The 130135-nt window shown below is 57.1% G+C and overlaps 7 protein-coding genes across 7 annotated transcripts; all 7 read left to right on the top strand.

Annotated features, from left to right (window-relative positions):
* Nucleotides 1–7128: 7128 nt before the first annotated feature.
* Nucleotides 7129–9288, top strand: LOC138065746 (ankyrin repeat domain-containing protein 7-like; the record flags this gene model as incomplete). The annotated part of the gene is made up of 5 exons (XM_068931165.1): nucleotides 7129–7241; nucleotides 8162–8276; nucleotides 8512–8685; nucleotides 8781–8887; nucleotides 9177–9288. Coding segments are annotated over 5 exons (621 nt in total), but the record flags the coding sequence as incomplete, so codon positions are not given.
* Nucleotides 9289–26622: 17334 nt separating this feature from the next.
* On the top strand, nucleotides 26623–28762 carry LOC138065747 (ankyrin repeat domain-containing protein 7-like; the record flags this gene model as incomplete). Its single annotated transcript, XM_068931166.1, has 5 exons — nucleotides 26623–26735; nucleotides 27636–27750; nucleotides 27986–28159; nucleotides 28255–28361; nucleotides 28651–28762. Coding segments are annotated over 5 exons (621 nt in total), but the record flags the coding sequence as incomplete, so codon positions are not given.
* A 17825-nt stretch (nucleotides 28763–46587) lies between these two features.
* On the top strand, nucleotides 46588–72887 carry LOC138065748 (ankyrin repeat domain-containing protein 26-like). The gene is made up of 19 exons (XM_068931167.1): nucleotides 46588–46654; nucleotides 47255–47347; nucleotides 61355–61439; nucleotides 62064–62125; nucleotides 62809–62893; nucleotides 63518–63579; nucleotides 64263–64347; nucleotides 64972–65033; nucleotides 65464–65517; nucleotides 65644–65721; nucleotides 65944–66096; nucleotides 67370–67542; nucleotides 67740–67833; nucleotides 68682–68794; nucleotides 69298–69439; nucleotides 70331–70612; nucleotides 71159–71425; nucleotides 71932–71976; nucleotides 72558–72887. The coding sequence occupies exons 2-17, from the start codon at nucleotides 47342–47344 to the stop codon at nucleotides 71285–71287; spliced, it is 1665 nt and encodes a 554-aa protein (XP_068787268.1). The 5' UTR covers nucleotides 46588–46654; nucleotides 47255–47341; the 3' UTR covers nucleotides 71288–71425; nucleotides 71932–71976; nucleotides 72558–72887.
* Nucleotides 72888–75369: 2482 nt separating this feature from the next.
* On the top strand, nucleotides 75370–88493 carry LOC138065854 (ankyrin repeat domain-containing protein 7-like). Its single transcript, XM_068931279.1, has 6 exons — nucleotides 75370–75809; nucleotides 76711–76825; nucleotides 77061–77234; nucleotides 77330–77436; nucleotides 77726–77857; nucleotides 88484–88493. Exons 1-6 carry the CDS (start codon nucleotides 75556–75558, stop codon nucleotides 88491–88493), a joined length of 792 nt encoding a protein of 263 aa, XP_068787380.1. The 5' UTR covers nucleotides 75370–75555.
* A 4019-nt stretch (nucleotides 88494–92512) lies between these two features.
* On the top strand, nucleotides 92513–96724 carry LOC138065749 (ankyrin repeat domain-containing protein 26-like). Its single transcript, XM_068931168.1, has 6 exons — nucleotides 92513–92619; nucleotides 93123–93264; nucleotides 94163–94444; nucleotides 94996–95262; nucleotides 95769–95813; nucleotides 96395–96724. The coding sequence occupies exons 1-4, from the start codon at nucleotides 92582–92584 to the stop codon at nucleotides 95122–95124; spliced, it is 591 nt and encodes a 196-aa protein (XP_068787269.1). The 5' UTR covers nucleotides 92513–92581; the 3' UTR covers nucleotides 95125–95262; nucleotides 95769–95813; nucleotides 96395–96724.
* Nucleotides 96725–99533: 2809 nt separating this feature from the next.
* LOC138065750 (ankyrin repeat domain-containing protein 7-like) lies at nucleotides 99534–101667 on the top strand (the record flags this gene model as incomplete). Its single annotated transcript, XM_068931169.1, has 5 exons — nucleotides 99534–99646; nucleotides 100541–100655; nucleotides 100891–101064; nucleotides 101160–101266; nucleotides 101556–101667. Coding segments are annotated over 5 exons (621 nt in total), but the record flags the coding sequence as incomplete, so codon positions are not given.
* Nucleotides 101668–116113: 14446 nt separating this feature from the next.
* Nucleotides 116114–118254, top strand: LOC138065751 (ankyrin repeat domain-containing protein 7-like; the record flags this gene model as incomplete). The annotated part of the gene is made up of 5 exons (XM_068931170.1): nucleotides 116114–116226; nucleotides 117128–117242; nucleotides 117478–117651; nucleotides 117747–117853; nucleotides 118143–118254. Coding segments are annotated over 5 exons (621 nt in total), but the record flags the coding sequence as incomplete, so codon positions are not given.
* Between the last annotated feature and the right edge of the window lie 11881 nt (nucleotides 118255–130135).

Genomic DNA, 130135 nt, shown 5'->3' on the forward strand with positions numbered 1-130135 from the left:
CTGCCGCACCTTTGTGAGGAAGGCTGTGCGCACCTAGTGCTTCTAGGTGCCGTGAGTGAGTCGTGTGTGCCATTTCTTCTTCCTGTCCGGAAAGCGTGAGAGCGGAAGAAAGCCAGGGAAGGAGCTGGCAGAGTGGAAACAACCCGCAGAAGCCCGCCTGGAGGAAGAAATGAAGAAAAACGTTGCACTGCAGAAAGAATGCAACAGGTACAGCCGTTGAGTACTTGTAAGAGCTGTCGAATGAGCGGGGAGTCAGGCGTTATGTACCTTGCCCCTGAGACTCCGAGTACGTATCTGTTGGTGAGCGAGCTCAAGGCTTGCGTTAGGTCTTGCAAGTGGCTTCTGTAGGGGAGCGTGCGGTTTTAGGTAGGTGGAAGTGCAGGCAGGAGGGCAGTTGTCCTGGGAAGAGAGGGAGGGCGGGAGGGCAGGAAGAAGTCGCTTGTGTCTTGTGCCTGTTGTCAGGCAGAGGGAGAAGCTTCATGGGAGCAGATGAAATGTTGACTGGGCAAGTGATGTGTGGGAGGGGAATGATGTGGGTGGGTGGGTTGGTGTGGTGTTTTGGCTTGGTGTCTTGTTCTGGAAGTCCTGGCCTGTCCGCCATGGTACAAATGAAGTAAGCCCCGCACCGTATGCGTGGTGCTTAGGGAAGTGCATGCGTAAAGGCGGACTGTGCTTGGGCTTCCTACTTTACTTGCTAATGTGCTGTGCAGGTCGAAGAGGCTTCTGGAGAAAGCTATGAAGAAAGTGAGGGCGTATGAGAGGCGGGCGCGAGAGTCCCAGATGAATTTCCCGGGCGAAAGGGAGGACCCGTGTTCGGGAAGGGGCAGAGAAGTTGCTAAATTACGAACAAAGGTGAGCTTTGGTTGGCTTGTTGTGGTGCTTGTTTTGGAAAGCTGTAAGATTCTTTTCCTGGCTGTTGGGTTGTGGTGTTAATTATGTGGTGGCCGTGTTTGAAAAGAACGGCTGTCTCTTATGGTCCCTGAAAAAGCCTGTGTAATCCTTTGGGAAGTGAAGAGGCGTTGCGATAGCGGGGCACTTGTGAGCCTGGGTCTTTCTGGGCGAGAGCCCAGCTTGAAAGCTTGAGGCCCTGGCAGCATCTTTGAGGTCTGACAGATGAATTTGTGCTCTGGAAGACCGGTAAGTAGGACCATTATAAGCCTAACCACAGTATGAAAGGCAAGGACATCGGAAGCATAGGTGTGAGAGGTGTGGAAAAGGTGCGTTTCTGCGGAGAGAAGACGACGACGACGACGACGGCGGCAGAGTTTTAGTTGACCTTTGGGGCCTACTGAAACCCTGGCACTTCTTTGTTGATTGTCTTCTAAACTCAAACCTGTGTGTGTGTGTGTGTGTGTGTGTGTGCGCGTGTGTGTGCGTGTATGTAGAAAGAGATAATCATTTCTGTTTCCTCTTTCCTGAAGCTTCAGGTATACCACTGTAAACAAGTGAATACCTTGTGATTATTGTATATTGTTGTCAATATGATTACAGTTGTTATCGTTCCCGTTCATTAGTTCATTACACTCGGTTACTTACCTGTTACAATAGTAAACTCATTCCTAAGGAGTAGGGACACCTACACTACCAGCCGACCCTGTTTAGTGTCGGGAGCCCGCCGAATTACCTTACCAGGGCAAAATGCCTCTCAACTGGTTCGGTCGTTCTGCGGAGGCCTCCCGGCACAAAGGGACACGCTCGGTGGATTGTCACAGAACTGCGTACGCTTAGACCTCTGGGTCTGCTTAGGTGAGTGAGTCCTTTCCCTGTGTGCAGGTCCGTGAGCTGTGCTGCTCCCTGGAGGCAGAGCGGAGGAAGTCGAGGCAGCTAGAGAAAGCAAACGAAGGTGCGCGAGAAGAGTTGGCTTGGCTGCATGGGAGCCGTGACAAACTGCGGAAGAGCAAGCGGCAGCTGGAAGAAGAGGTGGTTGCGCTGAGGTGTCGCTTAGAGGCCAAGATGAGGGATCAGAGGCACAGAGAAGAGGATAAAAGGGAGATTGAGCAAAAGGCTGGGCAAGAGCTAAGGCAAAAACTACAGGAAGTCAATCTCTTTCTGCAGGTGAGCTCCCTTACCGCTAGTACGCGCAGTCCGTTTGTGGCTTGTCATTCATTCTTTACTGTTGTCATTTCTCGGTATGTTATGCTTGTGCCGGTCAGTGCTGTGGGGTCATGGGCTCGTTATAGCTTCAGGAGGTTGCTGAAGGGTGCGAGCTTGTTGGATGCTTGTCCTCAGGCATTCTGAGATGTGGTGAATAATCTTCTTTACGCACCTCGGTCACTGGCGAATCTGTAACAGCGCCAAGAAAGACGAGAATTGCAAGTGGACTAGTGTCTTAGAGAGACAGAGGTGGCTTAGTACTAGCTCTGATTCAAAACAAAACAAAGCAAAGCAAAAAGTTGCGCTGAGAGAGCCGGTTTCTTTCTGAACCAAAAGGATGATGTAATGGGGTGCTTTTGGGTTTTGCCCTTGATTGTAGAGGGCAGTGAGGAGGCCCAGTTGGCTCCCTGGGTGAGGTTGTGCTCTTCAAAGTGGGTGTGTGAAAGGGCCTGGGGGGAATGATCTCTTTTTCTTTCCTGGGGGTTGAAACTGCATTATCTGCTTCAGGCACAGGCAGCCGCCCAGGACCGAGCGGAACAACTAAGAGCCGCTTCTGCAGCTTCCGCGGTAGGCCGACTGCAGCAGAGAGTTAGGCATTTAGAATATGAATTGGCTCTCACAAAACGCCTGCAGTGAGAGAGCGCTAACGAGAGGCTTGCGGAAGCTGCTGCTGCTGCGCAATGCTATGAGCCCTGCAGAAGCCACTCTCTGGCAACGAACCCGGTGGGCAGCGCTTCCTCTGTGACGGAGAGAGTGGAAGCTCATATGGCTGAGGTAAGGCATTGGGAATACCTGTTATTCTCAAGCTGAAAATGAGCATCCGTTCCTAGCTCCACCGCACCCAATCTAGGAGTCTAGACACGCCTGCTGACCCTCAGAGCGCTGCAACCTCGGCAAAAGCTCTGGTCCGGGCGCGCCCCAGAATTAGCAGTCCGTGTGACGGCATGTTCCTCACAGCGTGGTGAGCAGCGTGCCCTGAGGTTTGGGAAGCGCATGCCGAGAGTGGGGCAAGGGAGCACGTGATTCTTCACAAAATGCCGTGATCCGTTCCCGCCTTTGCACAGAGTGGGGGTGTGGAGAAGCTCTCGAGTTGGGGATTGCTTTGTGAGACGGTTAATGCCATAGAGCAATGGGAACGCTGGGCCTTGGTGGACAAAGACTTTCTCTGTAGTGGGGGTGATGTTTCCAGTGTTTATTCCCATGTTGCAGTTGGCTTGAGAAGCTAATGCTACAAGAATGTAGCTACTGAGGCCTTAAGGGTATCTTGTCTGTACTTGCAGGTGCGGCGGGAATGGTCAAAAATATCGCTGAAGAACTTGAGCAAGGTAATCTGTCAGGATCTGTTAGCGGTGTTACCAAGGAAGAGGACGGTTCCTCCATTTTGAACACAACTACTGGAAAGCTGCCAAGCTCCTGTGCTAAGCACGGTTGTTTTCTACTAGCTTTCCAACCTAGAGCTCTGCGAGGCAACTTGCTGCTTATGCAAATAATAGTCGTACAGAGTCGTATGCAGTTGCCTTTAGATCACAGAGAGGAAAAGCGGCCTATGCGCACGTTCAGCCCCTGCCCCCGAGCCCTGAGCAATTCCACCTCTTCAGGATAATTGTTTCTCCAGAGTTGTGGCTTGGCGGTGACTGGGCCTGTTGCAAAGCAGGTAGCCCCTGAGAGCAATTCCTTCTGTCCCAGTAGCCTTTACTCTCCTAGCGAGTGGCCAGCCGTTGCGCTAGAGCTCTTTCCGTTTGCTAGGACGGACACAAATCCGTGGCATTGAATCCGTTTGCATTGTGACTGGAGTTGCCTGTCTCCTGGGAGTAATAAGGTTTGTTTGCTTTGGGGACCTTTTCCTACTGCAACACTAACATAGGGCATTTTCTCCCCTCCCGCTCTCGCCCCGCCCCTTCCCCAGCAATGGCTGAGCTGAACGTTGGATCGGCTGGAGCTTCTCCCTGGGCATCTACTGAAGGATCTTCAGAAAACGTAGACCAGGAGCCGCTTTCCAGGGCAACGCAAGAGTGCCGCGATGTTTTGACAGCCCCGTTCCAGAGAGCTAAGAGTGGTTATCCTGAGACTACTACCTCCTGACAGAGGGACTCGCGTTACCAGGCTGTGAGGAAAAGCAACCCTTGCCACTGTTTTTGTACGAGTGCAACAGTGCGGTGTAGCCAATAATAATAACGTGCGGTCTTTAACTGCAAGTATTGTGTTCCAACTTGGTATTTAATAAATGTTGTAATCTAGTAGGTCTCTCCGTTTTATTCTGTTCCCCTTCCTGACTTTGCCTGCCCTGCGCATATGACTGTCCCCTCTGCTCGTGTCTCTTATGGAGTAGTACGTGTTGCATTGCTGCCAAATGGTGGATGCTGGTGGAAGTCTGGCCTGCTGCGGCATTTGCGGGCAAGGGCTGCGTTTTGTCCCTGCGTTTTGCGAGTTGTTCAGCGCTAGCCAGCACAGATGATGGAAGTCAAGTTTTTGAAGGCCTAGCCAGGCTTTCTTCCTGAGCAGGCGCTTAGCCCTTCTGCCTCGCGCTGGTCTGACCAAAAGTCACTTATGCAGACAGCTCCAGGCCTGAGGGCAGAGAGGCCGTTTGTCCAAGGGAGAGCTCAGCTCTGCTCTGCTCTGCTCCCTTCAGCTGGCTTCCCAGCTGCTCCTTCAGCCTGTCCTGGCAGCCAGGCCAAGGGCCAGCATGCAGACTGTGTGTTTTTCCTCAGCGGGGGCTGGAAGCACGAGTGTGTGAAGACAGGGGCCTCGATCGTCCCCAGGTGCAGCCCTTGGCGGTTCCCCTTGTTGAACTTGACAAGGTGCCCGGTTGCCTCACGTCTCGCTCGTAGCGGGGCACTGGCCTCTTGCTGCCTTTGAGAACGATGCTTCCTGTGGTCTGGGCAGAAGGGAGGGCGAGAGCTTCTGGTAGCCAGGAAAGGTCGCAAAGCCCGCCGGTCTGGAAGGCTGTTGGATCCGCTTGCAGTCTGCAAAGGGGAAAGGGGTTATGGAAGTTCTCTGCCCTGCAGCGTGACTGGCAAAGCGGAACCGCTGTCCAGTGCTGGGCACTTGCTCTTCTCTCTGCAAAGCAAAAGCAGGTGCGGAACGCCTCTGAAGTGCCTTCGCTTTGGGTTGTCCTGTTGCCAAACTCTGAGAGGAACTGTTTTCCAGTGGTTCCCTGCCTGCTTCTGTCCTGCTGGGTGTCAGGGAGAGGTGAAAGTTCTTGGCCGCCGGAGCAGCAGCACTGAAATTCAGCGCTGGCATCTGGCATGACAGGAGCTGGTAGCGCTTACAAGGCGGGTAGAGCAAAGTCCCGTCTGTTCTGGCCCCTGCACTAGAGGAGAGGGATGGAGCTACTGGAGCGAGTCCAGCGAAGGGCTACTAAGATGATTAAGGGACTGGAGTAGCTCTCATACGAGGAAAGGCTGAGAGAGCTGGGATTGTTCAGCCTGCAGAAGAGAAGACCGCGGATCAGGGTGTAGGCAGGATGCGAAGGGAGGGTGTAAAGAAGTCGGAGGCAGACTCTTCTCAGCGGTGCCTAGCGGTAGGATGAGGGGCAAGGGGCACAAACTGAAACACAGGCCGTCCTGTCTGAACAGGAGGAAAAAGTTCTTTGCTGTGAGGGGTGACTGAGCCCTGGAAGAGGTTGCCCACAGAGCTTGGGGAGTCTCCGTCCTCGGAGATGTTCCCAAGCCGTCTGGCTAGGATCCTGGGCCGACTACTTGAGGTGATCCTGCTTGAGTAGGGGGGGCTGGACGAGACGATCTCCAGAGGTGCCTTCCAACCTCAAACGTCCGGTGATTCTGTGACAAGCAGGAGAAGCGGGCGACCGGGCATCTAGTCAAGTTCGACAAGGGGAACTGTCAAGGGCTGCACCTGGGGACAAATAGCCCCTGTGCCCTGGGGCAGGCTGGGGGCTACTGCCAGGAAAGCAGCTGGGCAGAGGAAGGCCTGGGGGTGCAGGTGGGCAGCAAGGAGTCAGCAATGGTTAGAGAAAGAAATCGTAACCACATTTTAATCGTTTTGATAATAACTTTCTGCCAAAGGGAGCAATCGCCCTCCAGCCTCTCGCTGTGGTCTCTGCTAACAGCTGGAGCGATCCGCTTTCGGTGAGAGTCGCTCACCTCGGTGAGAGTCGCGACTCGCGGCCAATTTGGCTCCCTCCGGCACTTGGGCTTCCTACGGCGCAGGCGCAGAGCTGGGAGCCCAGAAGGACCGGCACGCTCGCGGCCTGGCCGGGCAGCAGCCAGAGCAGCCAGCTGCGGGGCTCAACCTAAGCAGTCGCCGTCTCTTCAGGCGCAACGAGCTACTTCAGCCCTGCGAGCTCGGCCAAGCGCTCGCGACGCCCGCGCCCTTAGGGAAACAGTGGGAGCGCAGGTTTGCGAGGAGCACAGTGTCCCGCACCTGGAGCAGCAGCAGCATGAATTCTTCAGGGAAATGACGGCACAGCAGAGTAAGAGCTGGAGCTGGGGGCCGCCGGGGAGGGACCCCCAACAAAGACGTCCTTCGGCCGGCCGCAGCCACCCGCCGCCGCCGCCGCCCCCCGGCCCGGCCCGGCAGCGCCGCGAAGGAGGCGGCAGCGCCCCGCCCCGCCCCGGGCCCGCCCCGGCCGCAGCCCCGCCCCCTCGCTGCACAGCCCCGCCCCTCGGCGCGTCACCCCGCTGCCCTGTGACGCCCCCCCCCGCGCCCTCGCCGCGGCTGTTGCGCATGCGCGGCGCGCCCGCCACCGCCTCCGGAGCCGGTGGTCCTCGGTGCTGTTGCGGCCGTGTGCCTCGCTGCCAGCGTCGCTGCGTCGCTGTCCTCGGCCGGCGCCTCTGCCCCCGGCCCGGGGGCTCCGAGCTCGCCGGGACTCAGCCCCGCAGCAGCTGGCCCGGGCCGCGGCCCCTGCTCGGGGCTGTCCGCCGCCCGCGTGCCCGCCGCAGCATGAAGAGGCTCTTGGGGCTCTTCGGCCAGGGCCAGGGGCAGCCGCCGTCGCCGCCGCCGTCGCGGTCGCGGTCGCGGTGGGCGTGCGGCGGCAGCGCGCCCCTGCGCTGCGTCGGCGCTGCCTACGAGCTCCGGGAGAAGGAGCTGGGCAAGCTGCACCGCGCGGCCGCCAGCGGCGACCTGGCGCGGGTGCGGCGGCGGCGGTGGCTGCCGAGAGTCGGCCTCGACGGGCGGGACAAGGCGAAGCGGTGAGGGGCGGCGGGGGGGCCGGGGCGGCGCGGGGGGTGGGGGGGGCGGCGGCGAGGGCCGGGCTGCTGCGTCGGTGCCGGCGGGGGCGGCGGCTGGTGGGTTGGAGCTGGCGTGCAGCTGGCAGGAGCGCCTTTGTGCCGGGAAGGCAGGGCCGTTTGCTTGGGCTGGCGAGGGAGTGCGGGAGGGCAGTCGGCCTTGCGCGCGCGGGGTGGGCTCGGGGCTCGGGGCTCGGGGCTCGGGGCTCGGGGCTCGGAGGCCGGTTGCGTGTGTGGCCAGGCCGGAGCGGGACTTTGTTGCTGGGAGCGTGACAGGGTCGAGGGGGAAGGTTTCTGCTGTCGGGTTTGGTAGGTGTTGTGGAGGGCCCTTGGGAGCGAGCGCGTGCTGGTGCTTGCTGCAGCAGTAAGGCCGGGAAGAGGCCAGAGGGCGCGACTTCCCGGCAAGGCCAGCAGCAAGGGGATGTTCTGGTGTTATAAAAGGCACGTGCTGGGCCTGCGGCCTGCTGCTGTGGCGTGAGTGGTCCTGGCAGCAGGTGGAGGTTGCCTTGCCGTAGGCTGGAGGTGCGCAAGCCTTGCTCTTGCTTGCTGGGCTGCGTGCGTAGTGGTGTTGGAGGCAGGGAGGAGGTGCCGGGGCGGAGGGCAGCAGTTGCAGAGCGGAAGCCGGAGGCTGGCTGGGAGAAATGGGGGGCCTGGGCGCAGGGATGCACGCGCAGGGAAGGGAGCGCGGAGCTGAGGCAACGTTGTCTTCCTAAGTGGGGGCTGGGGCTGGGGCTGGGGCTGGGGCTGGGGCTGGGGCGGGGAGGGGCTTTTTCCTAGCCCCGGCGTCTCGGGCTTTGGGTGTGCAGCGGTCACCCGCGTGACATGGGCAGGCGCGGTCTCTTCAGCTGTCTGGCCTGCGCTAAGGTAACATGCTCAATTTTTAGGACACCTCTGCATCTGGCTTGCGCTAACGGACATGCGGAGGTTGTCTTGTACTTAGTAGAGAGGAAGTGCAAGCTAAATCCTCGTGACAACTTCAAGAGATCGCCACTGATGAAGGTACGTGGGTGCTGCGGTAGGCAGGGCTTCTAAATTGCGCCCCGAGCGATCGAGCTCTTGGGTGATTCTGGAGGTAGGTCTGGGTGGAGCTTGTGGTGCGCTGGGCGCTGGCTAGGCGTGCGTTGCCTAATGTTTGGGCGCGTTATTGTTGTCCGAGGTCGGCAAGCTGTGGGAATTCTGCCAGAGGGAAGCGTAATTGCTGGCAACGTTTCCTTGTTTCCCGTGTGGTTGGCAGGCAGTGCAGTGCCAGCACGAAGGCTGCGTCGCCATTCTGCTAGCGCATGGCGCCGACGCTAACCTTGCGGATGCTAACGGCAACACTGCCCTTCACCTGGCTGCCCTTGCTCCTAACACCTGCCTAGCAGGGCAGTTACTGGCGCACAACGCCCATCTTGATGCGCAGAATAAGGTAAGCGTGGAATTTGGGTCAGGCCGCTCCTGAGAAGAAAAAGTTGCTTTGCTTCTCTGTGTTTTTCTAACTGGAGAGGGGCGTTATGCTTTCAGATGGGATACACGCCCCTTTCTCTGGCCGTGTCCGCGCATCACGTAGAGATGGTGGAGTTCCTGCTTAGCAAAGGAGCCGACGTGCACGCTCGAGATCAGTCGGAAAGGTGAAGGGTTTGTCAAAACGGGGCGTGGGTCTCCTGAGCATTGGTGAAGTTTGCCTGGTCTGGCCGGGTAGCCGAGGGTGCTTAGCGGGGGAGACGTTTGGCCCAGGGACGTGCTGCGGCCCCTTGCAACCCGAGTTCTCGTGGGCTTCCGTGTGGTTGGCTTTGCTTTCCTCCTGGCTGTAGGAAAGGGGGAGGTGTAATTGTTTTGGGAGCAAATAGGGATGAAAGGAACGCCAGTGAAACGTCGGTGTCTCCTGATAGCTTTTGTCTCGTCTTGTGGCTGCTTTAGGACCCCTCTGATGCTTGCCGCCTCTGCCGGGGACGTGAGCATGATAGAAGTTCTTCTTGGCTATGGTGCTGACCTTTGCCAGAAAGACGTTCTTGGATGGACAGCGGAGGCTTATGCTAGGAGGTCTGGACACACTGGGTAAGTGCTTTAGGTCACGGTGAGAGTCGCTAAGCGGTCCGAATGTCCGTGTTGGTGTGCGGACGTGTTTGGTAAGAGGCGCAAGGTTTAATGATGCGTGGAGACCTTTGTTGAAGGTGGGCTCAGTGGAATCTTCCGGGACGTAGCGTTCCCTGTGTCAAGTGTGAGTTGGGGAGTTGAGGAAAGCTTCCCCTGCAAATCGTCTTGTTTGGTAAGTGGTGTTATGCAAGGATGTAGTTGATTATAGTGACAGTGTTCCCTTTCTTTCCGCACCTCCCTAGTGTTAGTGAACAGCTGGCAGACCGCGCAGCCGAGAAAAACGTGGGAGAAGCTTGTGCAGGCAGCGCAGAAAGCACGCCAGTGCTTAGCACTCGTTGCGAGGCAGGAGCTGCTGCGTTTGCGTTGGGCACACCTGCTGCGGACCGAGGAGGTAGGAGGCTTAACTGTGGAGGAGCTGAGGAGGAGAATGCCTACGGCCTTTTCTTGTGGTGGCTTGTATTGAAGCTTGGCAGGGTTCCGTCCCTCTTGCCTGTTGAGTACCCTTGCTAGGGACGGAGTAGAGACGCGCTGGTGATCCTCCTCCGTGAGGATAGTCCTTTGGTTTTGAGGCTGGCTTTTGGTTTTGGGGGTGATGGGTGGGAGGCTGGGTAGAGCAGGAAATACAGCGTAGTCTCTGGCATTTTGAAGCACAGGTTGGCGGGGGTGGGGGTAGAGGCAAAGAGAGCACGAGAGAGAGACCGATCTCTGCCTGTGTGGTATGAAGAGCTCGGCAGTTTGTTTCCTTCTTGTCCTGTTCAACCGCTACCAGCATTTGCTCGCTGCCTGCTCACATAGCATATTCATGCCATGGCAGGTTTGAGGTTTGGAACGTTCGAAGGAAAGACAAGGGCGGTGTGGAATTCTTGTCCTTTTTTATTTTGCGGGGGGTGGGGGGGGGCAGCGAGAATTGAGTAGGATGGGAGAAATTGGTGGTTTGGGGCATGCTTTCGTTCATGCTGTCTGGCATGACTGCTTCACTCTAGTCTGGCCTGTAGAATTGTCCGTGTAACATGCTTGTCTGCATTGCTGAAAGTCGAAGGTCCGACATGCTAAGAATTAATCCTGTCAATTAATATTTGAACAGTGAGAGGTGGCTTTTCCCACGAATACTTCACGAGGTGAGCCTCGAACAGTAGCTTTTGCCAACGACCTTAACCTGCCGAAAAAGAGGGGAGATTTGAGCGAGACGGTCCTTCTTGCCTTTGCCTTTGCCTTTGCCTTTGAAGAGTGTTGGAGGCAGAGGAGAGCGATGACAGCTGTCCTGCTTCTGAGGAAGAAAAAAGCAGTTTAGCTGCCAAGGTAAAGTGCCTCCAGAAGGAGAACTGCCCGTGGAGCGACTCGTTTGCAGGGCAGAGCTGTCTAGATTTGGGCAAAAGCGCGTGTCCAGGCAGGGTGGTTTTCTCCTGCCCCGCGGTCTCCTGCCTGCCAGTCTTTCAGCTGCGGTGAGCTGTTTGCTCCAAGCCTTGTAGCTGTCCGTGGCAGAGCATGCAGCAGGCTTGCGGTTGCGGGTGGGAAGAGCAGTAGGTGACAAGAAAAGCGACCGCATGGTTTTCTTCACCTGAGTCAGAGTTCTCGTCCCAAAGCTGATCAGCCTCTAGATGGCCTGTTCTTTTGTCCTCCAAGCCTTGCTGTTTGTTTCCAGTAACTTTGGTGATAGAATTCAGGCTGATATGGGGAAAAGGGCACTTGCTGTTCAAGATCTGCTGCAATGCTTCATCTCCTGGCTCTCCTTTCTTTCGTCCTTGTCAGGTTGCCCAAGAGTGCTTGGGGGCGGGGGGAGTGGCTCAAGAGGGTCTTTTTTTCCTCCTGGGGGATGGCATTGCGGGCTTGCATGGGATCTCACAGCACCTGTTTCCCCTTCCTTTTGTTTCTTTTGTTTTGTTTTGGTTTGTTTTTCAGTTGAGGTGTGTGGCATTGGGGCTGTGCCATGATGAAGAAGCTGAAGAAGCCGAGTGTGGTGCAGGAACGCACCCCGTAGTGCTGGAGATGCAGGCATGTTTATTTGCAACCTGGTTGCCCTTGTCTCAGTGGCCTGTCAGAGAGTGTGGCAGCTGTTGTGTGAGAAGAGCTAGTGTGGCATAGTAAGATGTGATGGTGGTTGGAGGAGTGAAAGTGAGGAAAGAGGGGGAGGTGAGACTACGGTAGTTTGAGAAGCAGGCAGCTGGTGGTCTCGTGAGCCCAAGGGAGGGGGAAAGGGTGTGTGTGCTGCTGGATAAGGTAACGTAGGTGAAGGCAGAGCCTGACTGTGTGCGGGCAGTGCTTCTCGGGGGGCTTTATGGAATGGGAGCAGGACGTTAGTGACATTAGGTATTGCTGTGTACATAAAGACATCTGCAGGCCTTGTAAAAGAGGAGCGAGAAGGTTTTTCTCTGTGGCTCGAGAGAGGAGAAGTATTTGGCAAGGTGTGGATGGCCTGGGCAGAGGCTGCTGTCCTGGGAGTGGCAGCAAGTGGCCTTGGAGTTGTATTTCTAGAGTCCTACTGCAAGAGAGAAGGTTCTGGTTCTGTGCGTGCTTGGAAGGGTTGCTGCTGCTTTGCCAGGTTATGCAGTGAAAGGAGCGTGTTTGGGACGGTGCAGCCAAGTACTAAGGACAGCAGCAGAGTGGGTGTAGGCTTGGAGGGAGCGCAGTTGGGGGTTGGAGAGTGGAAGCGAGGGCCCAGGGGGAGGTTTGCCTCAGGTTGTTGGAGAAGCAGGCAGCTGGCGGTGTTTGTTGGTGCAAAGGAGGGGGGAAGGATGTGTGTGCGGCTGAGTATTGCCGTGTAGGGGAAGCTGGAGTGTGGGTAGTGCTTCTCAGGGGCTTTAGGGGAAGGGAGCAGGGCGTTTGTGAGCTTCGGCATTGCCGTCCCTTCACATACGTTCTCGTGGAGGCTGCTTGTTTCTGTTCTTTCTAAGTGTGCGGGCCGATCTCTTTTAGGACGACTCACCGGAAAGGAAGGGAGAGGAGGCTCCTGGTGGTGCCCAAGTGGCGGCTGCTGCAGGAGCCCCTGCTGGTGTGAGAGGTGAGTTTCTAGACATGGAGGGGCTTTGTTTCTCTGCTCTTTGGGCTGGGTGAATGAACTGAAATGGCGATCTGCCTGTGAGAGGGTAGAGCAGGCAGGTAGGCGCTGGGCAGGCAATGGCGGGGAGGGGGGGAGGGAACGTAGCTGGAGGGAGATGTTTTGTGGTAGTGCTAGGGAAGGAGGGTTGTTTCTTGGTGACTTCCTGCGGGTGGGAGGGTGTTTGGCTAGTGCTTTGCGGGTCGCTCCTGTAGCGTGCCGAGGGATTGTGAAGGGCCAACTCTGGAGCTGTAGTTTGGAGGGGAGATGCCGTCAGAGCTGCGTAGTCGGCGACTGTGGCATGGCAGAGCCTTGTTTGGATGCTCGCCGAGCATGTGTTGGGCGTTCTTGGTAGGGGCGTGAGCTGTGCTGCTGGGCTTGGGCCTGTGGTGCTGGCAAGAAGGCGGCAGGAAGTGGCGATGGCGTGGTGGTGCGGCTGGGGGTGCAGGCGCCCTTAAATGACGCTGCTTTGTTTTTCCTGGGGAGTGGAACGGTTTGGTGTGTCCTGGGCGCAGGGCTTGCGTGCTGGAGGAGAGCAGGAGAGGGAAAGAAGGAGCGGTGGTGTGTCATTTGTGGCTTCCTTTGCAGGTGTTGCGTCGTCCGCAGGAGCGGAGCAGGAGGACGAGAGCGACTCTCCCTGGGATTCCGAGGTGCTTGGTGTGAGGGGCGCAGTGGGTTGCCCGAGGGGGGGAGTGCGCGGGAGCTTGCCTTGGACGTGGGCCCTAGCAGGGATGAGGCTCAGTTGCCGCTTGTGGTGGCTGCGCCACAGGTTTGTTCCTGTGACCTGGAGCCGCTTGTGCTCTGTGCAAGCGGTTTGGTGAGGACTGTGCCTAAGTGGGGTGTGCTAATGTCCTGGGAGTGGCAGCAAGTGGCCTTTGAGTTGTATTTCTAGAGTCCTACTGCAAGAGAGAAGGTTCTGGTTCTGTGCGTGCTTGGAAGGGCTGCTGCTGCTTTGCCAGGTTATGCAGTGAAAGGAGCGTGTTTGGGACGGTGCAGCCAAGTACTAAGGACAGCAGCAGAGTGGGTGTAGGCTTGGAGGGAGCGCAGTTGGGGGTTGGAGAGTGGAAGCGAGGGCCCAGGGGGAGGTTTGCCTCAGGTTGTTGGAGAAGCAGGCAGCTGGCGGTGTTTGTTGGTGCAAAGGAGGGGGGAAGGATGTGTGTGCTGCTGAGTATTGCCGTGTAGGGGAAGCTGGAGTGTGGGTAGTGCTTCTCAGGGGCTTTAGGGGAAGGGAGCAGGGCGTTTGTGAGCTTCGGCATTGCCGTCCCTTCACATACGTTCTCGTGGAGGCTGCTTGTTTCTGTTCTTTCTAAGTGTGCGGGCCGATCTCTTTTAGGACGACTCACCGGAAAGGAAGGGAGAGGAGGCTCCTGGTGGTGCCCAAGTGGCGGCTGCTGCAGGAGCCCCTGCTGGTGTGAGAGGTGAGTTTCTAGACATGGAGGGGCTTTGTTTCTCTGCTCTTTGGGCTGGGTGAATGAACTGAAATGGCGATCTGCCTGTGAGAGGGTAGAGCAGGCAGGTAGGCGCTGGGCAGGCAATGGCGGGGAGGGGGGGAGGGAACGTAGCTGGAGGGAGATGTTTTGTGGTAGTGCTAGGGAAGGAGGGTTGTTTCTTGGTGACTTCCTGCGGGTGGGAGGGTGTTTGGCTAGTGCTTTGCGGGTCGCTCCTGTAGCGTGCCGAGGGATTGTGAAGGGCCAACTCTGGAGCTGTAGTTTGGAGGGGAGATGCCGTCAGAGCTGCGTAGTCGGCGACTGTGGCATGGCAGAGCCTTGTTTGGATGCTCGCCGAGCATGTGTTGGGCGTTCTTGGTAGGGGCGTGAGCTGTGCTGCTGGGCTTGGGCCTGTGGTGCTGGCAAGAAGGCGGCAGGAAGTGGCGATGGCGTGGTGGTGCGGCTGGGGGTGCAGGCGCCCTTAAATGACGCTGCTTTGTTTTTCCTGGGGAGTGGAACGGTTTGGTGTGTCCTGGGCGCAGGGCTTGCGTGCTGGAGGAGAGCAGGAGAGGGAAAGAAGGAGCGGTGGTGTGTCATTTGTGGCTTCCTTTGCAGGTGTTGCGTCGTCCGCAGGAGCGGAGCAGGAGGACGAGAGCGACTCTCCCTGGGATTCCGAGGTGCTTGGTGTGAGGGGCGCAGTGGGTTGCCCGAGGGGGGAAGTGCGCGGGAGCTTGCCTTGGACGTGGGCCCTAGCAGGGATGAGGCTCAGTTGCCGCTTGTGGTGGCTGCGCCACAGGTTTGTTCCTGTGACCTGGAGCCGCTTGTGCTCTGTGCAAGCGGTTTGGTGAGGACTGTGCCTAAGTGGGGTGTGCTAATGTCCTGGGAGTGGCAGCAAGTGGCCTTTGAGTTGTATTTCTAGAGTCCTACTGCAAGAGAGAAGGTTCTGGTTCTGTGCGTGCTTGGAAGGGCTGCTGCTGCTTTGCCAGGTTATGCAGTGAAAGGAGCGTGTTTGGGACGGTGCAGCCAAGTACTAAGGACAGCAGCAGAGTGGGTGTAGGCTTGGAGGGAGCGCAGTTGGGGGTTGGAGAGTGGAAGCGAGGGCCCAGGGGGAGGTTTGCCTCAGGTTGTTGGAGAAGCAGGCAGCTGGCGGTGTTTGTTGGTGCAAAGGAGGGGGGAAGGATGTGTGTGCTGCTGAGTATTGCCGTGTAGGGGAAGCTGGAGTGTGGGTAGTGCTTCTCAGGGGCTTTAGGGGAAGGGAGCAGGGCGTTTGTGAGCTTCGGCATTGCCGTCCCTTCACATACGTTCTCGTGGAGGCTGCTTGTTTCTGTTCTTTCTAAGTGTGCGGGCCGATCTCTTTTAGGACGACTCACCGGAAAGGAAGGGAGAGGAGGCTCCTGGTGGTGCCCAAGTGGCGGCTGCTGCAGGAGCCCCTGCTGGTGTGAGAGGTGAGTTTCTAGACATGGAGGGGCTTTGTTTCTCTGCTCTTTGGGCTGGGTGAATGAACTGAAATGGCGATCTGCCTGTGAGAGGGTAGAGCAGGCAGGTAGGCGCTGGGCAGGCAATGGCGGGGAGGGGGGGAGGGAACGTAGCTGGAGGGAGATGTTTTGTGGTAGTGCTAGGGAAGGAGGGTTGTTTCTTGGTGACTTCCTGCGGGTGGGAGGGTGTTTGGCTAGTGCTTTGCGGGTCGCTCCTGTAGCGTGCCGAGGGATTGTGAAGGGCCAACTCTGGAGCTGTAGTTTGGAGGGGAGATGCCGTCAGAGCTGCGTAGTCGGCGACTGTGGCATGGCAGAGCCTTGTTTGGATGCTCGCCGAGCATGTGTTGGGCGTTCTTGGTAGGGGCGTGAGCTGTGCTGCTGGGCTTGGGCCTGTGGTGCTGGCAAGAAGGCGGCAGGAAGTGGCGATGGCGTGGTGGTGCGGCTGGGGGTGCAGGCGCCCTTAAATGACGCTGCTTTGTTTTTCCTGGGGAGTGGAACGGTTTGGTGTGTCCTGGGCGCGGGGCTTGCGTGCTGGAGGAGAGCAGGAGAGGGAAAGAAGGAGTGGTGGTGTGTCATTTGTGGCTTCCTTTGCAGGTGTTGCGTCGTCCGCAGGAGCGGAGCAGGAGGACGAGAGCGACTCTCCCTGGGATTCCGAGGTGCTTGGTGTGAGGGGCGCAGTGGGTTGCCCGAGGGGGGAAGTGCGCGGGAGCTTGCCTTGGACGTGGGCCCTAGCAGGGATGAGGCTCAGTTGCCGCTTGTGGTGGCTGCGCCACAGGTTTGTTCCTGTGACCTGGAGCCGCTTGTGCTCTGTGCAAGCGGTTTGGTGAGGACTGTGCCTAAGTGGGGTGTGCTAATGTCCTGGGAGTGGCAGCAAGTGGCCTTTGAGTTGTATTTCTAGAGTCCTACTGCAAGAGAGAAGGTTCTGGTTCTGTGCGTGCTTGGAAGGGCTGCTGCTGCTTTGCCAGGTTATGCAGTGAAAGGAGCGTGTTTGGGACGGTGCAGCCAAGTACTAAGGACAGCAGCAGAGTGGGTGTAGGCTTGGAGGGAGCGCAGTTGGGGGTTCTGAAAGGGCTGTTCTACTTCCAGAGCCTGCGTTCCTTGACGGCCTGCCAAAGTCCCGAAGCAGCAGTGAATCTGCAGGTAATGCTTGAGCGACAATCCGAGTTGTGCTTGGGTAGTCCTGCATTTGAAATGCAGTTTGTGGGTGAAGCGTTTCTGGAGATTGCTTGCACCACTCTCTGCTTGTTTGTGTTCTCGCTCACCTAGGTGTCTGCAAAGGAGGGAGGAGAGCGTGAAGGACGCGAGGCTGCTGCAACACAGACTGATTTTCAGTGTGACGGACAGGTGAGGAGCTGTGTTGAAGAGCTGTGGAGATGTTAGCCTAGAGCGAGGTGTTATTGCCAAAAGAGCGCAGGCGGAAGACCGCAGAGAGTGGCAGATGTGAAATATACTTTAGATGTATGTTATCTTTGGGCTCCCTCTGAAGAAGGCTGTCGTGAGTGAAAAGAAGGTGGTAGTGCATGTTCGTGCCCTTTTTGTGAGGCTCACGGCACAATCTTTCCTTAGGCGATGGCCGCAGAGCTGCCGGCGGAGGTTGCTGAAGCTCCTGGAAAGCAGTTGCTTCCAGAAGGTTCACTTGAAGTTCCAAAGGTTTCCTGCGGTGAGCTGCAGGGAGACAAGTTGCGGTTGCAAGAGGAACTGGCCAGGGTGAAAGCCAAGGTAGGCAAAGCCTGTAGCGGCCTGCATGACTGTGAGGAGGTGGTTTTCCCCTGTAAACGATGGGGAAAAGCCCTTGTTGAGGCTGTAGGGTAGTAGTGCAGTGGTGTCCCTTCTGTTGCCTTCCCTTCTTCCCGCCGCTGCCCCATGGTGGCAAACAGACCAAGCGCGTCAGGGAGCTGCCCTTTCAAGCGTGAGGGGCCAAGCAGTGTGTTGGGGGTCACACCTACCCACGAGGAGGCTGCTCAAGCAGCTTGTTGTCTCTCCGAACCCGCCTGAGCTTTGAGGTGGACCTGAAGGTGACAGTGGGTGAGCTCCGGGTGCCCTGAGAGTGCTGCGTGTTTTCCTGTTGAGGCTGTTGTACTCTTTCTCTATATTTGGCTGTGTGTGTAGAGCTTTGGTTCCTTCTTTGTAGCTGGTCAAATGCCTGCGAAGGTGACAGTCTGTGTTCTGGGGGGGGGCAGCACTTGAAAGGGTGCGATCCTTCTTCATGGTTTGCGCTCGCACACGCAGCGCTGGTTGCTAGGTGGGGTTTTTGCACTGTATACGGGAAGCAGCATGTCAGGCAGGTGCTGTGACTTGTCCTGTTCCCTGACTGTAGGAGGAACTTGACCTCCTAACCTAGCTGCCCGGAGAAGGCCGTGGGTTGGCCCTAGTGCTGAGCTTTTTCTGTAGAAAACATCTTGGCCATCTTGTGGCTGCATGATGCAAATGTGCCGCAAAGTGCTATAGTTCCTGCAGGGCCCTGGGGATGAACCTGTAGTTAGTAAGCATTAGGATCCCGAAATGCTAATTCACTTCCAAGTTGTTTTTGGAGAGAGCTACGTTCAGAGCTACTGACTTGCTTTCCGTTCACTACGCCCACCGCTGCCACCAACGCAAGTACGGAGTTGAAGGAAGGAGTGTAGGGACCGGCTTTCCACCATTTGTGTAAGAATAAGGTATAGCAGCGTGGGCAGCGTTGGACTAGAAGTCTTTGTGATTGTGGTCGTTATCCTGGAGTTGGGAAGTGCCAGCAGGAGAAGGGAGAGCCTTTGCAGTAATGCTTCCCGTGGGGGAGCGAGCAGCTGGATGCTAGGAGCGTCCCGAGTCACGGGAAGGAGTAGGATTGGTGTTGCAGCTGCGTTTGGGCAGCTGGTAGGAAATTGAGATGGGGATGGGAGAGGCCGGTATGAAAGCGGAAGGAGCAACGTGGTTTTGGAGAGTCGAAGCAGTGGAGTCGTCTGTCTGAAAGCGAAGCTGACTAGCGTGGGTCCTGACTAGCGTGGTTTTACAGTTGCAGGCGTTGGAAGAGCAGCATGTTCAGGCTGAGCGTTGTGTTCAGGATTTGAAGACGGCCCTGGCAGAGAAACAGAGGGAAGCGACAGCTTCTTCCCGGCAACTGCAAGACCTTCTGGAAGCCTCTTTGGGAGGCGTTAGCCTAAAAGACCTGGAGGAACGAGTGGGACGGTAAGGAAGTGGCACAGTGAAGCAAGGCTTTGCTTTGTGGGCTGGTGTAATAGCAGCAGGATGGCCTTGTTGCATCTCAGCAAGTCAGTACACGATTTTGGGAGAGGCTTTTGCTTTGGACTGTGTGATTTGGCGCTGTTGTGCCAGTGTTGGTGCTCCTGTGGATTTCCATGACGAGGCCTGTGTTTCTTTTCAAGACTTGAACTGGAAAACGCCCGGCTGGAAGACACAGGGCAGCAGCAGGCAGCTAGACTCGAAGCTCTTCAGAAAGAGCTGCACGCCTCTGCCTCTGTAAGCTAGTCATAGCCTTCCTGTTTCATGAGCTACTGTGCGCAGTTGTGTGTGTATGTATGCGGGGGCGTTTTCGGAAGAGATTTTCCTGGGGAGCCTCGGGGAAATCATTCCCTGCAGGCTGCAGGCGATCGGCTGCTGTTGGTCCGCTCGCAGGCTTTCTGGTTTTGTGCGCTACTCTGCTGAGTCTTACTTAACAGTGTTTGAGGTAAGGGCACTTACGGCACTTGTGCGCCGGTGTGAATGGTTGCTGCTTTGTACCGGTTGTGGTGCTTAAGCCGTGTGGCAGCAGCACTTCAGCTGTTGCCGCCTTAAAGGCGTTCTGCAAGTGAACTTGTGGAACGTCCTTGGTGCCAAGCACGTCGTTGCCAAGTCTTAAGCGGCCTCCTCAGGCTGTGCCAGGAATTCCATTCGCCGCTGGTCGCTGAAGATCCCCCTGGAGCTTTAAATTAAGCTGTGCTCTGCCCGGATGGGGATACCTAAGTACCGTCGGCTATTAGCGGAGGGCCTGAGGAAGGTGTTCTCCAGTGTGCGTGGCACCTTTGCCCCCGTGAGCCCCTCGCTAGTAGCGGGTGGTCTTTGCTTTAGTGGGGGTCGGGGGGAGGGTGGTGTGGGGGGAGAGAGGGGTGGCAGGCACCAGTTTCTGTCCCTCGGTCTTAGCCTGGGTGGTGGAAATATTGAAGTGCTGCAGTTTGCGTGGGATTCTGTCCCCTGGAGTTGTGGGGCCGGCCCTCGGCTAGCAGAGAGAGATGTCCTGCCGCACCTTTGTGAGGAAGGCTGTGCGCACCTAGTGCCTCTAGGTGCCGTGAGTGAGTCGTGTGTGCCATTTCTTCTTCCTGTCCGGAAAGCGTGAGAGCGGAAGAAAGCCAGGGAAGGAGCTGGCAGAGTGGAAACAACCCGCAGAAGCCCGCCTGGAGGAAGAAATGAAGAAAAACGTTGCACTGCAGAAAGAATGCAACAGGTACAGCCGTTGAGTACTTGTAAGAGCTGTCGAATGAGCGGGGAGTCAGGCGTTATGTACCTTGCCCCTGAGACTCCGAGTACGTATCTGTTGGTGAGCGAGCTCAAGGCTTGCGTTAGGTCTTGCAAGTGGCTTCTGTAGGGGAGCGTGCGGTTTTAGGTAGGTGGAAGTGCAGGCAGGAGGGCAGTTGTCCTGGGAAGAGAGGGAGGGCGGGAGGGCAGGAAGAAGTCGCTTGTGTCTTGTGCCTGTTGTCAGGCAGAGGGAGAAGCTTCAAGGGAGCAGATGAAATGTTGACTGGGCAAGTGATGTGTGGGAGGGGAATGATGTGGGTGGGTGGGTTGGTGTGGTGTTTTGGCTTGGTGTCTTGTTCTGGAAGTCCTGGCCTGTCCGCCATGGTACAAATGAAGTAAGCCCCGCACCGTATGCGTGGTGCTTAGGGAAGTGCATGCGTAAAGGCGGACTGTGCTTGGGCTTCCTACTTTACTTGCTAATGTGCTGTGCAGGTCGAAGAGGCTTCTGGAGAAAGCTATGAAGAAAGTGAGGGCGTATGAGAGGCGGGCGCAAGAGTCCCAGATGAATTTCCCGGGCGAAAGGGAGGACCCGTGTTCGGGAAGGGGCAGAGAAGTTGCTAAATTACGAACAAAGGTGAGCTTTGGTTGGCTTGTTGTGGTGCTTGTTTTGGAAAGCTGTAAGATTCTTTTCCTGGCTGTTGGGTTGTGGTGTTAATTATGTGGTGGCCGTGTTTGAAAAGAACGGCTGTCTCTTATGGTCCCTGAAAAAGCCTGTGTAATCCTTTGGGAAGTGAAGAGGCGTTGCGATAGCGGGGCACTTGTGAGCCTGGGTCTTTCTGGGCGAGAGCCCAGCTTGAAAGCTTGAGGCCCTGGCAGCATCTTTGAGGTCTGACAGATGAATTTGTGCTCTGGAAGACCGGTAAGTAGGACCATTATAAGCCTAACCACAGTATGAAAGGCAAGGACATCGGAAGCATAGGTGTGAGAGGTGTGGAAAAGGTGCGTTTCTGCGGAGAGAAGACGACGACGACGACGGCGGCGGCAGAGTTTTAGTTGACCTTTGGGGCCTACTGAAACCCTGGCACTTCTTTGTTGATTGTCTTCTAAACTCAAACCTCTGTGTGTGTGTGTGTGTGTGTGTGCGTGTATGTAGAAAGAGATAATCATTTCTGTTTCCTCTTTCCTGAAGCTTCAGGTATACCACTGTAAACAAGTGAATACCTTGTGATTATTGTATATTGTTGTCAATATGATTACAGTTGTTATCGTTCCCGTTCATTAGTTCATTACACTCGGTTACTTACCTGTTACAATAGTAAACTCATTCCTAAGGAGTAGGGACACCTACACTACCAGCCGACCCTGTTTAGTGTCGGGAGCCCGCCGAATTACCTTACCAGGGCAAAATGCCTCTCAACTGGTTCGGTCGTTCTGCGGAGGCCTCCCGGCACAAAGGGACACGCTCGGTGGATTGTCACAGAACTGCGTACGCTTAGACCTCTGGGTCTGCTTAGGTGAGTGAGTCCTTTCCCTGTGTGCAGGTCCGTGAGCTGTGCTGCTCCCTGGAGGCAGAGCGGAGGAAGTCGAGGCAGCTAGAGAAAGCAAACAAAGGTGCGCGAGAAGAGTTGGCTTGGCTGCATGGGAGCTGTGACAAACTGCGGAAGAGCAAGCGGCAGCTGGAAGAAGAGGTGGTTGTGCTGAGGTGTCGCTTAGAGGCCAAGATGAGGGATCAGAGGCACAGAGAAGAGGATAAAAGGGAGATTGAGCAAAAGGCTGGGCAAGAGCTAAGGCAAAAACTACAGGAAGTCAATCTCTTTCTGCAGGTGAGCTCCCTTACCGCTAGTACGCGCAGTCTGTTTGTGGCTTGTCATTCATTCTTTACTGTTGTCATTTCTCGGTATGTTATGCTTGTGCCGGTCAGTGCTGTGGGGTCATGGGCTCGTTATAGCTTCAGGAGGTTGCTGAAGGGTGCGAGCTTGTTGGATGCTTGTCCTCAGGCATTCTGAGATGTGGTGAATAATCTTCTTTACGCACCTCGGTCACTGGCGAATCTGTAACAGCGCCAAGAAAGACGAGAATTGCAAGTGGACTAGTGTCTTAGAGAGACAGAGGTGGCTTAGTACTAGCTCTGATTCAAAACAAAACAAAGCAAAGCAAAAAGTTGCGCTGAGAGAGCCGGTTTCTTTCTGAACCAAAAGGATGATGTAATGGGGTGCTTTTGGGTTTTGCCCTTGATTGTAGAGGGCAGTGAGGAGGCCCAGTTGGCTCCCTGGGTGAGGTTGTGCTCTTCAAAGTGGGTGTGTGAAAGGGCCTGGGGGGAATGATCTCTTTTTCTTTCCTGGGGGTTGAAACTGCATTATCTGCTTCAGGCACAGGCAGCCGCCCAGGACCGAGCGGAACAACTAAGAGCCGCTTCTGCAGCTTCCGCGGTAGGCCGACTGCAGCAGAGAGTTAGGCATTTAGAATATGAATTGGCTCTCACAAAACGCCTGCAGTGAGAGAGCGCTAACGAGAGGCTTGCGGAAGCTGCTGCTGCTGCGCAATGCTATGAGCCCTGCAGAAGCCACTCTCTGGCAACGAACCCGGTGGGCAGCGCTTCCTCTGTGACGGAGAGAGTGGAAGCTCATATGGCTGAGGTAAGGCATTGGGAATACCTGTTATTCTCAAGCTGAAAATGAGCATCCGTTCCTAGCTCCACCGCGCCCAATCTAGGAGTCTAGACACGCCTGCTGACCCTCAGAGCGCTGCAACCTCGGCAAAAGCTCTGGTCCGGGCGCGCCCCAGAATTAGCAGTCCGTGTGACGGCATGTTCCTCACAGCGTGGTGAGCAGCGTGCCCTGAGGTTTGGGAAGCGCATGCCGAGAGTGGGGCAAGGGAGCACGTGATTCTTCACAAAATGCCGTGATCCGTTCCCGCCTTTGCACAGAGTGGGGGTGTGGAGAAGCTCTCGAGTTGGGGATTGCTTTGTGAGACGGTTAATGCCATAGAGTAATGGGAACGCTGGGCCTTGGTGGACAAAGACTTTCTCTGTAGTGGGGGTGATGTTTCCAGTGTTTATTCCCATGTTGCAGTTGGCTTGAGAAGCTAATGCTACAAGAATGTAGCTACTGAGGCCTTAAGGGTATCTTGTCTGTACTTGCAGGTGCGGCGGGAATGGTCAAAAATATCGCTGAAGAACTTGAGCAAGGTAATCTGTCAGGATCTGTTAGCGGTGTTACCAAGGAAGAGGACGGTTCCTCCATTTTGAACACAACTACTGGAAAGCTGCCAAGCTCCTGTGCTAAGCACAGTTGTTTTCTACTAGCTTTCCAACCTAGAGCTCTGCGAGGCAACTTGCTGCTTATGCAAATAATAGTCGTACAGAGTCGTATGCAGTTGCCTTTAGATCACAGAGAGGAAAAGCGGCCTATGCGCACGTTCAGCCCCTGCCCCCGAGCCCTGAGCAATTCCACCTCTTCAGGATAATTGTTTCTCCAGAGTTGTGGCTTGGCGGTGACTGGGCCTGTTGCAAAGCAGGTAGCCCCTGAGAGCAATTCCTTCTGTCCCAGTAGCCTTTACTCTCCTAGCGAGTGGCCAGCCGTTGCGCTAGAGCTCTTTCCGTTTGCTAGGACGGACACAAATCCGTGGCATTGAATCCGTTTGCATTGTGACTGGAGTTGCCTGTCTCCTGGGAGTAATAAGGTTTGTTTGCTTTGGGGACCTTTTCCTACTGCAACACTAACATAGGGCATTTTCTCCCCTCCCGCTCTCGCCCCGCCCCTTCCCCAGCAATGGCTGAGCTGAACGTTGGATCGGCTGGAGCTTCTCCCTGGGCATCTACTGAAGGATCTTCAGAAAACGTAGACCAGGAGCCGCTTTCCAGGGCAACGCAAGAGTGCCGCGATGTTTTGACAGCCCCGTTCCAGAGAGCTAAGAGTGGTTATCCTGAGACTACTACCTCCTGACAGAGGGACTCGCGTTACCAGGCTGTGAGGAAAAGCAACCCTTGCCACTGTTTTTGTACGAGTGCAACAGTGCGGTGTAGCCAATAATAACAACGTGCGGTCTTTAACTGCAAGTATTGTGTTCCAACTTGGTATTTAATAAATGTTGTAATCTAGTAGGTCTCTCCGTTTTATTCTGTTCCCCTTCCTGACTTTGCCTGCCCTGCGCATATGACTGTCCCCTCTGCTCGTGTCTCTTATGGAGTAGTACGTGTTGCATTGCTGCCAAATGGTGGATGCTGGTGGAAGTCTGGCCTGCTGCGGCATTTGCGGGCAAGGGCTGCGTTTTGTCCCTGCGTTTTGCGAGTTGTTCAGCGCTAGCCAGCACGGATGATGGAAGTCATGTTTTTGAAGGCCTAGCCAGGCTTTCTTCCTGGGCAGGCGCTTAGCCCTTCTGCCTCGCGCTGGTCTGACCAAAAGTCACTTATGCAGACAGCTCCAGGCCTGAGGGCAGAGAGGCCGTTTGTCCAAGGGAGAGCTCAGCTCTGCTCTGCTCTGCTCCCTTCAGCTGGCTTCCCAGCTGCTCCTTCAGCCTGTCCTGGCAGCCAGGCCAAGGGCCAGCATGCAGACTGTGTGTTTTTCCTCAGCGGGGGCTGGAAGCACGAGTGTGTGAAGACAGGGGCCTCGATCGTCCCCAGGTGCAGCCCTTGGCGGTTCCCCTTGTTGAACTTGACAAGGTGCCCGGTTGCCTCACGTCTCGCTCGTAGCGGGGCACTGGCCTCTTGCTGCCTTTGAGAACGATGCTTCCTGTGGTCTGGGCAGAAGGGAGGGCGAGAGCTTCTGGTAGCCAGGAAAGGTCGCAAAGCCCGCCGGTCTGGAAGGCTGTTGGATCCGCTTGCAGTCTGCAAAGGGGAAAGGGGTTATGGAAGTTCTCTGCCCTGCAGCGTGACTGGCAAAGCGGAACCGCTGTCCAGTGCTGGGCACTTGCTCTTCTCTCTGCAAAGCAAAAGCAGGTGCGGAACGCCTCTGAAGTGCCTTCGCTTTGGGTTGTCCTGTTGCCAAACTCTGAGAGGAACTGTTTTCCAGTGGTTCCCTGCCTGCTTCTGTCCTGCTGGGTGTCAGGGAGAGGTGAAAGTTCTTGGCCGCCGGAGCAGCAGCACTGAAATTCAGCGCTGGCATCTGGCATGACAGGAGCTGGTAGCGCTTACAAGGCGGGTAGAGCAAAGTCCCGTCTGTTCTGGCCCCTGCACTAGAGGAGAGGGATGGAGCTACTGGAGCGAGTCCAGCGAAGGGCTACTAAGATGATTAAGGGACTGGAGTAGCTCTCATACGAGGAAAGGCTGAGAGAGCTGGGATTGTTCAGCCTGCAGAAGAGAAGACCGCGGATCAGGGTGTAGGCAGGATGCGAAGGGAGGGTGTAAAGAAGTCGGAGGCAGACTCTTCTCAGCGGTGCCTAGCGGTAGGACGAGGGGCAAGGGGCACAAACTGAAACACAGGCCGTCCTGTCTGAACAGGAGGAAAAAGTTCTTTGCTGTGAGGGGTGACTGAGCCCTGGAAGAGGTTGCCCAGAGAGCTTGGGGAGTCTCCGTCCTCGGAGATGTTCCCAAGCCGTCTGGCTAGGGTCCTGGGCCGACTACTTGAGGTGATCCTGCTTGAGTAGGGGGGGCTGGACGAGACGATCTCCAGAGGTGCCTTCCAACCTCAAACGTCCGGTGATTCTGTGACAAGCAGGAGAAGCGGGCGACCGGGCATCTAGTCAAGTTCGACAAGGGGAACTGTCAAGGGCTGCACCTGGGGACAAATAGCCCCTGTGCCCTGGGGCAGGCTGGGGGCTACTGCCAGGAAAGCAGCTGGGCAGAGGAAGGCCTGGGGGTGCAGGTGGGCAGCAAGGAGTCAGCAATGGTTAGAGAAAGAAATCGTAACCACATTTTAATCGTTTTGATAATAACTTTCTGCCAAAGGGAGCAATCGCCCTCCAGCCTCTCGCTGTGGTCTCTGCTAACAGCTGGAGCGATCCGCTTTCGGTGAGAGTCGCTCACCTCGGTGAGAGTCGCGACTCGCGGCCAATTTGGCTCCCTCCGGCACTTGGGCTTCCTACGGCGCAGGCGCAGAGCTGGGAGCCCAGAAGGACCGGCACGCTCGCGGCCTGGCCGGGCAGCAGCCAGAGCAGCCAGCTGCGGGGCTCAACCTAAGCAGTCGCCGTCTCTTCAGGCGCAACGAGCTACTTCAGCCCTGCGAGCTCGGCCAAGCGCTCGCGACGCCCGCGCCCTTAGGGAAACAGTGGGAGCGCAGGTTTGCGAGGAGCACAGTGTCCCGCACCTGGAGCAGCAGCAGCATGAATTCTTCAGGGAAATGACGGCACAGCAGAGTAAGAGCTGGAGCTGGGGGCCGCCGGGGAGGGACCCCCAACAAAGACGTCCTTCGGCCGGCCGCAGCCACCCGCCGCCGCCGCCGCCGCCGCCCCCCGGCCCGGCCCGGCAGCGCCGCGAAGGAGGCGGCAGCGCCCCCCCCCGCCCCGCCCCGGGCCCGCCCCGGCCGCAGCCCCGCCCCCTCGCTGCACAGCCCCGCCCCTCGGCGCGTCACCCCGCTGCCCTGTGACGCCCCCCCCCGCGCCCTCGCCGCGGCTGTTGCGCATGCGCGGCGCGCCCGCCACCGCCTCCGGAGCCGGTGGTCCTCGGTGCTGTTGCGGCCGTGTGCCTCGCTGCCAGCGTCGCTGTCCTCGGCCGGCGCCTCTGCCCCCGGCCCGGGGGCTCCGAGCTCGCCGGGACTCAGCCCCGCAGCAGCTGGCCCGGGCCGCGGCCCCTGCTCGGGGCTGTCCGCCGCCCGCGTGCCCGCCGCAGCATGAAGAGGCTCTTGGGGCTCTTCGGCCAGGGCCAGGGGCAGCCGCCTTCGCCGTCGCCGTCGCGGTCGCGGTCGCGGTCGCGGTGGGCGTGCGGCGGCAGCGCGCCCCTGCGCTGCGTCGGCGCTGCCTACGAGCTCCGGGAGAAGGAGCTGGGCAAGCTGCACCGCGCGGCCGCCAGCGGCGACCTGGCGCGGGTGCGGCGGCGGCGGTGGCTGCCGAGAGTCGGCCTCGACGGGCGGGACAAGGCGAAGCGGTGAGGGGCGGCGGGGGGGCCGGGGCGGCGCGGGGGGTGGGGGGGGCGGCGGCGAGGGCCGGGCTGCTGCGTCGGTGCCGGCGGGGGCGGCGGCTGGTGGGTTGGAGCTGGCGTGCAGCTGGCAGGAGCGCCTTTGTGCCGGGAAGGCAGGGCCGTTTGCTTGGGCTGGCGAGGGAGTGCGGGAGGGCAGTCGGCCTTGCGCGCGCGGGGTGGGCTCGGGGCTCGGGGCTCGGGGCTCGGAGGCCGGTTGCGTGTGTGGCCAGGCCGGAGCGGGACTTTGTTGCTGGGAGCGTGACAGGGTCGAGGGGGAAGGTTTCTGCTGTCGGGTTTGGTAGGTGTTGTGGAGGGCCCTTGGGAGCGAGCGCGTGCTGGTGCTTGCTGCAGCAGTAAGGCCGGGAAGAGGCCAGAGGGCGCGACTTCCCGGCAAGGCCAGCAGCGAGGGGATGTTCTGGTGTTATAAAAGGCACGTGCTGGGCCTGCGGCCCGCTGCTGTGGCGTGAGTGGTCCTGGCAGCAGGTGGAGGTTGCCTTGCCGTAGGCTGGAGGTGCGCAAGCCTTGCTCTTGCTTGCTGGGCTGCGTGCGTAGTGGTGTTGGAGGCAGGGAGGAGGTGCCAGGGCGGAGGGCAGCAGTTGCAGAGCGGAAGCCGGAGGCTGGCTGGGAGAAATGGGGGGCCTGGGCGCAGGGATGCACGCGCAGGGAAGGGAGCGCGGAGCTGAGGCAACGTTGTCTTCCTAAGTGGGGGCTGGGGCTGGGGCTGGGGCTGGGGCTGGGGCGGGGAGGGGCTTTTTCCTAGCCCCGGCGTCTCGGGCTTTGGGTGTGCAGCGGTCACCCGCGTGACATGGGCAGGCGCGGTCTCTTCAGCTGTCTGGCCTGCGCTAAGGTAACATGCTCAATTTTTAGGACACCTCTGCATCTGGCTTGCGCTAACGGACATGCGGAGGTTGTCTTGTACTTAGTAGAGAGGAAGTGCAAGCTAAATCCTCGTGACAACTTCAAGAGATCGCCACTGATGAAGGTACGTGGGTGCTGCGGTAGGCAGGGCTTCTAAATTGCGCCCCGAGCGATCGAGCTCTTGGGTGATTCTGGAGGTAGGTCTGGGTGGAGCTTGTGGTGCGCTGGGCGCTGGCTAGGCGTGCGTTGCCTAATGTTTGGGCGCGTTATTGTTGTCCGAGGTCGGCAAGCTGTGGGAATTCTGCCAGAGGGAAGCGTAATTGCTGGCAACGTTTCCTTGTTTCCCGTGTGGTTGGCAGGCAGTGCAGTGCCAGCACGAAGGCTGCGTCGCCATTCTGCTAGCGCATGGCGCCGACGCTAACCTTGCGGATGCTAACGGCAACACTGCCCTTCACCTGGCTGCCCTTGCTCCTAACACCTGCCTAGCAGGGCAGTTACTGGCGCACAACGCCCATCTTGATGCGCAGAATAAGGTAAGCGTGGAATTTGGGTCAGGCCGCTCCTGAGAAGAAAAAGTTGCTTTGCTTCTCTGTGTTTTTCTAACTGGAGAGGGGCGTTATGCTTTCAGATGGGATACACGCCCCTTTCTCTGGCCGTGTCCGCGCATCACGTAGAGATGGTGGAGTTCCTGCTTAGCAAAGGAGCCGACGTGCACGCTCGAGATCAGTCGGAAAGGTGAAGGGTTTGTCAAAACGGGGCGTGGGTCTCCTGAGCATTGGTGAAGTTTGCCTGGTCTGGCCGGGTAGCCGAGGGTGCTTAGCGGGGGAGACGTTTGGCCCAGGGACGTGCTGCGGCCCCTTGCAACCCGAGTTCTCGTGGGCTTCCGTGTGGTTGGCTTTGCTTTCCTCCTGGCTGTAGGAAAGGGGGAGGTGTAATTGTTTTGGGAGCAAATAGGGATGAAAGGAACGCCAGTGAAACGTCGGTGTCTCCTGATAGCTTTTGTCTCGTCTTGTGGCTGCTTTAGGACCCCTCTGATGCTTGCCGCCTCTGCCGGGGACGTGAGCATGATAGAAGTTCTTCTTGGCTATGGTGCTGACCTTTGCCAGAAAGACGTTCTTGGATGGACAGCGGAGGCTTATGCTAGGAGGTCTGGACACACTGGGTAAGTGCTTTAGGTCACGGTGAGAGTCGCTAAGCGGTCCGAATGTCCGTGTTGGTGTGCGGACGTGTTTGGTAAGAGGCGCAAGGTTTAATGATGCGTGGAGACCTTTGTTGAAGGTGGGCTCAGTGGAATCTTCCGGGACGTAGCGTTCCCTGTGTCAAGCGTGAGTTGGGGAGTTGAGGAAAGCTTCCCCCGCAAATCGTCTTGTTTGGTAAGTGGTGTTATGCAAGGATGTAGTTGATTATAGTGACAGTGTTCCCTTTCTTTCCGCACCTCCCTAGTGTTAGTGAACAGCTGGCAGACCGCGCAGCCGAGAAAAACGTGGGAGAAGCTTGTGCAGGCAGCGCAGAAAGCACGCCAGTGCTTAGCACTCGTTGCGAGGCAGGAGCTGCTGCGTTTGCGTTGGGCACACCTGCTGCGGACAGAGGAGGTAGGAGGCTTAACTGTGGAGGAGCTGAGGAGGAGAATGCCTACGGCCTTTTCTTGTGGTGGCTTGTATTGAAGCTTGGCAGGGTTCCGTCCCTCTTGCCTGTTGAGTACCCTTGCTAGGGACGGAGTAGAGACGCGCTGGTGATCCTCCTCCGTGAGGATAGTCCTTTGGTTTTGAGGCTGGCTTTTGGTTTTGGGGGTGATGGGTGGGAGGCTGGGTAGAGCAGGAAATACAGCGTAGTCTCTGGCATTTTGAAGCACAGGTTGGCGGGGGTGGGGGTAGAGGCAAAGAGAGCACGAGAGAGAGACCGATCTCTGCCTGTGTGGTATGAAGAGCTCGGCAGTTTGTTTCCTTCTTGTCCTGTTCAACCGCTACCAGCATTTGCTCGCTGCCTGCTCACATAGCATATTCATGCCATGGCAGGTTTGAGGTTTGGAACGTTCGAAGGAAAGACAAGGGCGGTGTGGAATTCTTGTCCTTTTTTATTTTGCGGGGGGTGGGGGGGGGCAGCGAGAATTGAGTAGGATGGGAGAAATTGGTGGTTTGGGGCATGCTTTCGTTCATGCTGTCTGGCATGACTGCTTCACTCTAGTCTGGCCTGTAGAATTGTCCGTGTAACATGCTTGTCTGCATTGCTGAAAGTCGAAGGTCCGACATGCTAAGAATTAATCCTGTCAATTAATATTTGAACAGTGAGAGGTGGCTTTTCCCACGAATACTTCACGAGGTGAGCCTCGAACAGTAGCTTTTGCCAACGACCTTAACCTGCCGAAAAAGAGGGGAGATTTGAGCGAGACGGTCCTTCTTGCCTTTGCCTTTGCCTTTGAAGAGTGTTGGAGGCAGAGGAGAGCGATGACAGCTGTCCTGCTTCTGAGGAAGAAAAAAGCAGTTTAGCTGCCAAGGTAAAGTGCCTCCAGAAGGAGAACTGCCCGTGGAGCGACTCGTTTGCAGGGCAGAGCTGTCTAGATTTGGGCAAAAGCGCGTGTCCAGGCAGGGTGGTTTTCTCCTGCCCCGCGGTCTCCTGCCTGCCAGTCTTTCAGCTGCGGTGAGCTGTTTGCTCCAAGCCTTGTAGCCGTCCGTGGCAGAGCATGCAGCAGGCTTGCGGTTGCGGGTGGGAAGAGCAGTAGGTGACAAGAAAAGCGACCACATGGTTTTCTTCACCTGAGTCAGAGTTCTCGTCCCAAAGCTGATCAGCCTCTAGATGGCCTGTTCTTTTGTCCTCCAAGCCTTGCTGTTTGTTTCCAGTAACTTTGGTGATAGAATTCAGGCTGATATGGGGAAAAGGGCACTTGCTGTTCAAGATCTGCTGCAATGCTTCATCTCCTGGCTCTCCTTTCTTTCGTCCTTGTCAGGTTGCCCAAGAGTGCTTGGGGGCGGGGGGAGTGGCTCAAGAGGGTCTTTTTTTCCTCCTGGGGGATGGCATTGCGGGCTTGCATGGGATCTCACAGCACCTGTTTCCCCTTCCTTTTGTTTCTTTTGTTTTGTTTTGGTTTGTTTTTCAGTTGAGGTGTGTGGCATTGGGGCTGTGCCATGATGAAGAAGCTGAAGAAGCCGAGTGTGGTGCAGGAACGCACCCCGTAGTGCTGGAGATGCAGGCATGTTTATTTGCAACCTGGTTGCCCTTGTCTCAGTGGCCTGTCAGAGAGTGTGGCAGCTGTTGTGTGAGAAGAGCTAGTGTGGCATAGTAAGATGTGATGGTGGTTGGAGGAGTGAAAGTGAGGAAAGAGGGGGAGGTGAGACTACGGTAGTTTGAGAAGCAGGCAGCTGGTGGTCTCGTGAGCCCAAGGGAGGGGGAAAGGGTGTGTGTGCTGCTGGATAAGGTAACGTAGGTGAAGGCAGAGCCTGACTGTGTGCGGGCAGTGCTTCTCGGGGGGCTTTATGGAATGGGAGCAGGACGTTAGTGACATTAGGTATTGCTGTGTACATAAAGACATCTGCAGGCCTTGTAAAAGAGGAGCGAGAAGGTTTTTCTCTGTGGCTCGAGAGAGGAGAAGTATTTGGCAAGGTGTGGATGGCCTGGGCAGAGGCTGCTGTCCTGGGAGTGGCAGCAAGTGGCCTTGGAGTTGTATTTCTAGAGTCCTACTGCAAGAGAGAAGGTTCTGGTTCTGTGCGTGCTTGGAAGGGCTGCTGCTGCTTTGCCGGGTTATGCAGTGAAAGGAGCGTGTTTGGGACGGTGCAGCCAAGTACTAAGGACAGCAGCAGAGTGGGTGTAGGCTTGGAGGGAGCGCAGTTGGGGGTTGGAGAGTGGAAGCGAGGGCCCAGGGGGAGGTTTGCCTCAGGTTGTTGGAGAAGCAGGCAGCTGGCGGTGTTTGTTGGTGCAAAGGAGGGGGGAAGGATGTGTGTGCGGCTGAGTATTGCCGTGTAGGGGAAGCTGGAGTGTGGGTAGTGCTTCTCAGGGGCTTTAGGGGAAGGGAGCAGGGCGTTTGTGAGCTTCGGCATTGCCGTCCCTTCACATACGTTCTCGTGGAGGCTGCTTGTTTCTGTTCTTTCTAAGTGTGCGGGCCGATCTCTTTTAGGACGACTCACCGGAAAGGAAGGGAGAGGAGGCTCCTGGTGGTGCCCAAGTGGCGGCTGCTGCAGGAGCCCCTGCTGGTGTGAGAGGTGAGTTTCTAGACATGGAGGGGCTTTGTTTCTCTGCTCTTTGGGCTGGGTGAATGAACTGAAATGGCGATCTGCCTGTGAGAGGGTAGAGCAGGCAGGTAGGCGCTGGGCAGGCAATGGCGGGGAGGGGGGGAGGGAACGTAGCTGGAGGGAGATGTTTTGTGGTAGTGCTAGGGAAGGAGGGTTGTTTCTTGGTGACTTCCTGCGGGTGGGAGGGTGTTTGGCTAGTGCTTTGCGGGTCGCTCCTGTAGCGTGCCGAGGGATTGTGAAGGGCCAACTCTGGAGCTGTAGTTTGGAGGGGAGATGCCGTCAGAGCTGCGTAGTCGGCGACTGTGGCATGGCAGAGTCTTGTTTGGATGCTCGCCGAGCATGTGTTGGGCGTTCTTGGTAGGGGCGTGAGCTGTGCTGCTGGGCTTGGGCCTGTGGTGCTGGCAAGAAGGCGGCAGGAAGTGGCGATGGCGTGGTGGTGCGGCTGGGGGTGCAGGCGCCCTTAAATGACGCTGCTTTGTTTTTCCTGGGGAGTGGAACGGTTTGGTGTGTCCTGGGCGCAGGGCTTGCGTGCTGGAGGAGAGCAGGAGAGGGAAAGAAGGAGCGGTGGTGTGTCATTTGTGGCTTCCTTTGCAGGTGTTGCGTCGTCCGCAGGAGCGGAGCAGGAGGACGAGAGCGACTCTCCCTGGGATTCCGAGGTGCTTGGTGTGAGGGGCGCAGTGGGTTGCCCGAGGGGGGAAGTGCGCGGGAGCTTGCCTTGGACGTGGGCCCTAGCAGGGATGAGGCTCAGTTGCCGCTTGTGGTGGCTGCGCCACAGGTTTGTTCCTGTGACCTGGAGCCGCTTGTGCTCTGTGCAAGCGGTTTGGTGAGGACTGTGCCTAAGTGGGGTGTGCTAATGTCCTGGGAGTGGCAGCAAGTGGCCTTTGAGTTGTATTTCTAGAGTCCTACTGCAAGAGAGAAGGTTCTGGTTCTGTGCGTGCTTGGAAGGGCTGCTGCTGCTTTGCCAGGTTATGCAGTGAAAGGAGCGTGTTTGGGACGGTGCAGCCAAGTACTAAGGACAGCAGCAGAGTGGGTGTAGGCTTGGAGGGAGCGCAGTTGGGGGTTCTGAAAGGGCTGTTCTACTTCCAGAGCCTGCGTTCCTTGACGGCCTGCCAAAGTCCCGAAGCAGCAGTGAATCTGCAGGTAATGCTTGAGCGACAATCCGAGTTGTGCTTGGGTAGTCCTGCATTTGAAATGCAGTTTGTGGGTGAAGCGTTTCTGGAGATTGCTTGCACCACTCTCTGCTTGTTTGTGTTCTCGCTCACCTAGGTGTCTGCAAAGGAGGGAGGAGAGCGTGAAGGACGCGAGGCTGCTGCAACACAGACTGATTTTCAGTGTGACGGACAGGTGAGGAGCTGTGTTGAAGAGCTGTGGAGATGTTAGCCTAGAGCGAGGTGTTATTGCCAAAAGAGCGCAGGCGGAAGACCGCAGAGAGTGGCAGATGTGAAATATACTTTAGATGTATGTTATCTTTGGGCTCCCTCTGAAGAAGGCTGTCGTGAGTGAAAAGAAGGTGGTAGTGCATGTTCGTGCCCTTTTTGTGAGGCTCACGGCACAATCTTTCCTTAGGCGATGGCCGCAGAGCTGCCGGCGGAGGTTGCTGAAGCTCCTGGAAAGCAGTTGCTTCCAGAAGGTTCACTTGAAGTTCCAAAGGTTTCCTGCGGTGAGCTGCAGGGAGACAAGTTGCGGTTGCAAGAGGAACTGGCCAGGGTGAAAGCCAAGGTAGGCAAAGCCTGTAGCGGCCTGCATGACTGTGAGGAGGTGGTTTTCCCCTGTAAACGATGGGGAAAAGCCCTTGTTGAGGCTGTAGGGTAGTAGTGCAGTGGTGTCCCTTCTGTTGCCTTCCCTTCTTCCCGCCGCTGCCCCATGGTGGCAAACAGACCAAGCGCGTCAGGGAGCTGCCCTTTCAAGCGTGAGGGGCCAAGCAGTGTGTTGGGGGTCACACCTACCCACGAGGAGGCTGCTCAAGCAGCTTGTTGTCTCTCCGAACCCGCCTGAGCTTTGAGGTGGACCTGAAGGTGACAGTGGGTGAGCTCCGGGTGCCCTGAGAGTGCTGCGTGTTTTCCTGTTGAGGCTGTTGTACTCTTTCTCTATATTTGGCTGTGTGTGTAGAGCTTTGGTTCCTTCTTTGTAGCTGGTCAAATGCCTGCGAAGGTGACAGTCTGTGTTCTGGGGGGGGGGCAGCACTTGAAAGGGTGCGATCCTTCTTCATGGTTTGCGCTCGCACACGCAGCGCTGGTTGCTAGGTGGGGTTTTTGCACTGTATACGGGAAGCAGCATGTCAGGCAGGTGCTGTGACTTGTCCTGTTCCCTGACTGTAGGAGGAACTTGACCTCCTAACCTAGCTGCCCGGAGAAGGCCGTGGGTTGGCCCTAGTGCTGAGCTTTTTCTGTAGAAAACATCTTGGCCATCTTGTGGCTGCATGATGCAAATGTGCCGCAAAGTGCTATAGTTCCTGCAGGGCCCTGGGGATGAACCTGTAGTTAGTAAGCATTAGGATCCCGAAATGCTAATTCACTTCCAAGTTGTTTTTGGAGAGAGCTACGTTCAGAGCTACTGACTTGCTTTCCGTTCACTACGCCCACCGCTGCCACCAACGCAAGTACGGAGTTGAAGGAAGGAGTGTAGGGACCGGCTTTCCACCATTTGTGTAAGAATAAGGTATAGCAGCGTGGGCAGCGTTGGACTAGAAGTCTTTGTGATTGTGGTCGTTATCCTGGAGTTGGGAAGTGCCAGCAGGAGAAGGGAGAGCCTTTGCAGTAATGCTTCCCGTGGGGGAGCGAGCAGCTGGATGCTAGGAGCGTCCCGAGTCACGGGAAGGAGTAGGATTGGTGTTGCAGCTGCGTTTGGGCAGCTGGTAGGAAATTGAGATGGGGATGGGAGAGGCCGGTATGAAAGCGGAAGGAGCAACGTGGTTTTGGAGAGTCGAAGCAGTGGAGTCGTCTGTCTGAAAGCGAAGCTGACTAGCGTGGGTCCTGACTAGCGTGGTTTTACAGTTGCAGGCGTTGGAAGAGCAGCATGTTCAGGCTGAGCGTTGTGTTCAGGATTTGAAGACGGCCCTGGCAGAGAAACAGAGGGAAGCGACAGCTTCTTCCCGGCAACTGCAAGACCTTCTGGAAGCCTCTTTGGGAGGCGTTAGCCTAAAAGACCTGGAGGAACGAGTGGGACGGTAAGGAAGTGGCACAGTGAAGCAAGGCTTTGCTTTGTGGGCTGGTGTAATAGCAGCAGGATGGCCTTGTTGCATCTCAGCAAGTCAGTACACGATTTTGGGAGAGGCTTTTGCTTTGGACTGTGTGATTTGGCGCTGTTGTGCCAGTGTTGGTGCTCCTGTGGATTTCCATAACGAGGCCTGTGTTTCTTTTCAAGACTTGAACTGGAAAACGCCCGGCTGGAAGACACAGGGCAGCAGCAGGCAGCTAGACTCGAAGCTCTTCAGAAAGAGCTGCACGCCTCTGCCTCTGTAAGCTAGTCATAGCCTTCCTGTTTCATGAGCTACTGTGCGCAGTTGTGTGTGTATGTATGCGGGGGCGTTTTCGGAAGAGATTTTCCTGGGGAGCCTCGGGGAAATCATTCCCTGCAGGCTGCAGGCGATCGGCTGCTGTTGGTCCGCTCGCAGGCTTTCTGGTTTTGTGTGCTACTCTGCTGAGTCTTACTTAACAGTGTTTGAGGTAAGGGCACTTACGGCACTTGTGCGCCGGTGTGAATGGTTGCTGCTTTGTACCGGTTGTGGTGCTTAAGCCGTGTGGCAGCAGCACTTCAGCTGTTGCCGCCTTAAAGGCGTTCTGCAAGTGAACTTGTGGAACGTCCTTGGTGCCAAGCACGTCGTTGCCAAGTCTTAAGCGGCCTCCTCAGGCTGTGCCAGGAATTCCATTTGCCGCTGGTCGCTGAAGATCCCCCTGGAGCTTTAAATTAAGCTGTGCTCTGCCCGGATGGGGATACCTAAGTACCGTCGGCTATTAGCGGAGGGCCTGAGGAAGGTGTTCTCCAGTGTGCGTGGCACCTTTGCCCCCGTGAGCCCCTCGCTAGTAGCGGGTGGTCTTTGCTTTAGTGGGGGTCGGGGGGAGGGTGGTGTGGGGGGAGAGAGGGGTGGCAGGCACCAGTTTCTGTCCCTCGGTCTTAGCCTGGGTGGTGGAAATATTGAAGTGCTGCAGTTTGCGTGGGATTCTGTCCCCTGGAGTTGTGGGGCCGGCCCTCGGCTAGCAGAGAGAGATGTCCTGCCGCACCTTTGTGAGGAAGGCTGTGCGCACCTAGTGCTTCTAGGTGCCGTGAGTGAGTCGTGTGTGCCATTTCTTCTTCCTGTCCGGAAAGCGTGAGAGCGGAAGAAAGCCAGGGAAGGAGCTGGCAGAGTGGAAACAACCCGCAGAAGCCCGCCTGGAGGAAGAAATGAAGAAAAACGTTGCACTGCAGAAAGAATGCAACAGGTACAGCCGTTGAGTACTTGTAAGAGCTGTCGAATGAGCGGGGAGTCAGGCGTTATGTACCTTGCCCCTGAGACTCCGAGTACGTATCTGTTGGTGAGCGAGCTCAAGGCTTGCGTTAGGTCTTGCAAGTGGCTTCTGTAGGGGAGCGTGCGGTTTTAGGTAGGTGGAAGTGCAGGCAGGAGGGCAGTTGTCCTGGGAAGAGAGGGAGGGCGGGAGGGCAGGAAGAAGTCGCTTGTGTCTTGTGCCTGTTGTCAGGCAGAGGGAGAAGCTTCAAGGGAGCAGATGAAATGTTGACTGGGCAAGTGATGTGTGGGAGGGGAATGATGTGGGTGGGTGGGTTGGTGTGGTGTTTTGGCTTGGTGTCTTGTTCTGGAAGTCCTGGCCTGTCCGCCATGGTACAAATGAAGTAAGCCCCGCACCGTATGCGTGGTGCTTAGGGAAGTGCATGCGTAAAGGCGGACTGTGCTTGGGCTTCCTACTTTACTTGCTAATGTGCTGTGCAGGTCGAAGAGGCTTCTGGAGAAAGCTATGAAGAAAGTGAGGGCGTATGAGAGGCGGGCGCGAGAGTCCCAGATGAATTTCCCGGGCGAAAGGGAGGACCCGTGTTCGGGAAGGGGCAGAGAAGTTGCTAAATTACGAACAAAGGTGAGCTTTGGCTGGCTTGTTGTGGTGCTTGTTTTGGAAAGCTGTAAGATTCTTTTCCTGGCTGTTGGGTTGTGGTGTTAATTATGTGGTGGCCGTGTTTTGAAAAGAACGGCTGTCTCTTATGGTCCCTGAAAAAGCCTGTGTAATCCTTTGGGAAGTGAAGAGGCGTTGCGATAGCGGGGCACTTGTGAGCCTGGGCCTTTCTGGGCGAGAGCCCAGCTTGAAAGCTTGAGGCCCTGGCAGCATCTTTGAGGTCTGACAGATGAATTTGTGCTCTGGAAGACCGGTAAGTAGGACCATTATAAGCCTAACCACAGTATGAAAGGCAAGGACATCGGAAGCATAGGTGTGAGAGGTGTGGAAAAGGTGCGTTTCTGCGGAGAGAAGACGACGACGACGACGACGGCGGCAGAGTTTTAGTTGACCTTTGGGGCCTACTGAAACCCTGGCACTTCTTTGTTGATTGTCTTCTAAACTCAAACCTGTGTGTGTGTGTGTGTGCGTGTATGTAGAAAGAGATAATCATTTCTGTTTCCTCTTTCCTGAAGCTTCAGGTATACCACTGTAAACAAGTGAATACCTTGTGATTATTGTATATTGTTGTCAATATGATTACAGTTGTTATCGTTCCCGTTCATTAGTTCATTACACTCGGTTACTTACCTGTTACAATAGTAAACTCATTCCTAAGGAGTAGGGACACCTACACTACCAGCCGACCCTGTTTAGTGTCGGGAGCCCGCCGAATTACCTTACCAGGGCAAAATGCCTCTCAACTGGTTCGGTCGTTCTGCGGAGGCCTCCCGGCACAAAGGGACACGCTCGGTGGATTGTCACAGAACTGCGTACGCTTAGACCTCTGGGTCTGCTTAGGTGAGTGAGTCCTTTCCCTGTGTGCAGGTCCGTGAGCTGTGCTGCTCCCTGGAGGCAGAGCGGAGGAAGTCGAGGCAGCTAGAGAAAGCAAACGAAGGTGCGCGAGAAGAGTTGGCTTGGCTGCATGGGAGCCGTGACAAACTGCGGAAGAGCAAGCGGCAGCTGGAAGAAGAGGTGGTTGCGCTGAGGTGTCGCTTAGAGGCCAAGATGAGGGATCAGAGGCACAGAGAAGAGGATAAAAGGGAGATTGAGCAAAAGGCTGGGCAAGAGCTAAGGCAAAAACTACAGGAAGTCAATCTCTTTCTGCAGGTGAGCTCCCTTACCGCTAGTACGCGCAGTCCGTTTGTGGCTTGTCATTCATTCTTTACTGTTGTCATTTCTCGGTATGTTATGCTTGTGCCGGTCAGTGCTGTGGGGTCATGGGCTCGTTATAGCTTCAGGAGGTTGCTGAAGGGTGCGAGCTTGTTGGATGCTTGTCCTCAGGCATTCTGAGATGTGGTGAATAATCTTCTTTACGCACCTCGGTCACTGGCGAATCTGTAACAGCGCCAAGAAAGACGAGAATTGCAAGTGGACTAGTGTCTTAGAGAGACAGAGGTGGCTTAGTACTAGCTCTGATTCAAAACAAAACAAAGCAAAGCAAAAAGTTGCGCTGAGAGAGCCGGTTTCTTTCTGAACCAAAAGGATGATGTAATGGGGTGCTTTTGGGTTTTGCCCTTGATTGTAGAGGGCAGTGAGGAGGCCCAGTTGGCTCCCTGGGTGAGGTTGTGCTCTTCAAAGTGGGTGTGTGAAAGGGCCTGGGGGGAATGATCTCTTTTTCTTTCCTGGGGGTTGAAACTGCATTATCTGCTTCAGACACAGGCAGCCGCCCAGGACCGAGCGGAACAACTAAGAGCCGCTTCTGCAGCTTCCGCGGTAGGCCGACTGCAGCAGAGAGTTAGGCATTTAGAATATGAATTGGCTCTCACAAAACGCCTGCAGTGAGAGAGCGCTAACGAGAGGCTTGCGGAAGCTGCTGCTGCTGCGCAATGCTATGAGCCCTGCAGAAGCCACTCTCTGGCAACGAACCCGGTGGGCAGCGCTTCCTCTGTGACGGAGAGAGTGGAAGCTCATATGGCTGAGGTAAGGCATTGGGAATACCTGTTATTCTCAAGCTGAAAATGAGCATCCGTTCCTAGCTCCACCGCGCCCAATCTAGGAGTCTAGACACGCCTGCTGACCCTCAGAGCGCTGCAACCTCGGCAAAAGCTCTGGTCCGGGCGCGCCCCAGAATTAGCAGTCCGTGTGACGGCATGTTCCTCACAGCGTGGTGAGCAGCGTGCCCTGAGGTTTGGGAAGCGCATGCCGAGAGTGGGGCAAGGGAGCACGTGATTCTTCACAAAATGCCGTGATCCGTTCCCGCCTTTGCACAGAGTGGGGGTGTGGAGAAGCTCTCGAGTTGGGGATTGCTTTGTGAGACGGTTAATGCCATAGAGTAATGGGAACGCTGGGCCTTGGTGGACAAAGACTTTCTCTGTAGTGGGGGTGATGTTTCCAGTGTTTATTCCCATGTTGCAGTTGGCTTGAGAAGCTAATGCTACAAGAATGTAGCTACTGAGGCCTTAAGGGTATCTTGTCTGTACTTGCAGGTGCGGCGGGAATGGTCAAAAATATCGCTGAAGAACTTGAGCAAGGTAATCTGTCAGGATCTGTTAGCGGTGTTACCAAGGAAGAGGACGGTTCCTCCATTTTGAACACAACTACTGGAAAGCTGCCAAGCTCCTGTGCTAAGCACAGTTGTTTTCTACTAGCTTTCCAACCTAGAGCTCTGCGAGGCAACTTGCTGCTTATGCAAATAATAGTCGTACAGAGTCGTATGCAGTTGCCTTTAGATCACAGAGAGGAAAAGCGGCCTATGCGCACGTTCAGCCCCTGCCCCCGAGCCCTGAGCAATTCCACCTCTTCAGGATAATTGTTTCTCCAGAGTTGTGGCTTGGCGGTGACTGGGCCTGTTGCAAAGCAGGTAGCCCCTGAGAGCAATTCCTTCTGTCCCAGTAGCCTTTACTCTCCTAGCGAGTGGCCAGCCGTTGCGCTAGAGCTCTTTCCGTTTGCTAGGACGGACACAAATCCGTGGCATTGAATCCGTTTGCATTGTGACTGGAGTTGCCTGTCTCCTGGGAGTAATAAGGTTTGTTTGCTTTGGGGACCTTTTCCTACTGCAACACTAACATAGGGCATTTTCTCCCCTCCCGCTCTCGCCCCGCCCCTTCCCCAGCAATGGCTGAGCTGAACATTGGATCGGCTGGAGCTTCTCCCTGGGCATCTACTGAAGGATCTTCAGAAAACGTAGACCAGGAGCCGCTTTCCAGGGCAACGCAAGAGTGCCGCGATGTTTTGACAGCCCCGTTCCAGAGAGCTAAGAGTGGTTATCCTGAGACTACTACCTCCTGACAGAGGGACTCGCGTTACCAGGCTGTGAGGAAAAGCAACCCTTGCCACTGTTTTTGTACGAGTGCAACAGTGCGGTGTAGCCAATAATAATAACGTGCGGTCTTTAACTGCAAGTATTGTGTTCCAACTTGGTATTTAATAAATGTTGTAATCTAGTAGGTCTCTCCGTTTTATTCTGTTCCCCTTCCTGACTTTGCCTGCCCTGCGCATATGACTGTCCCCTCTGCTCGTGTCTCTTATGGAGTAGTACGTGTTGCATTGCTGCCAAATGGTGGATGCTGGTGGAAGTCTGGCCTGCTGCGGCATTTGCGGGCAAGGGCTGCGTTTTGTCCCTGCGTTTTGCGAGTTGTTCAGCGCTAGCCAGCACGGATGATGGAAGTCATGTTTTTGAAGGCCTAGCCAGGCTTTCTTCCTGGGCAGGCGCTTAGCCCTTCTGCCTCGCGCTGGTCTGACCAAAAGTCACTTATGCAGACAGCTCCAGGCCTGAGGGCAGAGAGGCCGTTTGTCCAAGGGAGAGCTCAGCTCTGCTCTGCTCTGCTCCCTTCAGCTGGCTTCCCAGCTGCTCCTTCAGCCTGTCCTGGCAGCCAGGCCAAGGGCCAGCATGCAGACTGTGTGTTTTTCCTCAGCGGGGGCTGGAAGCACGAGTGTGTGAAGACAGGGGCCTCGATCGTCCCCAGGTGCAGCCCTTGGCGGTTCCCCTTGTTGAACTTGACAAGGTGCCCGGTTGCCTCACGTCTCGCTCGTAGCGGGGCACTGGCCTCTTGCTGCCTTTGAGAACGATGCTTCCTGTGGTCTGGGCAGAAGGGAGGGCGAGAGCTTCTGGTAGCCAGGAAAGGTCGCAAAGCCCGCCGGTCTGGAAGGCTGTTGGATCCGCTTGCAGTCTGCAAAGGGGAAAGGGGTTATGGAAGTTCTCTGCCCTGCAGCGTGACTGGCAAAGCGGAACCGCTGTCCAGTGCTGGGCACTTGCTCTTCTCTCTGCAAAGCAAAAGCAGGTGCGGAACGCCTCTGAAGTGCCTTCGCTTTGGGTTGTCCTGTTGCCAAACTCTGAGAGGAACTGTTTTCCAGTGGTTCCCTGCCTGCTTCTGTCCTGCTGGGTGTCAGGGAGAGGTGAAAGTTCTTGGCCGCCGGAGCAGCAGCACTGAAATTCAGCGCTGGCATCTGGCATGACAGGAGCTGGTAGCGCTTACAAGGCGGGTAGAGCAAAGTCCCGTCTGTTCTGGCCCCTGCACTAGAGGAGAGGGATGGAGCTACTGGAGCGAGTCCAGCGAAGGGCTACTAAGATGATTAAGGGACTGGAGTAGCTCTCATACGAGGAAAGGCTGAGAGAGCTGGGATTGTTCAGCCTGCAGAAGAGAAGACCGCGGATCAGGGTGTAGGCAGGATGCGAAGGGAGGGTGTAAAGAAGTCGGAGGCAGACTCTTCTCAGCGGTGCCTAGCGGTAGGACGAGGGGCAAGGGGCACAAACTGAAACACAGGCTGTCCTGTCTGAACAGGAGGAAAAAGTTCTTTGCTGTGAGGGGTGACTGAGCCCTGGAAGAGGTTGCCCAGAGAGCTTGGGGAGTCTCCGTCCTCGGAGATGTTCCCAAGCCGTCTGGCTAGGGTCCTGGGCCGACTACTTGAGGTGATCCTGCTTGAGTAGGGGGGGCTGGACGAGACGATCTCCAGAGGTGCCTTCCAACCTCAAACGTCCGGTGATTCTGTGACAAGCGGGAGAAGCGGGCGACCGGGCATCTAGTCAAGTTCGACAAGGGGAACTGTCAAGGGCTGCACCTGGGGCAGGCTGGGGGCTACTGCCAGGAAAGCAGCTGGGCAGAGGAAGGCCTGGGGGTGCAGGTGGGCAGCAAGGAGTCAGCAATGGTTAGAGAAAGAAATCGTAACCACATTTTAATCGTTTTGATAATAACTTTCTGCCAAAGGGAGCAATCGCCCTCCAGCCTCTCGCTGTGGTCTCTGCTAACAGCTGGAGCGATCCGCTTTCGGTGAGAGTCGCTCACCTCGGTGAGAGTCGCGACTCGCGGCCAATTTGGCTCCCTCCGGCACTTGGGCTTCCTACGGCGCAGGCGCAGAGCTGGGAGCCCAGAAGGACCGGCACGCTCGCGGCCTGGCCGGGCAGCAGCCAGAGCAGCCAGCTGCGGGGCTCAACCTAAGCAGTCGCCGTCTCTTCAGGCGCAACGAGCTACTTCAGCCCTGCGAGCTCGGCCAAGCGCTCGCGACGCCCGTGCCCTTAGGGAAACAGTGGGAGCGCAGGTTTGCGAGGAGCACAGTGTCCCGCACCTGGAGCAGCAGCAGCATGAATTCTTCAGGGAAATGACGGCACAGCAGAGTAAGAGCTGGAGCTGGGGGCCGCCGGGGAGGGACCCCCAACAAAGACGTCCTTCGGCCGGCCGCAGCCACCCGCAGCCACCCGCCGCCGCCGCCGCCCCCCGGCCCGGCCCGGCAGCGCCGCGAAGGAGGCGGCAGCGCCCCCCCCCGCCCCGCCCCGGGCCCGCCCCGGCCGCAGCCCCGCCCCCTCGCTGCACAGCCCCGCCCCTCGGCGCGTCACCCCGCTGCCCTGTGACGCCCCCCCCCGCGCCCTCGCCGCGGCTGTTGCGCATGCGCGGCGCGCCCGCCACCGCCTCCGGAGCCGGTGGTCCTCGGTGCTGTTGCGGCCGTGTGCCTCGCTGCCAGCGTCGCTGCGTCGCTGTCCTCGGCCGGCGCCTCTGCCCCCGGCCCGGGGGCTCCGAGCTCGCCGGGACTCAGCCCCGCAGCAGCTGGCCCGGGCCGCGGCCCCTGCTCGGGGCTGTCCGCCGCCCGCGTGCCCGCCGCAGCATGAAGAGGCTCTTGGGGCTCTTCGGCCAGGGCCAGGGGCAGCCGCCTTCGCCGTCGCCGTCGCGGTCGCGGTCGCGGTCGCGGTCGCGGTGGGCGTGCGGCGGCAGCGCGCCCCTGCGCTGCGTCGGCGCTGCCTACGAGCTCCGGGAGAAGGAGCTGGGCAAGCTGCACCGCGCGGCCGCCAGCGGCGACCTGGCGCGGGTGCGGCGGCGGCGGTGGCTGCCGAGAGTCGGCCTCGACGGGCGGGACAAGGCGAAGCGGTGAGGGGCGGCGGGGGGGCCGGGGCGGCGCGGGGGGTGGGGGGGGCGGCGGCGAGGGCCGGGCTGCTGCGTCGGTGCCGGCGGGGGCGGCGGCTGGTGGGTTGGAGCTGGCGTGCAGCTGGCAGGAGCGCCTTTGTGCCGGGAAGGCAGGGCCGTTTGCTTGGGCTGGCGAGGGAGTGCGGGAGGGCAGTCGGCCTTGCGCGCGCGGGGTGGGCTCGGGGCTCGGAGGCCGGTTGCGTGTGTGGCCAGGCCGGAGCGGGACTTTGTTGCTGGGAGCGTGACAGGGTCGAGGGGGAAGGTTTCTGCTGTCGGGTTTGGTAGGTGTTGTGGAGGGCCCTTGGGAGCGAGCGCGTGCTGGTGCTTGCTGCAGCAGTAAGGCCGGGAAGAGGCCAGAGGGCGCGACTTCCCGGCAAGGCCAGCAGCGAGGGGATGTTCTGGTGTTATAAAAGGCACGTGCTGGGCCTGCGGCCCGCTGCTGTGGCGTGAGTGGTCCTGGCAGCAGGTGGAGGTTGCCTTGCCGTAGGCTGGAGGTGCGCAAGCCTTGCTCTTGCTTGCTGGGCTGCGTGCGTAGTGGTGTTGGAGGCAGGGAGGAGGTGCCGGGGCGGAGGGCAGCAGTTGCAGAGCGGAAGCCGGAGGCTGGCTGGGAGAAATGGGGGGCCTGGGCGCAGGGATGCACGCGCAGGGAAGGGAGCGCGGAGCTGAGGCAACGTTGTCTTCCTAAGTGGGGGCTGGGGCTGGGGCTGGGGCTGGGGCGGGGAGGGGCTTTTTCCTAGCCCCGGCGTCTCGGGCTTTGGGTGTGCAGCGGTCACCCGCGTGACATGGGCAGGCGCGGTCTCTTCAGCTGTCTGGCCTGCGCTAAGGTAACATGCTCAATTTTTAGGACACCTCTGCATCTGGCTTGCGCTAACGGACATGCGGAGGTTGTCTTGTACTTAGTAGAGAGGAAGTGCAAGCTAAATCCTCGTGACAACTTCAAGAGATCGCCACTGATGAAGGTACGTGGGTGCTGCGGTAGGCAGGGCTTCTAAATTGCGCCCCGAGCGATCGAGCTCTTGGGTGATTCTGGAGGTAGGTCTGGGTGGAGCTTGTGGTGCGCTGGGCGCTGGCTAGGCGTGCGTTGCCTAATGTTTGGGCGCGTTATTGTTGTCCGAGGTCGGCAAGCTGTGGGAATTCTGCCAGAGGGAAGCGTAATTGCTGGCAACGTTTCCTTGTTTCCCGTGTGGTTGGCAGGCAGTGCAGTGCCAGCACGAAGGCTGCGTCGCCATTCTGCTAGCGCATGGCGCCGACGCTAACCTTGCGGATGCTAACGGCAACACTGCCCTTCACCTGGCTGCCCTTGCTCCTAACACCTGCCTAGCAGGGCAGTTACTGGCGCACAACGCCCATCTTGATGCGCAGAATAAGGTAAGCGTGGAATTTGGGTCAGGCCGCTCCTGAGAAGAAAAAGTTGCTTTGCTTCTCTGTGTTTTTCTAACTGGAGAGGGGCGTTATGCTTTCAGATGGGATACACGCCCCTTTCTCTGGCCGTGTCCGCGCATCACGTAGAGATGGTGGAGTTCCTGCTTAGCAAAGGAGCCGACGTGCACGCTCGAGATCAGTCGGAAAGGTGAAGGGTTTGTCAAAACGGGGCGTGGGTCTCCTGAGCATTGGTGAAGTTTGCCTGGTCTGGCCGGGTAGCCGAGGGTGCTTAGCGGGGGAGACGTTTGGCCCAGGGACGTGCTGCGGCCCCTTGCAACCCGAGTTCTCGTGGGCTTCCGTGTGGTTGGCTTTGCTTTCCTCCTGGCTGTAGGAAAGGGGGAGGTGTAATTGTTTTGGGAGCAAATAGGGATGAAAGGAACGCCAGTGAAACGTCGGTGTCTCCTGATAGCTTTTGTCTCGTCTTGTGGCTGCTTTAGGACCCCTCTGATGCTTGCCGCCTCTGCCGGGGACGTGAGCATGATAGAAGTTCTTCTTGGCTATGGTGCTGACCTTTGCCAGAAAGACGTTCTTGGATGGACAGCGGAGGCTTATGCTAGGAGGTCTGGACACACTGGGTAAGTGCTTTAGGTCACGGTGAGAGTCGCTAAGCGGTCCGAATGTCCGTGTTGGTGTGCGGACGTGTTTGGTAAGAGGCGCAAGGTTTAATGATGCGTGGAGACCTTTGTTGAAGGTGGGCTCAGTGGAATCTTCCGGGACGTAGCGTTCCCTGTGTCAAGTGTGAGTTGGGGAGTTGAGGAAAGCTTCCCCCGCAAATCGTCTTGTTTGGTAAGTGGTGTTATGCAAGGATGTAGTTGATTATAGTGACAGTGTTCCCTTTCTTTCCGCACCTCCCTAGTGTTAGTGAACAGCTGGCAGACCGCGCAGCCGAGAAAAACGTGGGAGAAGCTTGTGCAGGCAGCGCAGAAAGCACGCCAGTGCTTAGCACTCGTTGCGAGGCAGGAGCTGCTGCGTTTGCGTTGGGCACACCTGCTGCGGACAGAGGAGGTAGGAGGCTTAACTGTGGAGGAGCTGAGGAGGAGAATGCCTACGGCCTTTTCTTGTGGTGGCTTGTATTGAAGCTTGGCAGGGTTCCGTCCCTCTTGCCTGTTGAGTACCCTTGCTAGGGACGGAGTAGAGACGCGCTGGTGATCCTCCTCCGTGAGGATAGTCCTTTGGTTTTGAGGCTGGCTTTTGGTTTTGGGGGTGATGGGTGGGAGGCTGGGTAGAGCAGGAAATACAGCGTAGTCTCTGGCATTTTGAAGCACAGGTTGGCGGGGGTGGGGGTAGAGGCAAAGAGAGCACGAGAGAGAGACCGATCTCTGCCTGTGTGGTATGAAGAGCTCGGCAGTTTGTTTCCTTCTTGTCCTGTTCAACCGCTACCAGCATTTGCTCGCTGCCTGCTCACATAGCATATTCATGCCATGGCAGGTTTGAGGTTTGGAACGTTCGAAGGAAAGACAAGGGCGGTGTGGAATTCTTGTCCTTTTTTATTTTGCGGGGGGTGGGGGGGGGCAGCGAGAATTGAGTAGGATGGGAGAAATTGGTGGTTTGGGGCATGCTTTCGTTCATGCTGTCTGGCATGACTGCTTCACTCTAGTCTGGCCTGTAGAATTGTCCGTGTAACGTGCTTGTCTGCATTGCTGAAAGTCGAAGGTCCGACATGCTAAGAATTAATCCTGTCAATTAATATTTGAACAGTGAGAGGTGGCTTTTCCCACGAATACTTCACGAGGTGAGCCTCGAACAGTAGCTTTTGCCAACGACCTTAACCTGCCGAAAAAGAGGGGAGATTTGAGCGAGACGGTCCTTCTTGCCTTTGCCTTTGCCTTTGCCTTTGAAGAGTGTTGGAGGCAGAGGAGAGCGATGACAGCTGTCCTGCTTCTGAGGAAGAAAAAAGCAGTTTAGCTGCCAAGGTAAAGTGCCTCCAGAAGGAGAACTGCCCGTGGAGCGACTCGTTTGCAGGGCAGAGCTGTCTAGATTTGGGCAAAAGCGCGTGTCCAGGCAGGGTGGTTTTCTCCTGCCCCGCGGTCTCCTGCCTGCCAGTCTTTCAGCTGCGGTGAGCTGTTTGCTCCAAGCCTTGTAGCCGTCCGTGGCAGAGCATGCAGCAGGCTTGCGGTTGCGGGTGGGAAGAGCAGTAGGTGACAAGAAAAGCGACCGCATGGTTTTCTTCACCTGAGTCAGAGTTCTCGTCCCAAAGCTGATCAGCCTCTAGATGGCCTGTTCTTTTGTCCTCCAAGCCTTGCTGTTTGTTTCCAGTAACTTTGGTGATAGAATTCAGGCTGATATGGGGAAAAGGGCACTTGCTGTTCAAGATCTGCTGCAATGCTTCATCTCCTGGCTCTCCTTTCTTTCGTCCTTGTCAGGTTGCCCAAGAGTGCTTGGGGGCGGGGGGAGTGGCTCAAGAGGGTCTTTTTTTCCTCCTGGGGGATGGCATTGCGGGCTTGCATGGGATCTCACAGCACCTGTTTCCCCTTCCTTTTGTTTCTTTTGTTTTGTTTTGGTTTGTTTTTCAGTTGAGGTGTGTGGCATTGGGGCTGTGCCATGATGAAGAAGCTGAAGAAGCCGAGTGTGGTGCAGGAACGCACCCCGTAGTGCTGGAGATGCAGGCATGTTTATTTGCAACCTGGTTGCCCTTGTCTCAGTGGCCTGTCAGAGAGTGTGGCAGCTGTTGTGTGAGAAGAGCTAGTGTGGCATAGTAAGATGTGATGGTGGTTGGAGGAGTGAAAGTGAGGAAAGAGGGGGAGGTGAGACTACGGTAGTTTGAGAAGCAGGCAGCTGGTGGTCTCGTGAGCCCAAGGGAGGGGGAAAGGGTGTGTGTGCTGCTGGATAAGGTAACGTAGGTGAAGGCAGAGCCTGACTGTGTGCGGGCAGTGCTTCTCGGGGGGCTTTATGGAATGGGAGCAGGACGTTAGTGACATTAGGTATTGCTGTGTACATAAAGACATCTGCAGGCCTTGTAAAAGAGGAGCGAGAAGGTTTTTCTCTGTGGCTCGAGAGAGGAGAAGTATTTGGCAAGGTGTGGATGGCCTGGGCAGAGGCTGCTGTCCTGGGAGTGGCAGCAAGTGGCCTTGGAGTTGTATTTCTAGAGTCCTACTGCAAGAGAGAAGGTTCTGGTTCTGTGCGTGCTTGGAAGGGTTGCTGCTGCTTTGCCGGGTTATGCAGTGAAAGGAGCGTGTTTGGGACGGTGCAGCCAAGTACTAAGGACAGCAGCAGAGTGGGTGTAGGCTTGGAGGGAGCGCAGTTGGGGGTTGGAGAGTGGAAGCGAGGGCCCAGGGGGAGGTTTGCCTCAGGTTGTTGGAGAAGCAGGCAGCTGGCGGTGTTTGTTGGTGCAAAGGAGGGGGGAAGGATGTGTGTGCTGCTGAGTATTGCCGTGTAGGGGAAGCTGGAGTGTGGGTAGTGCTTCTCAGGGGCTTTAGGGGAAGGGAGCAGGGCGTTTGTGAGCTTCGGCATTGCCGTCCCTTCACATACGTTCTCGTGGAGGCTGCTTGTTTCTGTTCTTTCTAAGTGTGCAGGCCGATCTCTTTTAGGACGACTCACCGGAAAGGAAGGGAGAGGAGGCTCCTGGTGGTGCCCAAGTGGCGGCTGCTGCAGGAGCCCCTGCTGGTGTGAGAGGTGAGTTTCTAGACATGGAGGGGCTTTGTTTCTCTGCTCTTTGGGCTGGGTGAATGAACTGAAATGGCGATCTGCCTGTGAGAGGGTAGAGCAGGCAGGTAGGCGCTGGGCAGGCAATGGCGGGGAGGGGGGGAGGGAACGTAGCTGGAGGGAGATGTTTTGTGGTAGTGCTAGGGAAGGAGGGTTGTTTCTTGGTGACTTCCTGCGGGTGGGAGGGTGTTTGGCTAGTGCTTTGCGGGTCGCTCCTGTAGCGTGCCGAGGGATTGTGAAGGGCCAACTCTGGAGCTGTAGTTTGGAGGGGAGATGCCGTCAGAGCTGCGTAGTCGGCGACTGTGGCATGGCAGAGCCTTGTTTGGATGCTCGCCGAGCATGTGTTGGGCGTTCTTGGTAGGGGCGTGAGCTGTGCTGCTGGGCTTGGGCCTGTGGTGCTGGCAAGAAGGCGGCAGGAAGTGGCGATGGCGTGGTGGTGCGGCTGGGGGTGCAGGCGCCCTTAAATGACGCTGCTTTGTTTTTCCTGGGGAGTGGAACGGTTTGGTGTATCCTGGGCGCAGGGCTTGCGTGCTGGAGGAGAGCAGGAGAGGGAAAGAAGGAGCGGTGGTGTGTCATTTGTGGCTTCCTTTGCAGGTGTTGCGTCGTCCGCAGGAGCGGAGCAGGAGGACGAGAGCGACTCTCCCTGGGATTCCGAGGTGCTTGGTGTGAGGGGCGCAGTGGGTTGCCCGAGGGGGGAAGTGCGCGGGAGCTTGCCTTGGACGTGGGCCCTAGCAGGGATGAGGCTCAGTTGCCGCTTGTGGTGGCTGCGCCACAGGTTTGTTCCTGCGACCTGGAGCCGCTTGTGCTCTGTGCAAGCGGTTTGGTGAGGACTGTGCCTAAGTGGGGTGTGCTAATGTCCTGGGAGTGGCAGCAAGTGGCCTTGGAGTTGTATTTCTAGAGTCCTACTGCAAGAGAGAAGGTTCTGGTTCTGTGCGTGCTTGGAAGGGTTGCTGCTGCTTTGCCGGGTTATGCAGTGAAAGGAGCGTGTTTGGGACGGTGCAGCCAAGTACTAAGGACAGCAGCAGAGTGGGTGTAGGCTTGGAGGGAGCGCAGTTGGGGGTTGGAGAGTGGAAGCGAGGGCCCAGGGGGAGGTTTGCCTCAGGTTGTTGGAGAAGCAGGCAGCTGGCGGTGTTTGTTGGTGCAAAGGAGGGGGGAAGGATGTGTGTGCTGCTGAGTATTGCCGTGTAGGGGAAGCTGGAGTGTGGGTAGTGCTTCTCAGGGGCTTTAGGGGAAGGGAGCAGGGCGTTTGTGAGCTTCGGCATTGCCGTCCCTTCACATACGTTCTCGTGGAGGCTGCTTGTTTCTGTTCTTTCTAAGTGTGCGGGCCGATCTCTTTTAGGACGACTCACCGGAAAGGAAGGGAGAGGAGGCTCCTGGTGGTGCCCAAGTGGCGGCTGCTGCAGGAGCCCCTGCTGGTGTGAGAGGTGAGTTTCTAGACATGGAGGGGCTTTGTTTCTCTGCTCTTTGGGCTGGGTGAATGAACTGAAATGGCGATCTGCCTGTGAGAGGGTAGAGCAGGCAGGTAGGCGCTGGGCAGGCAATGGCGGGGAGGGGGGGAGGGAACGTAGCTGGAGGGAGATGTTTTGTGGTAGTGCTAGGGAAGGAGGGTTGTTTCTTGGTGACTTCCTGCGGGTGGGAGGGTGTTTGGCTAGTGCTTTGCGAGTCGCTCCTGTAGCATGCCGAGGGATTGTGAAGGGCCAACTCTGGAGCTGTAGTTTGGAGGGGAGATGCCGTCAGAGCTGCGTAGTCGGCGACTGTGGCATGGCAGAGCCTTGTTTGGATGCTCGCCGAGCATGTGTTGGGCGTTCTTGGTAGGGGCGTGAGCTGTGCTGCTGGGCTTGGGCCTGTGGTGCTGGCAAGAAGGCGGCAGGAAGTGGCGATGGCGTGGTGGTGCGGCTGGGGGTGCAGGCGCCCTTAAATGACGCTGCTTTGTTTTTCCTGGGGAGTGGAACGGTTTGGTGTGTCCTGGGCGCAGGGCTTGCGTGCTGGAGGAGAGCAGGAGAGGGAAAGAAGGAGCGGTGGTGTGTCATTTGTGGCTTCCTTTGCAGGTGTTGCGTCGTCCGCAGGAGCGGAGCAGGAGGACGAGAGCGACTCTCCCTGGGATTCCGAGGTGCTTGGTGTGAGGGGCGCAGTGGGTTGCCCGAGGGGGGAAGTGCGCGGGAGCTTGCCTTGGACGTGGGCCCTAGCAGGGATGAGGCTCAGTTGCCGCTTGTGGTGGCTGCGCCACAGGTTTGTTCCTGCGACCTGGAGCCGCTTGTGCTCTGTGCAAGCGGTTTGGTGAGGACTGTGCCTAAGTGGGGTGTGCTAATGTCCTGGGAGTGGCAGCAAGTGGCCTTGGAGTTGTATTTCTAGAGTCCTACTGCAAGAGAGAAGGTTCTGGTTCTGTGCGTGCTTGGAAGGGTTGCTGCTGCTTTGCCGGGTTATGCAGTGAAAGGAGCGTGTTTGGGACGGTGCAGCCAAGTACTAAGGACAGCAGCAGAGTGGGTGTAGGCTTGGAGGGAGCGCAGTTGGGGGTTGGAGAGTGGAAGCGAGGGCCCAGGGGGAGGTTTGCCTCAGGTTGTTGGAGAAGCAGGCAGCTGGCGGTGTTTGTTGGTGCAAAGGAGGGGGGAAGGATGTGTGTGCTGCTGAGTATTGCCGTGTAGGGGAAGCTGGAGTGTGGGTAGTGCTTCTCAGGGGCTTTAGGGGAAGGGAGCAGGGCGTTTGTGAGCTTCGGCATTGCCGTCCCTTCACATACGTTCTCGTGGAGGCTGCTTGTTTCTGTTCTTTCTAAGTGTGCGGGCCGATCTCTTTTAGGACGACTCACCGGAAAGGAAGGGAGAGGAGGCTCCTGGTGGTGCCCAAGTGGCGGCTGCTGCAGGAGCCCCTGCTGGTGTGAGAGGTGAGTTTCTAGACATGGAGGGGCTTTGTTTCTCTGCTCTTTGGGCTGGGTGAATGAACTGAAATGGCGATCTGCCTGTGAGAGGGTAGAGCAGGCAGGTAGGCGCTGGGCAGGCAATGGCGGGGAGGGGGGGAGGGAACGTAGCTGGAGGGAGATGTTTTGTGGTAGTGCTAGGGAAGGAGGGTTGTTTCTTGGTGACTTCCTGCGGGTGGGAGGGTGTTTGGCTAGTGCTTTGCGGGTCGCTCCTGTAGCGTGCCGAGGGATTGTGAAGGGCCAACTCTGGAGCTGTAGTTTGGAGGGGAGATGCCGTCAGAGCTGCGTAGTCGGCGACTGTGGCATGGCAGAGCCTTGTTTGGATGCTCGCCGAGCATGTGTTGGGCGTTCTTGGTAGGGGCGTGAGCTGTGCTGCTGGGCTTGGGCCTGTGGTGCTGGCAAGAAGGCGGCAGGAAGTGGCGATGGCGTGGTGGTGCGGCTGGGGGTGCAGGCGCCCTTAAATGACGCTGCTTTGTTTTTCCTGGGGAGTGGAACGGTTTGGTGTGTCCTGGGCGCAGGGCTTGCGTGCTGGAGGAGAGCAGGAGAGGGAAAGAAGGAGCGGTGGTGTGTCATTTGTGGCTTCCTTTGCAGGTGTTGCGTCGTCCGCAGGAGCGGAGCAGGAGGACGAGAGCGACTCTCCCTGGGATTCCGAGGTGCTTGGTGTGAGGGGCGCAGTGGGTTGCCCGAGGGGGGAAGTGCGCGGGAGCTTGCCTTGGACGTGGGCCCTAGCAGGGATGAGGCTCAGTTGCCGCTTGTGGTGGCTGCGCCACAGGTTTGTTCCTGTGACCTGGAGCCGCTTGTGCTCTGTGCAAGCGGTTTGGTGAGGACTGTGCCTAAGTGGGGTGTGCTAATGTCCTGGGAGTGGCAGCAAGTGGCCTTGGAGTTGTATTTCTAGAGTCCTACTGCAAGAGAGAAGGTTCTGGTTCTGTGCGTGCTTGGAAGGGTTGCTGCTGCTTTGCCAGGTTATGCAGTGAAAGGAGCGTGTTTGGGACGGTGCAGCCAAGTACTAAGGACAGCAGCAGAGTGGGTGTAGGCTTGGAGGGAGCGCAGTTGGGGGTTGGAGAGTGGAAGCGAGGGCCCAGGGGGAGGTTTGCCTCAGGTTGTTGGAGAAGCAGGCAGCTGGCGGTGTTTGTTGGTGCAAAGGAGGGGGGAAGGATGTGTGTGCTGCTGAGTATTGCCGTGTAGGGGAAGCTGGAGTGTGGGTAGTGCTTCTCAGGGGCTTTAGGGGAAGGGAGCAGGGCGTTTGTGAGCTTCGGCATTGCCGTCCCTTCACATACGTTCTCGTGGAGGCTGCTTGTTTCTGTTCTTTCTAAGTGTGCGGGCCGATGTCTTTCAGGACGACTCACCGGAAAGGAAGGGAGAGGAGGCTCCTGGTGGTGCCCAAGTGGCGGCTGCTGCAGGAGCCCCTGCTGGTGTGAGAGGTGAGTTTCTAGACATGGAGGGGCTTTGTTTCTCTGCTCTTTGGGCTGGGTGAATGAACTGAAATGGCGATCTGCCTGTGAGAGGGTAGAGCAGGCAGGTAGGCGCTGGGCAGGCAATGGCGGGGAGGGGGGGAGGGAACGTAGCTGGAGGGAGATGTTTTGTGGTAGTGCTAGGGAAGGAGGGTTGTTTCTTGGTGACTTCCTGCGGGTGGGAGGGTGTTTGGCTAGTGCTTTGCGGGTCGCTCCTGTAGCGTGCCGAGGGATTGTGAAGGGCCAACTCTGGAGCTGTAGTTTGGAGGGGAGATGCCGTCAGAGCTGCGTAGTCGGCGACTGTGGCATGGCAGAGCCTTGTTTGGATGCTCGCCGAGCATGTGTTGGGCGTTCTTGGTAGGGGCGTGAGCTGTGCTGCTGGGCTTGGGCCTGTGGTGCTGGCAAGAAGGCGGCAGGAAGTGGCGATGGCGTGGTGGTGCGGCTGGGGGTGCAGGCGCCCTTAAATGACGCTGCTTTGTTTTTCCTGGGGAGTGGAACGGTTTGGTGTGTCCTGGGCGCGGGGCTTGCGTGCTGGAGGAGAGCAGGAGAGGGAAAGAAGGAGCGGTGGTGTGTCATTTGTGGCTTCCTTTGCAGGTGTTGCGTCGTCCGCAGGAGCGGAGCAGGAGGACGAGAGCGACTCTCCCTGGGATTCCGAGGTGCTTGGTGTGAGGGGCGCAGTGGGTTGCCCGAGGGGGGAAGTGCGCGGGAGCTTGCCTTGGACGTGGGCCCTAGCAGGGATGAGGCTCAGTTGCCGCTTGTGGTGGCTGCGCCACAGGTTTGTTCCTGTGACCTGGAGCCGCTTGTGCTCTGTGCAAGCGGTTTGGTGAGGACTGTGCCTAAGTGGGGTGTGCTAATGTCCTGGGAGTGGCAGCAAGTGGCCTTGGAGTTGTATTTCTAGAGTCCTACTGCAAGAGAGAAGGTTCTGGTTCTGTGCGTGCTTGGAAGGGTTGCTGCTGCTTTGCCGGGTTATGCAGTGAAAGGAGCGTGTTTGGGACGGTGCAGCCAAGTACTAAGGACAGCAGCAGAGTGGGTGTAGGCTTGGAGGGAGCGCAGTTGGGGGTTGGAGAGTGGAAGCGAGGGCCCAGGGGGAGGTTTGCCTCAGGTTGTTGGAGAAGCAGGCAGCTGGCGGTGTTTGTTGGTGCAAAGGAGGGGGGAAGGATGTGTGTGCTGCTGAGTATTGCCGTGTAGGGGAAGCTGGAGTGTGGGTAGTGCTTCTCAGGGGCTTTAGGGGAAGGGAGCAGGGCGTTTGTGAGCTTCGGCATTGCCGTCCCTTCACATACGTTCTCGTGGAGGCTGCTTGTTTCTGTTCTTTCTAAGTGTGCGGGCCGATGTCTTTCAGGACGACTCACCGGAAAGGAAGGGAGAGGAGGCTCCTGGTGGTGCCCAAGTGGCGGCTGCTGCAGGAGCCCCTGCTGGTGTGAGAGGTGAGTTTCTAGACATGGAGGGGCTTTGTTTCTCTGCTCTTTGGGCTGGGTGAATGAACTGAAATGGCGATCTGCCTGTGAGAGGGTAGAGCAGGCAGGTAGGCGCTGGGCAGGCAATGGCGGGGAGGGGGGGAGGGAACGTAGCTGGAGGGAGATGTTTTGTGGTAGTGCTAGGGAAGGAGGGTTGTTTCTTGGTGACTTCCTGCGGGTGGGAGGGTGTTTGGCTAGTGCTTTGCGGGTCGCTCCTGTAGCGTGCCGAGGGATTGTGAAGGGCCAACTCTGGAGCTGTAGTTTGGAGGGGAGATGCCGTCAGAGCTGCGTAGTCGGCGACTGTGGCATGGCAGAGCCTTGTTTGGATGCTCGCCGAGCATGTGTTGGGCGTTCTTGGTAGGGGCGTGAGCTGTGCTGCTGGGCTTGGGCCTGTGGTGCTGGCAAGAAGGCGGCAGGAAGTGGCGATGGCGTGGTGGTGCGGCTGGGGGTGCAGGCGCCCTTAAATGACGCTGCTTTGTTTTTCCTGGGGAGTGGAACGGTTTGGTGTGTCCTGGGCGCAGGGCTTGCGTGCTGGAGGAGAGCAGGAGAGGGAAAGAAGGAGCGGTGGTGTGTCATTTGTGGCTTCCTTTGCAGGTGTTGCGTCGTCCGCAGGAGCGGAGCAGGAGGACGAGAGCGACTCTCCCTGGGATTCCGAGGTGCTTGGTGTGAGGGGCGCAGTGGGTTGCCCGAGGGGGGAAGTGCGCGGGAGCTTGCCTTGGACGTGGGCCCTAGCAGGGATGAGGCTCAGTTGCCGCTTGTGGTGGCTGCGCCACAGGTTTGTTCCTGTGACCTGGAGCCGCTTGTGCTCTGTGCAAGCGGTTTGGTGAGGACTGTGCCTAAGTGGGGTGTGCTAATGTCCTGGGAGTGGCAGCAAGTGGCCTTGGAGTTGTATTTCTAGAGTCCTACTGCAAGAGAGAAGGTTCTGGTTCTGTGCGTGCTTGGAAGGGTTGCTGCTGCTTTGCCGGGTTATGCAGTGAAAGGAGCGTGTTTGGGACGGTGCAGCCAAGTACTAAGGACAGCAGCAGAGTGGGTGTAGGCTTGGAGGGAGCGCAGTTGGGGGTTGGAGAGTGGAAGCGAGGGCCCAGGGGGAGGTTTGCCTCAGGTTGTTGGAGAAGCAGGCAGCTGGCGGTGTTTGTTGGTGCAAAGGAGGGGGGAAGGATGTGTGTGCTGCTGAGTATTGCCGTGTAGGGGAAGCTGGAGTGTGGGTAGTGCTTCTCAGGGGCTTTAGGGGAAGGGAGCAGGGCGTTTGTGAGCTTCGGCATTGCCGTCCCTTCACATACGTTCTCGTGGAGGCTGCTTGTTTCTGTTCTTTCTAAGTGTGCGGGCCGATGTCTTTCAGGACGACTCACCGGAAAGGAAGGGAGAGGAGGCTCCTGGTGGTGCCCAAGTGGCGGCTGCTGCAGGAGCCCCTGCTGGTGTGAGAGGTGAGTTTCTAGACATGGAGGGGCTTTGTTTCTCTGCTCTTTGGGCTGGGTGAATGAACTGAAATGGCGATCTGCCTGTGAGAGGGTAGAGCAGGCAGGTAGGCGCTGGGCAGGCAATGGCGGGGAGGGGGGGAGGGAACGTAGCTGGAGGGAGATGTTTTGTGGTAGTGCTAGGGAAGGAGGGTTGTTTCTTGGTGACTTCCTGCGGGTGGGAGGGTGTTTGGCTAGTGCTTTGCGGGTCGCTCCTGTAGCGTGCCGAGGGATTGTGAAGGGCCAACTCTGGAGCTGTAGTTTGGAGGGGAGATGCCGTCAGAGCTGCGTAGTCGGCGACTGTGGCATGGCAGAGCCTTGTTTGGATGCTCGCCGAGCATGTGTTGGGCGTTCTTGGTAGGGGCGTGAGCTGTGCTGCTGGGCTTGGGCCTGTGGTGCTGGCAAGAAGGCGGCAGGAAGTGGCGATGGCGTGGTGGTGCGGCTGGGGGTGCAGGCGCCCTTAAATGACGCTGCTTTGTTTTTCCTGGGGAGTGGAACGGTTTGGTGTATCCTGGGCGCAGGGCTTGCGTGCTGGAGGAGAGCAGGAGAGGGAAAGAAGGAGCGGTGGTGTGTCATTTGTGGCTTCCTTTGCAGGTGTTGCGTCGTCCGCAGGAGCGGAGCAGGAGGACGAGAGCGACTCTCCCTGGGATTCCGAGGTGCTTGGTGTGAGGGGCGCAGTGGGTTGCCCGAGGGGGGAAGTGCGCGGGAGCTTGCCTTGGACGTGGGCCCTAGCAGGGATGAGGCTCAGTTGCCGCTTGTGGTGGCTGCGCCACAGGTTTGTTCCTGCGACCTGGAGCCGCTTGTGCTCTGTGCAAGCGGTTTGGTGAGGACTGTGCCTAAGTGGGGTGTGCTAATGTCCTGGGAGTGGCAGCAAGTGGCCTTGGAGTTGTATTTCTAGAGTCCTACTGCAAGAGAGAAGGTTCTGGTTCTGTGCGTGCTTGGAAGGGTTGCTGCTGCTTTGCCGGGTTATGCAGTGAAAGGAGCGTGTTTGGGACGGTGCAGCCAAGTACTAAGGACAGCAGCAGAGTGGGTGTAGGCTTGGAGGGAGCGCAGTTGGGGGTTGGAGAGTGGAAGCGAGGGCCCAGGGGGAGGTTTGCCTCAGGTTGTTGGAGAAGCAGGCAGCTGGCGGTGTTTGTTGGTGCAAAGGAGGGGGGAAGGATGTGTGTGCTGCTGAGTATTGCCGTGTAGGGGAAGCTGGAGTGTGGGTAGTGCTTCTCAGGGGCTTTAGGGGAAGGGAGCAGGGCGTTTGTGAGCTTCGGCATTGCCGTCCCTTCACATACGTTCTCGTGGAGGCTGCTTGTTTCTGTTCTTTCTAAGTGTGCGGGCCGATCTCTTTTAGGACGACTCACCGGAAAGGAAGGGAGAGGAGGCTCCTGGTGGTGCCCAAGTGGCGGCTGCTGCAGGAGCCCCTGCTGGTGTGAGAGGTGAGTTTCTAGACATGGAGGGGCTTTGTTTCTCTGCTCTTTGGGCTGGGTGAATGAACTGAAATGGCGATCTGCCTGTGAGAGGGTAGAGCAGGCAGGTAGGCGCTGGGCAGGCAATGGCGGGGAGGGGGGGAGGGAACGTAGCTGGAGGGAGATGTTTTGTGGTAGTGCTAGGGAAGGAGGGTTGTTTCTTGGTGACTTCCTGCGGGTGGGAGGGTGTTTGGCTAGTGCTTTGCGAGTCGCTCCTGTAGCATGCCGAGGGATTGTGAAGGGCCAACTCTGGAGCTGTAGTTTGGAGGGGAGATGCCGTCAGAGCTGCGTAGTCGGCGACTGTGGCATGGCAGAGCCTTGTTTGGATGCTCGCCGAGCATGTGTTGGGCGTTCTTGGTAGGGGCGTGAGCTGTGCTGCTGGGCTTGGGCCTGTGGTGCTGGCAAGAAGGCGGCAGGAAGTGGCGATGGCGTGGTGGTGCGGCTGGGGGTGCAGGCGCCCTTAAATGACGCTGCTTTGTTTTTCCTGGGGAGTGGAACGGTTTGGTGTGTCCTGGGCGCAGGGCTTGCGTGCTGGAGGAGAGCAGGAGAGGGAAAGAAGGAGCGGTGGTGTGTCATTTGTGGCTTCCTTTGCAGGTGTTGCGTCGTCCGCAGGAGCGGAGCAGGAGGACGAGAGCGACTCTCCCTGGGATTCCGAGGTGCTTGGTGTGAGGGGCGCAGTGGGTTGCCCGAGGGGGGAAGTGCGCGGGAGCTTGCCTTGGACGTGGGCCCTAGCAGGGATGAGGCTCAGTTGCCGCTTGTGGTGGCTGCGCCACAGGTTTGTTCCTGCGACCTGGAGCCGCTTGTGCTCTGTGCAAGCGGTTTGGTGAGGACTGTGCCTAAGTGGGGTGTGCTAATGTCCTGGGAGTGGCAGCAAGTGGCCTTGGAGTTGTATTTCTAGAGTCCTACTGCAAGAGAGAAGGTTCTGGTTCTGTGCGTGCTTGGAAGGGTTGCTGCTGCTTTGCCGGGTTATGCAGTGAAAGGAGCGTGTTTGGGACGGTGCAGCCAAGTACTAAGGACAGCAGCAGAGTGGGTGTAGGCTTGGAGGGAGCGCAGTTGGGGGTTGGAGAGTGGAAGCGAGGGCCCAGGGGGAGGTTTGCCTCAGGTTGTTGGAGAAGCAGGCAGCTGGCGGTGTTTGTTGGTGCAAAGGAGGGGGGAAGGATGTGTGTGCTGCTGAGTATTGCCGTGTAGGGGAAGCTGGAGTGTGGGTAGTGCTTCTCAGGGGCTTTAGGGGAAGGGAGCAGGGCGTTTGTGAGCTTCGGCATTGCCGTCCCTTCACATACGTTCTCGTGGAGGCTGCTTGTTTCTGTTCTTTCTAAGTGTGCGGGCCGATCTCTTTTAGGACGACTCACCGGAAAGGAAGGGAGAGGAGGCTCCTGGTGGTGCCCAAGTGGCGGCTGCTGCAGGAGCCCCTGCTGGTGTGAGAGGTGAGTTTCTAGACATGGAGGGGCTTTGTTTCTCTGCTCTTTGGGCTGGGTGAATGAACTGAAATGGCGATCTGCCTGTGAGAGGGTAGAGCAGGCAGGTAGGCGCTGGGCAGGCAATGGCGGGGAGGGGGGGAGGGAACGTAGCTGGAGGGAGATGTTTTGTGGTAGTGCTAGGGAAGGAGGGTTGTTTCTTGGTGACTTCCTGCGGGTGGGAGGGTGTTTGGCTAGTGCTTTGCGGGTCGCTCCTGTAGCGTGCCGAGGGATTGTGAAGGGCCAACTCTGGAGCTGTAGTTTGGAGGGGAGATGCCGTCAGAGCTGCGTAGTCGGCGACTGTGGCATGGCAGAGCCTTGTTTGGATGCTCGCCGAGCATGTGTTGGGCGTTCTTGGTAGGGGCGTGAGCTGTGCTGCTGGGCTTGGGCCTGTGGTGCTGGCAAGAAGGCGGCAGGAAGTGGCGATGGCGTGGTGGTGCGGCTGGGGGTGCAGGCGCCCTTAAATGACGCTGCTTTGTTTTTCCTGGGGAGTGGAACGGTTTGGTGTGTCCTGGGCGCAGGGCTTGCGTGCTGGAGGAGAGCAGGAGAGGGAAAGAAGGAGCGGTGGTGTGTCATTTGTGGCTTCCTTTGCAGGTGTTGCGTCGTCCGCAGGAGCGGAGCAGGAGGACGAGAGCGACTCTCCCTGGGATTCCGAGGTGCTTGGTGTGAGGGGCGCAGTGGGTTGCCCGAGGGGGGAAGTGCGCGGGAGCTTGCCTTGGACGTGGGCCCTAGCAGGGATGAGGCTCAGTTGCCGCTTGTGGTGGCTGCGCCACAGGTTTGTTCCTGTGACCTGGAGCCGCTTGTGCTCTGTGCAAGCGGTTTGGTGAGGACTGTGCCTAAGTGGGGTGTGCTAATGTCCTGGGAGTGGCAGCAAGTGGCCTTGGAGTTGTATTTCTAGAGTCCTACTGCAAGAGAGAAGGTTCTGGTTCTGTGCGTGCTTGGAAGGGTTGCTGCTGCTTTGCCAGGTTATGCAGTGAAAGGAGCGTGTTTGGGACGGTGCAGCCAAGTACTAAGGACAGCAGCAGAGTGGGTGTAGGCTTGGAGGGAGCGCAGTTGGGGGTTGGAGAGTGGAAGCGAGGGCCCAGGGGGAGGTTTGCCTCAGGTTGTTGGAGAAGCAGGCAGCTGGCGGTGTTTGTTGGTGCAAAGGAGGGGGGAAGGATGTGTGTGCTGCTGAGTATTGCCGTGTAGGGGAAGCTGGAGTGTGGGTAGTGCTTCTCAGGGGCTTTAGGGGAAGGGAGCAGGGCGTTTGTGAGCTTCGGCATTGCCGTCCCTTCACATACGTTCTCGTGGAGGCTGCTTGTTTCTGTTCTTTCTAAGTGTGCGGGCCGATGTCTTTCAGGACGACTCACCGGAAAGGAAGGGAGAGGAGGCTCCTGGTGGTGCCCAAGTGGCGGCTGCTGCAGGAGCCCCTGCTGGTGTGAGAGGTGAGTTTCTAGACATGGAGGGGCTTTGTTTCTCTGCTCTTTGGGCTGGGTGAATGAACTGAAATGGCGATCTGCCTGTGAGAGGGTAGAGCAGGCAGGTAGGCGCTGGGCAGGCAATGGCGGGGAGGGGGGGAGGGAACGTAGCTGGAGGGAGATGTTTTGTGGTAGTGCTAGGGAAGGAGGGTTGTTTCTTGGTGACTTCCTGCGGGTGGGAGGGTGTTTGGCTAGTGCTTTGCGGGTCGCTCCTGTAGCGTGCCGAGGGATTGTGAAGGGCCAACTCTGGAGCTGTAGTTTGGAGGGGAGATGCCGTCAGAGCTGCGTAGTCGGCGACTGTGGCATGGCAGAGCCTTGTTTGGATGCTCGCCGAGCATGTGTTGGGCGTTCTTGGTAGGGGCGTGAGCTGTGCTGCTGGGCTTGGGCCTGTGGTGCTGGCAAGAAGGCGGCAGGAAGTGGCGATGGCGTGGTGGTGCGGCTGGGGGTGCAGGCGCCCTTAAATGACGCTGCTTTGTTTTTCCTGGGGAGTGGAACGGTTTGGTGTGTCCTGGGCGCGGGGCTTGCGTGCTGGAGGAGAGCAGGAGAGGGAAAGAAGGAGCGGTGGTGTGTCATTTGTGGCTTCCTTTGCAGGTGTTGCGTCGTCCGCAGGAGCGGAGCAGGAGGACGAGAGCGACTCTCCCTGGGATTCCGAGGTGCTTGGTGTGAGGGGCGCAGTGGGTTGCCCGAGGGGGGAAGTGCGCGGGAGCTTGCCTTGGACGTGGGCCCTAGCAGGGATGAGGCTCAGTTGCCGCTTGTGGTGGCTGCGCCACAGGTTTGTTCCTGTGACCTGGAGCCGCTTGTGCTCTGTGCAAGCGGTTTGGTGAGGACTGTGCCTAAGTGGGGTGTGCTAATGTCCTGGGAGTGGCAGCAAGTGGCCTTGGAGTTGTATTTCTAGAGTCCTACTGCAAGAGAGAAGGTTCTGGTTCTGTGCGTGCTTGGAAGGGTTGCTGCTGCTTTGCCGGGTTATGCAGTGAAAGGAGCGTGTTTGGGACGGTGCAGCCAAGTACTAAGGACAGCAGCAGAGTGGGTGTAGGCTTGGAGGGAGCGCAGTTGGGGGTTGGAGAGTGGAAGCGAGGGCCCAGGGGGAGGTTTGCCTCAGGTTGTTGGAGAAGCAGGCAGCTGGCGGTGTTTGTTGGTGCAAAGGAGGGGGGAAGGATGTGTGTGCTGCTGAGTATTGCCGTGTAGGGGAAGCTGGAGTGTGGGTAGTGCTTCTCAGGGGCTTTAGGGGAAGGGAGCAGGGCGTTTGTGAGCTTCGGCATTGCCGTCCCTTCACATACGTTCTCGTGGAGGCTGCTTGTTTCTGTTCTTTCTAAGTGTGCGGGCCGATGTCTTTCAGGACGACTCACCGGAAAGGAAGGGAGAGGAGGCTCCTGGTGGTGCCCAAGTGGCGGCTGCTGCAGGAGCCCCTGCTGGTGTGAGAGGTGAGTTTCTAGACATGGAGGGGCTTTGTTTCTCTGCTCTTTGGGCTGGGTGAATGAACTGAAATGGCGATCTGCCTGTGAGAGGGTAGAGCAGGCAGGTAGGCGCTGGGCAGGCAATGGCGGGGAGGGGGGGAGGGAACGTAGCTGGAGGGAGATGTTTTGTGGTAGTGCTAGGGAAGGAGGGTTGTTTCTTGGTGACTTCCTGCGGGTGGGAGGGTGTTTGGCTAGTGCTTTGCGGGTCGCTCCTGTAGCGTGCCGAGGGATTGTGAAGGGCCAACTCTGGAGCTGTAGTTTGGAGGGGAGATGCCGTCAGAGCTGCGTAGTCGGCGACTGTGGCATGGCAGAGCCTTGTTTGGATGCTCGCCGAGCATGTGTTGGGCGTTCTTGGTAGGGGCGTGAGCTGTGCTGCTGGGCTTGGGCCTGTGGTGCTGGCAAGAAGGCGGCAGGAAGTGGCGATGGCGTGGTGGTGCGGCTGGGGGTGCAGGCGCCCTTAAATGACGCTGCTTTGTTTTTCCTGGGGAGTGGAACGGTTTGGTGTGTCCTGGGCGCAGGGCTTGCGTGCTGGAGGAGAGCAGGAGAGGGAAAGAAGGAGCGGTGGTGTGTCATTTGTGGCTTCCTTTGCAGGTGTTGCGTCGTCCGCAGGAGCGGAGCAGGAGGACGAGAGCGACTCTCCCTGGGATTCCGAGGTGCTTGGTGTGAGGGGCGCAGTGGGTTGCCCGAGGGGGGAAGTGCGCGGGAGCTTGCCTTGGACGTGGGCCCTAGCAGGGATGAGGCTCAGTTGCCGCTTGTGGTGGCTGCGCCACAGGTTTGTTCCTGTGACCTGGAGCCGCTTGTGCTCTGTGCAAGCGGTTTGGTGAGGACTGTGCCTAAGTGGGGTGTGCTAATGTCCTGGGAGTGGCAGCAAGTGGCCTTGGAGTTGTATTTCTAGAGTCCTACTGCAAGAGAGAAGGTTCTGGTTCTGTGCGTGCTTGGAAGGGTTGCTGCTGCTTTGCCGGGTTATGCAGTGAAAGGAGCGTGTTTGGGACGGTGCAGCCAAGTACTAAGGACAGCAGCAGAGTGGGTGTAGGCTTGGAGGGAGCGCAGTTGGGGGTTGGAGAGTGGAAGCGAGGGCCCAGGGGGAGGTTTGCCTCAGGTTGTTGGAGAAGCAGGCAGCTGGCGGTGTTTGTTGGTGCAAAGGAGGGGGGAAGGATGTGTGTGCTGCTGAGTATTGCCGTGTAGGGGAAGCTGGAGTGTGGGTAGTGCTTCTCAGGGGCTTTAGGGGAAGGGAGCAGGGCGTTTGTGAGCTTCGGCATTGCCGTCCCTTCACATACGTTCTCGTGGAGGCTGCTTGTTTCTGTTCTTTCTAAGTGTGCGGGCCGATGTCTTTCAGGACGACTCACCGGAAAGGAAGGGAGAGGAGGCTCCTGGTGGTGCCCAAGTGGCGGCTGCTGCAGGAGCCCCTGCTGGTGTGAGAGGTGAGTTTCTAGACATGGAGGGGCTTTGTTTCTCTGCTCTTTGGGCTGGGTGAATGAACTGAAATGGCGATCTGCCTGTGAGAGGGTAGAGCAGGCAGGTAGGCGCTGGGCAGGCAATGGCGGGGAGGGGGGGAGGGAACGTAGCTGGAGGGAGATGTTTTGTGGTAGTGCTAGGGAAGGAGGGTTGTTTCTTGGTGACTTCCTGCGGGTGGGAGGGTGTTTGGCTAGTGCTTTGCGGGTCGCTCCTGTAGCGTGCCGAGGGATTGTGAAGGGCCAACTCTGGAGCTGTAGTTTGGAGGGGAGATGCCGTCAGAGCTGCGTAGTCGGCGACTGTGGCATGGCAGAGCCTTGTTTGGATGCTCGCCGAGCATGTGTTGGGCGTTCTTGGTAGGGGCGTGAGCTGTGCTGCTGGGCTTGGGCCTGTGGTGCTGGCAAGAAGGCGGCAGGAAGTGGCGATGGCGTGGTGGTGCGGCTGGGGGTGCAGGCGCCCTTAAATGACGCTGCTTTGTTTTTCCTGGGGAGTGGAACGGTTTGGTGTGTCCTGGGCGCAGGGCTTGCGTGCTGGAGGAGAGCAGGAGAGGGAAAGAAGGAGCGGTGGTGTGTCATTTGTGGCTTCCTTTGCAGGTGTTGCGTCGTCCGCAGGAGCGGAGCAGGAGGACGAGAGCGACTCTCCCTGGGATTCCGAGGTGCTTGGTGTGAGGGGCGCAGTGGGTTGCCCGAGGGGGGAAGTGCGCGGGAGCTTGCCTTGGACGTGGGCCCTAGCAGGGATGAGGCTCAGTTGCCGCTTGTGGTGGCTGCGCCACAGGTTTGTTCCTGTGACCTGGAGCCGCTTGTGCTCTGTGCAAGCGGTTTGGTGAGGACTGTGCCTAAGTGGGGTGTGCTAATGTCCTGGGAGTGGCAGCAAGTGGCCTTGGAGTTGTATTTCTAGAGTCCTACTGCAAGAGAGAAGGTTCTGGTTCTGTGCGTGCTTGGAAGGGCTGCTGCTGCTTTGCCAGGTTATGCAGTGAAAGGAGCGTGTTTGGGACGGTGCAGCCAAGTACTAAGGACAGCAGCAGAGTGGGTGTAGGCTTGGAGGGAGCGCAGTTGGGGGTTGGAGAGTGGAAGCGAGGGCCCAGGGGGAGGTTTGCCTCAGGTTGTTGGAGAAGCAGGCAGCTGGCGGTGTTTGTTGGTGCAAAGGAGGGGGGAAGGATGTGTGTGCGGCTGAGTATTGCCGTGTAGGGGAAGCTGGAGTGTGGGTAGTGCTTCTCAGGGGCTTTAGGGGAAGGGAGCAGGGCGTTTGTGAGCTTCGGCATTGCCGTCCCTTCACATACGTTCTCGTGGAGGCTGCTTGTTTCTGTTCTTTCTAAGTGTGCGGGCCGATCTCTTTTAGGACGACTCACCGGAAAGGAAGGGAGAGGAGGCTCCTGGTGGTGCCCAAGTGGCGGCTGCTGCAGGAGCCCCTGCTGGTGTGAGAGGTGAGTTTCTAGACATGGAGGGGCTTTGTTTCTCTGCTCTTTGGGCTGGGTGAATGAACTGAAATGGCGATCTGCCTGTGAGAGGGTAGAGCAGGCAGGTAGGCGCTGGGCAGGCAATGGCGGGGAGGGGGGGAGGGAACGTAGCTGGAGGGAGATGTTTTGTGGTAGTGCTAGGGAAGGAGGGTTGTTTCTTGGTGACTTCCTGCGGGTGGGAGGGTGTTTGGCTAGTGCTTTGCGGGTCGCTCCTGTAGCGTGCCGAGGGATTGTGAAGGGCCAACTCTGGAGCTGTAGTTTGGAGGGGAGATGCCGTCAGAGCTGCGTAGTCGGCGACTGTGGCATGGCAGAGCCTTGTTTGGATGCTCGCCGAGCATGTGTTGGGCGTTCTTGGTAGGGGCGTGAGCTGTGCTGCTGGGCTTGGGCCTGTGGTGCTGGCAAGAAGGCGGCAGGAAGTGGCGATGGCGTGGTGGTGCGGCTGGGGGTGCAGGCGCCCTTAAATGACGCTGCTTTGTTTTTCCTCGGGAGTGGAACGGTTTGGTGTGTCCTGGGCGCAGGGCTTGCGTGCTGGAGGAGAGCAGGAGAGGGAAAGAAGGAGCGGTGGTGTGTCATTTGTGGCTTCCTTTGCAGGTGTTGCGTCGTCCGCAGGAGCGGAGCAGGAGGACGAGAGCGACTCTCCCTGGGATTCCGAGGTGCTTGGTGTGAGGGGCGCAGTGGGTTGCCCGAGGGGGGAAGTGCGCGGGAGCTTGCCTTGGACGTGGGCCCTAGCAGGGATGAGGCTCAGTTGCCGCTTGTGGTGGCTGCGCCACAGGTTTGTTCCTGTGACCTGGAGCCGCTTGTGCTCTGTGCAAGCGGTTTGGTGAGGACTGTGCCTAAGTGGGGTGTGCTAATGTCCTGGGAGTGGCAGCAAGTGGCCTTGGAGTTGTATTTCTAGAGTCCTACTGCAAGAGAGAAGGTTCTGGTTCTGTGCGTGCTTGGAAGGGCTGCTGCTGCTTTGCCAGGTTATGCAGTGAAAGGAGCGTGTTTGGGACGGTGCAGCCAAGTACTAAGGACAGCAGCAGAGTGGGTGTAGGCTTGGAGGGAGCGCAGTTGGGGGTTCTGAAAGGGCTGTTCTACTTCCAGAGCCTGCGTTCCTTGACGGCCTGCCAAAGTCCCGAAGCAGCAGTGAATCTGCAGGTAATGCTTGAGCGACAATCCGAGTTGTGCTTGGGTAGTCCTGCATTTGAAATGCAGTTTGTGGGTGAAGCGTTTCTGGAGATTGCTTGCACCACTCTCTGCTTGTTTGTGTTCTCGCTCACCTAGGTGTCTGCAAAGGAGGGAGGAGAGCGTGAAGGACGCGAGGCTGCTGCAACACAGACTGATTTTCAGTGTGACGGACAGGTGAGGAGCTGTGTTGAAGAGCTGTGGAGATGTTAGCCTAGAGCGAGGTGTTATTGCCAAAAGAGCGCAGGCGGAAGACCGCAGAGAGTGGCAGATGTGAAATATACTTTAGATGTATGTTATCTTTGGGCTCCCTCTGAAGAAGGCTGTCGTGAGTGAAAAGAAGGTGGTAGTGCATGTTCGTGCCCTTTTTGTGAGGCTCACGGCACAATCTTTCCTTAGGCGATGGCCGCAGAGCTGCCGGCGGAGGTTGCTGAAGCTCCTGGAAAGCAGTTGCTTCCAGAAGGTTCACTTGAAGTTCCAAAGGTTTCCTGCGGTGAGCTGCAGGGAGACAAGTTGCGGTTGCAAGAGGAACTGGCCAGGGTGAAAGCCAAGGTAGGCAAAGCCTGTAGTGGCCTGCATGACTGTGAGGAGGTGGTTTTCCCCTGTAAACGATGGGGAAAAGCCCTTGTTGAGGCTGTAGGGTAGTAGTGCAGTGGTGTCCCTTCTGTTGCCTTCCCTTCTTCCCGCCGCTGCCCCATGGTGGCAAACAGACCAAGCGCGTCAGGGAGCTGCCCTTTCAAGCATGAGGGGCCAAGCAGTGTGTTGGGGGTCACACCTACCCACGAGGAGGCTGCTCAAGCAGCTTGTTGTCTCTCCGAACCCGCCTGAGCTTTGAGGTGGACCTGAAGGTGACAGTGGGTGAGCTCCGGGTGCCCTGAGAGTGCTGCGTGTTTTCCTGTTGAGGCTGTTGTACTCTTTCTCTATATTTGGCTGTGTGTGTAGAGCTTTGGTTCCTTCTTTGTAGCTGGTCAAATGCCTGCGAAGGTGACAGTCTGTGTTCTGGGGGGGGGCAGCACTTGAAAGGGTGCGATCCTTCTTCATGGTTTGCGCTCGCACACGCAGCGCTGGTTGCTAGGTGGGGTTTTTGCACTGTATACGGGAAGCAGCATGTCAGGCAGGTGCTGTGACTTGTCCTGTTCCCTGACTGTAGGAGGAACTTGACCTCCTAACCTAGCTGCCCGGAGAAGGCCGTGGGTTGGCCCTAGTGCTGAGCTTTTTCTGTAGAAAACATCTTGGCCATCTTGTGGCTGCATGATGCAAATGTGCCGCAAAGTGCTATAGTTCCTGCAGGGCCCTGGGGATGAACCTGTAGTTAGTAAGCATTAGGATCCCGAAATGCTAATTCACTTCCAAGTTGTTTTTGGAGAGAGCTACGTTCAGAGCTACTGACTTGCTTTCCGTTCACTACGCCCACCGCTGCCACCAACGCAAGTACGGAGTTGAAGGAAGGAGTGTAGGGACCGGCTTTCCACCATTTGTGTAAGAATAAGGTATAGCAGCGTGGGCAGCGTTGGACTAGAAGTCTTTGTGATTGTGGTCGTTATCCTGGAGTTGGGAAGTGCCAGCAGGAGAAGGGAGAGCCTTTGCAGTAATGCTTCCCGTGGGGGAGCGAGCAGCTGGATGCTAGGAGCGTCCCGAGTCACGGGAAGGAGTAGGATTGGTGTTGCAGCTGCGTTTGGGCAGCTGGTAGGAAATTGAGATGGGGATGGGAGAGGCCGGTATGAAAGCGGAAGGAGCAACGTGGTTTTGGAGAGTCGAAGCAGTGGAGTCGTCTGTCTGAAAGCGAAGCTGACTAGCGTGGGTCCTGACTAGCGTGGTTTTACAGTTGCAGGCGTTGGAAGAGCAGCATGTTCAGGCTGAGCGTTGTGTTCAGGATTTGAAGACGGCCCTGGCAGAGAAACAGAGGGAAGCGACAGCTTCTTCCCGGCAACTGCAAGACCTTCTGGAAGCCTCTTTGGGAGGCGTTAGCCTAAAAGACCTGGAGGAACGAGTGGGACGGTAAGGAAGTGGCACAGTGAAGCAAGGCTTTGCTTTGTGGGCTGGTGTAATAGCAGCAGGATGGCCTTGTTGCATCTCAGCAAGTCAGTACACGATTTTGGGAGAGGCTTTTGCTTTGGACTGTGTGATTTGGCGCTGTTGTGCCAGTGTTGGTGCTCCTGTGGATTTCCATAACGAGGCCTGTGTTTCTTTTCAAGACTTGAACTGGAAAACGCCCGGCTGGAAGACACAGGGCAGCAGCAGGCAGCTAGACTCGAAGCTCTTCAGAAAGAGCTGCACGCCTCTGCCTCTGTAAGCTAGTCATAGCCTTCCTGTTTCATGAGCTACTGTGCGCAGTTGTGTGTGTATGTATGCGGGGGCGTTTTCGGAAGAGATTTTCCTGGGGAGCCTCGGGGAAATCATTCCCTGCAGGCTGCAGGCGATCGGCTGCTGTTGGTCCGCTCGCAGGCTTTCTGGTTTTGTGTGCTACTCTGCTGAGTCTTACTTAACAGTGTTTGAGGTAAGGGCACTTACGGCACTTGTGCGCCGGTGTGAATGGTTGCTGCTTTGTACCGGTTGTGGTGCTTAAGCCGTGTGGCAGCAGCACTTCAGCTGTTGCCGCCTTAAAGGCGTTCTGCAAGTGAACTTGTGGAACGTCCTTGGTGCCAAGCACGTCGTTGCCAAGTCTTAAGCGGCCTCCTCAGGCTGTGCCAGGAATTCCATTTGCCGCTGGTCGCTGAAGATCCCCCTGGAGCTTTAAATTAAGCTGTGCTCTGCCCGGATGGGGATACCTAAGTACCGTCGGCTATTAGCGGAGGGCCTGAGGAAGGTGTTCTCCAGTGTGCGTGGCACCTTTGCCCCCGTGAGCCCCTCGCTAGTAGCGGGTGGTCTTTGCTTTAGTGGGGGTCGGGGGGAGGGTGGTGTGGGGGGAGAGAGGGGTGGCAGGCACCAGTTTCTGTCCCTCGGTCTTAGCCTGGGTGGTGGAAATATTGAAGTGCTGCAGTTTGCGTGGGATTCTGTCCCCTGGAGTTGTGGGGCCGGCCCTCGGCTAGCAGAGAGAGATGTCCTGCCGCACCTTTGTGAGGAAGGCTGTGCGCACCTAGTGCTTCTAGGTGCCGTGAGTGAGTCGTGTGTGCCATTTCTTCTTCCTGTCCGGAAAGCGTGAGAGCGGAAGAAAGCCAGGGAAGGAGCTGGCAGAGTGGAAACAACCCGCAGAAGCCCGCCTGGAGGAAGAAATGAAGAAAAACGTTGCACTGCAGAAAGAATGCAACAGGTACAGCCGTTGAGTACTTGTAAGAGCTGTCGAATGAGCGGGGAGTCAGGCGTTATGTACCTTGCCCCTGAGACTCCGAGTACGTATCTGTTGGTGAGCGAGCTCAAGGCTTGCGTTAGGTCTTGCAAGTGGCTTCTGTAGGGGAGCGTGCGGTTTTAGGTAGGTGGAAGTGCAGGCAGGAGGGCAGTTGTCCTGGGAAGAGAGGGAGGGCGGGAGGGCAGGAAGAAGTCGCTTGTGTCTTGTGCCTGTTGTCAGGCAGAGGGAGAAGCTTCAAGGGAGCAGATGAAATGTTGACTGGGCAAGTGATGTGTGGGAGGGGAATGATGTGGGTGGGTGGGTTGGTGTGGTGTTTTGGCTTGGTGTCTTGTTCTGGAAGTCCTGGCCTGTCCGCCATGGTACAAATGAAGTAAGCCCCGCACCGTATGCGTGGTGCTTAGGGAAGTGCATGCGTAAAGGCGGACTGTGCTTGGGCTTCCTACTTTACTTGCTAATGTGCTGTGCAGGTCGAAGAGGCTTCTGGAGAAAGCTATGAAGAAAGTGAGGGCGTATGAGAGGCGGGCGCGAGAGTCCCAGATGAATTTCCCGGGCGAAAGGGAGGACCCGTGTTCGGGAAGGGGCAGAGAAGTTGCTAAATTACGAACAAAGGTGAGCTTTGGCTGGCTTGTTGTGGTGCTTGTTTTGGAAAGCTGTAAGATTCTTTTCCTGGCTGTTGGGTTGTGGTGTTAATTATGTGGTGGCCGTGTTTGAAAAGAACGGCTGTCTCTTATGGTCCCTGAAAAAGCCTGTGTAATCCTTTGGGAAGTGAAGAGGCGTTGCGATAGCGGGGCACTTGTGAGCCTGGGCCTTTCTGGGCGAGAGCCCAGCTTGAAAGCTTGAGGCCCTGGCAGCATCTTTGAGGTCTGACAGATGAATTTGTGCTCTGGAAGACCGGTAAGTAGGACCATTATAAGCCTAACCACAGTATGAAAGGCAAGGACATCGGAAGCATAGGTGTGAGAGGTGTGGAAAAGGTGCGTTTCTGCGGAGAGAAGACGACGACGACGGCGGCAGAGTTTTAGTTGACCTTTGGGGCCTACTGAAACCCTGGCACTTCTTTGTTGATTGTCTTCTAAACTCAAACCTGTGTGTGTGTGTGTGCGTGTATGTAGAAAGAGATAATCATTTCTGTTTCCTCTTTCCTGAAGCTTCAGGTATACCACTGTAAACAAGTGAATACCTTGTGATTATTGTATATTGTTGTCAATATGATTACAGTTGTTATCGTTCCCGTTCATTAGTTCATTACACTCGGTTACTTACCTGTTACAATAGTAAACTCATTCCTAAGGAGTAGGGACACCTACACTACCAGCCGACCCTGTTTAGTGTCGGGAGCCCGCCGAATTACCTTACCAGGGCAAAATGCCTCTCAACTGGTTCGGTCGTTCTGCGGAGGCCTCCCGGCACAAAGGGACACGCTCGGTGGATTGTCACAGAACTGCGTACGCTTAGACCTCTGGGTCTGCTTAGGTGAGTGAGTCCTTTCCCTGTGTGCAGGTCCGTGAGCTGTGCTGCTCCCTGGAGGCAGAGCGGAGGAAGTCGAGGCAGCTAGAGAAAGCAAACGAAGGTGCGCGAGAAGAGTTGGCTTGGCTGCATGGGAGCCGTGACAAACTGCGGAAGAGCAAGCGGCAGCTGGAAGAAGAGGTGGTTGCGCTGAGGTGTCGCTTAGAGGCCAAGATGAGGGATCAGAGGCACAGAGAAGAGGATAAAAGGGAGATTGAGCAAAAGGCTGGGCAAGAGCTAAGGCAAAAACTACAGGAAGTCAATCTCTTTCTGCAGGTGAGCTCCCTTACCGCTAGTACGCGCAGTCCGTTTGTGGCTTGTCATTCATTCTTTACTGTTGTCATTTCTCGGTATGTTATGCTTGTGCCGGTCAGTGCTGTGGGGTCATGGGCTCGTTATAGCTTCAGGAGGTTGCTGAAGGGTGCGAGCTTGTTGGATGCTTGTCCTCAGGCATTCTGAGATGTGGTGAATAATCTTCTTTACGCACCTCGGTCACTGGCGAATCTGTAACAGCGCCAAGAAAGACGAGAATTGCAAGTGGACTAGTGTCTTAGAGAGACAGAGGTGGCTTAGTACTAGCTCTGATTCAAAACAAAACAAAGCAAAGCAAAAAGTTGCGCTGAGAGAGCCGGTTTCTTTCTGAACGAAAAGGATGATGTAATGGGGTGCTTTTGGGTTTTGCCCTTGATTGTAGAGGGCAGTGAGGAGGCCCAGTTGGCTCCCTGGGTGAGGTTGTGCTCTTCAAAGTGGGTGTGTGAAAGGGCCTGGGGGGAATGATCTCTTTTTCTTTCCTGGGGGTTGAAACTGCATTATCTGCTTCAGACACAGGCAGCCGCCCAGGACCGAGCGGAACAACTAAGAGCCGCTTCTGCAGCTTCCGCGGTAGGCCGACTGCAGCAGAGAGTTAGGCATTTAGAATATGAATTGGCTCTCACAAAACGCCTGCAGTGAGAGAGCGCTAACGAGAGGCTTGCGGAAGCTGCTGCTGCTGCGCAATGCTATGAGCCCTGCAGAAGCCACTCTCTGGCAACGAACCCGGTGGGCAGCGCTTCCTCTGTGACGGAGAGAGTGGAAGCTCATATGGCTGAGGTAAGGCATTGGGAATACCTGTTATTCTCAAGCTGAAAATGAGCATCCGTTCCTAGCTCCACCGCACCCAATCTAGGAGTCTAGACACGCCTGCTGACCCTCAGAGCGCTGCAACCTCGGCAAAAGCTCTGGTCCGGGCGCGCCCCAGAATTAGCAGTCCGTGTGACGGCATGTTCCTCACAGCGTGGTGAGCAGCGTGCCCTGAGGTTTGGGAAGCGCATGCCGAGAGTGGGGCAAGGGAGCACGTGATTCTTCACAAAATGCCGTGATCCGTTCCCGCCTTTGCACAGAGTGGGGGTGTGGAGAAGCTCTCGAGTTGGGGATTGCTTTGTGAGACGGTTAATGCCATAGAGTAATGGGAACGCTGGGCCTTGGTGGACAAAGACTTTCTCTGTAGTGGGGGTGATGTTTCCAGTGTTTATTCCCATGTTGCAGTTGGCTTGAGAAGCTAATGCTACAAGAATGTAGCTACTGAGGCCTTAAGGGTATCTTGTCTGTACTTGCAGGTGCGGCGGGAATGGTCAAAAATATCGCTGAAGAACTTGAGCAAGGTAATCTGTCAGGATCTGTTAGCGGTGTTACCAAGGAAGAGGACGGTTCCTCCATTTTGAACACAACTACTGGAAAGCTGCCAAGCTCCTGTGCTAAGCACAGTTGTTTTCTACTAGCTTTCCAACCTAGAGCTCTGCGAGGCAACTTGCTGCTTATGCAAATAATAGTCGTACAGAGTCGTATGCAGTTGCCTTTAGATCACAGAGAGGAAAAGCGGCCTATGCGCACGTTCAGCCCCTGCCCCCGAGCCCTGAGCAATTCCACCTCTTCAGGATAATTGTTTCTCCAGAGTTGTGGCTTGGCGGTGACTGGGCCTGTTGCAAAGCAGGTAGCCCCTGAGAGCAATTCCTTCTGTCCCAGTAGCCTTTACTCTCCTAGCGAGTGGCCAGCCGTTGCGCTAGAGCTCTTTCCGTTTGCTAGGACGGACACAAATCCGTGGCATTGAATCCGTTTGCATTGTGACTGGAGTTGCCTGTCTCCTGGGAGTAATAAGGTTTGTTTGCTTTGGGGACCTTTTCCTACTGCAACACTAACATAGGGCATTTTCTCCCCTCCCGCTCTCGCCCCGCCCCTTCCCCAGCAATGGCTGAGCTGAACGTTGGATCGGCTGGAGCTTCTCCCTGGGCATCTACTGAAGGATCTTCAGAAAACGTAGACCAGGAGCCGCTTTCCAGGGCAACGCAAGAGTGCCGCGATGTTTTGACAGCCCCGTTCCAGAGAGCTAAGAGTGGTTATCCTGAGACTACTACCTCCTGACAGAGGGACTCGCGTTACCAGGCTGTGAGGAAAAGCAACCCTTGCCACTGTTTTTGTACGAGTGCAACAGTGCGGTGTAGCCAATAATAATAACGTGCGGTCTTTAACTGCAAGTATTGTGTTCCAACTTGGTATTTAATAAATGTTGTAATCTAGTAGGTCTCTCCGTTTTATTCTGTTCCCCTTCCTGACTTTGCCTGCCCTGCGCATATGACTGTCCCCTCTGCTCGTGTCTCTTATGGAGTAGTACGTGTTGCATTGCTGCCAAATGGTGGATGCTGGTGGAAGTCTGGCCTGCTGCGGCATTTGCGGGCAAGGGCTGCGTTTTGTCCCTGCGTTTTGCGAGTTGTTCAGCGCTAGCCAGCACGGATGATGGAAGTCATGTTTTTGAAGGCCTAGCCAGGCTTTCTTCCTGGGCAGGCGCTTAGCCCTTCTGCCTCGCGCTGGTCTGACCAAAAGTCACTTATGCAGACAGCTCCAGGCCTGAGGGCAGAGAGGCCGTTTGTCCAAGGGAGAGCTCAGCTCTGCTCTGCTCTGCTCCCTTCAGCTGGCTTCCCAGCTGCTCCTTCAGCCTGTCCTGGCAGCCAGGCCAAGGGCCAGCATGCAGACTGTGTGTTTTTCCTCAGCGGGGGCTGGAAGCACGAGTGTGTGAAGACAGGGGCCTCGATCGTCCCCAGGTGCAGCCCTTGGCGGTTCCCCTTGTTGAACTTGACAAGGTGCCCGGTTGCCTCACGTCTCGCTCGTAGCGGGGCACTGGCCTCTTGCTGCCTTTGAGAACGATGCTTCCTGTGGTCTGGGCAGAAGGGAGGGCGAGAGCTTCTGGTAGCCAGGAAAGGTCGCAAAGCCCGCCGGTCTGGAAGGCTGTTGGATCCGCTTGCAGTCTGCAAAGGGGAAAGGGGTTATGGAAGTTCTCTGCCCTGCAGCGTGACTGGCAAAGCGGAACCGCTGTCCAGTGCTGGGCACTTGCTCTTCTCTCTGCAAAGCAAAAGCAGGTGCGGAACGCCTCTGAAGTGCCTTCGCTTTGGGTTGTCCTGTTGCCAAACTCTGAGAGGAACTGTTTTCCAGTGGTTCCCTGCCTGCTTCTGTCCTGCTGGGTGTCAGGGAGAGGTGAAAGTTCTTGGCCGCCGGAGCAGCAGCACTGAAATTCAGCGCTGGCATCTGGCATGACAGGAGCTGGTAGCGCTTACCAGGCGGGTAGAGCAAAGTCCCGTCTGTTCTGGCCCCTGCACTAGAGGAGAGGGATGGAGCTACTGGAGCGAGTCCAGCGAAGGGCTACTAAGATGATTAAGGGACTGGAGTAGCTCTCATACGAGGAAAGGCTGAGAGAGCTGGGATTGTTCAGCCTGCAGAAGAGAAGACCGCGGATCAGGGTGTAGGCAGGATGCGAAGGGAGGGTGTAAAGAAGTCGGAGGCAGACTCTTCTCAGCGGTGCCTAGCGGTAGGACGAGGGGCAAGGGGCACAAACTGAAACACAGGCCGTCCTGTCTGAACAGGAGGAAAAAGTTCTTTGCTGTGAGGGGTGACTGAGCCCTGGAAGAGGTTGCCCAGAGAGCTTGGGGAGTCTCCGTCCTCGGAGATGTTCCCAAGCCGTCTGGCTAGGGTCCTGGGCCGACTACTTGAGGTGATCCTGCTTGAGTAGGGGGGGCTGGACGAGACGATCTCCAGAGGTGCCTTCCAACCTCAAACGTCCGGTGATTCTGTGACAAGCAGGAGAAGCGGGCGACCGGGCATCTAGTCAAGTTCGACAAGGGGAACTGTCAAGGGCTGCACCTGGGGACAAATAGCCCCTGTGCCCTGGGGCAGGCTGGGGGCTACTGCCAGGAAAGCAGCTGGGCAGAGGAAGGCCTGGGGGTGCAGGTGGGCAGCAAGGAGTCAGCAATGGTTAGAGAAAGAAATCGTAACCACATTTTAATCGTTTTGATAATAACTTTCTGCCAAAGGGAGCAATCGCCCTCCAGCCTCTCGCTGTGGTCTCTGCTAACAGCTGGAGCGATCCGCTTTCGGTGAGAGTCGCTCACCTCGGTGAGAGTCGCGACTCGCGGCCAATTTGGCTCCCTCCGGCACTTGGGCTTCCTACGGCGCAGGCGCAGAGCTGGGAGCCCAGAAGGACCGGCACGCTCGCGGCCTGGCCGGGCAGCAGCCAGAGCAGCCAGCTGCGGGGCTCAACCTAAGCAGTCGCCGTCTCTTCAGGCGCAACGAGCTACTTCAGCCCTGCGAGCTCGGCCAAGCGCTCGCGACGCCCGCGCCCTTAGGGAAACAGTGGGAGCGCAGGTTTGCGAGGAGCACAGTGTCCCGCACCTGGAGCAGCAGCAGCATGAATTCTTCAGGGAAATGACGGCACAGCAGAGTAAGAGCTGGAGCTGGGGGCCGCCGGGGAGGGACCCCCAACAAAGACGTCCTTCGGCCGGCCGCAGCCACCCGCCGCCGCCGCCGCCCCCCGGCCCGGCCCGGCAGCGCCGCGAAGGAGGCGGCAGCGCCCCCCCCCGCCCCGCCCCGGGCCCGCCCCGGCCGCAGCCCCGCCCCCTCGCTGCACAGCCCCGCCCCTCGGCGCGTCACCCCGCTGCCCTGTGACGCCCCCCCCCGCGCCCTCGCCGCGGCTGTTGCGCATGCGCGGCGCGCCCGCCACCGCCTCCGGAGCCGGTGGTCCTCGGTGCTGTTGCGGCCGTGTGCCTCGCTGCCAGCGTCGCTGCGTCGCTGTCCTCGGCCGGCGCCTCTGCCCCCGGCCCGGGGGCTCCGAGCTCGCCGGGACTCAGCCCCGCAGCAGCTGGCCCGGGCCGCGGCCCCTGCTCGGGGCTGTCCGCCGCCCGCGTGCCCGCCGCAGCATGAAGAGGCTCTTGGGGCTCTTCGGCCAGGGCCAGGGGCAGCCGCCTTCGCCGTCGCCGTCGCGGTCGCGGTCGCGGTCGCGGTGGGCGTGCGGCGGCAGCGCGCCCCTGCGCTGCGTCGGCGCTGCCTACGAGCTCCGGGAGAAGGAGCTGGGCAAGCTGCACCGCGCGGCCGCCAGCGGCGACCTGGCGCGGGTGCGGCGGCGGCGGTGGCTGCCGAGAGTCGGCCTCGACGGGCGGGACAAGGCGAAGCGGTGAGGGGCGGCGGGGGGGCCGGGGCGGCGCGGGGGGTGGGGGGGGCGGCGGCGAGGGCCGGGCTGCTGCGTCGGTGCCGGCGGGGGCGGCGGCTGGTGGGTTGGAGCTGGCGTGCAGCTGGCAGGAGCGCCTTTGTGCCGGGAAGGCAGGGCCGTTTGCTTGGGCTGGCGAGGGAGTGCGGGAGGGCAGTCGGCCTTGCGCGCGCGGGGTGGGCTCGGGGCTCGGGGCTCGGGGCTCGGGGCTCGGAGGCCGGTTGCGTGTGTGGCCAGGCCGGAGCGGGACTTTGTTGCTGGGAGCGTGACAGGGTCGAGGGGGAAGGTTTCTGCTGTCGGGTTTGGTAGGTGTTGTGGAGGGCCCTTGGGAGCGAGCGCGTGCTGGTGCTTGCTGCAGCAGTAAGGCCGGGAAGAGGCCAGAGGGCGCGACTTCCCGGCAAGGCCAGCAGCGAGGGGATGTTCTGGTGTTATAAAAGGCACGTGCTGGGCCTGCGGCCTGCTGCTGTGGCGTGAGTGGTCCTGGCAGCAGGTGGAGGTTGCCTTGCCGTAGGCTGGAGGTGCGCAAGCCTTGCTCTTGCTTGCTGGGCTGCGTGCGTAGTGGTGTTGGAGGCAGGGAGGAGGTGCCGGGGCGGAGGGCAGCAGTTGCAGAGCGGAAGCCGGAGGCTGGCTGGGAGAAATGGGGGGCCTGGGCGCAGGGATGCACGCGCAGGGAAGGGAGCGCGGAGCTGAGGCAACGTTGTCTTCCTAAGTGGGGGCTGGGGCTGGGGCTGGGGCTGGGGCGGGGAGGGGCTTTTTCCTAGCCCCGGCGTCTCGGGCTTTGGGTGTGCAGCGGTCACCCGCGTGACATGGGCAGGCGCGGTCTCTTCAGCTGTCTGGCCTGCGCTAAGGTAACATGCTCAATTTTTAGGACACCTCTGCATCTGGCTTGCGCTAACGGACATGCGGAGGTTGTCTTGTACTTAGTAGAGAGGAAGTGCAAGCTAAATCCTCGTGACAACTTCAAGAGATCGCCACTGATGAAGGTACGTGGGTGCTGCGGTAGGCAGGGCTTCTAAATTGCGCCCCGAGCGATCGAGCTCTTGGGTGATTCTGGAGGTAGGTCTGGGTGGAGCTTGTGGTGCGCTGGGCGCTGGCTAGGCGTGCGTTGCCTAATGTTTGGGCGCGTTATTGTTGTCCGAGGTTGGCAAGCTGTGGGAATTCTGCCAGAGGGAAGCGTAATTGCTGGCAACGTTTCCTTGTTTCCCGTGTGGTTGGCAGGCAGTGCAGTGCCAGCACGAAGGCTGCGTCGCCATTCTGCTAGCGCATGGCGCCGACGCTAACCTTGCGGATGCTAACGGCAACACTGCCCTTCACCTGGCTGCCCTTGCTCCTAACACCTGCCTAGCAGGGCAGTTACTGGCGCACAACGCCCATCTTGATGCGCAGAATAAGGTAAGCGTGGAATTTGGGTCAGGCCGCTCCTGAGAAGAAAAAGTTGCTTTGCTTCTCTGTGTTTTTCTAACTGGAGAGGGGCGTTATGCTTTCAGATGGGATACACGCCCCTTTCTCTGGCCGTGTCCGCGCATCACGTAGAGATGGTGGAGTTCCTGCTTAGCAAAGGAGCCGACGTGCACGCTCGAGATCAGTCGGAAAGGTGAAGGGTTTGTCAAAACGGGGCGTGGGTCTCCTGAGCATTGGTGAAGTTTGCCTGGTCTGGCCGGGTAGCCGAGGGTGCTTAGCGGGGGAGACGTTTGGCCCAGGGACGTGCTGCGGCCCCTTGCAACCCGAGTTCTCGTGGGCTTCCGTGTGGTTGGCTTTGCTTTCCTCCTGGCTGTAGGAAAGGGGGAGGTGTAATTGTTTTGGGAGCAAATAGGGATGAAAGGAACGCCAGTGAAACGTCGGTGTCTCCTGATAGCTTTTGTCTCGTCTTGTGGCTGCTTTAGGACCCCTCTGATGCTTGCCGCCTCTGCCGGGGACGTGAGCATGATAGAAGTTCTTCTTGGCTATGGTGCTGACCTTTGCCAGAAAGACGTTCTTGGATGGACAGCGGAGGCTTATGCTAGGAGGTCTGGACACACTGGGTAAGTGCTTTAGGTCACGGTGAGAGTCGCTAAGCGGTCCGAATGTCCGTGTTGGTGTGCGGACGTGTTTGGTAAGAGGCGCAAGGTTTAATGATGCGTGGAGACCTTTGTTGAAGGTGGGCTCAGTGGAATCTTCCGGGACGTAGCGTTCCCTGTGTCAAGTGTGAGTTGGGGAGTTGAGGAAAGCTTCCCCCGCAAATCGTCTTGTTTGGTAAGTGGTGTTATGCAAGGATGTAGTTGATTATAGTGACAGTGTTCCCTTTCTTTCCGCACCTCCCTAGTGTTAGTGAACAGCTGGCAGACCGCGCAGCCGAGAAAAACGTGGGAGAAGCTTGTGCAGGCAGCGCAGAAAGCACGCCAGTGCTTAGCACTCGTTGCGAGGCAGGAGCTGCTGCGTTTGCGTTGGGCACACCTGCTGCGGACAGAGGAGGTAGGAGGCTTAACTGTGGAGGAGCTGAGGAGGAGAATGCCTACGGCCTTTTCTTGTGGTGGCTTGTATTGAAGCTTGGCAGGGTTCCGTCCCTCTTGCCTGTTGAGTACCCTTGCTAGGGACGGAGTAGAGACGCGCTGGTGATCCTCCTCCGTGAGGATAGTCCTTTGGTTTTGAGGCTGGCTTTTGGTTTTGGGGGTGATGGGTGGGAGGCTGGGTAGAGCAGGAAATACAGCGTAGTCTCTGGCATTTTGAAGCACAGGTTGGCGGGGGTGGGGGTAGAGGCAAAGAGAGCACGAGAGAGAGACCGATCTCTGCCTGTGTGGTATGAAGAGCTCGGCAGTTTGTTTCCTTCTTGTCCTGTTCAACCGCTACCAGCATTTGCTCGCTGCCTGCTCACATAGCATATTCATGCCATGGCAGGTTTGAGGTTTGGAACGTTCGAAGGAAAGACAAGGGCGGTGTGGAATTCTTGTCCTTTTTTATTTTGCGGGGGGTGGGGGGGGGCAGCGAGAATTGAGTAGGATGGGAGAAATTGGTGGTTTGGGGCATGCTTTCGTTCATGCTGTCTGGCATGACTGCTTCACTCTAGTCTAGCCTGTAGAATTGTCCGTGTAACGTGCTTGTCTGCATTGCTGAAAGTCGAAGGTCCGACATGCTAAGAATTAATCCTGTCAATTAATATTTGAACAGTGAGAGGTGGCTTTTCCCACGAATACTTCACGAGGTGAGCCTCGAACAGTAGCTTTTGCCAACGACCTTAACCTGCCGAAAAAGAGGGGAGATTTGAGCGAGACGGTCCTTCTTGCCTTTGCCTTTGCCTTTGCCTTTGAAGAGTGTTGGAGGCAGAGGAGAGCGATGACAGCTGTCCTGCTTCTGAGGAAGAAAAAAGCAGTTTAGCTGCCAAGGTAAAGTGCCTCCAGAAGGAGAACTGCCCGTGGAGCGACTCGTTTGCAGGGCAGAGCTGTCTAGATTTGGGCAAAAGCGCGTGTCCAGGCAGGGTGGTTTTCTCCTGCCCCGCGGTCTCCTGCCTGCCAGTCTTTCAGCTGCGGTGAGCTGTTTGCTCCAAGCCTTGTAGCTGTCCGTGGCAGAGCATGCAGCAGGCTTGCGGTTGCGGGTGGGAAGAGCAGTAGGTGACAAGAAAAGCGACCGCATGGTTTTCTTCACCTGAGTCAGAGTTCTCGTCCCAAAGCTGATCAGCCTCTAGATGGCCTGTTCTTTTGTCCTCCAAGCCTTGCTGTTTGTTTCCAGTAACTTTGGTGATAGAATTCAGGCTGATATGGGGAAAAGGGCACTTGCTGTTCAAGATCTGCTGCAATGCTTCATCTCCTGGCTCTCCTTTCTTTCGTCCTTGTCAGGTTGCCCAAGAGTGCTTGGGGGCGGGGGGAGTGGCTCAAGAGGGTCTTTTTTTCCTCCTGGGGGATGGCATTGTGGGCTTGCATGGGATCTCACAGCACCTGTTTCCCCTTCCTTTTGTTTCTTTTGTTTTGTTTTGGTTTGTTTTTCAGTTGAGGTGTGTGGCATTGGGGCTGTGCCATGATGAAGAAGCTGAAGAAGCCGAGTGTGGTGCAGGAACGCACCCCGTAGTGCTGGAGATGCAGGCATGTTTATTTGCAACCTGGTTGCCCTTGTCTCAGTGGCCTGTCAGAGAGTGTGGCAGCTGTTGTGTGAGAAGAGCTAGTGTGGCATAGTAAGATGTGATGGTGGTTGGAGGAGTGAAAGTGAGGAAAGAGGGGGAGGTGAGACTACGGTAGTTTGAGAAGCAGGCAGCTGGTGGTCTCGTGAGCCCAAGGGAGGGGGAAAGGGTGTGTGTGCTGCTGGATAAGGTAACGTAGGTGAAGGCAGAGCCTGACTGTGTGCGGGCAGTGCTTCTCGGGGGGCTTTATGGAATGGGAGCAGGACGTTAGTGACATTAGGTATTGCTGTGTACATAAAGACATCTGCAGGCCTTGTAAAAGAGGAGCGAGAAGGTTTTTCTCTGTGGCTCGAGAGAGGAGAAGTATTTGGCAAGGTGTGGATGGCCTGGGCAGAGGCTGCTGTCCTGGGAGTGGCAGCAAGTGGCCTTTGAGTTGTATTTCTAGAGTCCTACTGCAAGAGAGAAGGTTCTGGTTCTGTGCGTGCTTGGAAGGGCTGCTGCTGCTTTGCCAGGTTATGCAGTGAAAGGAGCGTGTTTGGGACGGTGCAGCCAAGTACTAAGGACAGCAGCAGAGTGGGTGTAGGCTTGGAGGGAGCGCAGTTGGGGGTTGGAGAGTGGAAGCGAGGGCCCAGGGGGAGGTTTGCCTCAGGTTGTTGGAGAAGCAGGCAGCTGGCGGTGTTTGTTGGTGCAAAGGAGGGGGGAAGGATGTGTGTGCGGCTGAGTATTGCCGTGTAGGGGAAGCTGGAGTGTGGGTAGTGCTTCTCAGGGGCTTTAGGGGAAGGGAGCAGGGCGTTTGTGAGCTTCGGCATTGCCGTCCCTTCACATACGTTCTCGTGGAGGCTGCTTGTTTCTGTTCTTTCTAAGTGTGCGGGCCGATCTCTTTTAGGACGACTCACCGGAAAGGAAGGGAGAGGAGGCTCCTGGTGGTGCCCAAGTGGCGGCTGCTGCAGGAGCCCCTGCTGGTGTGAGAGGTGAGTTTCTAGACATGGAGGGGCTTTGTTTCTCTGCTCTTTGGGCTGGGTGAATGAACTGAAATGGCGATCTGCCTGTGAGAGGGTAGAGCAGGCAGGTAGGCGCTGGGCAGGCAATGGCGGGGAGGGGGGGAGGGAACGTAGCTGGAGGGAGATGTTTTGTGGTAGTGCTAGGGAAGGAGGGTTGTTTCTTGGTGACTTCCTGCGGGTGGGAGGGTGTTTGGCTAGTGCTTTGCGGGTCGCTCCTGTAGCGTGCCGAGGGATTGTGAAGGGCCAACTCTGGAGCTGTAGTTTGGAGGGGAGATGCCGTCAGAGCTGCGTAGTCGGCGACTGTGGCATGGCAGAGCCTTGTTTGGATGCTCGCCGAGCATGTGTTGGGCGTTCTTGGTAGGGGCGTGAGCTGTGCTGCTGGGCTTGGGCCTGTGGTGCTGGCAAGAAGGCGGCAGGAAGTGGCGATGGCGTGGTGGTGCGGCTGGGGGTGCAGGCGCCCTTAAATGACGCTGCTTTGTTTTTCCTGGGGAGTGGAACGGTTTGGTGTGTCCTGGGCGCAGGGCTTGCGTGCTGGAGGAGAGCAGGAGAGGGAAAGAAGGAGCGGTGGTGTGTCATTTGTGGCTTCCTTTGCAGGTGTTGCGTCGTCCGCAGGAGCGGAGCAGGAGGACGAGAGCGACTCTCCCTGGGATTCCGAGGTGCTTGGTGTGAGGGGCGCAGTGGGTTGCCCGAGGGGGGAAGTGCGCGGGAGCTTGCCTTGGACGTGGGCCCTAGCAGGGATGAGGCTCAGTTGCCGCTTGTGGTGGCTGCGCCACAGGTTTGTTCCTGTGACCTGGAGCCGCTTGTGCTCTGTGCAAGCGGTTTGGTGAGGACTGTGCCTAAGTGGGGTGTGCTAATGTCCTGGGAGTGGCAGCAAGTGGCCTTGGAGTTGTATTTCTAGAGTCCTACTGCAAGAGAGAAGGTTCTGGTTCTGTGCGTGCTTGGAAGGGTTGCTGCTGCTTTGCCGGGTTATGCAGTGAAAGGAGCGTGTTTGGGACGGTGCAGCCAAGTACTAAGGACAGCAGCAGAGTGGGTGTAGGCTTGGAGGGAGCGCAGTTGGGGGTTGGAGAGTGGAAGCGAGGGCCCAGGGGGAGGTTTGCCTCAGGTTGTTGGAGAAGCAGGCAGCTGGCGGTGTTTGTTGGTGCAAAGGAGGGGGGAAGGATGTGTGTGCTGCTGAGTATTGCCGTGTAGGGGAAGCTGGAGTGTGGGTAGTGCTTCTCAGGGGCTTTAGGGGAAGGGAGCAGGGCGTTTGTGAGCTTCGGCATTGCCGTCCCTTCACATACGTTCTCGTGGAGGCTGCTTGTTTCTGTTCTTTCTAAGTGTGCGGGCCGATCTCTTTTAGGACGACTCACCGGAAAGGAAGGGAGAGGAGGCTCCTGGTGGTGCCCAAGTGGCGGCTGCTGCAGGAGCCCCTGCTGGTGTGAGAGGTGAGTTTCTAGACATGGAGGGGCTTTGTTTCTCTGCTCTTTGGGCTGGGTGAATGAACTGAAATGGCGATCTGCCTGTGAGAGGGTAGAGCAGGCAGGTAGGCGCTGGGCAGGCAATGGCGGGGAGGGGGGGAGGGAACGTAGCTGGAGGGAGATGTTTTGTGGTAGTGCTAGGGAAGGAGGGTTGTTTCTTGGTGACTTCCTGCGGGTGGGAGGGTGTTTGGCTAGTGCTTTGCGGGTCGCTCCTGTAGCGTGCCGAGGGATTGTGAAGGGCCAACTCTGGAGCTGTAGTTTGGAGGGGAGATGCCGTCAGAGCTGCGTAGTCGGCGACTGTGGCATGGCAGAGCCTTGTTTGGATGCTCGCCGAGCATGTGTTGGGCGTTCTTGGTAGGGGCGTGAGCTGTGCTGCTGGGCTTGGGCCTGTGGTGCTGGCAAGAAGGCGGCAGGAAGTGGCGATGGCGTGGTGGTGCGGCTGGGGGTGCAGGCGCCCTTAAATGACGCTGCTTTGTTTTTCCTGGGGAGTGGAACGGTTTGGTGTGTCCTGGGCGCAGGGCTTGCGTGCTGGAGGAGAGCAGGAGAGGGAAAGAAGGAGCGGTGGTGTGTCATTTGTGGCTTCCTTTGCAGGTGTTGCGTCGTCCGCAGGAGCGGAGCAGGAGGACGAGAGCGACTCTCCCTGGGATTCCGAGGTGCTTGGTGTGAGGGGCGCAGTGGGTTGCCCGAGGGGGGAAGTGCGCGGGAGCTTGCCTTGGACGTGGGCCCTAGCAGGGATGAGGCTCAGTTGCCGCTTGTGGTGGCTGCGCCACAGGTTTGTTCCTGTGACCTGGAGCCGCTTGTGCTCTGTGCAAGCGGTTTGGTGAGGACTGTGCCTAAGTGGGGTGTGCTAATGTCCTGGGAGTGGCAGCAAGTGGCCTTGGAGTTGTATTTCTAGAGTCCTACTGCAAGAGAGAAGGTTCTGGTTCTGTGCGTGCTTGGAAGGGTTGCTGCTGCTTTGCCGGGTTATGCAGTGAAAGGAGCGTGTTTGGGACGGTGCAGCCAAGTACTAAGGACAGCAGCAGAGTGGGTGTAGGCTTGGAGGGAGCGCAGTTGGGGGTTGGAGAGTGGAAGCGAGGGCCCAGGGGGAGGTTTGCCTCAGGTTGTTGGAGAAGCAGGCAGCTGGCGGTGTTTGTTGGTGCAAAGGAGGGGGGAAGGATGTGTGTGCTGCTGAGTATTGCCGTGTAGGGGAAGCTGGAGTGTGGGTAGTGCTTCTCAGGGGCTTTAGGGGAAGGGAGCAGGGCGTTTGTGAGCTTCGGCATTGCCGTCCCTTCACATACGTTCTCGTGGAGGCTGCTTGTTTCTGTTCTTTCTAAGTGTGCGGGCCGATCTCTTTCAGGACGACTCACTGGAAAGGAAGGGAGAGGAGGCTCCTGGTGGTGCCCAAGTGGCGGCTGCTGCAGGAGCCCCTGCTGGTGTGAGAGGTGAGTTTCTAGACATGGAGGGGCTTTGTTTCTCTGCTCTTTGGGCTGGGTGAATGAACTGAAATGGCGATCTGCCTGTGAGAGGGTAGAGCAGGCAGGTAGGCGCTGGGCAGGCAATGGCGGGGAGGGGGGGAGGGAACGTAGCTGGAGGGAGATGTTTTGTGGTAGTGCTAGGGAAGGAGGGTTGTTTCTTGGTGACTTCCTGCGGGTGGGAGGGTGTTTGGCTAGTGCTTTGCGGGTCGCTCCTGTAGCGTGCCGAGGGATTGTGAAGGGCCAACTCTGGAGCTGTAGTTTGGAGGGGAGATGCCGTCAGAGCTGCGTAGTCGGCGACTGTGGCATGGCAGAGCCTTGTTTGGATGCTCGCCGAGCATGTGTTGGGCGTTCTTGGTAGGGGCGTGAGCTGTGCTGCTGGGCTTGGGCCTGTGGTGCTGGCAAGAAGGCGGCAGGAAGTGGCGATGGCGTGGTGGTGCGGCTGGGGGTGCAGGCGCCCTTAAATGACGCTGCTTTGTTTTTCCTGGGGAGTGGAACGGTTTGGTGTGTCCTGGGCGCAGGGCTTGCGTGCTGGAGGAGAGCAGGAGAGGGAAAGAAGGAGCGGTGGTGTGTCATTTGTGGCTTCCTTTGCAGGTGTTGCGTCGTCCGCAGGAGCGGAGCAGGAGGACGAGAGCGACTCTCCCTGGGATTCCGAGGTGCTTGGTGTGAGGGGCGCAGTGGGTTGCCCGAGGGGGGAAGTGCGCGGGAGCTTGCCTTGGACGTGGGCCCTAGCAGGGATGAGGCTCAGTTGCCGCTTGTGGTGGCTGCGCCACAGGTTTGTTCCTGTGACCTGGAGCCGCTTGTGCTCTGTGCAAGCGGTTTGGTGAGGACTGTGCCTAAGTGGGGTGTGCTAATGTCCTGGGAGTGGCAGCAAGTGGCCTTGGAGTTGTATTTCTAGAGTCCTACTGCAAGAGAGAAGGTTCTGGTTCTGTGCGTGCTTGGAAGGGTTGCTGCTGCTTTGCCGGGTTATGCAGTGAAAGGAGCGTGTTTGGGACGGTGCAGCCAAGTACTAAGGACAGCAGCAGAGTGGGTGTAGGCTTGGAGGGAGCGCAGTTGGGGGTTGGAGAGTGGAAGCGAGGGCCCAGGGGGAGGTTTGCCTCAGGTTGTTGGAGAAGCAGGCAGCTGGCGGTGTTTGTTGGTGCAAAGGAGGGGGGAAGGATGTGTGTGCTGCTGAGTATTGCCGTGTAGGGGAAGCTGGAGTGTGGGTAGTGCTTCTCAGGGGCTTTAGGGGAAGGGAGCAGGGCGTTTGTGAGCTTCGGCATTGCCGTCCCTTCACATACGTTCTCGTGGAGGCTGCTTGTTTCTGTTCTTTCTAAGTGTGCGGGCCGATCTCTTTTAGGACGACTCACCGGAAAGGAAGGGAGAGGAGGCTCCTGGTGGTGCCCAAGTGGCGGCTGCTGCAGGAGCCCCTGCTGGTGTGAGAGGTGAGTTTCTAGACATGGAGGGGCTTTGTTTCTCTGCTCTTTGGGCTGGGTGAATGAACTGAAATGGCGATCTGCCTGTGAGAGGGTAGAGCAGGCAGGTAGGCGCTGGGCAGGCAATGGCGGGGAGGGGGGGAGGGAACGTAGCTGGAGGGAGATGTTTTGTGGTAGTGCTAGGGAAGGAGGGTTGTTTCTTGGTGACTTCCTGCGGGTGGGAGGGTGTTTGGCTAGTGCTTTGCGGGTCGCTCCTGTAGCGTGCCGAGGGATTGTGAAGGGCCAACTCTGGAGCTGTAGTTTGGAGGGGAGATGCCGTCAGAGCTGCGTAGTCGGCGACTGTGGCATGGCAGAGCCTTGTTTGGATGCTCGCCGAGCATGTGTTGGGCGTTCTTGGTAGGGGCGTGAGCTGTGCTGCTGGGCTTGGGCCTGTGGTGCTGGCAAGAAGGCGGCAGGAAGTGGCGATGGCGTGGTGGTGCGGCTGGGGGTGCAGGCGCCCTTAAATGACGCTGCTTTGTTTTTCCTGGGGAGTGGAACGGTTTGGTGTGTCCTGGGCGCAGGGCTTGCGTGCTGGAGGAGAGCAGGAGAGGGAAAGAAGGAGCGGTGGTGTGTCATTTGTGGCTTCCTTTGCAGGTGTTGCGTCGTCCGCAGGAGCGGAGCAGGAGGACGAGAGCGACTCTCCCTGGGATTCCGAGGTGCTTGGTGTGAGGGGCGCAGTGGGTTGCCCGAGGGGGGAAGTGCGCGGGAGCTTGCCTTGGACGTGGGCCCTAGCAGGGATGAGGCTCAGTTGCCGCTTGTGGTGGCTGCGCCACAGGTTTGTTCCTGTGACCTGGAGCCGCTTGTGCTCTGTGCAAGCGGTTTGGTGAGGACTGTGCCTAAGTGGGGTGTGCTAATGTCCTGGGAGTGGCAGCAAGTGGCCTTGGAGTTGTATTTCTAGAGTCCTACTGCAAGAGAGAAGGTTCTGGTTCTGTGCGTGCTTGGAAGGGTTGCTGCTGCTTTGCCGGGTTATGCAGTGAAAGGAGCGTGTTTGGGACGGTGCAGCCAAGTACTAAGGACAGCAGCAGAGTGGGTGTAGGCTTGGAGGGAGCGCAGTTGGGGGTTGGAGAGTGGAAGCGAGGGCCCAGGGGGAGGTTTGCCTCAGGTTGTTGGAGAAGCAGGCAGCTGGCGGTGTTTGTTGGTGCAAAGGAGGGGGGAAGGATGTGTGTGCTGCTGAGTATTGCCGTGTAGGGGAAGCTGGAGTGTGGGTAGTGCTTCTCAGGGGCTTTAGGGGAAGGGAGCAGGGCGTTTGTGAGCTTCGGCATTGCCGTCCCTTCACATACGTTCTCGTGGAGGCTGCTTGTTTCTGTTCTTTCTAAGTGTGCGGGCCGATCTCTTTCAGGACGACTCACTGGAAAGGAAGGGAGAGGAGGCTCCTGGTGGTGCCCAAGTGGCGGCTGCTGCAGGAGCCCCTGCTGGTGTGAGAGGTGAGTTTCTAGACATGGAGGGGCTTTGTTTCTCTGCTCTTTGGGCTGGGTGAATGAACTGAAATGGCGATCTGCCTGTGAGAGGGTAGAGCAGGCAGGTAGGCGCTGGGCAGGCAATGGCGGGGAGGGGGGGAGGGAACGTAGCTGGAGGGAGATGTTTTGTGGTAGTGCTAGGGAAGGAGGGTTGTTTCTTGGTGACTTCCTGCGGGTGGGAGGGTGTTTGGCTAGTGCTTTGCGGGTCGCTCCTGTAGCGTGCCGAGGGATTGTGAAGGGCCAACTCTGGAGCTGTAGTTTGGAGGGGAGATGCCGTCAGAGCTGCGTAGTCGGCGACTGTGGCATGGCAGAGCCTTGTTTGGATGCTCGCCGAGCATGTGTTGGGCGTTCTTGGTAGGGGCGTGAGCTGTGCTGCTGGGCTTGGGCCTGTGGTGCTGGCAAGAAGGCGGCAGGAAGTGGCGATGGCGTGGTGGTGCGGCTGGGGGTGCAGGCGCCCTTAAATGACGCTGCTTTGTTTTTCCTGGGGAGTGGAACGGTTTGGTGTGTCCTGGGCGCAGGGCTTGCGTGCTGGAGGAGAGCAGGAGAGGGAAAGAAGGAGCGGTGGTGTGTCATTTGTGGCTTCCTTTGCAGGTGTTGCGTCGTCCGCAGGAGCGGAGCAGGAGGACGAGAGCGACTCTCCCTGGGATTCCGAGGTGCTTGGTGTGAGGGGCGCAGTGGGTTGCCCGAGGGGGGAAGTGCGCGGGAGCTTGCCTTGGACGTGGGCCCTAGCAGGGATGAGGCTCAGTTGCCGCTTGTGGTGGCTGCGCCACAGGTTTGTTCCTGTGACCTGGAGCCGCTTGTGCTCTGTGCAAGCGGTTTGGTGAGGACTGTGCCTAAGTGGGGTGTGCTAATGTCCTGGGAGTGGCAGCAAGTGGCCTTGGAGTTGTATTTCTAGAGTCCTACTGCAAGAGAGAAGGTTCTGGTTCTGTGCGTGCTTGGAAGGGTTGCTGCTGCTTTGCCGGGTTATGCAGTGAAAGGAGCGTGTTTGGGACGGTGCAGCCAAGTACTAAGGACAGCAGCAGAGTGGGTGTAGGCTTGGAGGGAGCGCAGTTGGGGGTTGGAGAGTGGAAGCGAGGGCCCAGGGGGAGGTTTGCCTCAGGTTGTTGGAGAAGCAGGCAGCTGGCGGTGTTTGTTGGTGCAAAGGAGGGGGGAAGGATGTGTGTGCTGCTGAGTATTGCCGTGTAGGGGAAGCTGGAGTGTGGGTAGTGCTTCTCAGGGGCTTTAGGGGAAGGGAGCAGGGCGTTTGTGAGCTTCGGCATTGCCGTCCCTTCACATACGTTCTCGTGGAGGCTGCTTGTTTCTGTTCTTTCTAAGTGTGCGGGCCGATCTCTTTTAGGACGACTCACCGGAAAGGAAGGGAGAGGAGGCTCCTGGTGGTGCCCAAGTGGCGGCTGCTGCAGGAGCCCCTGCTGGTGTGAGAGGTGAGTTTCTAGACATGGAGGGGCTTTGTTTCTCTGCTCTTTGGGCTGGGTGAATGAACTGAAATGGCGATCTGCCTGTGAGAGGGTAGAGCAGGCAGGTAGGCGCTGGGCAGGCAATGGCGGGGAGGGGGGGAGGGAACGTAGCTGGAGGGAGATGTTTTGTGGTAGTGCTAGGGAAGGAGGGTTGTTTCTTGGTGACTTCCTGCGGGTGGGAGGGTGTTTGGCTAGTGCTTTGCGGGTCGCTCCTGTAGCGTGCCGAGGGATTGTGAAGGGCCAACTCTGGAGCTGTAGTTTGGAGGGGAGATGCCGTCAGAGCTGCGTAGTCGGCGACTGTGGCATGGCAGAGCCTTGTTTGGATGCTCGCCGAGCATGTGTTGGGCGTTCTTGGTAGGGGCGTGAGCTGTGCTGCTGGGCTTGGGCCTGTGGTGCTGGCAAGAAGGCGGCAGGAAGTGGCGATGGCGTGGTGGTGCGGCTGGGGGTGCAGGCGCCCTTAAATGACGCTGCTTTGTTTTTCCTGGGGAGTGGAACGGTTTGGTGTGTCCTGGGCGCAGGGCTTGCGTGCTGGAGGAGAGCAGGAGAGGGAAAGAAGGAGCGGTGGTGTGTCATTTGTGGCTTCCTTTGCAGGTGTTGCGTCGTCCGCAGGAGCGGAGCAGGAGGACGAGAGCGACTCTCCCTGGGATTCCGAGGTGCTTGGTGTGAGGGGCGCAGTGGGTTGCCCGAGGGGGGAAGTGCGCGGGAGCTTGCCTTGGACGTGGGCCCTAGCAGGGATGAGGCTCAGTTGCCGCTTGTGGTGGCTGCGCCACAGGTTTGTTCCTGTGACCTGGAGCCGCTTGTGCTCTGTGCAAGCGGTTTGGTGAGGACTGTGCCTAAGTGGGGTGTGCTAATGTCCTGGGAGTGGCAGCAAGTGGCCTTGGAGTTGTATTTCTAGAGTCCTACTGCAAGAGAGAAGGTTCTGGTTCTGTGCGTGCTTGGAAGGGTTGCTGCTGCTTTGCCAGGTTATGCAGTGAAAGGAGCGTGTTTGGGACGGTGCAGCCAAGTACTAAGGACAGCAGCAGAGTGGGTGTAGGCTTGGAGGGAGCGCAGTTGGGGGTTCTGAAAGGGCTGTTCTACTTCCAGAGCCTGCGTTCCTTGACGGCCTGCCAAAGTCCCGAAGCAGCAGTGAATCTGCAGGTAATGCTTGAGCGACAATCCGAGTTGTGCTTGGGTAGTCCTGCATTTGAAATGCAGTTTGTGGGTGAAGCGTTTCTGGAGATTGCTTGCACCACTCTCTGCTTGTTTGTGTTCTCGCTCACCTAGGTGTCTGCAAAGGAGGGAGGAGAGCGTGAAGGACGCGAGGCTGCTGCAACACAGACTGATTTTCAGTGTGACGGACAGGTGAGGAGCTGTGTTGAAGAGCTGTGGAGATGTTAGCCTAGAGCGAGGTGTTATTGCCAAAAGAGCGCAGGCGGAAGACCGCAGAGAGTGGCAGATGTGAAATATACTTTAGATGTATGTTATCTTTGGGCTCCCTCTGAAGAAGGCTGTCGTGAGTGAAAAGAAGGTGGTAGTGCATGTTCGTGCCCTTTTTGTGAGGCTCACGGCACAATCTTTCCTTAGGCGATGGCCGCAGAGCTGCCGGCGGAGGTTGCTGAAGCTCCTGGAAAGCAGTTGCTTCCAGAAGGTTCACTTGAAGTTCCAAAGGTTTCCTGCGGTGAGCTGCAGGGAGACAAGTTGCGGTTGCAAGAGGAACTGGCCAGGGTGAAAGCCAAGGTAGGCAAAGCCTGTAGCGGCCTGCATGACTGTGAGGAGGTGGTTTTCCCCTGTAAACGATGGGGAAAAGCCCTTGTTGAGGCTGTAGGGTAGTAGTGCAGTGGTGTCCCTTCTGTTGCCTTCCCTTCTTCCCGCCGCTGCCCCATGGTGGCAAACAGACCAAGCGCGTCAGGGAGCTGCCCTTTCAAGCGTGAGGGGCCAAGCAGTGTGTTGGGGGTCACACCTACCCACGAGGAGGCTGCTCAAGCAGCTTGTTGTCTCTCCGAACCCGCCTGAGCTTTGAGGTGGACCTGAAGGTGACAGTGGGTGAGCTCCGGGTGCCCTGAGAGTGCTGCGTGTTTTCCTGTTGAGGCTGTTGTACTCTTTCTCTATATTTGGCTGTGTGTGTAGAGCTTTGGTTCCTTCTTTGTAGCTGGTCAAATGCCTGCGAAGGTGACAGTCTGTGTTCTGGGGGGGGGGGCAGCACTTGAAAGGGTGCGATCCTTCTTCATGGTTTGCGCTCGCACACGCAGCGCTGGTTGCTAGGTGGGGTTTTTGCACTGTATACGGGAAGCAGCATGTCAGGCAGGTGCTGTGACTTGTCCTGTTCCCTGACTGTAGGAGGAACTTGACCTCCTAACCTAGCTGCCCGGAGAAGGCCGTGGGTTGGCCCTAGTGCTGAGCTTTTTCTGTAGAAAACATCTTGGCCATCTTGTGGCTGCATGATGCAAATGTGCCGCAAAGTGCTATAGTTCCTGCAGGGCCCTGGGGATGAACCTGTAGTTAGTAAGCATTAGGATCCCGAAATGCTAATTCACTTCCAAGTTGTTTTTGGAGAGAGCTACGTTCAGAGCTACTGACTTGCTTTCCGTTCACTACGCCCACCGCTGCCACCAACGCAAGTACGGAGTTGAAGGAAGGAGTGTAGGGACCGGCTTTCCACCATTTGTGTAAGAATAAGGTATAGCAGCGTGGGCAGCGTTGGACTAGAAGTCTTTGTGATTGTGGTCGTTATCCTGGAGTTGGGAAGTGCCAGCAGGAGAAGGGAGAGCCTTTGCAGTAATGCTTCCCGTGGGGGAGCGAGCAGCTGGATGCTAGGAGCGTCCCGAGTCACGGGAAGGAGTAGGATTGGTGTTGCAGCTGCGTTTGGGCAGCTGGTAGGAAATTGAGATGGGGATGGGAGAGGCCGGTATGAAAGCGGAAGGAGCAACGTGGTTTTGGAGAGTCGAAGCAGTGGAGTCGTCTGTCTGAAAGCGAAGCTGACTAGCGTGGGTCCTGACTAGCGTGGTTTTACAGTTGCAGGCGTTGGAAGAGCAGCATGTTCAGGCTGAGCGTTGTGTTCAGGATTTGAAGACGGCCCTGGCAGAGAAACAGAGGGAAGCGACAGCTTCTTCCCGGCAACTGCAAGACCTTCTGGAAGCCTCTTTGGGAGGCGTTAGCCTAAAAGACCTGGAGGAACGAGTGGGACGGTAAGGAAGTGGCACAGTGAAGCAAGGCTTTGCTTTGTGGGCTGGTGTAATAGCAGCAGGATGGCCTTGTTGCATCTCAGCAAGTCAGTACACGATTTTGGGAGAGGCTTTTGCTTTGGACTGTGTGATTTGGCGCTGTTGTGCCAGTGTTGGTGCTCCTGTGGATTTCCATGACGAGGCCTGTGTTTCTTTTCAAGACTTGAACTGGAAAACGCCCGGCTGGAAGACACAGGGCAGCAGCAGGCAGCTAGACTCGAAGCTCTTCAGAAAGAGCTGCACGCCTCTGCCTCTGTAAGCTAGTCATAGCCTTCCTGTTTCATGAGCTACTGTGCGCAGTTGTGTGTGTATGTATGCGGGGGCGTTTTCGGAAGAGATTTTCCTGGGGAGCCTCGGGGAAATCATTCCCTGCAGGCTGCAGGCGATCGGCTGCTGTTGGTCCGCTCGCAGGCTTTCTGGTTTTGTGTGCTACTCTGCTGAGTCTTACTTAACAGTGTTTGAGGTAAGGGCACTTACGGCACTTGTGCGCCGGTGTGAATGGTTGCTGCTTTGTACCGGTTGTGGTGCTTAAGCCGTGTGGCAGCAGCACTTCAGCTGTTGCCGCCTTAAAGGCGTTCTGCAAGTGAACTTGTGGAACGTCCTTGGTGCCAAGCACGTCGTTGCCAAGTCTTAAGCGGCCTCCTCAGGCTGTGCCAGGAATTCCATTTGCCGCTGGTCGCTGAAGATCCCCCTGGAGCTTTAAATTAAGCTGTGCTCTGCCCGGATGGGGATACCTAAGTACCGTCGGCTATTAGCGGAGGGCCTGAGGAAGGTGTTCTCCAGTGTGCGTGGCACCTTTGCCCCCGTGAGCCCCTCGCTAGTAGCGGGTGGTCTTTGCTTTAGTGGGGATCGGGGGGAGGGTGGTGTGGGGGGAGAGAGGGGTGGCAGGCACCAGTTTCTGTCCCTCGGTCTTAGCCTGGGTGGTGGAAATATTGAAGTGCTGCAGTTTGCGTGGGATTCTGTCCCCTGGAGTTGTGGGGCCGGCCCTCGGCTAGCAGAGAGAGATGTCCTGCCGCACCTTTGTGAGGAAGGCTGTGCGCACCTAGTGCTTCTAGGTGCCGTGAGTGAGTCGTGTGTGCCATTTCTTCTTCCTGTCCGGAAAGCGTGAGAGCGGAAGAAAGCCAGGGAAGGAGCTGGCAGAGTGGAAACAACCCGCAGAAGCCCGCCTGGAGGAAGAAATGAAGAAAAACGTTGCACTGCAGAAAGAATGCAACAGGTACAGCCGTTGAGTACTTGTAAGAGCTGTCGAATGAGCGGGGAGTCAGGCGTTATGTACCTTGCCCCTGAGACTCCGAGTACGTATCTGTTGGTGAGCGAGCTCAAGGCTTGCGTTAGGTCTTGCAAGTGGCTTCTGTAGGGGAGCGTGCGGTTTTAGGTAGGTGGAAGTGCAGGCAGGAGGGCAGTTGTCCTGGGAAGAGAGGGAGGGCGGGAGGGCAGGAAGAAGTCGCTTGTGTCTTGTGCCTGTTGTCAGGCAGAGGGAGAAGCTTCAAGGGAGCAGATGAAATGTTGACTGGGCAAGTGATGTGTGGGAGGGGAATGATGTGGGTGGGTGGGTTGGTGTGGTGTTTTGGCTTGGTGTCTTGTTCTGGAAGTCCTGGCCTGTCCGCCATGGTACAAATGAAGTAAGCCCCGCACCGTATGCGTGGTGCTTAGGGAAGTGCATGCGTAAAGGCGGACTGTGCTTGGGCTTCCTACTTTACTTGCTAATGTGCTGTGCAGGTCGAAGAGGCTTCTGGAGAAAGCTATGAAGAAAGTGAGGGCGTATGAGAGGCGGGCGCGAGAGTCCCAGATGAATTTCCCGGGCGAAAGGGAGGACCCGTGTTCGGGAAGGGGCAGAGAAGTTGCTAAATTACGAACAAAGGTGAGCTTTGGTTGGCTTGTTGTGGTGCTTGTTTTGGAAAGCTGTAAGATTCTTTTCCTGGCTGTTGGGTTGTGGTGTTAATTATGTGGTGGCCGTGTTTTGAAAAGAACGGCTGTCTCTTATGGTCCCTGAAAAAGCCTGTGTAATCCTTTGGGAAGTGAAGAGGCGTTGCGATAGCGGGGCACTTGTGAGCCTGGGTCTTTCTGGGCGAGAGCCCAGCTTGAAAGCTTGAGGCCCTGGCAGCATCTTTGAGGTCTGACAGATGAATTTGTGCTCTGGAAGACCGGTAAGTAGGACCATTATAAGCCTAACCACAGTATGAAAGGCAAGGACATCGGAAGCATAGGTGTGAGAGGTGTGGAAAAGGTGCGTTTCTGCGGAGAGAAGACGACGACGACGACGACGGCGGCAGAGTTTTAGTTGACCTTTGGGGCCTACTGAAACCCTGGCACTTCTTTGTTGATTGTCTTCTAAACTCAAACCTGTGTGTGTGTGTGTGCGTGTATGTAGAAAGAGATAATCATTTCTGTTTCCTCTTTCCTGAAGCTTCAGGTATACCACTGTAAACAAGTGAATACCTTGTGATTATTGTATATTGTTGTCAATATGATTACAGTTGTTATCGTTCCCGTTCATTAGTTCATTACACTCGGTTACTTACCTGTTACAATAGTAAACTCATTCCTAAGGAGTAGGGACACCTACACTACCAGCCGACCCTGTTTAGTGTCGGGAGCCCGCCGAATTACCTTACCAGGGCAAAATGCCTCTCAACTGGTTCGGTCGTTCTGCGGAGGCCTCCCGGCACAAAGGGACACGCTCGGTGGATTGTCACAGAACTGCGTACGCTTAGACCTCTGGGTCTGCTTAGGTGAGTGAGTCCTTTCCCTGTGTGCAGGTCCGTGAGCTGTGCTGCTCCCTGGAGGCAGAGCGGAGGAAGTCGAGGCAGCTAGAGAAAGCAAACGAAGGTGCGCGAGAAGAGTTGGCTTGGCTGCATGGGAGCCGTGACAAACTGCGGAAGAGCAAGCGGCAGCTGGAAGAAGAGGTGGTTGCGCTGAGGTGTCGCTTAGAGGCCAAGATGAGGGATCAGAGGCACAGAGAAGAGGATAAAAGGGAGATTGAGCAAAAGGCTGGGCAAGAGCTAAGGCAAAAACTACAGGAAGTCAATCTCTTTCTGCAGGTGAGCTCCCTTACCGCTAGTACGCGCAGTCCGTTTGTGGCTTGTCATTCATTCTTTACTGTTGTCATTTCTCGGTATGTTATGCTTGTGCCGGTCAGTGCTGTGGGGTCATGGGCTCGTTATAGCTTCAGGAGGTTGCTGAAGGGTGCGAGCTTGTTGGATGCTTGTCCTCAGGCATTCTGAGATGTGGTGAATAATCTTCTTTACGCACCTCGGTCACTGGCGAATCTGTAACAGCGCCAAGAAAGACGAGAATTGCAAGTGGACTAGTGTCTTAGAGAGACAGAGGTGGCTTGAATCAGAACTAGCTCTGATTCAAAACAAAACAAAGCAAAGCAAAAAGTTGCGCTGAGAGAGCCGGTTTCTTTCTGAACCAAAAGGATGATGTAATGGGGTGCTTTTGGGTTTTGCCCTTGATTGTAGAGGGCAGTGAGGAGGCCCAGTTGGCTCCCTGGGTGAGGTTGTGCTCTTCAAAGTGGGTGTGTGAAAGGGCCTGGGGGGAATGATCTCTTTTTCTTTCCTGGGGGTTGAAACTGCATTATCTGCTTCAGACACAGGCAGCCGCCCAGGACCGAGCGGAACAACTAAGAGCCGCTTCTGCAGCTTCCGCGGTAGGCCGACTGCAGCAGAGAGTTAGGCATTTAGAATATGAATTGGCTCTCACAAAACGCCTGCAGTGAGAGAGCGCTAACGAGAGGCTTGCGGAAGCTGCTGCTGCTGCGCAATGCTATGAGCCCTGCAGAAGCCACTCTCTGGCAACGAACCCGGTGGGCAGCGCTTCCTCTGTGACGGAGAGAGTGGAAGCTCATATGGCTGAGGTAAGGCATTGGGAATACCTGTTATTCTCAAGCTGAAAATGAGCATCCGTTCCTAGCTCCACCGCGCCCAATCTAGGAGTCTAGACACGCCTGCTGACCCTCAGAGCGCTGCAACCTCGGCAAAAGCTCTGGTCCGGGCGCGCCCCAGAATTAGCAGTCCGTGTGACGGCATGTTCCTCACAGCGTGGTGAGCAGCGTGCCCTGAGGTTTGGGAAGCGCATGCCGAGAGTGGGGCAAGGGAGCACGTGATTCTTCACAAAATGCTGTGATCCGTTCCCGCCTTTGCACAGAGTGGGGGTGTGGAGAAGCTCTCGAGTTGGGGATTGCTTTGTGAGACGGTTAATGCCATAGAGTAATGGGAACGCTGGGCCTTGGTGGACAAAGACTTTCTCTGTAGTGGGGGTGATGTTTCCAGTGTTTATTCCCATGTTGCAGTTGGCTTGAGAAGCTAATGCTACAAGAATGTAGCTACTGAGGCCTTAAGGGTATCTTGTCTGTACTTGCAGGTGCGGCGGGAATGGTCAAAAATATCGCTGAAGAACTTGAGCAAGGTAATCTGTCAGGATCTGTTAGCGGTGTTACCAAGGAAGAGGACGGTTCCTCCATTTTGAACACAACTACTGGAAAGCTGCCAAGCTCCTGTGCTAAGCACAGTTGTTTTCTACTAGCTTTCCAACCTAGAGCTCTGCGAGGCAACTTGCTGCTTATGCAAATAATAGTCGTACAGAGTCGTATGCAGTTGCCTTTAGATCACAGAGAGGAAAAGCGGCCTATGCGCACGTTCAGCCCCTGCCCCCGAGCCCTGAGCAATTCCACCTCTTCAGGATAATTGTTTCTCCAGAGTTGTGGCTTGGCGGTGACTGGGCCTGTTGCAAAGCAGGTAGCCCCTGAGAGCAATTCCTTCTGTCCCAGTAGCCTTTACTCTCCTAGCGAGTGGCCAGCCGTTGCGCTAGAGCTCTTTCCGTTTGCTAGGACGGACACAAATCCGTGGCATTGAATCCGTTTGCATTGTGACTGGAGTTGCCTGTCTCCTGGGAGTAATAAGGTTTGTTTGCTTTGGGGACCTTTTCCTACTGCAACACTAACATAGGGCATTTTCTCCCCTCCCGCTCTCGCCCCGCCCCTTCCCCAGCAATGGCTGAGCTGAACGTTGGATCGGCTGGAGCTTCTCCCTGGGCATCTACTGAAGGATCTTCAGAAAACGTAGACCAGGAGCCGCTTTCCAGGGCAACGCAAGAGTGCCGCGATGTTTTGACAGCCCCGTTCCAGAGAGCTAAGAGTGGTTATCCTGAGACTACTACCTCCTGACAGAGGGACTCGCGTTACCAGGCTGTGAGGAAAAGCAACCCTTGCCACTGTTTTTGTACGAGTGCAACAGTGCGGTGTAGCCAATAATAATAACGTGCGGTCTTTAACTGCAAGTATTGTGTTCCAACTTGGTATTTAATAAATGTTGTAATCTAGTAGGTCTCTCCGTTTTATTCTGTTCCCCTTCCTGACTTTGCCTGCCCTGCGCATATGACTGTCCCCTCTGCTCGTGTCTCTTATGGAGTAGTACGTGTTGCATTGCTGCCAAATGGTGGATGCTGGTGGAAGTCTGGCCTGCTGCGGCATTTGCGGGCAAGGGCTGCGTTTTGTCCCTGCGTTTTGCGAGTTGTTCAGCGCTAGCCAGCACGGATGATGGAAGTCATGTTTTTGAAGGCCTAGCCAGGCTTTCTTCCTGGGCAGGCGCTTAGCCCTTCTGCCTCGCGCTGGTCTGACCAAAAGTCACTTATGCAGACAGCTCCAGGCCTGAGGGCAGAGAGGCCGTTTGTCCAAGGGAGAGCTCAGCTCTGCTCTGCTCTGCTCCCTTCAGCTGGCTTCCCAGCTGCTCCTTCAGCCTGTCCTGGCAGCCAGGCCAAGGGCCAGCATGCAGACTGTGTGTTTTTCCTCAGCGGGGGCTGGAAGCACGAGTGTGTGAAGACAGGGGCCTCGATCGTCCCCAGGTGCAGCCCTTGGCGGTTCCCCTTGTTGAACTTGACAAGGTGCCCGGTTGCCTCACGTCTCGCTCGTAGCGGGGCACTGGCCTCTTGCTGCCTTTGAGAACGATGCTTCCTGTGGTCTGGGCAGAAGGGAGGGCGAGAGCTTCTGGTAGCCAGGAAAGGTCGCAAAGCCCGCCGGTCTGGAAGGCTGTTGGATCCGCTTGCAGTCTGCAAAGGGGAAAGGGGTTATGGAAGTTCTCTGCCCTGCAGCGTGACTGGCAAAGCGGAACCGCTGTCCAGTGCTGGGCACTTGCTCTTCTCTCTGCAAAGCAAAAGCAGGTGCGGAACGCCTCTGAAGTGCCTTCGCTTTGGGTTGTCCTGTTGCCAAACTCTGAGAGGAACTGTTTTCCAGTGGTTCCCTGCCTGCTTCTGTCCTGCTGGGTGTCAGGGAGAGGTGAAAGTTCTTGGCCGCCGGAGCAGCAGCACTGAAATTCAGCGCTGGCATCTGGCATGACAGGAGCTGGTAGCGCTTACAAGGCGGGTAGAGCAAAGTCCCGTCTGTTCTGGCCCCTGCACTAGAGGAGAGGGATGGAGCTACTGGAGCGAGTCCAGCGAAGGGCTACTAAGATGATTAAGGGACTGGAGTAGCTCTCATACGAGGAAAGGCTGAGAGAGCTGGGATTGTTCAGCCTGCAGAAGAGAAGACCGCGGATCAGGGTGTAGGCAGGATGCGAAGGGAGGGTGTAAAGAAGTCGGAGGCAGACTCTTCTCAGCGGTGCCTAGCGGTAGGACGAGGGGCAAGGGGCACAAACTGAAACACAGGCCGTCCTGTCTGAACAGGAGGAAAAAGTTCTTTGCTGTGAGGAGTGACTGAGCCCTGGAAGAGGTTGCCCAGAGAGCTTGGGGAGTCTCCGTCCTCGGAGATGTTCCCAAGCCGTCTGGCTAGGGTCCTGGGCCGACTACTTGAGGTGATCCTGCTTGAGTAGGGGGGGCTGGACGAGACGATCTCCAGAGGTGCCTTCCAACCTCAAACGTCCGGTGATTCTGTGACAAGCAGGAGAAGCGGGCGACCGGGCATCTAGTCAAGTTCGACAAGGGGAACTGTCAAGGGCTGCACCTGGGGACAAATAGCCCCTGTGCCCTGGGGCAGGCTGGGGGCTACTGCCAGGAAAGCAGCTGGGCAGAGGAAGGCCTGGGGGTGCAGGTGGGCAGCAAGGAGTCAGCAATGGTTAGAGAAAGAAATCGTAACCACATTTTAATCGTTTTGATAATAACTTTCTGCCAAAGGGAGCAATCGCCCTCCAGCCTCTCGCTGTGGTCTCTGCTAACAGCTGGAGCGATCCGCTTTCGGTGAGAGTCGCTCACCTCGGTGAGAGTCGCGACTCGCGGCCAATTTGGCTCCCTCCGGCACTTGGGCTTCCTACGGCGCAGGCGCAGAGCTGGGAGCCCAGAAGGACCGGCACGCTCGCGGCCTGGCCGGGCAGCAGCCAGAGCAGCCAGCTGCGGGGCTCAACCTAAGCAGTCGCCGTCTCTTCAGGCGCAACGAGCTACTTCAGCCCTGCGAGCTCGGCCAAGCGCTCGCGACGCCCGCGCCCTTAGGGAAACAGTGGGAGCGCAGGTTTGCGAGGAGCACAGTGTCCCGCACCTGGAGCAGCAGCAGCATGAATTCTTCAGGGAAATGACGGCACAGCAGAGTAAGAGCTGGAGCTGGGGGCCGCCGGGGAGGGACCCCCAACAAAGACGTCCTTCGGCCGGCCGCAGCCACCCGCCGCCGCCGCCGCCCCCCGGCCCGGCCCGGCAGCGCCGCGAAGGAGGCGGCAGCGCCCCCCCCCGCCCCGCCCCGGGCCCGCCCCGGCCGCAGCCCCGCCCCCTCGCTGCACAGCCCCGCCCCTCGGCGCGTCACCCCGCTGCCCTGTGACGCCCCCCCCCGCGCCCTCGCCGCGGCTGTTGCGCATGCGCGGCGCGCCCGCCACCGCCTCCGGAGCCGGTGGTCCTCGGTGCTGTTGCGGCCGTGTGCCTCGCTGCCAGCGTCGCTGCGTCGCTGTCCTCGGCCGGCGCCTCTGCCCCCGGCCCGGGGGCTCCGAGCTCGCCGGGACTCAGCCCCGCAGCAGCTGGCCCGGGCCGCGGCCCCTGCTCGGGGCTGTCCGCCGCCCGCGTGCCCGCCGCAGCATGAAGAGGCTCTTGGGGCTCTTCGGCCAGGGCCAGGGGCAGCCGCCTTCGCCGTCGCCGTCGCGGTCGCGGTCGCGGTCGCGGTGGGCGTGCGGCGGCAGCGCGCCCCTGCGCTGCGTCGGCGCTGCCTACGAGCTCCGGGAGAAGGAGCTGGGCAAGCTGCACCGCGCGGCCGCCAGCGGCGACCTGGCGCGGGTGCGGCGGCGGCGGTGGCTGCCGAGAGTCGGCCTCGACGGGCGGGACAAGGCGAAGCGGTGAGGGGCGGCGGGGGGGCCGGGGCGGCGCGGGGGGTGGGGGGGGCGGCGGCGAGGGCCGGGCTGCTGCGTCGGTGCCGGCGGGGGCGGCGGCTGGTGGGTTGGAGCTGGCGTGCAGCTGGCAGGAGCGCCTTTGTGCCGGGAAGGCAGGGCCGTTTGCTTGGGCTGGCGAGGGAGTGCGGGAGGGCAGTCGGCCTTGCGCGCGCGGGGTGGGCTCGGGGCTCGGGGCTCGGGGCTCGGAGGCCGGTTGCGTGTGTGGCCAGGCCGGAGCGGGACTTTGTTGCTGGGAGCGTGACAGGGTCGAGGGGGAAGGTTTCTGCTGTCGGGTTTGGTAGGTGTTGTGGAGGGCCCTTGGGAGCGAGCGCGTGCTGGTGCTTGCTGCAGCAGTAAGGCCGGGAAGAGGCCAGAGGGCGCGACTTCCCGGCAAGGCCAGCAGCGAGGGGATGTTCTGGTGTTATAAAAGGCACGTGCTGGGCCTGCGGCCCGCTGCTGTGGCGTGAGTGGTCCTGGCAGCAGGTGGAGGTTGCCTTGCCGTAGGCTGGAGGTGCGCAAGCCTTGCTCTTGCTTGCTGGGCTGCGTGCGTAGTGGTGTTGGAGGCAGGGAGGAGGTGCCGGGGCGGAGGGCAGCAGTTGCAGAGCGGAAGCCGGAGGCTGGCTGGGAGAAATGGGGGGCCTGGGCGCAGGGATGCACGCGCAGGGAAGGGAGCGCGGAGCTGAGGCAACGTTGTCTTCCTAAGTGGGGGCTGGGGCTGGGGCTGGGGCTGGGGCGGGGAGGGGCTTTTTCCTAGCCCCGGCGTCTCGGGCTTTGGGTGTGCAGCGGTCACCCGCGTGACATGGGCAGGCGCGGTCTCTTCAGCTGTCTGGCCTGCGCTAAGGTAACATGCTCAATTTTTAGGACACCTCTGCATCTGGCTTGCGCTAACGGACATGCGGAGGTTGTCTTGTACTTAGTAGAGAGGAAGTGCAAGCTAAATCCTCGTGACAACTTCAAGAGATCGCCACTGATGAAGGTACGTGGGTGCTGCGGTAGGCAGGGCTTCTAAATTGCGCCCCGAGCGATCGAGCTCTTGGGTGATTCTGGAGGTAGGTCTGGGTGGAGCTTGTGGTGCGCTGGGCGCTGGCTAGGCGTGCGTTGCCTAATGTTTGGGCGCGTTATTGTTGTCCGAGGTCGGCAAGCTGTGGGAATTCTGCCAGAGGGAAGCGTAATTGCTGGCAACGTTTCCTTGTTTCCCGTGTGGTTGGCAGGCAGTGCAGTGCCAGCACGAAGGCTGCGTCGCCATTCTGCTAGCGCATGGCGCCGACGCTAACCTTGCGGATGCTAACGGCAACACTGCCCTTCACCTGGCTGCCCTTGCTCCTAACACCTGCCTAGCAGGGCAGTTACTGGCGCACAACGCCCATCTTGATGCGCAGAATAAGGTAAGCGTGGAATTTGGGTCAGGCCGCTCCTGAGAAGAAAAAGTTGCTTTGCTTCTCTGTGTTTTTCTAACTGGAGAGGGGCGTTATGCTTTCAGATGGGATACACGCCCCTTTCTCTGGCCGTGTCCGCGCATCACGTAGAGATGGTGGAGTTCCTGCTTAGCAAAGGAGCCGACGTGCACGCTCGAGATCAGTCGGAAAGGTGAAGGGTTTGTCAAAACGGGGCGTGGGTCTCCTGAGCATTGGTGAAGTTTGCCTGGTCTGGCCGGGTAGCCGAGGGTGCTTAGCGGGGGAGACGTTTGGCCCAGGGACGTGCTGCGGCCCCTTGCAACCCGAGTTCTCGTGGGCTTCCGTGTGGTTGGCTTTGCTTTCCTCCTGGCTGTAGGAAAGGGGGAGGTGTAATTGTTTTGGGAGCAAATAGGGATGAAAGGAACGCCAGTGAAACGTCGGTGTCTCCTGATAGCTTTTGTCTCGTCTTGTGGCTGCTTTAGGACCCCTCTGATGCTTGCCGCCTCTGCCGGGGACGTGAGCATGATAGAAGTTCTTCTTGGCTATGGTGCTGACCTTTGCCAGAAAGACGTTCTTGGATGGACAGCGGAGGCTTATGCTAGGAGGTCTGGACACACTGGGTAAGTGCTTTAGGTCACGGTGAGAGTCGCTAAGCGGTCCGAATGTCCGTGTTGGTGTGCGGACGTGTTTGGTAAGAGGCGCAAGGTTTAATGATGCGTGGAGACCTTTGTTGAAGGTGGGCTCAGTGGAATCTTCCGGGACGTAGCGTTCCCTGTGTCAAGTGTGAGTTGGGGAGTTGAGGAAAGCTTCCCCCGCAAATCGTCTTGTTTGGTAAGTGGTGTTATGCAAGGATGTAGTTGATTATAGTGACAGTGTTCCCTTTCTTTCCGCACCTCCCTAGTGTTAGTGAACAGCTGGCAGACCGCGCAGCCGAGAAAAACGTGGGAGAAGCTTGTGCAGGCAGCGCAGAAAGCACGCCAGTGCTTAGCACTCGTTGCGAGGCAGGAGCTGCTGCGTTTGCGTTGGGCACACCTGCTGCGGACAGAGGAGGTAGGAGGCTTAACTGTGGAGGAGCTGAGGAGGAGAATGCCTACGGCCTTTTCTTGTGGTGGCTTGTATTGAAGCTTGGCAGGGTTCCGTCCCTCTTGCCTGTTGAGTACCCTTGCTAGGGACGGAGTAGAGACGCGCTGGTGATCCTCCTCCGTGAGGATAGTCCTTTGGTTTTGAGGCTGGCTTTTGGTTTTGGGGGTGATGGGTGGGAGGCTGGGTAGAGCAGGAAATACAGCGTAGTCTCTGGCATTTTGAAGCACAGGTTGGCGGGGGTGGGGGTAGAGGCAAAGAGAGCACGAGAGAGAGACCGATCTCTGCCTGTGTGGTATGAAGAGCTCGGCAGTTTGTTTCCTTCTTGTCCTGTTCAACCGCTACCAGCATTTGCTCGCTGCCTGCTCACATAGCATATTCATGCCATGGCAGGTTTGAGGTTTGGAACGTTCGAAGGAAAGACAAGGGCGGTGTGGAATTCTTGTCCTTTTTTATTTTGCGGGGGGTGGGGGGGGGCAGCGAGAATTGAGTAGGATGGGAGAAATTGGTGGTTTGGGGCATGCTTTCGTTCATGCTGTCTGGCATGACTGCTTCACTCTAGTCTGGCCTGTAGAATTGTCCGTGTAACATGCTTGTCTGCATTGCTGAAAGTCGAAGGTCCGACATGCTAAGAATTAATCCTGTCAATTAATATTTGAACAGTGAGAGGTGGCTTTTCCCACGAATACTTCACGAGGTGAGCCTCGAACAGTAGCTTTTGCCAACGACCTTAACCTGCCGAAAAAGAGGGGAGATTTGAGCGAGACGGTCCTTCTTGCCTTTGCCTTTGCCTTTGCCTTTGCCTTTGAAGAGTGTTGGAGGCAGAGGAGAGCGATGACAGCTGTCCTGCTTCTGAGGAAGAAAAAAGCAGTTTAGCTGCCAAGGTAAAGTGCCTCCAGAAGGAGAACTGCCCGTGGAGCGACTCGTTTGCAGGGCAGAGCTGTCTAGATTTGGGCAAAAGCGCGTGTCCAGGCAGGGTGGTTTTCTCCTGCCCCGCGGTCTCCTGCCTGCCAGTCTTTCAGCTGCGGTGAGCTGTTTGCTCCAAGCCTTGTAGCCGTCCGTGGCAGAGCATGCAGCAGGCTTGCGGTTGCGGGTGGGAAGAGCAGTAGGTGACAAGAAAAGCGACCGCATGGTTTTCTTCACCTGAGTCAGAGTTCTCGTCCCAAAGCTGATCAGCCTCTAGATGGCCTGTTCTTTTGTCCTCCAAGCCTTGCTGTTTGTTTCCAGTAACTTTGGTGATAGAATTCAGGCTGATATGGGGAAAAGGGCACTTGCTGTTCAAGATCTGCTGCAATGCTTCATCTCCTGGCTCTCCTTTCTTTCGTCCTTGTCAGGTTGCCCAAGAGTGCTTGGGGGCGGGGGGAGTGGCTCAAGAGGGTCTTTTTTTCCTCCTGGGGGATGGCATTGCGGGCTTGCATGGGATCTCACAGCACCTGTTTCCCCTTCCTTTTGTTTCTTTTGTTTTGTTTTGGTTTGTTTTTCAGTTGAGGTGTGTGGCATTGGGGCTGTGCCATGATGAAGAAGCTGAAGAAGCCGAGTGTGGTGCAGGAACGCACCCCGTAGTGCTGGAGATGCAGGCATGTTTATTTGCAACCTGGTTGCCCTTGTCTCAGTGGCCTGTCAGAGAGTGTGGCAGCTGTTGTGTGAGAAGAGCTAGTGTGGCATAGTAAGATGTGATGGTGGTTGGAGGAGTGAAAGTGAGGAAAGAGGGGGAGGTGAGACTACGGTAGTTTGAGAAGCAGGCAGCTGGTGGTCTCGTGAGCCCAAGGGAGGGGGAAAGGGTGTGTGTGCTGCTGGATAAGGTAACGTAGGTGAAGGCAGAGCCTGACTGTGTGCGGGCAGTGCTTCTCGGGGGGCTTTATGGAATGGGAGCAGGACGTTAGTGACATTAGGTATTGCTGTGTACATAAAGACATCTGCAGGCCTTGTAAAAGAGGAGCGAGAAGGTTTTTCTCTGTGGCTCGAGAGAGGAGAAGTATTTGGCAAGGTGTGGATGGCCTGGGCAGAGGCTGCTGTCCTGGGAGTGGCAGCAAGTGGCCTTGGAGTTGTATTTCTAGAGTCCTACTGCAAGAGAGAAGGTTCTGGTTCTGTGCGTGCTTGGAAGGGTTGCTGCTGCTTTGCCAGGTTATGCAGTGAAAGGAGCGTGTTTGGGACGGTGCAGCCAAGTACTAAGGACAGCAGCAGAGTGGGTGTAGGCTTGGAGGGAGCGCAGTTGGGGGTTGGAGAGTGGAAGCGAGGGCCCAGGGGGAGGTTTGCCTCAGGTTGTTGGAGAAGCAGGCAGCTGGCGGTGTTTGTTGGTGCAAAGGAGGGGGGAAGGATGTGTGTGCTGCTGAGTATTGCCGTGTAGGGGAAGCTGGAGTGTGGGTAGTGCTTCTCAGGGGCTTTAGGGGAAGGGAGCAGGGCGTTTGTGAGCTTCGGCATTGCCGTCCCTTCACATACGTTCTCGTGGAGGCTGCTTGTTTCTGTTCTTTCTAAGTGTGCGGGCCGATCTCTTTTAGGACGACTCACCGGAAAGGAAGGGAGAGGAGGCTCCTGGTGGTGCCCAAGTGGCGGCTGCTGCAGGAGCCCCTGCTGGTGTGAGAGGTGAGTTTCTAGACATGGAGGGGCTTTGTTTCTCTGCTCTTTGGGCTGGGTGAATGAACTGAAATGGCGATCTGCCTGTGAGAGGGTAGAGCAGGCAGGTAGGCGCTGGGCAGGCAATGGCGGGGAGGGGGGGAGGGAACGTAGCTGGAGGGAGATGTTTTGTGGTAGTGCTAGGGAAGGAGGGTTGTTTCTTGGTGACTTCCTGCGGGTGGGAGGGTGTTTGGCTAGTGCTTTGCGGGTCGCTCCTGTAGCGTGCCGAGGGATTGTGAAGGGCCAACTCTGGAGCTGTAGTTTGGAGGGGAGATGCCGTCAGAGCTGCGTAGTCGGCGACTGTGGCATGGCAGAGCCTTGTTTGGATGCTCGCCGAGCATGTGTTGGGCGTTCTTGGTAGGGGCGTGAGCTGTGCTGCTGGGCTTGGGCCTGTGGTGCTGGCAAGAAGGCGGCAGGAAGTGGCGATGGCGTGGTGGTGCGGCTGGGGGTGCAGGCGCCCTTAAATGACGCTGCTTTGTTTTTCCTGGGGAGTGGAACGGTTTGGTGTGTCCTGGGCGCGGGGCTTGCGTGCTGGAGGAGAGCAGGAGAGGGAAAGAAGGAGCGGTGGTGTGTCATTTGTGGCTTCCTTTGCAGGTGTTGCGTCGTCCGCAGGAGCGGAGCAGGAGGACGAGAGCGACTCTCCCTGGGATTCCGAGGTGCTTGGTGTGAGGGGCGCAGTGGGTTGCCCGTGGGGGGAAGTGCGCGGGAGCTTGCCTTGGACGTGGGCCCTAGCAGGGATGAGGCTCAGTTGCCGCTTGTGGTGGCTGCGCCACAGGTTTGTTCCTGTGACCTGGAGCCGCTTGTGCTCTGTGCAAGCGGTTTGGTGAGGACTGTGCCTAAGTGGGGTGTGCTAATGTCCTGGGAGTGGCAGCAAGTGGCCTTGGAGTTGTATTTCTAGAGTCCTACTGCAAGAGAGAAGGTTCTGGTTCTGTGCGTGCTTGGAAGGGTTGCTGCTGCTTTGCCAGGTTATGCAGTGAAAGGAGCGTGTTTGGGACGGTGCAGCCAAGTACTAAGGACAGCAGCAGAGTGGGTGTAGGCTTGGAGGGAGCGCAGTTGGGGGTTCTGAAAGGGCTGTTCTACTTCCAGAGCCTGCGTTCCTTGACGGCCTGCCAAAGTCCCGAAGCAGCAGTGAATCTGCAGGTAATGCTTGAGCGACAATCCGAGTTGTGCTTGGGTAGTCCTGCATTTGAAATGCAGTTTGTGGGTGAAGCGTTTCTGGAGATTGCTTGCACCACTCTCTGCTTGTTTGTGTTCTCGCTCACCTAGGTGTCTGCAAAGGAGGGAGGAGAGCGTGAAGGACGCGAGGCTGCTGCAACACAGACTGATTTTCAGTGTGACGGACAGGTGAGGAGCTGTGTTGAAGAGCTGTGGAGATGTTAGCCTAGAGCGAGGTGTTATTGCCAAAAGAGCGCAGGCGGAAGACCGCAGAGAGTGGCAGATGTGAAATATACTTTAGATGTATGTTATCTTTGGGCTCCCTCTGAAGAAGGCTGTCGTGAGTGAAAAGAAGGTGGTAGTGCATGTTCGTGCCCTTTTTGTGAGGCTCACGGCACAATCTTTCCTTAGGCGATGGCCGCAGAGCTGCCGGCGGAGGTTGCTGAAGCTCCTGGAAAGCAGTTGCTTCCAGAAGGTTCACTTGAAGTTCCAAAGGTTTCCTGCGGTGAGCTGCAGGGAGACAAGTTGCGGTTGCAAGAGGAACTGGCCAGGGTGAAAGCCAAGGTAGGCAAAGCCTGTAGCGGCCTGCATGACTGTGAGGAGGTGGTTTTCCCCTGTAAACGATGGGGAAAAGCCCTTGTTGAGGCTGTAGGGTAGTAGTGCAGTGGTGTCCCTTCTGTTGCCTTCCCTTCTTCCCGCCGCTGCCCCATGGTGGCAAACAGACCAAGCGCATCAGGGAGCTGCCCTTTCAAGCGTGAGGGGCCAAGCAGTGTGTTGGGGGTCACACCTACCCACGAGGAGGCTGCTCAAGCAGCTTGTTGTCTCTCCGAACCCGCCTGAGCTTTGAGGTGGACCTGAAGGTGACAGTGGGTGAGCTCCGGGTGCCCTGAGAGTGCTGCGTGTTTTCCTGTTGAGGCTGTTGTACTCTTTCTCTATATTTGGCTGTGTGTGTAGAGCTTTGGTTCCTTCTTTGTAGCTGGTCAAATGCCTGCGAAGGTGACAGTCTGTGTTCTGGGGGGGGGCAGCACTTGAAAGGGTGCGATCCTTCTTCATGGTTTGCGCTCGCACACGCAGCGCTGGTTGCTAGGTGGGGTTTTTGCACTGTATACGGGAAGCAGCATGTCAGGCAGGTGCTGTGACTTGTCCTGTTCCCTGACTGTAGGAGGAACTTGACCTCCTAACCTAGCTGCCCGGAGAAGGCCGTGGGTTGGCCCTAGTGCTGAGCTTTTTCTGTAGAAAACATCTTGGCCATCTTGTGGCTGCATGATGCAAATGTGCCGCAAAGTGCTATAGTTCCTGCAGGGCCCTGGGGATGAACCTGTAGTTAGTAAGCATTAGGATCCCGAAATGCTAATTCACTTCCAAGTTGTTTTTGGAGAGAGCTACGTTCAGAGCTACTGACTTGCTTTCCGTTCACTATGCCCACCGCTGCCACCAACGCAAGTACGGAGTTGAAGGAAGGAGTGTAGGGACCGGCTTTCCACCATTTGTGTAAGAATAAGGTATAGCAGCGTGGGCAGCGTTGGACTAGAAGTCTTTGTGATTGTGGTCGTTATCCTGGAGTTGGGAAGTGCCAGCAGGAGAAGGGAGAGCCTTTGCAGTAATGCTTCCCGTGGGGGAGCGAGCAGCTGGATGCTAGGAGCGTCCCGAGTCACGGGAAGGAGTAGGATTGGTGTTGCAGCTGCGTTTGGGCAGCTGGTAGGAAATTGAGATGGGGATGGGAGAGGCCGGTATGAAAGCGGAAGGAGCAACGTGGTTTTGGAGAGTCGAAGCAGTGGAGTCGTCTGTCTGAAAGCGAAGCTGACTAGCGTGGGTCCTGACTAGCGTGGTTTTACAGTTGCAGGCGTTGGAAGAGCAGCATGTTCAGGCTGAGCGTTGTGTTCAGGATTTGAAGACGGCCCTGGCAGAGAAACAGAGGGAAGCGACAGCTTCTTCCCGGCAACTGCAAGACCTTCTGGAAGCCTCTTTGGGAGGCGTTAGCCTAAAAGACCTGGAGGAACGAGTGGGACGGTAAGGAAGTGGCACAGTGAAGCAAGGCTTTGCTTTGTGGGCTGGTGTAATAGCAGCAGGATGGCCTTGTTGCATCTCAGCAAGTCAGTACACGATTTTGGGAGAGGCTTTTGCTTTGGACTGTGTGATTTGGCGCTGTTGTGCCAGTGTTGGTGCTCCTGTGGATTTCCATGACGAGGCCTGTGTTTCTTTTCAAGACTTGAACTGGAAAACGCCCGGCTGGAAGACACAGGGCAGCAGCAGGCAGCTAGACTCGAAGCTCTTCAGAAAGAGCTGCACGCCTCTGCCTCTGTAAGCTAGTCATAGCCTTCCTGTTTCATGAGCTACTGTGCGCAGTTGTGTGTGTATGTATGCGGGGGCGTTTTCGGAAGAGATTTTCCTGGGGAGCCTCGGGGAAATCATTCCCTGCAGGCTGCAGGCGATCGGCTGCTGTTGGTCCGCTCGCAGGCTTTCTGGTTTTGTGCGCTACTCTGCTGAGTCTTACTTAACAGTGTTTGAGGTAAGGGCACTTACGGCACTTGTGCGCCGGTGTGAATGGTTGCTGCTTTGTACCGGTTGTGGTGCTTAAGCCGTGTGGCAGCAGCACTTCAGCTGTTGCCGCCTTAAAGGCGTTCTGCAAGTGAACTTGTGGAACGTCCTTGGTGCCAAGCACGTCGTTGCCAAGTCTTAAGCGGCCTCCTCAGGCTGTGCCAGGAATTCCATTTGCCGCTGGTCGCTGAAGATCCCCCTGGAGCTTTAAATTAAGCTGTGCTCTGCCCGGATGGGGATACCTAAGTACCGTCGGCTATTAGCGGAGGGCCTGAGGAAGGTGTTCTCCAGTGTGCGTGGCACCTTTGCCCCCGTGAGCCCCTCGCTAGTAGCGGGTGGTCTTTGCTTTAGTGGGGATCGGGGGGAGGGTGGTGTGGGGGGAGAGAGGGGTGGCAGGCACCAGTTTCTGTCCCTCGGTCTTAGCCTGGGTGGTGGAAATATTGAAGTGCTGCAGTTTGCGTGGGATTCTGTCCCCTGGAGTTGTGGGGCCGGCCCTCGGCTAGCAGAGAGAGATGTCCTGCCGCACCTTTGTGAGGAAGGCTGTGCGCACCTAGTGCTTCTAGGTGCCGTGAGTGAGTCGTGTGTGCCATTTCTTCTTCCTGTCCGGAAAGCGTGAGAGCGGAAGAAAGCCAGGGAAGGAGCTGGCAGAGTGGAAACAACCCGCAGAAGCCCGCCTGGAGGAAGAAATGAAGAAAAACGTTGCACTGCAGAAAGAATGCAACAGGTACAGCCGTTGAGTACTTGTAAGAGCTGTCGAATGAGCGGGGAGTCAGGCGTTATGTACCTTGCCCCTGAGACTCCGAGTACGTATCTGTTGGTGAGCGAGCTCAAGGCTTGCGTTAGGTCTTGCAAGTGGCTTCTGTAGGGGAGCGTGCGGTTTTAGGTAGGTGGAAGTGCAGGCAGGAGGGCAGTTGTCCTGGGAAGAGAGGGAGGGCGGGAGGGCAGGAAGAAGTCGCTTGTGTCTTGTGCCTGTTGTCAGGCAGAGGGAGAAGCTTCATGGGAGCAGATGAAATGTTGACTGGGCAAGTGATGTGTGGGAGGGGAATGATGTGGGTGGGTGGGTTGGTGTGGTGTTTTGGCTTGGTGTCTTGTTCTGGAAGTCCTGGCCTGTCCGCCATGGTACAAATGAAGTAAGCCCCGCACCGTATGCGTGGTGCTTAGGGAAGTGCATGCGTAAAGGCGGACTGTGCTTGGGCTTCCTACTTTACTTGCTAATGTGCTGTGCAGGTCGAAGAGGCTTCTGGAGAAAGCTATGAAGAAAGTGAGGGCGTATGAGAGGCGGGCGCGAGAGTCCCAGATGAATTTCCCGGGCGAAAGGGAGGACCCGTGTTCGGGAAGGGGCAGAGAAGTTGCTAAATTACGAACAAAGGTGAGCTTTGGTTGGCTTGTTGTGGTGCTTGTTTTGGAAAGCTGTAAGATTCTTTTCCTGGCTGTTGGGTTGTGATGTTAATTATGTGGTGGCCGTGTTTGAAAAGAACGGCTGTCTCTTATGGTCCCTGAAAAAGCCTGTGTAATCCTTTGGGAAGTGAAGAGGCGTTGCGATAGCAGGGCACTTGTGAGCCTGGGCCTTTCTGGGCGAGAGCCCAGCTTGAAAGCTTGAGGCCCTGGCAGCATCTTTGAGGTCTGACAGATGAATTTGTGCTCTGGAAGACCGGTAAGTAGGACCATTATAAGCCTAACCACAGTATGAAAGGCAAGGACATCGGAAGCATAGGTGTGAGAGGTGTGGAAAAGGTGCGTTTCTGTGGAGAGAAGACGACGACGACGGCGGCAGAGTTTTAGTTGACCTTTGGGGCCTACTGAAACCCTGGCACTTCTTTGTTGATTGTCTTCTAAACTCAAACCTGTGTGTGTGTGTGTGTGTGCGCGTGTGTGTGCGTGTATGTAGAAAGAGATAATCATTTCTGTTTCCTCTTTCCTGAAGCTTCAGGTATACCACTGTAAACAAGTGAATACCTTGTGATTATTGTATATTGTTGTCAATATGATTACAGTTGTTATCGTTCCCGTTCATTAGTTCATTACACTCGGTTACTTACCTGTTACAATAGTAAACTCATTCCTAAGGAGTAGGGACACCTACACTACCAGCCGACCCTGTTTAGTGTCGGGAGCCCGCCGAATTACCTTACCAGGGCAAAATGCCTCTCAACTGGTTCGGTCGTTCTGCGGAGGCCTCCCGGCACAAAGGGACACGCTCGGTGGATTGTCACAGAACTGCGTACGCTTAGACCTCTGGGTCTGCTTAGGTGAGTGAGTCCTTTCCCTGTGTGCAGGTCCGTGAGCTGTGCTGCTCCCTGGAGGCAGAGCGGAGGAAGTCGAGGCAGCTAGAGAAAGCAAACGAAGGTGCGCGAGAAGAGTTGGCTTGGCTGCATGGGAGCCGTGACAAACTGCGGAAGAGCAAGCGGCAGCTGGAAGAAGAGGTGGTTGCGCTGAGGTGTCGCTTAGAGGCCAAGATGAGGGATCAGAGGCACAGAGAAGAGGATAAAAGGGAGATTGAGCAAAAGGCTGGGCAAGAGCTAAGGCAAAAACTACAGGAAGTCAATCTCTTTCTGCAGGTGAGCTCCCTTACCGCTAGTACGCGCAGTCCGTTTGTGGCTTGTCATTCATTCTTTACTGTTGTCATTTCTCGGTATGTTATGCTTGTGCCGGTCAGTGCTGTGGGGTCATGGGCTCGTTATAGCTTCAGGAGGTTGCTGAAGGGTGCGAGCTTGTTGGATGCTTGTCCTCAGGCATTCTGAGATGTGGTGAATAATCTTCTTTACGCACCTCGGTCACTGGCGAATCTGTAACAGCGCCAAGAAAGACGAGAATTGCAAGTGGACTAGTGTCTTAGAGAGACAGAGGTGGCTTAGTACTAGCTCTGATTCAAAACAAAACAAAGCAAAGCAAAAAGTTGCGCTGAGAGAGCCGGTTTCTTTCTGAACGAAAAGGATGATGTAATGGGGTGCTTTTGGGTTTTGCCCTTGATTGTAGAGGGCAGTGAGGAGGCCCAGTTGGCTCCCTGGGTGAGGTTGTGCTCTTCAAAGTGGGTGTGTGAAAGGGCCTGGGGGGAATGATCTCTTTTTCTTTCCTGGGGGTTGAAACTGCATTATCTGCTTCAGACACAGGCAGCCGCCCAGGACCGAGCGGAACAACTAAGAGCCGCTTCTGCAGCTTCCGCGGTAGGCCGACTGCAGCAGAGAGTTAGGCATTTAGAATATGAATTGGCTCTCACAAAACGCCTGCAGTGAGAGAGCGCTAACGAGAGGCTTGCGGAAGCTGCTGCTGCTGCGCAATGCTATGAGCCCTGCAGAAGCCACTCTCTGGCAACGAACCCGGTGGGCAGCGCTTCCTCTGTGACGGAGAGAGTGGAAGCTCATATGGCTGAGGTAAGGCATTGGGAATACCTGTTATTCTCAAGCTGAAAATGAGCATCCGTTCCTAGCTCCACCGCACCCAATCTAGGAGTCTAGACACGCCTGCTGACCCTCAGAGCGCTGCAACCTCGGCAAAAGCTCTGGTCCGGGCGCGCCCCAGAATTAGCAGTCCGTGTGACGGCATGTTCCTCACAGCGTGGTGAGCAGCGTGCCCTGAGGTTTGGGAAGCGCATGCCGAGAGTGGGGCAAGGGAGCACGTGATTCTTCACAAAATGCCGTGATCCGTTCCCGCCTTTGCACAGAGTGGGGGTGTGGAGAAGCTCTCGAGTTGGGGATTGCTTTGTGAGACGGTTAATGCCATAGAGTAATGGGAACGCTGGGCCTTGGTGGACAAAGACTTTCTCTGTAGTGGGGGTGATGTTTCCAGTGTTTATTCCCATGTTGCAGTTGGCTTGAGAAGCTAATGCTACAAGAATGTAGCTACTGAGGCCTTAAGGGTATCTTGTCTGTACTTGCAGGTGCGGCGGGAATGGTCAAAAATATCGCTGAAGAACTTGAGCAAGGTAGTCTGTCAGGATCTGTTAGCGGTGTTACCAAGGAAGAGGACGGTTCCTCCATTTTGAACACAACTACTGGAAAGCTGCCAAGCTCCTGTGCTAAGCACAGTTGTTTTCTACTAGCTTTCCAACCTAGAGCTCTGCGAGGCAACTTGCTGCTTATGCAAATAATAGTCGTACAGAGTCGTATGCAGTTGCCTTTAGATCACAGAGAGGAAAAGCGGCCTATGCGCACGTTCAGCCCCTGCCCCCGAGCCCTGAGCAATTCCACCTCTTCAGGATAATTGTTTCTCCAGAGTTGTGGCTTGGCGGTGACCGGGCCTGTTGCAAAGCAGGTAGCCCCTGAGAGCAATTCCTTCTGTCCCAGTAGCCTTTACTCTCCTAGCGAGTGGCCAGCCGTTGCGCTAGAGCTCTTTCCGTTTGCTAGGACGGACACAAATCCGTGGCATTGAATCCGTTTGCATTGTGACTGGAGTTGCCTGTCTCCTGGGAGTAATAAGGTTTGTTTGCTTTGGGGACCTTTTCCTACTGCAACACTAACATAGGGCATTTTCTCCCCTCCCGCTCTCGCCCCGCCCCTTCCCCAGCAATGGCTGAGCTGAACGTTGGATCGGCTGGAGCTTCTCCCTGGGCATCTACTGAAGGATCTTCAGAAAACGTAGACCAGGAGCCGCTTTCCAGGGCAACGCAAGAGTGCCGCGATGTTTTGACAGCCCCGTTCCAGAGAGCTAAGAGTGGTTATCCTGAGACTACTACCTCCTGACAGAGGGACTCGCGTTACCAGGCTGTGAGGAAAAGCAACCCTTGCCACTGTTTTTGTACGAGTGCAACAGTGCGGTGTAGCCAATAATAATAACGTGCGGTCTTTAACTGCAAGTATTGTGTTCCAACTTGGTATTTAATAAATGTTGTAATCTAGTAGGTCTCTCCGTTTTATTCTGTTCCCCTTCCTGACTTTGCCTGCCCTGCGCATATGACTGTCCCCTCTGCTCGTGTCTCTTATGGAGTAGTACGTGTTGCATTGCTGCCAAATGGTGGATGCTGGTGGAAGTCTGGCCTGCTGCGGCATTTGCGGGCAAGGGCTGCGTTTTGTCCCTGCGTTTTGCGAGTTGTTCAGCGCTAGCCAGCACGGATGATGGAAGTCATGTTTTTGAAGGCCTAGCCAGGCTTTCTTCCTGGGCAGGCGCTTAGCCCTTCTGCCTCGCGCTGGTCTGACCAAAAGTCACTTATGCAGACAGCTCCAGGCCTGAGGGCAGAGAGGCCGTTTGTCCAAGGGAGAGCTCAGCTCTGCTCTGCTCTGCTCCCTTCAGCTGGCTTCCCAGCTGCTCCTTCAGCCTGTCCTGGCAGCCAGGCCAAGGGCCAGCATGCAGACTGTGTGTTTTTCCTCAGCGGGGGCTGGAAGCACGAGTGTGTGAAGACAGGGGCCTCGATCGTCCCCAGGTGCAGCCCTTGGCGGTTCCCCTTGTTGAACTTGACAAGGTGCCCGGTTGCCTCACGTCTCGCTCGTAGCGGGGCACTGGCCTCTTGCTGCCTTTGAGAACGATGCTTCCTGTGGTCTGGGCAGAAGGGAGGGCGAGAGCTTCTGGTAGCCAGGAAAGGTCGCAAAGCCCGCCGGTCTGGAAGGCTGTTGGATCCGCTTGCAGTCTGCAAAGGGGAAAGGGGTTATGGAAGTTCTCTGCCCTGCAGCGTGACTGGCAAAGCGGAACCGCTGTCCAGTGCTGGGCACTTGCTCTTCTCTCTGCAAAGCAAAAGCAGGTGCGGAACGCCTCTGAAGTGCCTTCGCTTTGGGTTGTCCTGTTGCCAAACTCTGAGAGGAACTGTTTTCCAGTGGTTCCCTGCCTGCTTCTGTCCTGCTGGGTGTCAGGGAGAGGTGAAAGTTCTTGGCCGCCGGAGCAGCAGCACTGAAATTCAGCGCTGGCATCTGGCATGACAGGAGCTGGTAGCGCTTACAAGGCGGGTAGAGCAAAGTCCCGTCTGTTCTGGCCCCTGCACTAGAGGAGAGGGATGGAGCTACTGGAGCGAGTCCAGCGAAGGGCTACTAAGATGATTAAGGGACTGGAGTAGCTCTCATACGAGGAAAGGCTGAGAGAGCTGGGATTGTTCAGCCTGCAGAAGAGAAGACCGCGGATCAGGGTGTAGGCAGGATGCGAAGGGAGGGTGTAAAGAAGTCGGAGGCAGACTCTTCTCAGCGGTGCCTAGCGGTAGGACGAGGGGCAAGGGGCACAAACTGAAACACAGGCCGTCCTGTCTGAACAGGAGGAAAAAGTTCTTTGCTGTGAGGGGTGACTGAGCCCTGGAAGAGGTTGCCCAGAGAGCTTGGGGAGTCTCCGTCCTCGGAGATGTTCCCAAGCCGTCTGGCTAGGGTCCTGGGCCGACTACTTGAGGTGATCCTGCTTGAGTAGGGGGGGCTGGACGAGACGATCTCCAGAGGTGCCTTCCAACCTCAAACGTCCGGTGATTCTGTGACAAGCGGGAGAAGCGGGCGACCGGGCATCTAGTCAAGTTCGACAAGGGGAACTGTCAAGGGCTGCACCTGGGGACAAATAGCCCCTGTGCCCTGGGGCAGGCTGGGGGCTACTGCCAGGAAAGCAGCTGGGCAGAGGAAGGCCTGGGGGTGCAGGTGGGCAGCAAGGAGTCAGCAATGGTTAGAGAAAGAAATCGTAACCACATTTTAATCGTTTTGATAATAACTTTCTGCCAAAGGGAGCAATCGCCCTCCAGCCTCTCGCTGTGGTCTCTGCTAACAGCTGGAGCGATCCGCTTTCGGTGAGAGTCGCTCACCTCGGTGAGAGTCGCGACTCGCGGCCAATTTGGCTCCCTCCGGCACTTGGGCTTCCTACGGCGCAGGCGCAGAGCTGGGAGCCCAGAAGGACCGGCACGCTCGCGGCCTGGCCGGGCAGCAGCCAGAGCAGCCAGCTGCGGGGCTCAACCTAAGCAGTCGCCGTCTCTTCAGGCGCAACGAGCTACTTCAGCCCTGCGAGCTCGGCCAAGCGCTCGCGACGCCCGCGCCCTTAGGGAAACAGTGGGAGCGCAGGTTTGCGAGGAGCACAGTGTCCCGCACCTGGAGCAGCAGCAGCATGAATTCTTCAGGGAAATGACGGCACAGCAGAGTAAGAGCTGGAGCTGGGGGCCGCCGGGGAGGGACCCCCAACAAAGACGTCCTTCGGCCGGCCGCAGCCACCCGCCGCCGCCGCCGCCGCCGCCCCCCGGCCCGGCCCGGCAGCGCCGCGAAGGAGGCGGCAGCGCCCCCCCCCGCCCCGCCCCGGGCCCGCCCCGGCCGCAGCCCCGCCCCCTCGCTGCACAGCCCCGCCCCTCGGCGCGTCACCCCGCTGCCCTGTGACGCCCCCCCCCGCGCCCTCGCCGCGGCTGTTGCGCATGCGCGGCGCGCCCGCCACCGCCTCCGGAGCCGGTGGTCCTCGGTGCTGTTGCGGCCGTGTGCCTCGCTGCCAGCGTCGCTGCGTCGCTGTCCTCGGCCGGCGCCTCTGCCCCCGGCCCGGGGGCTCCGAGCTCGCCGGGACTCAGCCCCGCAGCAGCTGGCCCGGGCCGCGGCCCCTGCTCGGGGCTGTCCGCCGCCCGCGTGCCCGCCGCAGCATGAAGAGGCTCTTGGGGCTCTTCGGCCAGGGCCAGGGGCAGCCGCCTTCGCCGTCGCCGTCGCCGTCGCGGTCGCGGTCGCGGTCGCGGTGGGCGTGCGGCGGCAGCGCGCCCCTGCGCTGCGTCGGCGCTGCCTACGAGCTCCGGGAGAAGGAGCTGGGCAAGCTGCACCGCGCGGCCGCCAGCGGCGACCTGGCGCGGGTGCGGCGGCGGCGGTGGCTGCCGAGAGTCGGCCTCGACGGGCGGGACAAGGCGAAGCGGTGAGGGGCGGCGGGGGGGCCGGGGCGGCGCGGGGGGTGGGGGGGGCGGCGGCGAGGGCCGGGCTGCTGCGTCGGTGCCGGCGGGGGCGGCGGCTGGTGGGTTGGAGCTGGCGTGCAGCTGGCAGGAGCGCCTTTGTGCCGGGAAGGCAGGGCCGTTTGCTTGGGCTGGCGAGGGAGTGCGGGAGGGCAGTCGGCCTTGCGCGCGCGGGGTGGGCTCGGGGCTCGGGGCTCGGGGCTCGGGGCTCGGAGGCCGGTTGCGTGTGTGGCCAGGCCGGAGCGGGACTTTGTTGCTGGGAGCGTGACAGGGTCGAGGGGGAAGGTTTCTGCTGTCGGGTTTGGTAGGTGTTGTGGAGGGCCCTTGGGAGCGAGCGCGTGCTGGTGCTTGCTGCAGCAGTAAGGCCGGGAAGAGGCCAGAGGGCGCGACTTCCCGGCAAGGCCAGCAGCGAGGGGATGTTCTGGTGTTATAAAAGGCACGTGCTGGGCCTGCGGCCCGCTGCTGTGGCGTGAGTGGTCCTGGCAGCAGGTGGAGGTTGCCTTGCCGTAGGCTGGAGGTGCGCAAGCCTTGCTCTTGCTTGCTGGGCTGCGTGCGTAGTGGTGTTGGAGGCAGGGAGGAGGTGCCGGGGCGGAGGGCAGCAGTTGCAGAGCGGAAGCCGGAGGCTGGCTGGGAGAAATGGGGGGCCTGGGCGCAGGGATGCACGCGCAGGGAAGGGAGCGCGGAGCTGAGGCAACGTTGTCTTCCTAAGTGGGGGCTGGGGCTGGGGCTGGGGCTGGGGCGGGGAGGGGCTTTTTCCTAGCCCCGGCGTCTCGGGCTTTGGGTGTGCAGCGGTCACCCGCGTGACATGGGCAGGCGCGGTCTCTTCAGCTGTCTGGCCTGCGCTAAGGTAACATGCTCAATTTTTAGGACACCTCTGCATCTGGCTTGCGCTAACGGACATGCGGAGGTTGTCTTGTACTTAGTAGAGAGGAAGTGCAAGCTAAATCCTCGTGACAACTTCAAGAGATCGCCACTGATGAAGGTACGTGGGTGCTGCGGTAGGCAGGGCTTCTAAATTGCGCCCCGAGCGATCGAGCTCTTGGGTGATTCTGGAGGTAGGTCTGGGTGGAGCTTGTGGTGCGCTGGGCGCTGGCTAGGCGTGCGTTGCCTAATGTTTGGGCGCGTTATTGTTGTCCGAGGTCGGCAAGCTGTGGGAATTCTGCCAGAGGGAAGCGTAATTGCTGGCAACGTTTCCTTGTTTCCCGTGTGGTTGGCAGGCAGTGCAGTGCCAGCACGAAGGCTGCGTCGCCATTCTGCTAGCGCATGGCGCCGACGCTAACCTTGCGGATGCTAACGGCAACACTGCCCTTCACCTGGCTGCCCTTGCTCCTAACACCTGCCTAGCAGGGCAGTTACTGGCGCACAACGCCCATCTTGATGCGCAGAATAAGGTAAGCGTGGAATTTGGGTCAGGCCGCTCCTGAGAAGAAAAAGTTGCTTTGCTTCTCTGTGTTTTTCTAACTGGAGAGGGGCGTTATGCTTTCAGATGGGATACACGCCCCTTTCTCTGGCCGTGTCCGCGCATCACGTAGAGATGGTGGAGTTCCTGCTTAGCAAAGGAGCCGACGTGCACGCTCGAGATCAGTCGGAAAGGTGAAGGGTTTGTCAAAACGGGGCGTGGGTCTCCTGAGCATTGGTGAAGTTTGCCTGGTCTGGCCGGGTAGCCGAGGGTGCTTAGCGGGGGAGACGTTTGGCCCAGGGACGTGCTGCGGCCCCTTGCAACCCGAGTTCTCGTGGGCTTCCGTGTGGTTGGCTTTGCTTTCCTCCTGGCTGTAGGAAAGGGGGAGGTGTAATTGTTTTGGGAGCAAATAGGGATGAAAGGAACGCCAGTGAAACGTCGGTGTCTCCTGATAGCTTTTGTCTCGTCTTGTGGCTGCTTTAGGACCCCTCTGATGCTTGCCGCCTCTGCCGGGGACGTGAGCATGATAGAAGTTCTTCTTGGCTATGGTGCTGACCTTTGCCAGAAAGACGTTCTTGGATGGACAGCGGAGGCTTATGCTAGGAGGTCTGGACACACTGGGTAAGTGCTTTAGGTCACGGTGAGAGTCGCTAAGCGGTCCGAATGTCCGTGTTGGTGTGCGGACGTGTTTGGTAAGAGGCGCAAGGTTTAATGATGCGTGGAGACCTTTGTTGAAGGTGGGCTCAGTGGAATCTTCCGGGACGTAGCGTTCCCTGTGTCAAGTGTGAGTTGGGGAGTTGAGGAAAGCTTCCCCCGCAAATCGTCTTGTTTGGTAAGTGGTGTTATGCAAGGATGTAGTTGATTATAGTGACAGTGTTCCCTTTCTTTCCGCACCTCCCTAGTGTTAGTGAACAGCTGGCAGACCGCGCAGCCGAGAAAAACGTGGGAGAAGCTTGTGCAGGCAGCGCAGAAAGCACGCCAGTGCTTAGCACTCGTTGCGAGGCAGGAGCTGCTGCGTTTGCGTTGGGCACACCTGCTGCGGACAGAGGAGGTAGGAGGCTTAACTGTGGAGGAGCTGAGGAGGAGAATGCCTACGGCCTTTTCTTGTGGTGGCTTGTATTGAAGCTTGGCAGGGTTCCGTCCCTCTTGCCTGTTGAGTACCCTTGCTAGGGACGGAGTAGAGACGCGCTGGTGATCCTCCTCCGTGAGGATAGTCCTTTGGTTTTGAGGCTGGCTTTTGGTTTTGGGGGTGATGGGTGGGAGGCTGGGTAGAGCAGGAAATACAGCGTAGTCTCTGGCATTTTGAAGCACAGGTTGGCGGGGGTGGGGGTAGAGGCAAAGAGAGCACGAGAGAGAGACCGATCTCTGCCTGTGTGGTATGAAGAGCTCGGCAGTTTGTTTCCTTCTTGTCCTGTTCAACCGCTACCAGCATTTGCTCGCTGCCTGCTCACATAGCATATTCATGCCATGGCAGGTTTGAGGTTTGGAACGTTCGAAGGAAAGACAAGGGCGGTGTGGAATTCTTGTCCTTTTTTATTTTGCGGGGGGTGGGGGGGGCAGCGAGAATTGAGTAGGATGGGAGAAATTGGTGGTTTGGGGCATGCTTTCGTTCATGCTGTCTGGCATGACTGCTTCACTCTAGTCTGGCCTGTAGAATTGTCCGTGTAACATGCTTGTCTGCATTGCTGAAAGTCGAAGGTCCGACATGCTAAGAATTAATCCTGTCAATTAATATTTGAACAGTGAGAGGTGGCTTTTCCCACGAATACTTCACGAGGTGAGCCTCGAACAGTAGCTTTTGCCAACGACCTTAACCTGCCGAAAAAGAGGGGAGATTTGAGCGAGACGGTCCTTCTTGCCTTTGCCTTTGCCTTTGCCTTTGCCTTTGAAGAGTGTTGGAGGCAGAGGAGAGCGATGACAGCTGTCCTGCTTCTGAGGAAGAAAAAAGCAGTTTAGCTGCCAAGGTAAAGTGCCTCCAGAAGGAGAACTGCCCGTGGAGCGACTCGTTTGCAGGGCAGAGCTGTCTAGATTTGGGCAAAAGCGCGTGTCCAGGCAGGGTGGTTTTCTCCTGCCCCGCGGTCTCCTGCCTGCCAGTCTTTCAGCTGCGGTGAGCTGTTTGCTCCAAGCCTTGTAGCCGTCCGTGGCAGAGCATGCAGCAGGCTTGCGGTTGCGGGTGGGAAGAGCAGTAGGTGACAAGAAAAGCGACCGCATGGTTTTCTTCACCTGAGTCAGAGTTCTCGTCCCAAAGCTGATCAGCCTCTAGATGGCCTGTTCTTTTGTCCTCCAAGCCTTGCTGTTTGTTTCCAGTAACTTTGGTGATAGAATTCAGGCTGATATGGGGAAAAGGGCACTTGCTGTTCAAGATCTGCTGCAATGCTTCATCTCCTGGCTCTCCTTTCTTTCGTCCTTGTCAGGTTGCCCAAGAGTGCTTGGGGGCGGGGGGAGTGGCTCAAGAGGGTCTTTTTTTCCTCCTGGGGGATGGCATTGCGGGCTTGCATGGGATCTCACAGCACCTGTTTCCCCTTCCTTTTGTTTCTTTTGTTTTGTTTTGGTTTGTTTTTCAGTTGAGGTGTGTGGCATTGGGGCTGTGCCATGATGAAGAAGCTGAAGAAGCCGAGTGTGGTGCAGGAACGCACCCCGTAGTGCTGGAGATGCAGGCATGTTTATTTGCAACCTGGTTGCCCTTGTCTCAGTGGCCTGTCAGAGAGTGTGGCAGCTGTTGTGTGAGAAGAGCTAGTGTGGCATAGTAAGATGTGATGGTGGTTGGAGGAGTGAAAGTGAGGAAAGAGGGGGAGGTGAGACTACGGTAGTTTGAGAAGCAGGCAGCTGGTGGTCTCGTGAGCCCAAGGGAGGGGGAAAGGGTGTGTGTGCTGCTGGATAAGGTAACGTAGGTGAAGGCAGAGCCTGACTGTGTGCGGGCAGTGCTTCTCGGGGGGCTTTATGGAATGGGAGCAGGACGTTAGTGACATTAGGTATTGCTGTGTACATAAAGACATCTGCAGGCCTTGTAAAAGAGGAGCGAGAAGGTTTTTCTCTGTGGCTCGAGAGAGGAGAAGTATTTGGCAAGGTGTGGATGGCCTGGGCAGAGGCTGCTGTCCTGGGAGTGGCAGCAAGTGGCCTTGGAGTTGTATTTCTAGAGTCCTACTGCAAGAGAGAAGGTTCTGGTTCTGTGCGTGCTTGGAAGGGTTGCTGCTGCTTTGCCAGGTTATGCAGTGAAAGGAGCGTGTTTGGGACGGTGCAGCCAAGTACTAAGGACAGCAGCAGAGTGGGTGTAGGCTTGGAGGGAGCGCAGTTGGGGGTTGGAGAGTGGAAGCGAGGGCCCAGGGGGAGGTTTGCCTCAGGTTGTTGGAGAAGCAGGCAGCTGGCGGTGTTTGTTGGTGCAAAGGAGGGGGGAAGGATGTGTGTGCTGCTGAGTATTGCCGTGTAGGGGAAGCTGGAGTGTGGGTAGTGCTTCTCAGGGGCTTTAGGGGAAGGGAGCAGGGCGTTTGTGAGCTTCGGCATTGCCGTCCCTTCACATACGTTCTCGTGGAGGCTGCTTGTTTCTGTTCTTTCTAAGTGTGCGGGCCGATCTCTTTCAGGACGACTCACCGGAAAGGAAGGGAGAGGAGGCTCCTGGTGGTGCCCAAGTGGCGGCTGCTGCAGGAGCCCCTGCTGGTGTGAGAGGTGAGTTTCTAGACATGGAGGGGCTTTGTTTCTCTGCTCTTTGGGCTGGGTGAATGAACTGAAATGGCGATCTGCCTGTGAGAGGGTAGAGCAGGCAGGTAGGCGCTGGGCAGGCAATGGCGGGGAGGGGGGGAGGGAACGTAGCTGGAGGGAGATGTTTTGTGGTAGTGCTAGGGAAGGAGGGTTGTTTCTTGGTGACTTCCTGCGGGTGGGAGGGTGTTTGGCTAGTGCTTTGCGGGTCGCTCCTGTAGCGTGCCGAGGGATTGTGAAGGGCCAACTCTGGAGCTGTAGTTTGGAGGGGAGATGCCGTCAGAGCTGCGTAGTCGGCGACTGTGGCATGGCAGAGCCTTGTTTGGATGCTCGCCGAGCATGTGTTGGGCGTTCTTGGTAGGGGCGTGAGCTGTGCTGCTGGGCTTGGGCCTGTGGTGCTGGCAAGAAGGCGGCAGGAAGTGGCGATGGCGTGGTGGTGCGGCTGGGGGTGCAGGCGCCCTTAAATGACGCTGCTTTGTTTTTCCTGGGGAGTGGAACGGTTTGGTGTGTCCTGGGCGCGGGGCTTGCGTGCTGGAGGAGAGCAGGAGAGGGAAAGAAGGAGCGGTGGTGTGTCATTTGTGGCTTCCTTTGCAGGTGTTGCGTCGTCCGCAGGAGCGGAGCAGGAGGACGAGAGCGACTCTCCCTGGGATTCCGAGGTGCTTGGTGTGAGGGGCGCAGTGGGTTGCCCGTGGGGGGAAGTGCGCGGGAGCTTGCCTTGGACGTGGGCCCTAGCAGGGATGAGGCTCAGTTGCCGCTTGTGGTGGCTGCGCCACAGGTTTGTTCCTGTGACCTGGAGCCGCTTGTGCTCTGTGCAAGCGGTTTGGTGAGGACTGTGCCTAAGTGGGGTGTGCTAATGTCCTGGGAGTGGCAGCAAGTGGCCTTGGAGTTGTATTTCTAGAGTCCTACTGCAAGAGAGAAGGTTCTGGTTCTGTGCGTGCTTGGAAGGGTTGCTGCTGCTTTGCCAGGTTATGCAGTGAAAGGAGCGTGTTTGGGACGGTGCAGCCAAGTACTAAGGACAGCAGCAGAGTGGGTGTAGGCTTGGAGGGAGCGCAGTTGGGGGTTCTGAAAGGGCTGTTCTACTTCCAGAGCCTGCGTTCCTTGACGGCCTGCCAAAGTCCCGAAGCAGCAGTGAATCTGCAGGTAATGCTTGAGCGACAATCCGAGTTGTGCTTGGGTAGTCCTGCATTTGAAATGCAGTTTGTGGGTGAAGCGTTTCTGGAGATTGCTTGCACCACTCTCTGCTTGTTTGTGTTCTCGCTCACCTAGGTGTCTGCAAAGGAGGGAGGAGAGCGTGAAGGACGCGAGGCTGCTGCAACACAGACTGATTTTCAGTGTGACGGACAGGTGAGGAGCTGTGTTGAAGAGCTGTGGAGATGTTAGCCTAGAGCGAGGTGTTATTGCCAAAAGAGCGCAGGCGGAAGACCGCAGAGAGTGGCAGATGTGAAATATACTTTAGATGTATGTTATCTTTGGGCTCCCTCTGAAGAAGGCTGTCGTGAGTGAAAAGAAGGTGGTAGTGCATGTTCGTGCCCTTTTTGTGAGGCTCACGGCACAATCTTTCCTTAGGCGATGGCCGCAGAGCTGCCGGCGGAGGTTGCTGAAGCTCCTGGAAAGCAGTTGCTTCCAGAAGGTTCACTTGAAGTTCCAAAGGTTTCCTGCGGTGAGCTGCAGGGAGACAAGTTGCGGTTGCAAGAGGAACTGGCCAGGGTGAAAGCCAAGGTAGGCAAAGCCTGTAGCGGCCTGCATGACTGTGAGGAGGTGGTTTTCCCCTGTAAACGATGGGGAAAAGCCCTTGTTGAGGCTGTAGGGTAGTAGTGCAGTGGTGTCCCTTCTGTTGCCTTCCCTTCTTCCCGCCGCTGCCCCATGGTGGCAAACAGACCAAGCGCATCAGGGAGCTGCCCTTTCAAGCGTGAGGGGCCAAGCAGTGTGTTGGGGGTCACACCTACCCACGAGGAGGCTGCTCAAGCAGCTTGTTGTCTCTCCGAACCCGCCTGAGCTTTGAGGTGGACCTGAAGGTGACAGTGGGTGAGCTCCGGGTGCCCTGAGAGTGCTGCGTGTTTTCCTGTTGAGGCTGTTGTACTCTTTCTCTATATTTGGCTGTGTGTGTAGAGCTTTGGTTCCTTCTTTGTAGCTGGTCAAATGCCTGCGAAGGTGACAGTCTGTGTTCTGGGGGGGGGCAGCACTTGAAAGGGTGCGATCCTTCTTCATGGTTTGCGCTCGCACACGCAGCGCTGGTTGCTAGGTGGGGTTTTTGCACTGTATACGGGAAGCAGCATGTCAGGCAGGTGCTGTGACTTGTCCTGTTCCCTGACTGTAGGAGGAACTTGACCTCCTAACCTAGCTGCCCGGAGAAGGCCGTGGGTTGGCCCTAGTGCTGAGCTTTTTCTGTAGAAAACATCTTGGCCATCTTGTGGCTGCATGATGCAAATGTGCCGCAAAGTGCTATAGTTCCTGCAGGGCCCTGGGGATGAACCTGTAGTTAGTAAGCATTAGGATCCCGAAATGCTAATTCACTTCCAAGTTGTTTTTGGAGAGAGCTACGTTCAGAGCTACTGACTTGCTTTCCGTTCACTACGCCCACCGCTGCCACCAACGCAAGTACGGAGTTGAAGGAAGGAGTGTAGGGACCGGCTTTCCACCATTTGTGTAAGAATAAGGTATAGCAGCGTGGGCAGCGTTGGACTAGAAGTCTTTGTGATTGTGGTCGTTATCCTGGAGTTGGGAAGTGCCAGCAGGAGAAGGGAGAGCCTTTGCAGTAATGCTTCCCGTGGGGGAGCGAGCAGCTGGATGCTAGGAGCGTCCCGAGTCACGGGAAGGAGTAGGATTGGTGTTGCAGCTGCGTTTGGGCAGCTGGTAGGAAATTGAGATGGGGATGGGAGAGGCCGGTATGAAAGCGGAAGGAGCAACGTGGTTTTGGAGAGTCGAAGCAGTGGAGTCGTCTGTCTGAAAGCGAAGCTGACTAGCGTGGGTCCTGACTAGCGTGGTTTTACAGTTGCAGGCGTTGGAAGAGCAGCATGTTCAGGCTGAGCGTTGTGTTCAGGATTTGAAGACGGCCCTGGCAGAGAAACAGAGGGAAGCGACAGCTTCTTCCCGGCAACTGCAAGACCTTCTGGAAGCCTCTTTGGGAGGCGTTAGCCTAAAAGACCTGGAGGAACGAGTGGGACGGTAAGGAAGTGGCACAGTGAAGCAAGGCTTTGCTTTGTGGGCTGGTGTAATAGCAGCAGGATGGCCTTGTTGCATCTCAGCAAGTCAGTACACGATTTTGGGAGAGGCTTTTGCTTTGGACTGTGTGATTTGGCGCTGTTGTGCCAGTGTTGGTGCTCCTGTGGATTTCCATGACGAGGCCTGTGTTTCTTTTCAAGACTTGAACTGGAAAACGCCCGGCTGGAAGACACAGGGCAGCAGCAGGCAGCTAGACTCGAAGCTCTTCAGAAAGAGCTGCACGCCTCTGCCTCTGTAAGCTAGTCATAGCCTTCCTGTTTCATGAGCTACTGTGCGCAGTTGTGTGTGTATGTATGCGGGGGCGTTTTCGGAAGAGATTTTCCTGGGGAGCCTCGGGGAAATCATTCCCTGCAGGCTGCAGGCGATCGGCTGCTGTTGGTCCGCTCGCAGGCTTTCTGGTTTTGTGCGCTACTCTGCTGAGTCTTACTTAACAGTGTTTGAGGTAAGGGCACTTACGGCACTTGTGCGCCGGTGTGAATGGTTGCTGCTTTGTACCGGTTGTGGTGCTTAAGCCGTGTGGCAGCAGCACTTCAGCTGTTGCCGCCTTAAAGGCGTTCTGCAAGTGAACTTGTGGAACGTCCTTGGTGCCAAGCACGTCGTTGCCAAGTCTTAAGCGGCCTCCTCAGGCTGTGCCAGGAATTCCATTTGCCGCTGGTCGCTGAAGATCCCCCTGGAGCTTTAAATTAAGCTGTGCTCTGCCCGGATGGGGATACCTAAGTACCGTCGGCTATTAGCGGAGGGCCTGAGGAAGGTGTTCTCCAGTGTGCGTGGCACCTTTGCCCCCGTGAGCCCCTCGCTAGTAGCGGGTGGTCTTTGCTTTAGTGGGGATCGGGGGGAGGGTGGTGTGGGGGGAGAGAGGGGTGGCAGGCACCAGTTTCTGTCCCTCGGTCTTAGCCTGGGTGGTGGAAATATTGAAGTGCTGCAGTTTGCGTGGGATTCTGTCCCCTGGAGTTGTGGGGCCGGCCCTCGGCTAGCAGAGAGAGATGTCCTGCCGCACCTTTGTGAGGAAGGCTGTGCGCACCTAGTGCTTCTAGGTGCCGTGAGTGAGTCGTGTGTGCCATTTCTTCTTCCTGTCCGGAAAGGGTGAGAGCGGAAGAAAGCCAGGGAAGGAGCTGGCAGAGTGGAAACAACCCGCAGAAGCCCGCCTGGAGGAAGAAATGAAGAAAAACGTTGCACTGCAGAAAGAATGCAACAGGTACAGCCGTTGAGTACTTGTAAGAGCTGTCGAATGAGCGGGGAGTCAGGCGTTATGTACCTTGCCCCTGAGACTCCGAGTACGTATCTGTTGGTGAGCGAGCTCAAGGCTTGCGTTAGGTCTTGCAAGTGGCTTCTGTAGGGGAGCGTGCGGTTTTAGGTAGGTGGAAGTGCAGGCAGGAGGGCAGTTGTCCTGGGAAGAGAGGGAGGGCGGGAGGGCAGGAAGAAGTCGCTTGTGTCTTGTGCCTGTTGTCAGGCAGAGGGAGAAGCTTCATGGGAGCAGATGAAATGTTGACTGGGCAAGTGATGTGTGGGAGGGGAATGATGTGGGTGGGTGGGTTGGTGTGGTGTTTTGGCTTGGTGTCTTGTTCTGGAAGTCCTGGCCTGTCCGCCATGGTACAAATGAAGTAAGCCCCGCACCGTATGCGTGGTGCTTAGGGAAGTGCATGCGTAAAGGCGGACTGTGCTTGGGCTTCCTACTTTACTTGCTAATGTGCTGTGCAGGTCGAAGAGGCTTCTGGAGAAAGCTATGAAGAAAGTGAGGGCGTATGAGAGGCGGGCGCGAGAGTCCCAGATGAATTTCCCGGGCGAAAGGGAGGACCCGTGTTCGGGAAGGGGCAGAGAAGTTGCTAAATTACGAACAAAGGTGAGCTTTGGTTGGCTTGTTGTGGTGCTTGTTTTGGAAAGCTGTAAGATTCTTTTCCTGGCTGTTGGGTTGTGATGTTAATTATGTGGTGGCCGTGTTTGAAAAGAACGGCTGTCTCTTATGGTCCCTGAAAAAGCCTGTGTAATCCTTTGGGAAGTGAAGAGGCGTTGCGATAGCAGGGCACTTGTGAGCCTGGGCCTTTCTGGGCGAGAGCCCAGCTTGAAAGCTTGAGGCCCTGGCAGCATCTTTGAGGTCTGACAGATGAATTTGTGCTCTGGAAGACCGGTAAGTAGGACCATTATAAGCCTAACCACAGTATGAAAGGCAAGGACATCGGAAGCATAGGTGTGAGAGGTGTGGAAAAGGTGCGTTTCTGTGGAGAGAAGACGACGACGACGGCGGCAGAGTTTTAGTTGACCTTTGGGGCCTACTGAAACCCTGGCACTTCTTTGTTGATTGTCTTCTAAACTCAAACCTGTGTGTGTGTGTGTGTGTGCGCGTGTGTGTGCGTGTATGTAGAAAGAGATAATCATTTCTGTTTCCTCTTTCCTGAAGCTTCAGGTATACCACTGTAAACAAGTGAATACCTTGTGATTATTGTATATTGTTGTCAATATGATTACAGTTGTTATCGTTCCCGTTCATTAGTTCATTACACTCGGTTACTTACCTGTTACAATAGTAAACTCATTCCTAAGGAGTAGGGACACCTACACTACCAGCCGACCCTGTTTAGTGTCGGGAGCCCGCCGAATTACCTTACCAGGGCAAAATGCCTCTCAACTGGTTCGGTCGTTCTGCGGAGGCCTCCCGGCACAAAGGGACACGCTCGGTGGATTGTCACAGAACTGCGTACGCTTAGACCTCTGGGTCTGCTTAGGTGAGTGAGTCCTTTCCCTGTGTGCAGGTCCGTGAGCTGTGCTGCTCCCTGGAGGCAGAGCGGAGGAAGTCGAGGCAGCTAGAGAAAGCAAACGAAGGTGCGCGAGAAGAGTTGGCTTGGCTGCATGGGAGCCGTGACAAACTGCGGAAGAGCAAGCGGCAGCTGGAAGAAGAGGTGGTTGCGCTGAGGTGTCGCTTAGAGGCCAAGATGAGGGATCAGAGGCACAGAGAAGAGGATAAAAGGGAGATTGAGCAAAAGGCTGGGCAAGAGCTAAGGCAAAAACTACAGGAAGTCAATCTCTTTCTGCAGGTGAGCTCCCTTACCGCTAGTACGCGCAGTCCGTTTGTGGCTTGTCATTCATTCTTTACTGTTGTCATTTCTCGGTATGTTATGCTTGTGCCGGTCAGTGCTGTGGGGTCATGGGCTCGTTATAGCTTCAGGAGGTTGCTGAAGGGTGCGAGCTTGTTGGATGCTTGTCCTCAGGCATTCTGAGATGTGGTGAATAATCTTCTTTACGCACCTCGGTCACTGGCGAATCTGTAACAGCGCCAAGAAAGACGAGAATTGCAAGTGGACTAGTGTCTTAGAGAGACAGAGGTGGCTTAGTACTAGCTCTGATTCAAAACAAAACAAAGCAAAGCAAAAAGTTGCGCTGAGAGAGCCGGTTTCTTTCTGAACGAAAAGGATGATGTAATGGGGTGCTTTTGGGTTTTGCCCTTGATTGTAGAGGGCAGTGAGGAGGCCCAGTTGGCTCCCTGGGTGAGGTTGTGCTCTTCAAAGTGGGTGTGTGAAAGGGCCTGGGGGGAATGATCTCTTTTTCTTTCCTGGGGGTTGAAACTGCATTATCTGCTTCAGACACAGGCAGCCGCCCAGGACCGAGCGGAACAACTAAGAGCCGCTTCTGCAGCTTCCGCGGTAGGCCGACTGCAGCAGAGAGTTAGGCATTTAGAATATGAATTGGCTCTCACAAAACGCCTGCAGTGAGAGAGCGCTAACGAGAGGCTTGCGGAAGCTGCTGCTGCTGCGCAATGCTATGAGCCCTGCAGAAGCCACTCTCTGGCAACGAACCCGGTGGGCAGCGCTTCCTCTGTGACGGAGAGAGTGGAAGCTCATATGGCTGAGGTAAGGCATTGGGAATACCTGTTATTCTCAAGCTGAAAATGAGCATCCGTTCCTAGCTCCACCGCGCCCAATCTAGGAGTCTAGACACGCCTGCTGACCCTCAGAGCGCTGCAACCTCGGCAAAAGCTCTGGTCCGGGCGCGCCCCAGAATTAGCAGTCCGTGTGACGGCATGTTCCTCACAGCGTGGTGAGCAGCGTGCCCTGAGGTTTGGGAAGCGCATGCCGAGAGTGGGGCAAGGGAGCACGTGATTCTTCACAAAATGCCGTGATCCGTTCCCGCCTTTGCACAGAGTGGGGGTGTGGAGAAGCTCTCGAGTTGGGGATTGCTTTGTGAGACGGTTAATGCCATAGAGTAATGGGAACGCTGGGCCTTGGTGGACAAAGACTTTCTCTGTAGTGGGGGTGATGTTTCCAGTGTTTATTCCCATGTTGCAGTTGGCTTGAGAAGCTAATGCTACAAGAATGTAGCTACTGAGGCCTTAAGGGTATCTTGTCTGTACTTGCAGGTGCGGCGGGAATGGTCAAAAATATCGCTGAAGAACTTGAGCAAGGTAGTCTGTCAGGATCTGTTAGCGGTGTTACCAAGGAAGAGGACGGTTCCTCCATTTTGAACACAACTACTGGAAAGCTGCCAAGCTCCTGTGCTAAGCACAGTTGTTTTCTACTAGCTTTCCAACCTAGAGCTCTGCGAGGCAACTTGCTGCTTATGCAAATAATAGTCGTACAGAGTCGTATGCAGTTGCCTTTAGATCACAGAGAGGAAAAGCGCCTATGCGCACGTTCAGCCCCTGCCCCCGAGCCCTGAGCAATTCCACCTCTTCAGGATAATTGTTTCTCCAGAGTTGTGGCTTGGCGGTGACTGGGCCTGTTGCAAAGCAGGTAGCCCCTGAGAGCAATTCCTTCTGTCCCAGTAGCCTTTACTCTCCTAGCGAGTGGCCAGCCGTTGCGCTAGAGCTCTTTCCGTTTGCTAGGACGGACACAAATCCGTGGCATTGAATCCGTTTGCATTGTGACTGGAGTTGCCTGTCTCCTGGGAGTAATAAGGTTTGTTTGCTTTGGGGACCTTTTCCTACTGCAACACTAACATAGGGCATTTTCTCCCCTCCCGCTCTCGCCCCGCCCCTTCCCCAGCAATGGCTGAGCTGAACGTTGGATCGGCTGGAGCTTCTCCCTGGGCATCTACTGAAGGATCTTCAGAAAACGTAGACCAGGAGCCGCTTTCCAGGGCAACGCAAGAGTGCCGCGATGTTTTGACAGCCCCGTTCCAGAGAGCTAAGAGTGGTTATCCTGAGACTACTACCTCCTGACAGAGGGACTCGCGTTACCAGGCTGTGAGGAAAAGCAACCCTTGCCACTGTTTTTGTACGAGTGCAACAGTGCGGTGTAGCCAATAATAATAACGTGCGGTCTTTAACTGCAAGTATTGTGTTCCAACTTGGTATTTAATAAATGTTGTAATCTAGTAGGTCTCTCCGTTTTATTCTGTTCCCCTTCCTGACTTTGCCTGCCCTGCGCATATGACTGTCCCCTCTGCTCGTGTCTCTTATGGAGTAGTACGTGTTGCATTGCTGCCAAATGGTGGATGCTGGTGGAAGTCTGGCCTGCTGCGGCATTTGCGGGCAAGGGCTGCGTTTTGTCCCTGCGTTTTGCGAGTTGTTCAGCGCTAGCCAGCACGGATGATGGAAGTCATGTTTTTGAAGGCCTAGCCAGGCTTTCTTC

This window comes from Struthio camelus, chromosome 1, assembly GCF_040807025.1.
Source record: "Struthio camelus isolate bStrCam1 chromosome 1, bStrCam1.hap1, whole genome shotgun sequence".
Lineage (NCBI taxonomy): Eukaryota > Metazoa > Chordata > Aves > Struthioniformes > Struthionidae > Struthio > Struthio camelus.

Coding starts and splice junctions, on each gene's coding strand:
- LOC138065748 (XM_068931167.1), top strand. Junction 62,894..63,517: donor AGCCCCTGCTGGTGTGAGAG/GTGAGTTTCTAG, acceptor CTTCCTTTGCAG/GTGTTGCGTCGTCCGCAGGA. Junction 67,543..67,739: donor CTGGAGGAACGAGTGGGACG/GTAAGGAAGTGG, acceptor TTTCTTTTCAAG/ACTTGAACTGGAAAACGCCC.
- LOC138065854 (XM_068931279.1), top strand. CDS start 75,556: ATGAAGAGGCTCTTGGGGCTCTTCGGCCAGGGCCAGGGGCAGCCGCCT. Junction 76,826..77,060: donor AGAGATCGCCACTGATGAAG/GTACGTGGGTGC, acceptor TGTGGTTGGCAG/GCAGTGCAGTGCCAGCACGA. Junction 77,235..77,329: donor ATCTTGATGCGCAGAATAAG/GTAAGCGTGGAA, acceptor TTATGCTTTCAG/ATGGGATACACGCCCCTTTC.
- LOC138065749 (XM_068931168.1), top strand. CDS start 92,582: ATGAAGAAAAACGTTGCACTGCAGAAAGAATGCAACAG. Junction 92,620..93,122: donor CTGCAGAAAGAATGCAACAG/GTACAGCCGTTG, acceptor TGTGCTGTGCAG/GTCGAAGAGGCTTCTGGAGA. Junction 94,445..94,995: donor AAGTCAATCTCTTTCTGCAG/GTGAGCTCCCTT, acceptor TATCTGCTTCAG/ACACAGGCAGCCGCCCAGGA.